This window comes from Puntigrus tetrazona, chromosome 7 (genome assembly GCF_018831695.1).
Source record: "Puntigrus tetrazona isolate hp1 chromosome 7, ASM1883169v1, whole genome shotgun sequence".
Lineage (NCBI taxonomy): Eukaryota > Metazoa > Chordata > Actinopteri > Cypriniformes > Cyprinidae > Puntigrus > Puntigrus tetrazona.
The window spans coordinates 25233786-25358751 of record NC_056705.1 but is presented as its reverse complement, the minus strand read 5'-3'; the positions used below and the strand labels follow the sequence as shown (position 1 = coordinate 25358751).

The 124966-nt window shown below is 38.6% G+C and overlaps 8 protein-coding genes across 13 annotated transcripts; 3 read left to right on the top strand and 5 right to left on the bottom strand.

Annotated features, from left to right (window-relative positions):
* Positions 1-20026: 20026 nt before the first annotated feature.
* si:dkey-56m19.5 (proteoglycan 4) lies at positions 20027-24787 on the bottom strand. 2 transcript variants are annotated; one of them, XM_043243565.1, is made up of 3 exons: positions 24598-24787; positions 21958-22452; positions 20027-21900 (listed from the first exon to the last, which is right to left on the bottom strand). In XM_043243565.1, the coding sequence occupies exons 2-3, from the start codon at positions 22444-22446 to the stop codon at positions 20716-20718; spliced, it is 1674 nt and encodes a 557-aa protein (XP_043099500.1). In that variant the 5' UTR covers positions 22447-22452; positions 24598-24787; the 3' UTR covers positions 20027-20715. The 2 variants fall into 2 exon arrangements, with proteins under 2 accessions (XP_043099500.1, XP_043099499.1); XM_043243564.1 differs by having other exon boundaries at positions 20027-22452; positions 24598-24786.
* A 4284-nt stretch (positions 24788-29071) lies between these two features.
* dync1li2 (dynein, cytoplasmic 1, light intermediate chain 2) lies at positions 29072-44599 on the top strand. 2 transcript variants are annotated; one of them, XM_043243566.1, is made up of 13 exons: positions 29072-29264; positions 29896-29969; positions 30351-30467; positions 30765-30995; positions 35351-35517; positions 37092-37185; positions 37733-37868; positions 37997-38108; positions 38224-38283; positions 38897-38938; positions 39132-39249; positions 40109-40243; positions 41307-44599. In XM_043243566.1, the coding sequence occupies exons 1-13, from the start codon at positions 29170-29172 to the stop codon at positions 41414-41416; spliced, it is 1491 nt and encodes a 496-aa protein (XP_043099501.1). In that variant the 5' UTR covers positions 29072-29169; the 3' UTR covers positions 41417-44599. The 2 variants fall into 2 exon arrangements, with proteins under 2 accessions (XP_043099501.1, XP_043099502.1); XM_043243567.1 differs by having other exon boundaries at positions 29073-29264; positions 41312-44599.
* Positions 44600-45260: 661 nt separating this feature from the next.
* Positions 45261-60140, top strand: cmtm4 (CKLF-like MARVEL transmembrane domain containing 4). The gene is made up of 4 exons (XM_043244794.1): positions 45261-45973; positions 50915-51091; positions 57202-57300; positions 58979-60140. Exons 1-4 carry the CDS (start codon positions 45788-45790, stop codon positions 59141-59143), a joined length of 627 nt encoding a protein of 208 aa, XP_043100729.1. The 5' UTR covers positions 45261-45787; the 3' UTR covers positions 59144-60140.
* Positions 60141-61462: 1322 nt separating this feature from the next.
* Positions 61463-64693, bottom strand: cmtm3 (CKLF-like MARVEL transmembrane domain containing 3). Its single transcript, XM_043244795.1, has 5 exons — positions 64258-64693; positions 63601-63756; positions 63393-63488; positions 63162-63276; positions 61463-62450 (listed from the first exon to the last, which is right to left on the bottom strand). Exons 1-5 carry the CDS (start codon positions 64372-64374, stop codon positions 62422-62424), a joined length of 513 nt encoding a protein of 170 aa, XP_043100730.1. The 5' UTR covers positions 64375-64693; the 3' UTR covers positions 61463-62421.
* Positions 64694-65066: 373 nt separating this feature from the next.
* LOC122348919 (chemokine-like factor) lies at positions 65067-66378 on the bottom strand. The gene is made up of 4 exons (XM_043244804.1): positions 66106-66378; positions 65824-65979; positions 65600-65695; positions 65067-65438 (listed from the first exon to the last, which is right to left on the bottom strand). Exons 1-4 carry the CDS (start codon positions 66163-66165, stop codon positions 65325-65327), a joined length of 426 nt encoding a protein of 141 aa, XP_043100739.1. The 5' UTR covers positions 66166-66378; the 3' UTR covers positions 65067-65324.
* A 755-nt stretch (positions 66379-67133) lies between these two features.
* Positions 67134-70143, top strand: tk2 (thymidine kinase 2). The gene is made up of 10 exons (XM_043244803.1): positions 67134-67390; positions 67661-67698; positions 67836-67910; positions 67987-68040; positions 68155-68244; positions 68384-68457; positions 68711-68799; positions 68915-68994; positions 69352-69432; positions 69529-70143. Exons 1-10 carry the CDS (start codon positions 67240-67242, stop codon positions 69610-69612), a joined length of 816 nt encoding a protein of 271 aa, XP_043100738.1. The 5' UTR covers positions 67134-67239; the 3' UTR covers positions 69613-70143.
* Positions 70138-74826, bottom strand: si:ch211-189a15.5. Of its 2 annotated transcripts, none has more exons than XM_043244802.1 (2): positions 74532-74826; positions 70138-72295 (listed from the first exon to the last, which is right to left on the bottom strand). In XM_043244802.1, exons 1-2 carry the CDS (start codon positions 74577-74579, stop codon positions 71042-71044), a joined length of 1302 nt encoding a protein of 433 aa, XP_043100737.1. In that variant the 5' UTR covers positions 74580-74826; the 3' UTR covers positions 70138-71041. The 2 variants fall into 2 exon arrangements, with proteins under 2 accessions (XP_043100737.1, XP_043100736.1); XM_043244801.1 differs by having other exon boundaries at positions 74005-74820.
* Positions 74827-76084: 1258 nt separating this feature from the next.
* bean1 (brain expressed, associated with NEDD4, 1) lies at positions 76085-118463 on the bottom strand. 3 transcript variants are annotated; one of them, XM_043245572.1, is made up of 6 exons: positions 118023-118463; positions 117378-117494; positions 116322-116450; positions 92927-93127; positions 91611-91752; positions 76085-79665 (listed from the first exon to the last, which is right to left on the bottom strand). In XM_043245572.1, the coding sequence occupies exons 1-6, from the start codon at positions 118048-118050 to the stop codon at positions 79296-79298; spliced, it is 987 nt and encodes a 328-aa protein (XP_043101507.1). In that variant the 5' UTR covers positions 118051-118463; the 3' UTR covers positions 76085-79295. The 3 variants fall into 3 exon arrangements, with proteins under 3 accessions (XP_043101507.1, XP_043101508.1, XP_043101509.1); XM_043245573.1 differs by having other exon boundaries at positions 117378-117452; positions 118023-118461; XM_043245574.1 differs by lacking the exons at positions 116322-116450; positions 117378-117494; positions 118023-118463 and adding an exon at positions 93400-93828.
* Positions 118464-124966: the final 6503 nt, after the last annotated feature.

Genomic DNA, 124966 nt, shown 5'->3' with positions numbered 1-124966 from the left:
AAAGCAGACGGCTCTCTGTGGTTTGAAGAGAATGGCTAGGTTTTCCTCATAGGGAGTCTAGACAGAGGAAGGACCAAATCAGTGGCACGTAAAGCTATATTTTTACTCATTCCCAAGCCTCCAAGAATCTAAAACTTCCCGAATGACCTACTTTACCCATGGACAAACGTTTAGGAAAAGTTCAGAAGACTCCGGTCAGTGTGTTGTGATAAATCCAGTGGAGGGCACCCTTCTCCTTCTGCTGGAGCACACGCTTTTCCTCACTGTAGAATAATTCATAACTGGAGGCTGTCCTTATATTGATCTGTCAAGCAGGACAGCGTTAATAAGAAACCAGGCCATGTTGTTCAGTTACTACTTCATTGTTTTCACAGAAGCAGAAAATGTTCAAACATTCTCCTCCTCATGACTAATATGTATATAGACGACTGCGTTACGAAACTTTCCCTGTGACCCCTGCATGAGGAGGGCTGCCTATCTGGGCCGTGTTTATGAAGGATTGCTGGGCTCAGCCTGCAGCTTTTCAAACCGAATGGAAATTCCCCCCAAGGTGATTTACTCATTCTGGCCTGAGAGTGACTTTGAAAGCTTGACTAAGAATTATGACTTATACAACTAGCGTATTCCTTGTTTGGAAATACTGCATATCTGTTTAATATCCATGCCTTCAGCTTATGACACGGCATTGAGTGTTCTATCTGACATTTTTGTCAAAATAGAGTTTTATATATATATAATATCTTCATTGCGTTATGCAATGCTTCTTTTAATAAGCTGTGTACATTTTTGGCCTTATTTTTTTTTTTTTTAGAAAACGAATCTTATAGAAATCTTCACTAATCTATGGAATGCAAAAACTTTGAAGCTCAATATCTCAAAACAGCTCAGAATGCAGATAGAAACTTATAATTCTTATAAGGCGACGATCTGTTCATTTCATGACCATGGTTTTCATTTGGGGTCACTATTCATTAAAATTTTTTTTTTTTTTTTTAGGTTTTAGAACTTTTGTAATCCCATTTTAGATTAGATGTCTTTACATTTCGAACATTTCTAAATATAAATTAGGACGTAATTGCATTGTATCAAATAATTAATTTAAATGTGAATAAATAGTACTTCTAAACAATTATTAATTATTCCATTTGTGAAATTTTAGCTCTGTATACTGGGCAGACACTTATTTTCACACACTGGTAACCTTATATATCATCCTTTTGAAACTAAATTCCCGCTGAAGATTTTTCCTGATGTCTTCAATGCGGAAAGGAGAAGGTCTGGAGTTCAGCATGTCATGCAGCTGCATAAACAAGGCCGGAGAACCATGTGGAGCGAACCAAACGTGGTTTCAATTAGATGAATGCATTATTTTTGCAATAGATAGTTAACTAATGTTTTTACTTCACTGTTTATATTACTTCATAGGCTGCCAATCACATTCGATGAACTTTTTATTTTGAATTCTAATGTTAACGGACACACTATAATAAATGACGGCGGCATCGCTGTGCACCATTCATCTGTAACGATTACACGGTTGACATGATGTTCTTTCGGAAATCTGCAGTAAAGCACTTTAAGCCTTCACATGAAGCTGTATCGAACCTGGATATCCATGTCCAGAATCCATTGCCTTTGGCAGAACTGCTGAACAGGGCAGCTCTTCTTCATTAATATGGATGACCGAGGCCAGAAGCATCCAGAGGCGACACACAGTCTCTCATAAACACGCCTGCTCGAGAGATAAAGAGACAGTGATGGAGCAATACTATCACCACATTCATTCACATACATACTGCATTCTTTCTCTGTCTGCCATGTGAGCGGGAAAGTCCGGTACTTGCACAAATACAGAAATATAAAGATGGCGATACGAGAACAAATTGAACGATAATTAATTTACTGCTCGTACATGAATCTCAGAATCTTAGACTGAGAATTTATGCTGATTGTGTCGATGCATGTTTTTCATACACAAGTATTTGTACTATTAAAACATTTAGCTATTTGTACTAATAGCATTTTGTAATTGTATTTATTGATTTATTTATTGAATGTCTTCGTAAACCAAGGCTGCAGTAATACTGAACGATTGGTTAGTTGCTTGTTACTCTAACCGACCATCATATGGTTTTACTATTACTACTATTTTTAATCTATTTTGGGGTTGTTGTTTTTTTGCCATTCCAAATTTAATGTAATTTGAAGATTTTTGTGCTGTTTTTTTTTGTCTATACTGTTTTTATTAATTTAAAATGTAATTTAAATGTATTTTTATTACAATTATTGTTTATTTTATTTATTTATTTATTTTAAATAAAAGTTTATTAGCAAATTATTTTATTTTATTACAATTAAAGTGAAATATGTTGGATGTATATTTGCAGTATACACGGTTATCCAATTAAAGTATTAATGTGGCATTTAACCATTCTGATACTTCTTTTCTATTTTTCAGTGTGCAGGAACACAATCTTACAGAGCAAGGACAAAGACACGTGCACAATGCTGTATGTGCCAATAACCTCCATACATGTATTCAGTAACCTGAATGGTCAACCAAAAACTCATGCATAAACTCATGTATACACATACACTGTGTCTTGGTTCCATGCACCATTATCAGGATGTGAACGAATGCCGTTGGGTGGTGCATTATCTGCACACACAGGAGGAGACAGTGAACAATAGATGAGCTGGCCATGTTTGTGTGGACAGTCATGTACTGTGAAAATCAATGGGCCAATCTTGTGCACTGACAAAGCACAAGTGCTTCTTCTCTATCCGTTTTCTCTGCACTAATTTTCCCATGCTGTTCAGTAAGCGCTCAAAATAAATCGACACGTCCGTCCATATGCTGCACCTATGTTTATATAAATCAGAACTATGTATATAAACACCGACAACGGGCAAAACAAGGAAGAAAGGTGGGGGAAAGGGGCTGGGGAGGTTGCTGAAATCTGCTGATTATTATTTTGGATATTTGCTTGGCCGTATGCCAGCGCTGCGCTATGTCTCTCCATCTCTCCTGGGGTCTGGTGGAGCTGGGATGAATTAATACGCCACAGTCTGAGCAAATCATTCCCCAGAACACGCTGAGGCTCTAAAAACATGCCACGGTACTATAAAGCGGCAATAGTCCGATGGTAAATTCATGACATTTTTACATATTCCATCTTTCTGAATGATTACGGTACTCTAAAACCACTGAATTTAAGCAATGCATCAAGGCTTGATGTCAAGACAAATCAAAGCATGGTGATATCACCATGCGTTTTTGCGCTCTAAGAGCTTTATGGCAGAATGAGAGTCTTTGAAGAGTCAATTAGCATTCTGTACGGTCACTAAGTCAGTGTGCAGACTGGATTTTAAAGAACATGTGCGGTAGGAAGCATGAAGCAGCCTATAGTGTCCTAACAGTCGCTTTCAGAGCACACTGGCAATTAATCAGACTGCTAAAAGGGCCGTATTTAAGGACAGAGTGAGGCTCCACAGTGCCTGTGATGAGGTCTTCGGGCTCACCCGTGACAGACAGGCTAGTTTATGGTGTGTTTATGTAACACAGCTGCAGTTACAGACACCCAGGCCCCCTTTCTCAGCCCTTCACTTAGGGTCAGAGGTCGGGAGGCCCCATTTAGATCAATTCCTAGACTCAGACCGGACCAGAGGATCACGGTAAGCGCTGGTTTGTTCAGCAGTCCTCAGTACTGGTATGCAGAGAGATACAACAGCTGTGCTGTTATTAGAAGACCAATATCTAGTAATGACACGTGCTGTTGGTTTGCCGCTGGAGGATTTATTAAGCTCGTCTACACAATGGGACAGAATTAGCGCTATCATGCACAGACTGTCCTTGAAATTAGAGACTATAGAAATCTGAGATGTTTTCTTAATCCACTGATTAGGACTTTTAGTTGGACAGATGATCGTCCTGAGCGTCCTTTACAGTAACTCTTATCTTATCTTATATCATTTTAAATTTACATTTCTTATTTTAAATGATATTCAGAGTATTTTTTTTATTTGGCATAAATTATGCCTGACTAAGATTTAAAATTTTTTTATAATGTCTCTCGCTCACCTATTGGATAAAAATATACAGTAAAAAACTGTAATATTGTGAAACGTAGTTTTTTATTATTAAACATATTTAAAAATGTAATTTATTCCCGTGTTACTCCAGGCCTCAGTGTCACATGATTCTCCAGAAATTATTCTAATATGCTCATAAGAAATATTTAATATTATTATTATAAGTAAAAAAAAAGCTTCATAAAAAAACTAAACTTTTGAATATGTTTTTGTTGCACAGTTGTATTCTATACATGTTGTCTCTACAGGGATTTGATCATACATCATTAGGGTTGTGTATACAGTGAAGTGACCGTACAGAAATTTAATTTGCAATCCTATAACCCAGTCTTCCTCTTTATGACTCTCTCACATCCTGATTAATAAATGTGCGTGCTCTCCTATACGCTCCGTCTCTCTCTCTATTATATATATATATATATAAGGAGCCTCTCCTCAGCCAGTTCCTTGTCTGGCCCCAGGTGCTTCCTCTTATCTCCCCCTCGGTGGGACTCTGCTCTTGTGTGTCTTGTTATTCTATTCACACAAACACACATTCATAAGCACCATTTCACACTGAGACCAAACATGTATCACACCCATAACTGTCCATGCTGTGTTCATTTTATCTGCGTGTTTCTGTAAACAATGGTTCATGAGAAGCCATACTGTAATCCCTCCAAAGCAAACTCTAGCTAGACTACGACCGGTTTTCAGAGAGTGGAAAAATTCTCTGAATCATGAAGACCCTCGTTCCTCAGAGATGTTAACTGTCTAGCGATATTTATCTTTCTAGTTAGCTTTGAAAGTGGAATACTGGCTATTTCTATTAATTGCACAATGAGAATTATGAATAAACATTTGTACGACTTTTTCTAACATGCAGACAATTATTTACATAAAAAAAAATGTCGCTGTCTAATCTCATTGTCTTGTATTTGGATTGTATTTGCGTTTTTTTGCAGTTTACAGCGAGCAGTAATATAAACACAAAGAGAATACATGCCCTTCAAAACACTGTAGTAAGATAAAAAAAAAAAAATTCTCTTTAAAATGCTACTTAAAAGCTTAGTTTGCCTAACGGACCTAGACATTGTTTTTTTAAGTTAGGTCTGCACATTTAATCGATTTTCTAATCGCAGTTACAATTACAGATGCTACAGTTATGCAATCGTTCAAAATGGCATTTAATCAATGTTGTTCTGTTGTCTTTCTTTCTACAGGTTATCTTAAAGGTTTTTCCATTGTTTCAGTGTAACATTATAATACCTTTCATAATACCATTTTGCTTATATTTTTATAGCAGTAAATCTCAAGCCATATGCCAGTAAATATGCTAATAGATCCGAACTATACTTATGTACGAAAAAATCTATTTTAAATATATTAATTATTTCAGTGTCACATGATCTTTCAGAAACCCTAATATGCTGATTTGGTGCTTTAATAACATTTAATATTACTATCAACGTTGAAATTAATTTTACTGCTTTTGTACCACATTTTTTTTGACACTTTTGTTTTCTATAATTTATAGAAAGTAAAGCATTTATTTTTGGTAATGATTTAAAAGTTTATACTGTGATTTAGCTTGACACCTGCTTTCTGAATGAAATGATGAATTTCTTACTGCTCCTGAACTTTTGAACGGTACCGTACGCATTTAAAAAATATGCGGTACTTTCGAGCATGTGCGTCATTTATACACGCAAAACATCCAGACATGCTCAGCATGCCAGTTTTATCACTGTCACCCCTTTTTTTGCATTCCTTTCCTCTACCATTACTGCTATCTCTTTAAAGTGAAAGGCACGCACGCACACACCTGTGCTTAGTCACACACGTCCTGTTACTCAAACATGCTGTTTGAACTAATCATTCGTAATTCACGTGCCGATAGTGAAGCTGTCTTTACTTCATCTCTGAGGCTGAGAGCAGTGTGGAGTGTGGGAGAGTGTGTGTGTGTGTGTGTGTGTGTGTGTGTGTAGAGAGAGAGAGAGAAGCACAAACCCAGTGACCCATACTGCAGGACGCACCTCCCCACTGGGTGGAAACTTTCTGGAGGCCATGCTGGGAAAACAAGAGCCAGAGATGGAAAAGACTTAAAGAGAGGAGAGCTGGCCTTTTGATATTACAAATTGACATACTTTGCCTCATTCTCTTCCCTTCAATAGTGGGGCCTCTTATCTTTACTTCAATAGTCTACGGCCTGGGTCATTGTCAACTGCCTCACCAAAAATCTCACCAATCCCAGCTATGCATGGAATTCCTTTAATAACCGACAGAACATTGTTGAGGAAACATGGAGTTTAACAACGACATCCTCTCTCTCTGAAACTGTCATCATTTCTATTGATAAGTAGTTCGGCCCTTATTTTTTTTGAGAAATCAAACCAGCGGTGGCTAAATACAGGCATCACACAAAGTAGAAAATCCTGTGCTGAGTCTGTAGCAAATGGAAAGTGGCATCTTCACCCCCATAGACTGAATAAGCTTGTGCTCTTCCTGCATTCATGCCATTCTTTCTGCTGATTATGTTGCCATGGCTGATTTCCCTTTATTAGTTTTTCTGTTACTTCAAGGAAGGACATCATCATACCTAGATCCATATCTAGCACGGGAGAGGCATGTATCTGTCAAAATGTGTTTGGGGCTTTCCTGGTCGAAACTCACGTAAGAGAGCCTGCTATTGTGTTTTGTCTGCTACACGGTTATTAATGTGTCTTAATTGCTTTTAGCGTGTGGCTGCTGGGGTGTTCTGGCTAGTTGCTAAATGGTTGCCCACTGGCAAGCTTTTATGATTTTTTTTATGACGCATCTGATGGTCCCTATTTTTTTCATTTAACCTAAAAGGCTCCAGATTGCAACAAATTGGCAGGGTTTCTCAGAAATCCAAAACCACTACAACAAACTGTACATATTTAACAAAACAAATGAGCAAATGAAGAGAAAGCAGTTTTTGTAGTTGTGTTTACTCACAAGAACCTTATCAGAGAGTGTGACATTTTGGATATAGTTCTTTTAAATAAGTCAGTCAGAAAGATTTATGAAGTTTACTAGAAGGCCGTTAGACACCTGGTAGGCTATTGAAAAAGATGCAACTAAATGCAACAATAAATAAAATGGCTTTTCACCCAAGATAATCGGGACAGAAGTGGTAAAAAATGCACAAAATAGGTGGATTAAAAGACCAGGTGCAAAATATGAATGTGTTTATCTCGTATATGCTCGTAATACGATCAAACAAAATATCCAGGTGCACGCAGAGGCAGAGTTCATAGGTGTTAAGTTCACGCCTAACTCTATCACTGAACCGTCAATCGTTCTTTGGGTTATACCGTGGTGTGTATTTTAGATCTGCAGTGGTTGTGCGACAGCCTGTAATTAAAGACACATATTTACAACTAGGTTTTGCTGTAATATACGGTTTTCTTAAAACATGTCAGTTGTCAGCTCTCTGTGTGAATTTTAGAAAGCACTAACTACTGATAATTATAGGCTGAAATGAACCTGCTGTGAACAGTAAGGAGCGCTTGACAGACTGGTTTCCGTAAGATCTGCAGTCACTGGAAGCACATCAGCATTTATGCAACATGAAAAAGATTAACCCAAGCTGCTGTGTGCACATGTGTGTGTGTGTGTAGATTTGTCTGGATGTCTGGCTGTGCTGCTTTGCATGTGTCAGCAAGCTTGTATACACTCTGCCGGCATAACGCTACAGAGACCCACAATGCAGCAGTCAGCAAGTGAAGAGAGGGGGAGGGATAAGAGAGGGGGTGGGGAAGAGACAGGTCAGAACCTTGATTTTTTTTGTTAAGAGGGTGTAGAGATCTTTGTGTAGTGAATTTCCACGGCCACGGGAGGGCGCCACTTCAGATGCGCCACACAGGTTTGAAAAGCAACACACAGCCGTGAGCTAATCTAAACGTCCTGAGCATATCAAACAGCTACTGTCTTATTGCTTAATGAATAATGTGTACTGTGGTCACGTGGTCTACCACAATGCACGTTGGTGCTATTATGCGCAATGATTAATTGCATTCAGTTAAAACCTGTAGCAAATTAGTGAATCGGGTAGCAAGTTACGGTGGCGAATAATCCATGCAATTTAGATTTTTTTTTTTTTTTTTATGATTGACAAAGCCTAGTCTAAAATGATTAAGGCATCTGGAAGTTCGAAATGTGTATTGAAGGGGTTCTGTTTACATTTTATATCTTTGTGTGTGTGTGTGTGTGCTTAAATGTCATTTTAAGATTTGAGTCCCCTTTAAAAACTTGCTGGTTGAGAACCCGTATAAGCCTTGCAGTAAGAGAGGTCTTTGTATTTAACTGAATGCGTAAATTTATGAATAAATGTGCTTTTGTCTCATGGGCCAGGGTGGGAAAATGTTTAACTTCCCCACCATGCATTCTTTGGTCAATTTGGTAAATAAAACCAAGTTTCTTTACAAGTAAATCTATGATGCGTGGGACTCATTGAGATTTCGCCTTGTGTTCAAACCGCAGTTGATTATATCATTCAACTAGTTTAGGTATAATTGTGCTGCAGACGAATAGTTCTGCAGACAAAGTGAAGGCTTTAGCTTTGATGCAGTTTTTAAACCGTGTTTTAAACGCTTTTCTTGCGGCGCAGTCATCTCCGGGTTTGATCGCTTTGATGGCCAGAACAAACTGTAATGCATGCGCTCTATTATGTGCTTTTCTCGCTGCCAGAAGAACGCTCTAGAACACTCACAGGAAGAGGTCAGTCTGCAGTCAGCTTTGTAATTCTAGACTATAGGGTGGATAAAACAACAGCTTTTTTATTGTTTGTTATTGAGGAGATGTTATTGTTGATGTTATCGCTCACCTGCCTTTTTGAGAAATCTCATATTATGCGGTTCATCTGTACACCGTTGATCCCACTGAAGGAAATGGTGTTGAACGGAGTAACGCTATGAGCTGGAGATGACCTGCTTTCACTGACAGCTTTTGGTTTTAAAAAGGAGTTCTGAAATTGGGTAGAGGGCTGTTATCAGACGAGACGTCGACTTCCTTCCCCACCAGGCAGATAGAGAGACGGACAGAAAAGGACCTCTGTTTCACCCTGCTACATCAGTGCTGTGCTTGGCATGCTGCAGGGTCACAAAACGGGGATCAGACAGTGTTATGCAAGTGTTTGGGTGGCTGGATATTACTGTGTGTGCGCGCATGCAGAAATGTCTGTGTGTCTTGAAGGCAGAAGCACTCTCTCGGTGCGTGGTCGGTCTGTCCTTGTTAGTGTTTGCGTGAGCGACAGCCAAAACACTCTGCACCAAAATGTCCGTCGTCATCAGCATATAGCCTCTTTTTTTAAATGGTTGCAGACCACGGCAAATCCAGAAACTAAATCCAGACTGTCCCAATTTTTACCATCTCTCTTTTACTTCCCAGCATAAATAATAGATTTTTTTAATTTAATTGGAACATGTTATTTAATACAAGTATCTTTACTGGCCTTTAGAAAGGCATTAAGGGGCCTTTGGCATAAATCGAAGGATGGTTTATAATGGCTTTGCGAGAGCTTAGATTTGAAAACATATGCTAATAATATTACTTTTTGTCCCTGGCAGCCTCGCAAGAAGACAAAGCAGGATTACACGTTTAGAGACCACGAAACTAAATTTTTCAGCTTCACATTTCATTACTTCCTTCTCTAGAAAAACTTGCTGGTCAGAAATATTTCCACCCTCCCTGAGGCTTGAGTTGTTTTCTTATTTCCAAGAACTGTCCCATATTGAATGACATGTCAAATCTCACCAAGACTTTTGCATTTATGTTAATGCATTTGGCAGACGCCTTTTGTCCCTTCCTTCTTACAGTGCTAATTTATGTATAAATCTCCACATTGCCATAGTAAATCACACTGTATATGCGCTGTGTATGCATTGGGGAGTCTGTGTTATATTACACTGGGAAGTTAGTTGCATCCTTTCATTTCCTTTTTTTGCTTTTGTTTCCCAATTTTCTTTGTTAAACCACTCTTAGTCTAGATGTGTTTTTCTATCTCTGGGAAGTTTCTTTCTCTTTTTCTTGTGCTTGCAGATGTGGTGTATCATGTTTACATACTTCCTTTATTCCTGTGTTTGTCTAATTACAGAACTGCTGAAAAGCGCTACCAGAAGTGGTGCATGAGGATGTGCATGTGATGACACACTTTAGTCTAACAGCTTTATTGATAGTACTTATGAACTAATGGCAGGAACTGAGTTGCATCGTAATGTGTATTTTATCACTGTGTATATAAGGAGTTGGTTATTCACGTACAATACAGTTTTAAATGTCCCAACAGGACCTGGCCCCTATCTCCACCCCACACGTATGTACGTACCCATGGCAATGACGGTCGCCGAAACAAGTGGAGAAGCCAACATGAAGAAATTGTGAAACGAAGCACAATTAATGTTACTCACCTCTCAAGAAGAAACGCATCCTCAACGTCGGATTTGAGCCCTTCCCGATATTTACGCAGGTACTACCTTTTCTGATCAGACCCTTTTTTTAACGTTTTGTTTCCTTTTTATCTGCTTTATTAGTCATGATTTTGCCTTTGTAAAGTGGCCATTTCTGCTGTCTCAGACCACGACATTATCCTGTAAGGGCCACCCTAAATTCTCTAAAAAGGGAGGGGTGAGCTGGGAACGAGCCATTGGCTGCAGTTCACAATCTCAACTGATATATACCGCTAAAATTTGCACCTTTATCATGGCCAATCAATTGCAGGAAGCCCCACCTTGAACGAAACGGACAATGCATCACCGCATATGCCATTAGAAGTTCCTCTTGCTGTAGAAACAAGCGTGCGCTTATAGAACTGCACACGTGCACTGGCTGATCTCACCTGAGAAATAAACGGTTTATAAGGCTATTTGAAGAATTTGATGTTTTCCAATAAAAAGAGATAAGAGCTGCACTTGGATGCCTGACAGGCATTTCCAAGATGGCCACCGAGTGACATGATCTGTCATAAAGAGACTTGTTAATATCCATCTTGTGCACTCAAATTGAGCGCTCTTCTCTATCAATGCAAGATATGCCACCTTAACGCTGACTGGCTATAAGTGCGTTGCGCTGTGGTCGAAAAAGCTTTTTCAAACGCAATGACTTTCACCATTGGCTGGATTCGGCCAATTGTCATTGACTTACCTTTAAAAGAAAACTTTAGAAATTAAACCTTGTTTCTGTTTTAAGTAAACTAAAACATGCTGTATAAATCGATATTCTCTGTGAGAGCAGAGCCTAGAGCTTGTGGTTAGTGGTGTTCAGTCCGGAGTTTAAACCTCTGTTTAATGATATAAGTGGATATCACCCGTGAGCTCTCCTGCGACACGTTTCGGCACAGCCCAGGGGAAGGATTTTACTTTATTGCTGTTTTAGGAAACGGGGGCATCCCAGGGCTTGAAATTAGCAGAGTAGGAGGGGGTAGGGACGCTTGGTGTAACTTTAAAGGTGCCATTGTCTGGTGAAGTCCAGTCAGGGAGTTATGGAATGGCCCAGCTCGGCGATCTCACATCGCATAATCTTATTAACTGCTTATCTCCTGAACTACAATCTATTTTCTTTACCACGCTATTCAGCGCCAATCCCACCGTGCGGCCAAATTCACTGGTTAAGCTTAGGGTCAGGTGTGAGGTATATTTAGGGGTCATAGCGTAAGAAATGAACAATGCGATTGACACAACCAATGAAATCTTCAGAATCATCTGTGGGGCGGAGTTTGAGCTGAAGTTAACTGGGAGAAAAAAATCACACACCTGTGTCATGTGACTCAAAAAAGCCACATCCTATTATGGAGCTCCCATCCCCATTTGGAGATCTCCAGGCTGCAGTTAATTTTTTCTCAAATTTTCAGCAAATTTACATTTCTGTGAGCACTGTTTCTTTAAGAGGGTCAAAATGACCCACAGCAGCTGAGGAGGAGTTGACGGGAGGCTCGGACTGCTGGGTTCCAGCGGTTCTGATGGTAACTTCACAAACACATCCTACTCATCGGTTATGGTATCAGGCCAGACCAAAGATTACAAACATCCAGCAGCAAACCGCACACATCATCCCCACTTCCTCTAGTTTCTCCTCTCTGTTTAATGGTGTGGTGATAACGATATTAACTGAATGCTTAGATGTGTCACATTTGCAGTTGCACTTTAAGTGGTGCGCTCAAGATGTCTCGATGTACTCTTTTTGTTCTCTCATTAGTTCTGCAGCTTTTTTGTGACGCCCCTGCAGGACTGAGTTTGCAGAAGTCTTGACGTGGTTTTTCCTGGTTCCTGGTTCGGGTCTATCCTGCGCTTGCTCTTTGCACCTTGGGTCACTGCTGTGAGCACATATGGCTGGGCGGTAGCAGAGGAGGTGATAAGTGTGTGAGCTTCAGAAAGGAGGAGGGAGTGACAGAGAGAAAGGATTTAATGAGGCCCAACCACCAGACTGATAATCAGTGATCTCCCTCATAGTGGGCCTTTTTGTTTGAAGCTGCACCACAGGATCTCCCTCCCTAATGTGCCACTTGCCTTCCTCTTCATTTATTCTCTGCTCTCTCTTGCTCTCTATCCCCCGTTTCTTCCCTAAACCTCTCCTTCCTCAATGACACTTTCTTTTCCTCTCTTTCAGGCTCAGTTGAAATTATGAGACATACTTTGACATACTCCAAAAATACATACACTGCCGTCCAAATGTTCAACAGAAATAAATACAGAGAGAATGCATTCAATGGAAAAATATGATGGTAAAGATAAATAATGTTACACAGCTTTTTATTCATAAAATGAATAAAAATGAAAAAAAAAAACCATTTGTTTCTTTAAGCAGCAACTGTTATCATGGACAATAAGAAGACATTTTTCTTGAGCACCAAATCAGCATATTGGAATGATTTCTGAAGGATCATGTGGCAGTGAAGACTGGAGTAATGATGCTGAAACAGAAAATTTTGTAAATATATTAAAACATAAAACAGTTACTTTAAGTAGTGATTGCATATCACAATACGACAAAAATGTTGCTGACCTAACAAGAGTAATGTATTTTTATATTTATTTTTTCTATTTATGTATAAATATACACATTCACACTGTATGAAAAAAATATTAATGATGTTATAAAGGCATCATGTTTTAAAAAATAGCTTCCATGTAGTCATTTGCATTTATTTATATATTGTTTATATATTCAGGGTTTTTTTTTTTCCTTTCATGCAGACCTCCTACTACCAGTTTAAAAACCTCTTTGTCTTATATGGCACTTTTGAAACTTACTAGTGAGCTGGTTTATTTTAGCATCAACAAACTTATCTTGCCCAGCACAATCTAAAAGAGGCAAGAGGACAAAGAGACAGAGTAGCACGCAAGACTTCAGTTAGCCTGTGCTTCCTGGAAAAACAAGGCCCTGTTTTTTCTCTTGAGACACATTTGCAAGTGTCTGTTTATGTGGACCGTCACTGCAAAGAGTGCTGTGAGTCTGAAGGACTGTAATCATCTATTGGACTGCAGCTAAGATAACCAAAGATCGTTACAACTCATTTTGAGTGTTGTGAATGTAAATGTAAGAGTAATATACTGTGTGTTTGCCTGTGTGTGAATACTAACCCTGTAGTAATGGATTGTCACTCTCATTTAAAGCTGATGATGCTACAAAAAGACTCTCTTTGAGGGGGAACTCGCTTTAAGACCTTCAGATACAGCTTTGTATGGATGGAAAAAAACATAGCACATAATGCTGCAGTATCATGTTCACAGATAGTTGTTGTGTGCAGTTTATTGAGACACAAATATACATAAGTGCCAATAAACAGTACTGCTTCAGTACTATCTGTATGTGTGTGTGTGTGTGTAAATAGATAGATAGAAATAATTTAATAATATAATTATAATTTGTAATTTAATTACATTGCAGTGATTCATGGGCTTGTACTGTAGATCTTTCTCTCATTAAACCCATTAAGGATGACAAACACTTGCAGCATTGTTGTTTTAAGAATACTTTATTTCTGTACAATATGTACACAGGATGTAATATAATTGTGTAAATATCTAATCATAAAATGCATTCTTAAAGTAAAATCAGACAAGTTGACAATTCTTTCCCTTTTACAGTCTCTGACAAAATAGTTGAATTGCTGGAGCACAGGGTTTGCAGCGCTGTTTAAGGTTTCTGTTTTACTCAGACTGTGTTTTATATATATATATATATATGGTAAAACCGATAGTGTTGTTGAACTGTAACATCCCAGCTTTATCAGTGTCGGTTTGTGTCTGCGTGTGACTGTTAGCATATTAGCTCAGAACAGCTTGTTTTAAAGGCCTTTCTCTTCCCCGCAGGCCTTGTGCTCACACACAAACTCTGTATACGCTGTACCTGCATCAGTGGCCTTCAGCATGTGTGTCCTGTTAAAGGCTGTGACAGACTATAACAAGGCGCCTCTAACAACCAAAAAGCCCTGCAGAACGACAACACAGACACACACACACACACACACAATGCATATACAAACAGACATGAACTCTTATCTACACCAACACACCCTGACACATATTACACTCACACACACACACACTGCTGTTATTTTGCCCCGTCTCCCTCAACTCCCCTCCTCTCTCTTCCTTCTGTCCCCGCTAACGGTCATCTAATTGATAAATAATTCAGTGCGACAGATTCTCTGGCAGCCCTGTCTTAAGCAAGCAAAGCCTCTGATTTAGCAGTGTCACCCACATGCTCACAAAAACCAAGGTCATCTTTTAGAGATTAAAAGCGCTGCTGGACAGAATCATGCTGCTGTTCTTTGCTTTCTCATGGCTTAACTAAAACTGCTAGTGCTTCGTGTTCGGAAAATGAGAACTAGCAAGATTTCACACATATAACGTGAAGAATAACAATTGTGTTTCCCCATTTACTTTTATTGTATGGGCAAAAACATTCATCAAAATATCACCCCGAAGAAAAAGAAGTGTCAAACATGCATTAATGAGCTAATAATGTGTTTTCATTTTTGGGTGAACTATTCCTTTAAAATTGAGATAATCACTGTCCCATATGGCAATATAATATGTGATTTTCACATATGTACAATTTCTGAGTAGATGAAGATATAAGTTTAAAATAAGCAAAAATCAAAAATACGTGCATTTAAATTTATGTAGGTTATATAAACATGTATTGACAGGTTTCAGGATGGGTACACTGTATGTACATGATATACTGTTTATGCTATGCCCAAAATTGCATTAAACCTACATAAACATATATATTTGTATGTCTATACATTTGTCATTATATGGATTTTCAAGTTGGTGCTGTTATCATGGTGAAAGCGAATCTCTAGTAATGAAAATATAGTTTCAAATGTAAATGTTGACTGTACAGTGTTTGTGCTTTTACTCAGGAATGACTGAAAGCATGCCAAACTATATTATTAAGCTGGTTTACGAGGCACCAGCAGCTTTTGTGGCAGCACAAGAACGATAAAATATACAGATATTGCAAAAGTTGTGCACCATTCTATCTGTTGGGTTGTATCAATGGAGAATGACCAAAACTGACTTTTCTGAAATGATACGCAAATCTAATCTTTCCAGGAGGACGTAAAGGCAGCCAAAACCGGTGTCACCACAAAAGATTGTCTTGTGCTTAATTGAATTTGTGTGGACACATGATAATCTGTTCATTGACAGCTCAGTTTATTAGCTCTGAATAATGAGCATGTGAACGTGGTTGTTTTGTTATACTTTTAGAAGAAGTACTCCTGATGAATGAGCATCGCTACTTCCCTCTGATTACATAATGGTCGTAATGTAGGTTTCGAATACACTGTAACCAGCACAACGTTTTCTACATGGAAGGGCAGGAATGTGAGTTTTCAATGACTTTCTGTTTTTACCCTGCACACACTGCTGTTTTACTCAAGGTGACTGAGCCCAGTACAGTTTAAATATTTAATCTTAAACACACACACACACACAAACATACCCAGTGCCGCTGCTCACCAGGCTAAGCGAATGAGCATTGTGAATCATCTAAACATGTCAAAGCGCTGATTTTACCTATGACTTTACTAAATGTAATCTAGAATCTTTTAATTGAAGCATAAGGCAATACTGCTGTGCCGCAGTAAAAAGGAAAAATCCTTTTCTGAAGATAGAGATTATCCTAAACCAACCTGAGAATAACTTTAACAGATAATATTTTGGCTCTTATATCAGATGATCAGGACCAGCAGCGATGCAATTTTCACAAATGGGTCTAGTCGTCTTGTTTACGATTCAAGTTTGATTCATTCAGACAGTTCGCTCACTTTGAATCACTTGCAGCGGTTTCTCACACAGCAATGGGATACTTTGTAACACACAAAAAAAAAACTAAATGGTGTATATTTACCTACAGTCCACTGTGGGAAACAAAACTTGCAAATCATTTGTCGGCGTTAAAGCTGCTCTCGTGTGCAGTTTGTGAAACACTCTCTATTACGGTGAAATCAATTTAAATGTCCATTAACTACAAAGCCCTGAACATGAAATGTGAAAGAAAATTGGATATTGTGGCCACAAGTTAGTTGATATTTATTAAAGGGTTCTCAGAAGTCATCATATTTAGGTAAACTAGTGGTGAATGCAAATTACAACTTTTTTTTTACAATTTGGCTTCCTGTTCCCCAGTGAACACTTCTGGATCGAGTAAACATCTGTATGCATATCTCCACCTAAAGTTTGCCATTTAACCTTACAGCAACTGCCTACTATCTATAATGCCTACAAAGAGGAGTTTAACATCAAACACAATCATTTTGAATCGCTGTGCTGTTCGGGAGAAAACGAGCTCTGCTTAGCACGCGGCTTCTGGTTCCTCTTCCTCTGTTTAATGGTCTAGAATGATTAAGTGTCAGGGTATAAAATTCTCTCTCTCCTAATGGCTGAGGGGAGAAGGAAGAAAGGAAGGGGGTTGGGCGGCACCACAAAGACACATCTTCCCCCATAGAGACTCCATGCTGGGGCTGTCACCAGCTCACGCACACCCAGAACCCCCACTCGTGCACTGTCTTTGCCTTTCCTCACCTCTCCAACGTGCGTTTGCCTGGGTCTGTTACAAAAGTGTGCTGCAGAGCTTGAATAGACTGCAGGCCAGGCTGAGGAACAGTGCAATCTATATGCACGGGGGAGGGACAGAGAGAGCAATAGAGGGGAAAGGGTAAGGAGGCAGACCCGGCCCTCTCGGTGGCCATTAAGCTAACCCGTGGATCAATACTGGTTGTAAGTATGACTGAGCTCAGGCTGAAAGCCTTCTGCACACCAGCATATAATGACAGCCTTACAGAGCAGCTGCACAGATGGGCAGAGCATTGCCAGGCCATGAATCACAAAGGGAGAGAGAGAATAAGAGAGGAGCAGAAAAAACAATGGGAATCCCCCTTGGAGTTTTTCAGTTTTTTTTTTTTGTTTTTTTTTACATTTTAACACTCGCCTTTCAAGGATTGAAATCGGTAGTAGAAAGAAGTCAGTTCACTTGGGTGAGACAATCATTTTCTTCAGCGTGTACTGATGCAAAAGTGGCGCGACCTGGACCGCAGTCAACCGTTGACTTTCTGTAAGGATCAACAGGCCTTTTTGTGGTCATGTGATATGGATTTAATAAAAAAAACACACTTATTTTTTTTTTGTGAACTTCAGGATGCTGAGTTTTTTCTATCTATTTTTCCCCCTTCCTTTCACAATTTATCACAGTTCTGATAATCTTTATTGGCACTTCCACTAAAATAATATTGCAAAAACGAAACAATTCGGAGACATAAAGTAAATAAAAAAATATGTTATAATATGCTAATATGTTACTCTTCTGCCTAATAAAAATCAGATCAGAATATCACAGAAGGATATTTTTGTCGCCAGTGTAGTGTTGCACACATAGTAAAATGCTAAAATTCTCACTTTGTCTGTTTTCCGTGATAGTTAAACGATTGGAGTAAATGATTGGAGAAAAGCTTTGTCACCAGAGCGGAGTCTGTCATTTTCAGATTGTGAAATGTTCATTAAAAATTACAATATCAAAAAAATCCCCAAAACAAGTGTATATATATATATATATATATATGTGGCAGATTTGATCTATCTTCTTTTTAGGAAGGCAATTTTATATTAAAAGCTGTGAAAGTGAATGATCAAATGTTCTCATGTGTAGAAAGAGACAGGAAAGCACACTGAATTTTGTGCCAAGGAACCAGTATAGAACACATAGTGCTGGTGTATCCAGGCACTGCAGCTGCGGCTGCACAAATATGCACTGTGTAGAGCCTTTAAATCAAGATGCAAGCAGGGCCTCTCATCTGTTGTGCATGAAAGCTAAGAAAAAGAGAGAAAGAATATGGGAGGAAGGGAGCAAGAGAGAGAGAGAGAGAGAGAGCATGAGAAAGAGAGAGAGAAAGCTGAAGGAAGGAAGGAACCTTGCTCCCCAAGCACAGTAAGATGGGATGAGGAAACTGGATACCTTGTACAGAAAATTCCTCACACTGGACCTCTCCCCTTAAATCTGCAAACCAGAGATTTCCTCTTGATGACAAACTGTAAGAGGACTATAGACCATATAGTGCAAAATATCAAGATCATTCACTGAAAAAAAAAGGAATTAATTTGTTAAAATGTCAGTGTTGAGTGTGCAAAATTCTTTAAAAAAAACTTAATAAAATAAATTTGTCCCACAAGATAACAAAAGTCAAACAGTTTTGGAACAACAAGAGGGTGAGTGAATTATGAAAGGATTTTTATTTTTGGGGCACTACCCCTTTAAATGTCTAACGCCGCTCTATAATTAGGTTAAGTAGTATTTTTCAGAAAGTGGTACAAAATACATTCTGTTCATTCTGATTACACAAAGAGAACAAGTTTAACAGTGACTCTGAAAAACACTGAAGCCAGTGAGTTCATTCACCCACCATCCCACCCCGCCCCCTCAGCTTTAGAGAACATTCCTTTCATAAATCTGTATGCCTGTGTTTTTTTTTTTTTTTTTTTTTTTTTTTTAAAAACAGAGAGAATTTGTGCTTGGTATGTGGAGGAGCTCATTATGGTGCCTGTGGAGGGCATTTGGGAACCTTCGGATATTTCCAGCATCATCTCTCGCAAAGCCTTTCTCATGCTAACCTCTGTTCTCCTCTCATGCTAACACACACACACACACAGTGGTACAAACGTACCCTGTAATCAGTTCTGTGCATTCACACTTAAGTGAGACACTCTCCCTTTTCTTTAGAGAGTAGGTGAGAGTAGCACATTTCCAGTACTTGTTTTTTGTGAGTTTATTAAACTCTGGTTCTAATGTGTTTTCCTTTCTATGTAGGAGGTTATGTACATGAATGCGTATGCGTAAAACTGTCTGAAGGCATTATGTGTTTTTTTTGTCATGGCCGCTCTCTCCCTGTCTCAGAGCTCCTCCTTTCAAGCCAGAGACGTTCTCCAGTCCTGTTCTTCCTCTGCAGTCTGCTGCATTGTACGGCATCACCCACTTGTTATCCTGAAACCTCTTTCCCCCCTGTGAAGAAAAATCCTTTCCTCTGTTCTACCACGACCTGATAGGAGTTAAGCATTCGAACAGACATTTGTATTCATGGCCATGTTCCATGTTAGTCAAAACAACACGTGTCTGATGCCCAGCCCACAGTACAAATTTACAAAGTCAATGACTCTTGGGACACCGTTGGAATGGTGACCTGCCAGTCAGATCTCTACTGCTGCACAAAATGGCTGAAAACCGGCCTTGAACGTAACTGTTGCAGCTGTCTACAGTATGCTACTCCTGTAGTAATTAACACTGCACGTGCTGAGCACATGCTTTTGGAACAAAACGGGTCTGCTCTACGCAGGAGATTGCAACATGCTTTTATTTGAAATGCTCTTTCAGTATTACTCATTTAAGTGAATAAAAAGCACAACATCACAAAAATGCAAAAAAGAAAGAAACATTTTTAAGGTATAACAGAGTGTTTTATTTTCTAAGCCAAGCCATTAAGTTAAAATGAACATTCCCCACTGATTCTCCCAACATGAAAAGTTCAAAATGCTTCATCCTCAAATCTCCGTATTACATGGTGACAGAAATGTGGTCTAAATTAGATTATATACTATTAAATGCTAATCCAATAAACCATTTCAGTATGGATCAGTCTCGCACACAAAAGATCATTCTGTTCATTCAATTCATCTTTTACCATTGTTAATGTCCAGCGTTTCTGTTCTGCCATCATAATAATTAAAAATTCTGCTCATGTCTAATCATCATTTCTCTGGCTTACATATTCAACCAGGCCTGTAAGCTCACTCTCTGCAATGACAGCAGGACATCGACCACAAAGACTTCAAAGACCTTCCACTCTCTTTCTCTCCAGCTCCCTCATTCTTTCCCTCCCCTTTCCTTTTAGGCTTTTACCCTCACTGTTTCATTCTTTGTTTCTCACACTCCTAGCTCTTGGGTGGTTGTATTTCTTTTTGGTTAACCAGAAATTCCTTTGCCTGAGAGAACACAACAGACATTTTTCACATTTATTTTCAGAGAGCCTGTGTTGCCAGACGATTGTTTCATTTGTTTGTTTGCATCAGTATGGGATTCACATTTAAGGTTTGTTTCTCAGATGAAGTCGACAGCTCAGCCGACTCACTGTGGCACTTCTACCATGTCACCAATCGGAGCTGGAGCCTGAAAGTCAGCAGCCAAACTCAAGTCCTTTTTCAGTTCACAGTCACTTAGCTCTTGAGGGGGTTCTTTGTCCTTCACACCATTTACACATGCTTCAACCGGGGACTCAAGGACATCCGCAGGGGCTACGTCTGGTGCCCGCTCATGGCATTCTCCATTTACCTCAGGGGGAGCCGACACAGATTTCTCTGCTGAGCCAGCACTCTCGCAGTCTCCGTTATTCAGCTTCAGATCTGTGACAGCCGAGGCAGGTTCTTCGAGGCAGAGCTCATTGGATGAGGTTGATTCTAAGATGACGATTGAGGGAATGGACTCCTCTGCACTCTTCTGTTCTGCCACAGGTTCGGGTTGTGTTGGCTCTGGGGATGGCTCAGGATTTGCTTGTGTTTGTGTAACCTCGGGGGGTGCAGCAGTTTCAGATTCAGGCTCTGTGGCTGGTGTGTGTTCCTCTGGGGAAGGCACAGCCACTTCGACCTCTTCTGCACTCAATGCTTCGGAAACAGGTTCAGGCACTGGGGCAGACACTGCGACTGGCTCTGGAGCCGCTGCCTCAGTAACAGTCTCTGATTCTGGCGTGACAGCGATGGTTTCTGTAATTTCAGTGGACACCAGACAGGTATTTGCAGCTTCCTCAACCACTTTTTCTACCACCTCCTCTGTGACAGGTTTCACTGGTGAGGCTTCAAGTTTTGGCGACGATACAGGTTCTTCTAGCACAGGTGCAGGTTCCTCGAGTGCAGGTTCCTCTGGGGCAGTTGCATGCTCCTCAGGTACAGCTGCTGGTTTCTCAGATAGTGTTACAGGTTCCTCTGTTACTGGTGTCTCTGGTGCAGCAGCTGGTTCTTCTGTTGCATCCATAGGTTTCTCTGTCACTGGTGCCTCTGGTGCAGATTCTAGTTCCTGAGGTGTAGCTTCAGGTTCCTCTGCAGCTGGTGTAGCTTCAGGTTCCTTTGTTTCTGGTTCCTTGAATGTAGCTTCAGGTTCCTTTGTCACTGGTTCTTCGGGTGTAGTTTCAGGTTCCTTTATCACTGGTACATCAGGTGTAGCTTCAGGTTCCTTTATCACTGGTTCCTCGACTGTAGCTTCAGGTTCTTTTGTTACAGGTTCCTTGGTTGCAGCTGAAGGGTCCTTTGCTGCTGATACTTCTGGTGCATTGGCAGCTTCCTTGGTTGCAGCTGAAGGGTCCTTTGCTGCTGGTACTTCTGGTGCATCGGCAGCTTCCTTTGGTGAAGATACCTCTGGTGCCGCTGTTTGTGTTTCTACTGCAGCTGCTGGTGCTTCTGCTGCTGGTGCCTCTACTTCTGTTGGCTCTGATGCAGATGCTGGTACCTCTGCTGCTTGTGACTCTGGTACAGCTGCTGGTTTCTCTGGAGCACTTTCTGGTTCCTTAGATGCAGCGGTAGATGCCTCTGTTGTAGCCACTGGTATTTCTGGAGCAGCATCATCCTTCTTCACCTCTGCTTGCGTTGCTGAAGGGGAGCTGGGCTTCTCGGTTGATGCTTCAGACTCCACAACTTTTGCTGCTGCACTTACTTCAGCAGCCTCCTGCGGTGCAGCCTCCGACTCTGTCACAGGGGTCTCTGCCTTTTTCTCAGCTGGTTCAACTGCTGCCACAGCACTCTCCTCTTTCTTCTCTTTAGGGTCACTGACATCGTATCCCTTCTTCCGTTTGCTTAGCTTGCCTCCCATGATGTTCTGTGGAAACAGAAGAACATCTTATGTAAGCTACAAACATTACTGAATTTCAATATATATATATATGCATTTTATCAGATGCTTTTATATAAAGCAATATCCATTCTATATCTTCATTATACATGTTTATCAGTTCATAAATTCCCTTGGAATCAAATCATGATTTTGCCAATTGCTAGTGGCATACTCTACTGTTAGAGCTACAGGATTGTGCAAAAAGTTAGTCTGGAAAACAACCAATATTCTTAGCACCTCATTATGGATATGAAATTGTAAAATGTAAAACTGCTTGCATAGCCCACCCTGTTTGTCCATTTAAAGGTCATCCACTCAATCATCTAAATCCAGTGCAATTTCTGCCAAGGACTTTGAATGCAGTCCAACTTTGTTATGGAGGAGGACATGGCTTAAGGACAAATGGTGACTGGATGGGAATGTCACTTAGTTTTTGTAAACTTGTAAAAATATTATTCAAGGTCCCAGTCTTACAGTGTGAATGCAGCAGGCACTGGTTGTAAATAATGTTTTTTTTGAAGTGAGACAGCGCTTTTAACTTCTAAATCCTTAGAATTCTAGACAAAACCTATTCAGCAGGCCTAGTCATGTATTGTATCATGTCTGCATTGTTTTTATGTATACAGTTTCACTAAAATAAATAAAAATGTACTATAAAAGTCATTCACTTCTCTTAGAATTTTTTCATGGCTGGATCTGGTTGGTAAAGCAGATTGGTTTGGGGATGTGTAAAGATAATTTTTAGAGGAAACACTGATTAGATAACACAAACTGATCACGATTGGTCACATCTGTCAGTGCTAATGATGCTACTTAAATCTTAATTATCTTTTTTTTTTAATTCCAATGAAAGGTTTTCTTAAACATTTTTCCTTTTACCAAAAACAAATGGCAAGGAACCTAATTTGTAAATTGGAATCGGAACTGGTTTCAATTATAAATGGAATTATGGATGTATGAGGAAGATTAAATGTTTTTTTTTGCCATTGATGTGACACCATTTGCAACTTCCAAGGACCTGCAGTTATTGCAGCTCAATTGGATAATATAATTTAAGCTGCAGCATGGTGGGGTTACAATAGGAGCTGTCCATAGTGCTGCACTGGGGCAAACAAAGACCGGATACGCAGTCATGCCCCAGTCCAACCTGCAGATGAGTCCAACTGCTGAGACGCGCTGCCTATGTCAGCGCTCACTAAAGACAGTTTTTATTACAGCCTCTCACAGCGATCTGTGCCAGTACACTTCACAGCCTCCATTATTCTTGCAAGTAAAACATGCTCAATGATGGTCTGAAAGTTATGTCCTTGAAGACCGGTGAAATACCCAGGGCAAGTATGGCAAACCGAGTAGCCTATCCCATGTCTGGCTGCAGGTTGAAATATATAAGATGCACAACGAAAAATGTTTGGAATGTGGTGTAAATATTTTATAAAAATGTGAATTTTAATACATTTAAGTATTTCCACTTTGCAGGCGCACACAATTCATTTTAAAAGACACACACCCACACCCCAACAGCACCACCCAAGCTCCCCCACCCCTTTCCTCATATCGACCAGCTCCTCCTTACGTTTTAGTAAGAATTTTTATAAGCGCAAATCAATGCTTCCTGTTTCCTTAAAACAATACGTTCAACAGAAAAGCGCCAGTAAAGGGAAATCAAAATGTTTCAATCTTTAACTGAGCAAGAGCTACCTGTAACCCACTGCTTCATTATGATATATATATATATATATATATATATATATATATATATAGAAACAAAAGCTTTAACATATGACTATAGTTTTTACTTTTACTCATATTTTAACCTACACGTATTTTAGGACAAAAGTCACACCTTGCCATATTAATACTAAGCTTAGAAAGATTATAAATGTGACAATTTAAAAGTGTCATTCAAACATTTTTAGGAAATCAACATCGTTTCACGTTCGGTTGTGGAGCAGCAGAGATAAGAAACGCTTTCGCCGTACCTTTTTTTAGTTTTTATGAGTGACATATGAAAATAGCGAGAACAAAGAAGGGCTCGCGCTGCCTGCGCTCAACTATATCGCCAGCCCCGAAAAAAAACGCTTCGAGTGATTTTTACCCGTTATTTAGAGTCGCTACTAACATTTTACTGACCTGCTTCTCTGCTTCTGTGAAAATCCGCGCGTTGAACGTACTTTCCTTTCTCCTGTAGTAGTGAATGTGGCTCAGTTCGAGACGGTCCTTCTCTCTCCCTGAGGTCCAATCTGCGACTGGGCGTTTTTTCTCTTTTCACCCCTCCTGTTAAACCCACGGTTTGTGAGACATCTGTCGTTATCACAGCCTCTCCTGCCCACTGCCCACGATCCATATACCCTCCCTCTCCTCCTCCCTTCCCTTCCCCCTCACGTTGGGTGCATATTTTACTAGATTAGATGGGCTTTATAATGGGTTTTGGGAATAATGCCCCCTTTTCTTTCACTTTCTGAAGTGATCTCTATAGCAACCGTATTCCTTTGACTTGAAGTTGGTGGATTTGCCTTTTTTTTCCACCTGCTTGATTGGTTCAAGCATGGATTTTTCTTTATATGTGTGTGTGTGTGTGTGTGTGTGCAAGGACAGGGGTTACAGCAATTCTCCACCCCCATGGCTGAAGGAGAGGGGAACGAAGTGAATCGTAAGCAGGGCCTTCGAATTCAGTCTCGCGGTATTGGTTTTACGGTGTAAAGTGCACCGATTCAGTCTCAAGCAGATATTTTTGTTGCAGGACGAACAGCTAAATGTAACCACAGCTGAAACACAAAGCGAAAGATATTTCATTCATCCGTTCTTATCTCCTCAACGCTGAATGACTCGGATTCCTTGCGCGTCTGCAAACCACCTGAATAATGTTTCTGAATCATATATGTGCCGCAGGTCAAGAAAGATGCAAGAGAGTCATGAGGTCATCCCTAATATTACGTTCCACTTAAAGTGGTCTGACACATGGCACCCTTGTGTAATCTGGCTACTTGGTGTTAACAGTACAAGCAGAGGTGTGAGGAGATCTTACTAGGCCCGTTTGGTGAGCTCTAGAAATGTGTTAAATACAGTTCAAAGCATGCAACATTAACTCTTCTTTTTCGCCTTTCACAACAGGCTCTAATATAATAACTGCTTATTTGATGCGCCCTCAAGCCGCTGAATACGGTACGTCTTTACGAAGACAGGTATGCACTATTTACACGTTGGGTTACTTCTGGCCTACTGTTTAATCAGATGCAGAAATCTGAATATTTTAAATGGCTAAATACGGTTGTAATAGGCATTCATATTTTTTTTTAATATTGATGTGCAAAGAGCAATCAAGCACATTAGACATCGTCGTTATGCAAGGAGGAAAAAAAAGAACATTGGATATGCTGTTGCCCATAAAAATTAACAATAAAGGATGGTCTCATAAAAAAATCACCCTGGGGCAAAGCAGACCAGCTGTGTGGGTAATTATAAGTCGATCCTTACGTAGACAAGCCAATTACATATATATTTTCTTTTTTTTTTTCTTTTTTTCATCACAGGCTCATGATTAAATCACACAGAGGGAAGGAATGAACCAGCGCGGCCTTTCATCACTGCTAGACACAAGGAATGTGATGAAACACGGCCGTGAGAAACTACTTTCCTCTCTGTAGTTCTGCATGTTTTACAGGACAGTTTGCATTTTTCGTTGTACCTAAATGCCAAGATTTTAAGAAAATCAAACATCCTAAAACATCCTGCTTTCGGATGCTTGAACCACGAGAGCTCGTGGTCTCGTGTGAAAAAGGTTTTGTTTCTTGACCGTTTTAACGATGTCTAAAAATTGCGTGCGATGTTTAGTTTTCGGTTGCACAGCTGGCATGTTGGTCATTTGTTAAAATGCCCAGCTATTCTGGGCAGAGAGTTCAAGGTTACACAGTTCCCAGACTCTCTGTGTGCGCTGAAAGGTTTATGGTCTGTGAGCTTTACGCCTCAGAGAAAGTTTGGCAAGCACATCATATGTGTTTAATCATACGTCTCATGTCAATAAAACAAGGAAAACGTTTGCTGAGGATGCAGCTTTTTTTTTTGAGGGGAGGAAAGAAGACAGCAGCCTCTAGTGTCTGAAGAGTGATGGTGCAACGGCTCTTTGCTTTTTAGACAGAGCCTGTGAACAATAAGAACATTGATGAGAAACAGGATGACAGGAATGACTTTAATGAATATTTGATGAATATTAAATGAAGAATATTAATCCCGTTGATCTGAGTTAAAGTAAGTTTAACTGCAGTGATAAGAGGAACTAAATTCAGCCTATTACATTTATAGGAATGTTTCAATAAAGACTTAAAATTGTAGCATTACATCACTTTCTCTCCAGTAGTGAATGGGTGCCGTCAGAATGAGAGACAGGACTTCATTCCATCCGTTACTTTCTCATCTGCTCATTCTGACGGCGCCACTCGCTCCGTTGACGAGCAAGTGATATCACGCTAAACTTCTCCCAATCTTTTCTAATGCAGAAACAAACTCATCAACATCTTGGATGTCTTGAGGGTGAAAGTTCATCAGATATTACTTTTAAGCGAACTGTTCCTTTAACTAAACTAAAAGTAAAGTCAAATACAAGGAATGCGGTGTTAAATCAGTCCTTACTTTAAATACATACAATCAGAGCAATAAACAAAAAAAAAAAAACATTTTAAAGTGAACGTGAAGATAAAGGCACGCGGGAATTAATTAACCTTTCACGTATAACAATTGAGGACAGCTCTTTTGCACTTCTCGTGTCAGTAAAAGAACATGCTTTTAGACAGCAGGGTGTTCGTGGGGAAAGAATAAAAGGAAGAAGGTCACGTTACGGGCCTCTATAGATGAGTCAGGGTTTTGGCATGTTAATTCTCTCTGGAGACCCTCAGTCTTGGCCCTCCACTCCTGCCAGTAAAGCACGGTTTGAGTTTGCCCGGCCATATGGAGCAGCCTGAGGGAATAGCCTCTAGATATAATTGTGGCAGTGCCTCAGCTGTCATCCTTTCATTTGAAGAGGTGCACCTCAGTCTCCTTCATTATCTCAGCACCTATAAGCACACACCCATTCGCTGACGTTCTTATTTATTGTTCTTTTAGTCTATTCTTTATTCTTCTTTACCTACTTTATTTTAGTTTGCCAGTTTTTTCCCTTGATTTATATTTTATATGTAATATTTATATAACCGGTCTGTTTTAATCAGGTCTCGACATCAAGGTTGAATCATTTCTTTAATGGTGTTTTGATCACTTTTTATATATGTTCATATACATAGACTTTAGAAGGACAAATATGGTAGAAACTCTCTTTTACAAGAATATGATGACCCAAAATATGTAACAACTGGCTTATTACTTTTACTAATGCAATGGACATTTTCAAGTGTTTTAGATATCAAAGTTATTTTACAAAAATGACTCGTTGCTGGACTGATTCTTCTACCAGCAGATGTCGTCGTTGCACTTTCCGGTAAACTTTCCTTTTTCCTCAATAGCAAATTTAACCTGGATTAACCGATTTAACTAATACAATACCGTTTTCGTTCTCCGTTATGTTTTATTGATTAAAAAATAAATATATTTACCTATTTTTTCATGACTTGTTTGGAATTACAATATAGTATACACAGATTTACAGCCTGAAAATGCATTTAATTTAAAAGAAAGAAAGAAATTAGGACATTAAAACTCGGTTTCACAGACAGAATTAGCATGTAGTTCATTTAGGACATTTAAAAGTAATTTTTATAAACATGCCTTCTTACTTGTGTGACAAAAACAAAAGCACTGATCGATTAGCGCAAGTTTCTTTCAGTTGAAACAGCTCAGATTTTGTACATTTTAGTCTTGGACTAAGTTTAAAACTAGTCTGCAAAAATCGGGGTTATGAGTAAAAATGTACAGATTAAAATAATATTTTTTATTTTTATTTTTTCCGTTGCTAAAAATGTTTTTAAATGGTTATTTATCGAGTGTATAAATACTCATATGCTTTCCCCATTCTTGCCCAGACGGGCAAAAAAAGTACTGGAAGACAAGACATGAGAATAACTATTCCATGATAATTTTGCAGACAGACCTTCCATGCCCGGTTCACCTGAAGCTGGGCGCCGCGGATCAGTTCCTTCCCCCTGCAGTCAGACTTTGACCAGAGCCGAGCAACCAACACAGCTGACCTCAGATCAGCGCTCCGGTCACATGCGCTGACATCAGCGCGCGGCAAAGTCTGAAATGACATCATTCAAGCCAACGCGGATAGTGGTGCCTTTTCAAATGCCTGATCAAAATGACATACAGCTGGGCAAAAACTATCACACGATATCGCGTCTCCTGCGCGGCATTTCAGACAAACGCAATAACACATATCAGTCTCCGCCCTTTCGCGGGTTTTTGTTAAGTTGTCCCTCTGCGCGATAATTTAATACACCTCACTACGATGAAGGCGTAGTTCATGAATATTAATTTTGTCACGGCGTCTCCGCTTTGAAACTGTTATTGTACATCCTGTCATGCGCCTAATTAATATTCATGAGCCAACCTACGCGCCCGCTTCTCGCGTCCGTGTTAACGGAGAGAACCACGCAGTGCGTGTTTAATATTCATAAGAGAGATCTTCGCCGTAGTAGGATATGTAATTCGCCGAGCGTCTCGTGTGAGGTCCTCAGGCAGTCAGTGTGCGCCTCCCTTTGTGCCTCTCCACTCAAGATGGCTCCCGTTTTAGAGAAGAAGCTACTGGGCGCAGCCGGGACAGGCGACACTATGGAAAACAGCAACGAGGATGATGAAGGACAAAACCTCTGGTACGCCCGCACCGCCCGAGTGTCCAAGAGTGCAGCGGCCTTTGCGGGGAGTCTGTTTTTTTGACTGTTGATGTGCTGCTTTGTCACCAGCCGGGTGCTGCCCAATTCAGACGCCGGTCCCGGATGAGCCCAAAACACTTCACGTAAACTTATAGCAAAGTCTGAGTCAGACTAGTTTAGACCTTTACAACGGGTGAAATAGTAATGACAGTCTTCGGAGGCGTTAGGATGCAGATTGTCTCGATGCATATGCTCGTGTCATGCTAAACTGGGGTGGCTAGCATTTGTTGAAACCCAACGGCTTGCGTTGTGTTTAAGTTGTTCGTGCAGAAGGTTTGCTAAGTTATTTTTTCTAGGTAGGTGTTTTCTTTTAATTTATGGTCCGTGTCAGGACACGGACTTCCGTTGTCTTCTTGTGATGGGAGCTAACGGTTGACTGACACCAGTCACTAGTGAAGGGTTCCTTGTAGTAACGGACTTTTCCGGATGTTTTGGTAACACCGTAGTGCATAGTTACAGTCGTCTGCCGTCACAACTAACCATCAAACTACTAACTACCGTGTTAAACTCTTGTCTGTTCCTGTTATTGGAAGTCAATAGATCGGTGCTCATTTCTCGTTTTGTCCTTCAGGTCTTCAATCCTCAGCGAAGTTTCCACACGCTCCAGCTCTAAATTGCCTTCAGGGAAAAATATACTGCTTTTTGGTACGTGTCTTTTTGGCTTAATTTGATTTTTAATCCAAATGCATGGCCTGTTGTTGGTTTTGCTTACAAATGTTAATGCACATCGCGAATTCAAGTGAAACAACCTTAGGTCAAACCAGATAAACGGTTTATAAAGGTGAAACCGAAGGTTAGTTAACACACAGTGATCATTCTGTTGTTTATTCACCTTCATGTTTTTCTAAACGTGTATGAGTTTCTTTCTTCTGCCATATAGAGAGATCACAGAATTAGAATTGTTGGTTAAATCATCCTTTTAACTTTGTCCCAGTTATAAACTAAAACAAATTTCTTGTCCAAGTGCTCTAATTACCTTCCGTGTCATGTTCATTAAAACTGATTTGATCTGTGCTGGTGTTTTAGGGGAGGATGGTTCGGGAAAGACAACACTCGTGTCAAAACTTCAAGGAGCCGAGCACAATAAGAAAGGTAGAGGGCTGGAGTACTTGTACCTGAATGTCCAGGATGAAGACAGAGACGGTAAGTGCTTTAATACTGGGTGAAAGTAGGTGATGATAAAAAGAAAATATTTAGTAAATTAGGTCTATCAAGATCAAGAGGAAAACTGTGATTTTAACAATTTCATGTATTCACACAGAATAGGAAATATATTCCTAAAATGCTTTGTAAAAAAAAAAAAAAAAAAAACGTCTATGAAAAATAATAATTTTAAATGTGTGTATATATATACATATTAGTATAGTATATTCTCTTTTGGTGTGTGGCAAATGCAGTTTATTCAGGGTTTTTATTTGTACACATGTACAAATTTTCCAGATTTGACTCGCTGCAGTGTGTGGATCCTGGACGGAGACCTGTACCACAAAGGCTTGCTGAAGTTTGCGGTGACTGCCGAGTCGCTGAAGGACAGTGTCGCGGTGTTTGTAGTGGACATGTCACGGCCTTGGACCATCATGGAGTCGTTGCAGAAGTGGACGAGCGTGCTGCGTGAACATGTGGACAAATTAAAGATCGCACCTGAGGAAATGAAAGAGATGGAGCAGAGCAGTAAGTGCTGTTTTCTATTTTTACTGCTAGGATGTAACAGAACCAACATCTTGGTGTCAGATTGTGAAGGACAGCATGTACACAAAACGTCTACCTCCAGCTGTCTTACCGCTAGACATCTTACTTCACTCGGTTCAACTAGAGAATTCTTTTTGTGCGGTACCATATCAGTACATCAGGCGAGTGTTAATGCGCCTTAATGTCTTTTGTTGTTGTTGGTTTTCTGACACGCTTGTAGTGAGGGTTGTTCCCTCTTTGGTGGGTTTTGATCATATGTAAATGTTAAGAACAGTGACTCTGCTACATTTACATATTGACTTCAGGAGAAGAAGAGTAGAGTTACAGATTGTGATGCAGCATTAAATGCACAAATGATCAGGGTTTTTTTATATAATTAAAGAATGCTACTGTTTCACTGTCTAAACATTTAAGGCAAGTTTATTTGCCATTGTGAATTTTTCATAAGTGGATACTAGTTTGAAAGCCATGTGAATCTAGGGATACTTATGCTTTTATTAAACTGGTTTTATTTAGTTATTGAGTCCATGAGGCCTAATCCACTGTTATTATGAGAGTAAGTAGGACCAGCTGCACCGGAGGATGGTTTATTGACCGTCTGGATGTGAAGCACTCTTTGTGCGTTGCATTTGCATAATGCATGTTTTTAGACTCTTGCTGCTAGAACTGAAGTGATCACAACTGCTGCTTCACTAACGTTAGTTACAATGTTTTCAAAAGCCCTTCTTCTGATGTTTGATAATACAGGTTTAGTTTTTGAAGCTTTTCGAAATGGTGTCCACCAAATCCGCATTTGTTTGATCAAAAAATACAGTGCAAATGTAATATTATTGTAATATAAAGTAGTTAGTTTAATTCTATTTAAATTTATTTAAAAATGTACTCTTAAGGTGGCAGAGCTTAAGAAACATATCTTGAATGATAATATTTTTGTGTAAACTGTGGTACTTTATTTTTTTTTTCATGATTCTTTGAAAAACAAAAAGTCAACAGTAATTGAAATAAGTCAAACTTCTGAACAGTGGTGTTCGGTTGAAGTTAATATTTCGACAGAACCTATTTTTAAAACTCGCTCAATTATTAAAAAAGGACAATTTGTTAAACAGTTTTTGAGGACATCTTTACTATGTGAAGACAAAGCTGCTCCGGTAGTGTTTAAGGAATCTGAATGTTTGTGTAGGGTGACATGAGAGGCAGAGTGCTCAAACATGAAGCGAGAGGCTATTAGTGAGGATGACTGTGTCTGCGTGTGCCCTATAAACAGGGCTGTGAGAGCAGAATGGGGAAGTGGCTTGGCGATGGTATTGTTTTTTAGCTTGTGCATGAAATATTGAGACCAGCGCTTTTGCAGCACATCTGAACGGTTACCTGAATCTCTAGCTCTACATCTTACAGTGCGACCGTCTTCTATTCATTTTTTTTCATTTGCAATATAAAAAAATATATAATTTCATGTAAATAAATGACCATTTAAAATAATACATAACAGAAAAGTTCGTATTGTAGGAAAATTTCACACTATTACTGGTTTCCCTGTACAAATAAATGCATTTTTGCCCACTTTATAAAGTGCCAAATGTTGGATGAGTATCCAGACACACTAAACCTCAAGCCGCCCATAGCTTTGTAAAAAACCATCCCGCCCAGAAAAAGAGCTGTTGCTTTCTTAAGCGCAGCTGAGACCAACATAGGAAGCAGAAGCAGCCGGCCTCCTTTACAGCACATCTGTGGGATGGACAGTCCAGCCTCTCTTACAAGATGTTGCATCATGGTCTGCTCGGTTAGACCTTCCTGACGTTTGGCTCTAAACATGTCATGAGCACAACACCGGAGCATAACTCAAACCACTTTGCTGAAACATAACATCTCACAGCTCTTAGTCAGCTAACACATTAACTGAATGTTTATTTTAAGTGTAGAGATGATGACTGTATGCTCATTGGTATTGGTATTTGCCGTTTTGTTTTTCGGCATCATGATTTTTAGATGCACACTGGATGTGTGTGTGTTCTGTTGATTTTCTCCACCCTTGTTTGTGGAAGCTGGTCGACAATAGAAAGTGATTTTGTAAACTTTTTTTTTTTTTTTTTTTTTTTGATTAAGGTTATTACAGTAGGCCATATTGATAAAGAAAGTCGATGTCTATAGATTAATATCTATACTACTGCTTTAACCCTCTTGTGAAAACAGGCTGATCAAGTTGTTTAAAAAAATGTTCACTATGTTTTTCAGGCCGAGTTTGTTGAGAACAGCGGAGATAACATGAAGCAGTAGAATCAAGGGTATTATTCAAAAATATGAAGCCTGCCATGTGATATGAGCTCTTGCCTATTGGCTGTTATCATTTAAGAGGAAGCACTAGATGGTAGACATCAATTTGCCTTCTGGGAAAAAAAAAATAATTTCCTAATGCACTCTTTGTCAAAAAGCATTTGTAACAGTTGTTTGTTGGAAATGTAGCAGATTATCTAGATCTCTGGCTCTTGTGGAAACATGTATGCACTTCACATCACAGGGTGTGGGTAATTAAGTGTGATATAACCAGTTAAAAGAGGGATTCATGAGTAACTACTTTATTTCTGGTTATGCACTACTATTCAAGTTTTGCTTTGGAATTTTTAATTTTTTTATGTCTTTTTATAAAAAGTATTTTTCGCTCATTATGACCGCATTTATTTGATATTTGAAATGCAGTAAACAAGTTCATAAGTTCATAAGTTTAACGTACACTTGCGGAGTATTAATTTCTTAAAAAAAAAACAAAACCCCCACTTTAATATAGTTGTGGAGTTCTGTCCCAGCAGCACTGGACTTGTTGTTCTTTTAACAGCACATCGAAGGAAGTTGTGCAGCTTGCCTTGGTTTCTGGGTCATCTGGAGCTGCATTCTTAAGGTTCCTGAGGACGTTCCTCCCCCTTTCCCTCCCTCAGCACCTCCTGAATATACCACCGATTAAAGACCATTCCAGCCACCCACATCACCATCATGCCAACTCCATTCTCCTGTGCGTTAGCCTGGCAGCGCGTAACATTGTTTTTGTTTGTGTTCTGTATCAGTGTGTGAGGATGAGGACTTGTGCAGGGACCAGACAGGCTCTTAAGAATGTGCTGTCAGCTCTGTTCACATCCTGAGCTGCTCTTCCACAGGCCTCGGCTGCTCAGATACGTCCAGAACAGGCCATGATTTCAGGAGCTTTAAGTTACACAACAGATAATAAACTGCTGGGTTAAAACCATGCTACAAATTCTTTCTATGACAAAGATTTATTTATTATTATTATTTCAATGAGAATCTTTTTTTATCACCAACATTCTGTTTTGTACAAAACTTTCTTTTATGTAATCTGGCATGTCTTAATGCTGTGGATGATCTTATTTTTGTATGGGTTTTTGTTGGTTAAGGCTGTTTATGACTTGGTGATAGATAATGAAAGTTCTGTCATTAATTGCTCGGCATGTTGTTCTAAACCCGTAAGACTTTCCTTCATCTTCACACACACATTAAGATATTTTTGATGCATCCAGGAGCTCTCTGGCCCTCCATAGACAGCTCTGGAATTGACAAGACCAAGGTTCAGAAACGTATTACGATACCATTTTTTCATGTTTGCGATTAATTGCTAATGCTTTTATGGCGGTATGTGATATTATCACGATATTGAAATTTTGTATATAATACAGTATAACAAGTTTAAATATGACTTTTAAATATAATAAAACAATGCAGTTAAATGTATAAAGTACATTATTTTTGCACAGGTTGATGTCCAATAGGTATCACTTTACAGTAAGGTATCATTACTAACACATTACCATTAGCAATCTGAATGGATATTTAAATGAGAAAGTAGCGCGTTTGGACTGTTCAGCACACTCTTTATCGTTCATTTAGCTTGTTTACATCAGAGTGTGCACGTGTCTTCGGTGCAGCCTGCAGCGGTGTTGTGCATTTAACCAGTTAACAGGAATAGTGTTCTTAAAATACATTCAAACTTCTGAATAATTTAATGAATCATTATTTTTGGTACTTTAAAGTGCCCATGATAACAATACTGTGCACATACATTATTGTGATATAGCATTACCGAGTACCCGGCACATGTCTAATTAAGTAGATACTTGGATCAACTGGATCCTGAATGGTGCTAAGGAGACAATGAATTGTCAAAATAACTTTTTTTTTTCTTCTTTTTTTTTTTTTTTTTTTTTTTTTTTGCAATGTAATGGTCTGATGCTTCTGGTACTTTCGTCAACTGTATGATGTAGCAGCAGACACTGTTTACTGTAAATATGGTAAGTTACCGAAAGTTTGACCCTGTTTGTGTCTGTTCTTTTCAGTGGTTAAGGCCTTTCAGGAGTACGTAGAACCAGAGGAATCCACACCAGCCTCCCCCCAGAGACGAGCTCCAGCAGCCGGGGGAGAAGATGAAAGTGTGCTGCTGCCCCTCGGAGACAACGTCCTCACACACAACCTGGGCATCCCAGTGCTCATAGTTTGCACAAAGGTAACTGAAAGTTATAAAATAACTTGACCTGTCAAGCCTGTCAAGTCCTGTGTGTCATATTACCTTAATAAGAGTTCGTGCAGCATAGTACGTATTCCATTACAATCACATTTATTAAAGTTTGGGATCACAAAACATAATGGCAAAACTGAAATTTTAGCAACTGTTACTGGTGACGCACGATTGTTAAAAAAATATTCTGATTTGTTTCTAACAATTTTACGGCGCAATATTTTAGAGGAAGCCTTGATTCTTTGATTCATCGTACTTTGATAAATATCGTTTAAAGCATTTGTTTGAAATTAATTTATAACATTGCCCATTTTAATGGTTAACTTTGCTTAATAAAATGTTTGTCCTAACCTAGAAAAATCGTACTGACCTTAAACCTTTAAATGATGGTTTATGTCCTTTGTTCAAATAGAATTTGTGACATTCGAGGGGAGATTTCGAGTTGTTGTTTTGTGTTCAAGGATTGGGTGTGTTGTTTATGATGAGTGTCTTTAGCTGGATGAAAAGCTCTCTTTATGGAGTCTCAGTAGCCCGCAGGTCCAGAGCTGGAGACGCACCATGCCCCCCTCACATGCTCTTTTGGATCAGAACGCGCTCAATGATCTCTTCTATTGTCAGCCTCAATCCAGCCCTGGGTGCATGAAAGACAACCTGTTTTTTAAATGAGGTAGTTTAGGTCTGAAAGTAAAATGTTCAATCTTTGTTCTGTTTAATGTCAGGAGGCGAAGTGATCAACAGCCTCACCCTGGGATAGAGGAGAATAGAGCCTTATTGAATTTCAGAAAGCAGTTCCGATTTCCAGTTTACTTGAAAGCACAAAATTCACTCTTATCAATATGCATTAGTAGTATCGTTACTGCTCTGCTAACAGCAGCAAACCCCGAAATCCTTTTAAAGGTATAATTCACATAAATGTCAATTGTCATTATTTATATACCCTCATGCTCATCCAAACGTGTATGACTTTTTTACTCAAATAACACTGTGCCTCATTGACTTCTTTTTATAGTCAAGAATAAAAACAAAAAACTAAGACATTTTTCAATCTTCAAGATACCAATTAGGTTTAGTTTACTCCATTACATTGCCATTGCTTTATCACATTTGTTTTAAGTGTTAAATACAGGATGTTTTTAGTCTGTCCTGTGGTTCAGTACAAGGTCAGCGGTATCGGTGACACACAGAGATGAGTTAGCATTTGCAGTGGCCAAGACTGATCTGTCCAAGATATTTTTGTCATGGCAGCCTCCTGGATTTTTAAGAGGCCTAGTTGGCACGTCCTCTTCCTGCCAAAATGATTATGGCTGGCAATCGGCCATAGCCTGAGTCATTCACACACACACACACGGCTGCCGCATCAGTCTTGTTACTCACGTGTGTTCTCGCCTGTGACTTTTAGGATGGTGTTTGTCGTTTAAAAGCAGGAGATCAATGATGTTAAATGTATGGTTCTCTCAAAAATAGTAGTTTTGTCATATACTCACTGATGCGTTGTTTAATACTAATATATAAGGTCAAGTATGCTGCACCTAAGACTGATTGTGTTCATCTCTGTGTTTTAGTGTGATGCTGTCAGTGTACTGGAGAAGGAGCACGACTACAAGGAGGAGCATTTTGACTTCATTCAGTCACACATCCGGCGGTTCTGTCTACAGTGTATCCTATTCACTCACTCTCAGCATTTGTGCTCTTGTAATATTTAGTATTTTCTTAAATGTGTTTTCCAGAAACTCAGCACAATATTTCAGGTATTTTGGGATTGGGTATTTATTGGTCATGGCTGTGTATTTCAGTAAGTGATATAAGTCAATATACCAACCTATTTGAATGACCAAATCCTGCTATTTACATTTAAAATGTTCTGGTAACCGCTATATTAATGTGGGGAAAATAAAAGGTCACATGATGAATTAATTGTAAGTAGCCTGTCCATAAAACAAAGCCAGTAATTGTGAATAAATGGTGCACTGGGACATGCAAAGACAAAACAGTATTATGGCAAAAAAAATGCTGCAAAAAACATTAACCCAGAAACAGGAAATGTAACACGACACCCTAATACACGTGACTTGCATCAAAAATTAGAACAAGCCAAATTATTTACGTAGTACAGCAGTTCATTGTTTTTATTTGCATAAAACAAAATTCATTACAGTAAAATTACATGTTTTACAGTATACACATCCTTAATCAAATCTCACAGATGGAGCTGGTTTGATTTACACTTCAGTCAAAGAGGAGAAGAACCTGGACCTTCTTTACAAATACATGGTGCACAAAATATATGACTTCCAGTTTACTACACCTGCCTTAGTAGTGGAGAAGGATGCTGTGTTCATGTGAGCTCTCCAAAATCCCCTAAACTGTTGCATTTCTTATCCTTTTATGTGAGAATGTCCATGTCTAATTCAGCTTGATGTTAGTCTGCCAAACTGGTTTCTTCTAAAACACTTTTATCCCTGCTTAGTCCATCTGGATGGGACAATGACAAGAAAATTGCCATCTTGCATGAAAACTTCACAACGGTTCGACCTGAAGATCCCTTTGAGGACTTTATAACAAAACCTCCTATACGAAAGGTGAGAAAAAAACCTAGGAATTACATTTTTAGCTTAATCCACTTGTATGTATGTATGTATGTATGTATGTATATACATAAAAATGTATTTCTTTGGCCCTTTTGTGTTTCCAAAGTTGGTGCATGACAAGGAAATCAGTGCAGAGGATGAGCAGGTCTTCCTCATGAAGCAGCAGGTATGTTTGGTTTGCAAGAAAACAGATTTAAGCTCCGGTTTCTTCATTCAGATCTGAGGTCTCTGACATCGAAGTGCATCCCTCACGAAGCTCTCCTGATGTTCCTTGTTAGTTTGATTAGATACAGGAAACACCCTTTAGACCCAGGATCGATATGCAATACAACGGTTTACATACATAATATTTGGCCGTTTTAAAATAATAATAATTTCTTTTTAATGATCATAGCAAGCCAGCTTCTTTAATGCTAGCACATTCTCACGATGTTTTGTCATGTCCTGAATGGTTCCATGTGGTTTAATCAATTGTGAATACTGTTTATGAAAATGGCCTTAACACAATATTAGGCTCTATGTACAGCGTCACCTGATATTTTGTCTTTTTTGAAATGAAAAGATTACTGTGTTGTGACACTGCAAACAAACAAGGTGTTGTCTTTCGGCTAGAGCAAAAAATAATAATAATAAAAACAGCAATAGAAAGTTTTGACGCTTTTTTAAAAAAAATATTAACAGATGACCTGCCCCAAACTTTAAAAATAGTAGTGTACAAATGAAATGCCTTTTGTTATGACCATTTTACACGGCTCTCTTTTCTTGTCACTTTATTACAGTCACTGTTAGCCAAGCAGCCGGCCACTCCAACAAGAGGAACAGTAAGTGTGACTTCAGACACCACACACACCTCTCTCACAGTTTAAAGTGTGATACTATTACATTGCTTTGAGGATTCTGTGACTCAACTCAAACACTCACTCATGTAGGTTTTTAATTAGTGATTTCATACAGTAGAAAATATGTTTAGTTTATTTTTTCCTAACACAGTTTTTTTTGTGTGTGTGTGCATAGGAGTCTCCTGCTCGGACTGCATCTGGTTCACCTCGACCGACAGGCCGGACTGGGCCCACCAATGTGGCGAGTGTCTCACCCATGACCGCGGTGAAGAAACCAGACCCCAACATGAAAGGTAAGATATCTTACAAGATTACACGCACCACTTGATGCTGAACTTAAATGAAGCTTTCTCATCTCATGGCTCGCTATTTATCAGACTGGCACAAATAGCACATGATCGTGCAGTCAAGGGAAAACCGTGTTTCTGTGAAAGCCTTAACATGAGCACTTTGTTGACTCTGTTTCTCTCCGTGTTGTTTTATTATTTTTTTTCACACTCATTCTATTTTGCTGGTTCATCCCCCTGCCTTTCCCTCATGGCCTAACCTCTTTAAAACACTGCCCTCATGAGGAGAACGAAGGAATAATTCCCTAAACGCTATATTCCCGTGCATTCCAGTTGGTGTGAAAATGAAATTTTCCGATCATTAAGATCAGCTGTTCAGCGCGTTTCAAACCAGCAGGAATATATTTAATTAAGTGAACTTTAATTGAATTCTTAAAACTTCCCACCCTATAGGGTACCAGGCGTCACGTTTCACATTTGTGATCCTGGACCACCAAAGCACAAGTCACATGTAGCACGGGTATATGTATAACGTTAGCCAACAATAACATTGTATGGTTCAAAATGATACATTTTTCTTTTATGCCAAAAATTCTTAGGATATAGTAAAGATCATGTTACATGAAGATATTTTGTACGTTTCCTACTGTAAATGTATCAGAGCTTAATTTTTGATTAGTTGTATGCTTTGCCAAGAACTTTATTTGAACTACTTTTAAGCCGATAGCCATACTAAGCCCTTTTAATATTATAATGGGGTATCTGCACGTGTGTTTGCTTCTGAACACCACGCAGGGTAAATGAATATCAGTTGGGTATCCCCATTGTCACCTGAGGTCATTATTTTTGATTTGTGTGTTTATAGGAGCAGCGGCAAATGAGGGAGTGCTGGCCAACTTCTTTAACAGTCTGCTGAGTAAAAAGACCGGTGTGCCGGGCAGTCCTGGGACACCAGGGGCGGCAGCAGGGACGGGTGTACAAGGTTCTGCCAAGAAAACAGGTAAATTCTTCCTTTTCCAGCCTGAACCCTAGGAACAGGTGAATCTCAAAAAAATTGCCATGTATGTATGGCTCGTATTTCACCTCAAAATCATAAGGAAGTTTTTTTGCATAATGCAAGACCTAATTTACTATAAGGTTGTATAGCAGCGCATATGATTATTTTATTTGATGTTTTTAGCAATTAGAAGTAGCAGATGTTTTCTTAATTGGCCTCAGTTTCTTATAGCATGTCAGATTTGGATAAAATTTGGTGTGCTCTTAAGACGCTCTTGAAAAAATTGACAAAAAACATTTTTTTTTTTTATCATTTTGGAGAGATTAATTGGCCTATGCCTCTTCAATATGCAATGTCTTAATTTCAAAACCAGGCACACATGGACAACAGGACATTCTGAGGATCGTTTCCTTCTGTGATGTTTGGTTGAATTACAACCTGTGCAATCATTCATGAGATTCACCTGAACACCTTTTTATCCCAATGTCTTTTGTTCCTTCTGGACAATGCTGTTTTTTGGAGTTTTGCCTTTACAGCCAGAGAGAGTATCCAGAAGGCATGGGCTAAAAAGCCTGTGTGAATGACGCCACCATGGATGGTGATATCTCATACTCACCTAGAATGATGTCAAGTTCATGCCAATTACACTTTTTTTTCTTTTTCTTTTTTTTTTATCTTGCTTGTGTGTGTATATATATATATATATATATATATATATATATATATATATATATATATATATATATATATATATATATATATATATATATATATATATATATATATATAACAAATTTCTATGTTCATTACCTGCTGTTATGGCCCCATTGTGTTCGGATAAAGAACCGCATGTGCAGGGTTTTTTTTTTTTTTTCTTTCCTTCTCATTAAGTTTGCATTTGTGTAGCCGCACAGCATGCTGCTTTTGAATGCATACCAGCATGCAGCACTCATCCACATCTACCGAGCTGGTTCCCACATAAGCATAACCAACCTGCGTTACTTTCATATACAACACAGAAACTACAGGAGATTACTCTGTTTTCTTTCTATTCTTTTTTTCCAAGGGCAGAAGCCGGGTTTGACTGACGTCCAGGCAGAACTGGACCGAATGACTCGTAAACCCGACTCAACGGTAACGGCCAACAACACCCCTGCGACGGAGAACGAGGCATAAGAGCACCTACAGCATTGTCCACTCGGGAAATCAACATGTAATGACATAAAGGAGAAAAAAAAAAAAAAAGCTATTCATGACCAAAATTCCCCCACCTTGTGCGTCAATCAGCAAACAGACCCCAGTTTACCGAAAGTGTTGGGATTCTGTCAGATGTTGTGGGGGTAAAGAAGGTAGATATTTGAAAAGATGCAACTGCTTTTTGTTGTTTTCATTTCCAGACCCCTTTCTATGTATGTTTGTTTATTTGTGGTGATTATTTTTGGTGTGGCATAGTGCAGGTCAGGTAATGGGTGCTCTGTCCTTAAGGAGGCAGTCAAACCTATGAAGCGCGGGGCCTTGCTTAGCTTGGGGATCCTTAACCGGCACCCATTCCCCTCCTCCTGACAAGGGCAGAAACGCACTGCTGCGCCCAACCAGCAGTCGCTTCAGTGTTGCAATCAGCTACAACTACTGCTAAAAGCCTAAATATATTCATCGAAAACAAGAAGTACTTGCGAAAAGTATATAACGTGTACAAACGGTTAGATTTATGCTGATGTATTTATAAAAAAGAAAGCAAATCGAGCTTTTATTTTCTCTCTGTGTTTTATCAGTGAGACGTTAAGCTTCACTTAACACGGTTAACATCACTGATGTCATGACACTAATGACAAATACCCATTGGCCTTCAGCATACAACAATGGCAGATGCTGCCACACAGCCTCTTTGAATTATGTAAATACGCGCTAAATATTTGCTATACGAGCTTTGATTTGATTTTGTATAAAATGGAATTATTTTAACAATTTATGAAGAACTATTTGAGATGAAAGCATTGGGTATCGGGCTGAGCTTTTTCTTTCGGCTATGGTTGCTTTTGGAGGAGAGGGGCAGGGCAGCATCTTTCCTAGTATAACTCCCAAGTGCCTGTGTCATAGTGGAGGTGCTTGTCTCCAAAAGAGGAATTGCACTGTAGCATCAACAGTCAAATTGATTTGTTTTTGTTTTTTGGTCCAGCTTCATGTAACTTATTTTCGTTTTGTTTTATTTTGGAAATGCATGTCTGTGGTCATTTACTTTTTTTTTTTTTTGTTGCTGCAATTACACATTTTGCTTACTTCAGTGGCCTAGATCTTTTTTGCTGCCATCGGGAGCTTGCCTTTCTTTTTGCGAATGTCAGCATCCACATAAAGCGCGTTTAGCGTCTCGTCCCACCTCCCCGTTGGAAATCGCGGCTTAAACCACTAGCGCCGTTTTCATGGGGCTGTAAGTCGTTTTGTTAGTGCTTACAGATGAGATCTCCGATTTTTTTTTTTTTGTTACCTGAAGCCTGTAAAGCGATTCACGTAAAACATTCCCGGTTTCTGTAGTTGACCCTGTAGGCGACGCTTGTTTGTTTCGCGTGCCCTGCCTCAGTGCCCACTGGACGTGACGACTCTGCCTTCGGTGTAGCGTTCACTGTTGTCACTCCACATGCTCTGTCTCTTCACTCAGGGTAGTTCTGAGTCCATACAACAGCCTTGTTTGTCTTCATAGTAAATTTCTCAACATTTTCTTCTACTACTGATACTGTATCGTACTCCTGTTTCAAGCTAATTGTTTGTTTGTTTTGCTGAAATTGAAACTAGGTTGGTTTAGTTCGACAAATGATCCACAGACGTGATGTAATGTTTTTTTTTTTTTTCTAAGGTTTCTAACCTTAGTGTTGTAGCGGAGAAACTGTAAATGGAGCAGCTAAAGTGGCTTTTAAATGATCGTTGCATTTTCAGAAGAAAAAGGAAAACGCAGAGAATTGGAATCTGGAACCAAAGATGTAGAATCCACATGTTATGTCTGCGTCGAGTAGCTGCCCTAAATTCCTCCCAGGTGGCCGCTGTTGGCTGAGCCTGGAGAAGCCATCAATCCAAAATGGATCCTCTGCTTATACTGTGGTGGTCTGTAATCGTGTTCGACGTCCAATTTTCTTTTATTTTTCCACTAGAGTTTAAAGTCTCTGTCCTTTTTTTTTTTTTTTTAAGCTCTTCAAGGGAATAGACCACGAGACGTGTAGAGTTTACTGTTGTTTTGCGTGAACTTGCGTTAGAAATATGAAAAGATCGATCTCATACCAAACTAGAGGTAAGGAACTCGAATGAAATTGACATTAACGCTGCGTAACACTGCTTAACAGTTTCCATTTACGATGGGCAGGGCTAAAGCATTCGCTGATTTTCAAGCACAACATTAAGTCTGCACTATATACCTCTCGTTTTAGTGGTTAAGGTTTTTCATCTATTCAGAATGTGTGAGAACTTATTGGAGACGCCGCTGATGAAGCCTCTGATCACATGCTATAACATTCGACATGCTTTCAGAACTGCTCATATAACCTTAAATGCACTTAAGAAATCATCGCATCCTCCGCATTCGCTGTGTGACTGAAATCTCACCGTTTAAATATCACTGACACATTCCTGTGGACGTAACTCATTTCCCCCTTTCATACGGAGTTTAACATTATTTCATGGCATTGTAGCTTTTACAGGAAGTGAAGAACTGTTAATTCATTTTAGTTAAACTGAACACATTGTTAGCTATTTAAACATTGTTTTCCTCCCCACACACACACACACACACACACACACACACAGTTACTGATTTTGATAGTAGCTTGGTTGAAAGTGTTAACAACTTAATGGACTAAGAAATTTAAAACTAACAAGCTGCTCCTGAGATGCCTGAAGTACTTGAAAAGCTTCTTAACTCAGACCCCATCTGTTTTCCCAAAGGAGATACACAACGGATAAAAGGTCTAAGGATGTCCACCAAAAGAAACAAGATAACTTGGCTTCATTGGTTTCCCCCGGTTGGGGATGATTGCAATTATATAACGAACAGCACATTTTATATCTATTTCATTTAGACTAAAATGAAAGTTGACCGCTTTGTTCTGTATAATCCTTCTAATATGCACTTATACCTGTAAGAAAGAAAATGTTGAGAAAATGCTCTGGCTTCCAAAATTTCTACACAGGAATTGAAAGACCTTTCTATTCACACAAAGGACTGTGTTTGTGTGCTATAGCCTACCTTAAAGTGAGTCTGATTGTATGGCTTTAACTTGATGCAGTATGTGGCCATGTGAAAACTTGCTTTTAATGCAAACAAAGATAAGGAAACGTCTTTTTTCAGTCCTGGCTTAAATAAAATACAAATCTAGACTACGACTATCTTGTGATTTATTTTATTTTAATTGATTTGGGGTTTTTATCTACAAGATGCACCGCTTTACTTCAGACCTACTAATAATTTACTGTTCATCTTTTGAAGCATGGTGTAACAGTTTTCAGATAATTGCATGAGAACCAAACAAGTTGGAGGCAGTGCTGGTCTCCCATCTCTAGCTAATATTTTAAAACATTAAATTATCCAAATGAAGTTGTTAGTGTGTGTATATTAGTATTTTATTCATACCTATTAGTGTATGCAGTGTGCATACTATTATGAGAAGCAATAAAAAAAATACAGCATAGAGTATTTAGTGTTAAATCTGTCTACAAGTGGTTTATTTGTATAAAGCTGATATAAACAGGGCAAAAGTGCCAATATAGAGGTGCGCTACAGCTTGGAAGTTGTGGCAAGCTGTTTTAACATTTATTAATTTAATTAGTTTTTGTTACAAGTGTTTCACTTGTAATCTTATAACGACGTTTTTATTATTTTAGCAACGATTATATAACACAAATACTAGTAACGTTTGAATGCTTACTAGCGATAACTTATACATATGCAAACAAGCCTTCTTACATTATTCGATGTCAAAACGTTTTAAACCGATGTTGGTTTGAAGCGATAAATGATAAAACCGCTTGCCATAGCGACACATTAAACTGCACTGTCGTTTCGCTGTTGATGAATGCTATATTGTGATCTTCACCTGCGTAAGGAAGACGACCCAAAACCTGACGGTTAGAAGTATGACGGCTTTGTGCTTTTGCTTCTCTAAAAACAGTCGTCAAGACTTCACATAAAAGCGTCTATCCTCGCAGGAATGTAGTTTGGAGGGCGGAGACTCGCAGCAACATTACATTCTGCATCCAGTAACTGTGAAATATGGACACTGCCGTGAGAAGAGCCGCGATCGTTCGAGGTCGTTCAGCACCGTCCCAGACCGGATCCGAGCGCAGCGCGACGGCAGGACTCGGGCTGGAGCTGGCGGAGAGGTGGATGTAGTGCTCGGGCGCGGGATCTGTAGCTCGTGCGCACCGCTGGAGTTCACCGCGAGCGTTCTTTTGTTGAGACCTTGTTTTCCGCCTGGCTGTTTTCAGAGGACCGGGGGACCGCTGTTCGTTTTAAGCCCCGAACCAGCTCTTGTATCTGGGCGGGACGCGGAGATAAGAGAGTTCAGCATGAGGAATAACGAGGAGACTGAGGGCTTTGATGGCGAGGCCTCCAACACCTCGATGATTTCAGGAGCCAACAGCCCGTATCAGCCGACCACCGAGCCCGTGCACTCCAGAAACGTGTTCAGGGCCATCAGGTGTGACCTGGACTATATCAAGTCGCATTTCGGTATTTTAAAAGTTATCGAAGTGGTAAGTTAAAATAGCCACAGCGTTTCTCCATTCCATGATAAACAAGTGTTACTGCCAATACATTTAGCGTCAGTAAGGTGACATCCTGTGAACAAGATGTTTTCATCATCAACAGTGTCTTTCTTTCTTTCTTTTTCTTTCTTTCAGATCATATGTGAGAAAGACGCTTAATGTCCCATTATTATATTGTGAGCAGGACAGCAGTCCTGTCAACTTTTAAGTTTGATCTTTCGTTCTTTCTTTCAGATAGATGATGTTGGTGTGACACTCGTCCACTTTTTATAGTGTAAAGCAAGACAAATTACCCATTTTTTAAATGAAAAGTCAGGATATTCAAGGCAACACGGATGTCTCCATCGTCCAAAACGGTGGCCTCAAAAAAAAAAAAAGCCTTTTCCACACGTAGATAACAGATCTGTTCCACGTATTTCAGTCAGATATTCACTCCTGATTACATTCTTCTCTTATTGGATTAGCGCGAGGAGAGCAGATTTCCTCTTTTTTGGGTTTTTAAATGAAAATATTTCCTGTTGGATACACGCCGACAGGCGTCAAAATCTCTGGAATGCGTCCGTGATGGAGGGGGACGTTGCCTGGAGTCTGAATGAATTAATGTTCGGGTTGCACTTTAGGTCTGCTTGATTGGCAAAACACCCAAAAAGCTATAGAGTCACCGTGGTCAAACTAACTAAGCTTTTTTTTTTCTTCCTCTTTTGCCTGTGAACCTCTGCCAGATGTTGAAAAAGGAGTTGAAGCTTAAGGAGAGAGAGAGAGAGAAAAAAAATATGATGGCTCTCTGTTGTTTCTGCTGCCTCAGCAAAAGCAAAGCATCTCAGACCGGGCCCTCGTGGTGATGCACGGTTAAGAAACTGCGTGCACAGGGGGAAAACGGAGTGGGGCTAAGGAAGTCATTAGGTGAAACAAGGGCTTGTGTACGCTTCCAAAGCAAATAACCTGTGTGCCAAGTACAGAAGATAGCTTGCCTGCTTAAAGATTGCTTAATGGATCAGGTTTTTCAGCTTTTATGTGCGTCTCGGGGCAAATGATCCTCCAGCCGCAATTTAATTGGATTCATTAAGTGATAACGCTTGAGAGCACTCACAATAGCCGAGGACATACGGAGTACATGCAACACTTTTATCTTCATGAACGCGATGCGTGGCTTTCTATCTGTGCTGTTTTGTGTGGATCCAGAAGCATCATTTGCTTGTGGAGTCAAATTACAGGCAGGCACGAGTAATAAAGCTCCGTTCGTTGCTGACCAGAAACCTTAATATCTGTTTTGGCTCTTATGCGACAGACTACAGCTCATCAAACATCTGTACTCGACACGGAAGTCAAATTTAGTTTGTTTAATCAAGTTTAAACCTATGGGCTGTTACTTTCCTCGGGTAGATAATACGGTTTGGGGCATTCTGTTTTGCAATAATGAGCAAGTTAGTTAAAGGGGATGCGTCAAAATAAAATGCTGAACTAAAAATAAAACAGGATATGATTCAGAAAGTTCCCACATAGCTTTTAAATTGCAGCATTCCAGTGATATTCCTTGGGGTTTTTCGAGCTGTAAAGTCTCAGACTCGCTTGAATATGTGATCAATCATTCCTCAGAAAGGAGATTTAATATATTACCCGTAAGAGAAAGGCTGTGTTCAGCTCTGCTAGTTAGACTTCAGTTGGTTTTGTCACATTATCGTGTTTTTGTGGGGGACTCCTTTGGGTCCCGCGCACTGGATATGTCCTCATTCTGTCCCGCTAACAATCTGAGTGCTATTTAGATTGTTTGGAATGTTTTTTGGGGGGAAAAAAAGAGCAAATTGATCTGTAGCACAGGACTTTTCACATGGCTGCATGTTTCCTGCTGTTGACTTGCCAAGGATATTCAGCCACGGCTGTTTCTCCATGTCCTGGCCAATGATTTACCTAAGGCCCCCGTGGGATAAGGAGGAGTCTTTTTGACTGTTTAATCTTCGCAAGTTTTTTTTTTTTTTTTTTTTTTTCATCTGCAGATGTGGCCTTCTTGGCTAATATTAATGGATCACCCCATTCCGTTCACAGATGAAACAAATACAGTCAGTGGATTTTGTATACAGATATAATCTGTTGGGAGCGCTTATATAATTCTTATCTTAGAGGGAGTTTCTTAGGGTTTACATAAACATGTCAGCTAAACAAGTCTTGACAGAACAGATTGTACAAGGTAAATATCTAAAAAAAAGAATAATAATAATAATAACAACGATGAATAAAATAGAGACGGTCCAAATCCTTTTGTTTTTATATGGCTTCCTTTTTTAAAACCAGTTCGACCAGGAAGGACCCTGTCAATTACCTGAAGGGCACAACTATCGACCGTTATACTGTCTGTGCAGGTTCTGAGAATGAAGATGAAGCCACCAGATCCAGATGATTCCACCTCGTGTCATTCGGATTCAGTTTTGTTCATTTCAGATGTTTTGGCGCGGTCCAAGGCAGTGAAGCAGCATCATAAAAATGTCATTTCGCCTTAAAGGATAGTTTTTCAAGGTGTGTTTTGATAAGGTCTGTTAAATATAAAGAAAGAGCTCTCTCTGTAATGTAGAGAGTTTATGGACTTAGCAGATTTTTTTTTTTGCCTCTCCACTCCCTCTCACGAAACTTATGTAATCTGGAGAGCTCGCTTGTCTGCAAACATCTCCAAGGTTAAGGAATAGTGTTTAAAATTTTGTGCAAGGAGCAATTCCCTTCAGGCGAGGAAAAGACTTTTGGGTGGGAGCTGGAAGGCTCGTTTCCGTTTAAGGAGGAGCTCTTGGAACACAATGCAAGCTGTCAGGCCGAGCCTCCCACCATTAATTTTCTGGGCACAACAGATGGCGTGTGTACGTACTGGGGATTTGACTCCATGTGGCCTTCGCTACGAGGAGCTTGCTGATTGCCTAATGTAGGATGCTCGGCAAAACGAGGGTGGGGAGTGACATATAACCATTACTTTAAGTCTTGGGCTTGGTCTGTATGCCTGACACCTGCTGCCTTGTGGGACGTGGGCCATGCTGCGTTTGTCAAGAGCAATGACCTCATCTCCAAATACACATCTTTAGTCTGTCTTTTTAATGGCTCGTGACGGCCAACTGAAGTGATGCTGGCTCTGCTGGTACTATGACAGGAACGTCTTGATGTGGGCAGTCATTATCTTTGGTCCACACTTCCTTAATGGCTTTCAGTGCAAATAAGCCGGATGAGATAGAGAAAAGGCAGCACGTGAGGTCGGACTTCATTGGAAAAATTAAACAATGTCGCAGCTAATAACACGTATTGCCAAATTCAAATTTAACAAATAGTTCGCTTGGTCATTTCGGTTGAATTTCTGACTGTTGCTTGTGATGGTATGAAGATGATCAGATTACGATGTACAAAGCCCCCCTTGTTGATGTCTTGATACTGAACTTTTCATGCAAAGCAGACAACATTAAATCTCAAGGTGGGGTTTGGTTTGCTGTTAAAAGGACAGTTCACCCAAAAATGTTACTTCTGTCATAATTCCCTCACCTTCATGCCACTCCAGATTGTATTTTTGCGTTTACCGGTTGAGATTGTGACAAGAAGTAACTAAACGCGTTTTCTTTGTCTATAAGAGGATACTGTACAAACATGATGGGCCTGCTGTGTATGTAGATAATTATAGCTCATTCTAAGTTAATAAAAACACATCAGTTTATGCTGTAAGGTCTTTGAACGCCTCTGAAAACGTAGTTACATATATTGCATTTCTGTTCATAGATCCTGCTAAATATTACACGCTGCGCCTTTAAGTATTTTTATATGTGATTGCTACCATTTAAAATCTTTAATGAATCCGTTCGGGTTTCATACAGTAAATGCAGTCATGCTGGCTGATGTTCAATCCGCATTTGAAATGCACAGCGTGTGCTTTGGAAAAAGAATAGAGATTTAGTTGGGTCCTATTTTCTTTATTGTCAGATAAGTTGACCGTGAGGCCCTGAAGAGTCAATATTTTAGCCCACAGATTCCCTCAGTCCTTTACTGTCCATGCTTTGGTCACATAATGCATAAACTGTTGGATAGCAAACCGAACCATCGAGTTCATACAAGTGTGTACTTCTCAAAAGGTGTGCTGGAACTTTATTTCGAGCATCATCTTTTAACCCTATCGGACAAACTGTCACGGTCCGGCGGATGGTTTTGCTTTTATTTTCAGCATCAGGAAAGCATCTGTATTTGTCGGTGTTTTTTTTTCTCTGTCATTTCCATTAGCAAGCCCACATCAAGTCCTTGATTCATCACAGAAGTCATTCATTTCGCAGGGAGGTTTTCACATTGTGCTTCCATCCCTAGATGTGTGCAACGTTTTATTTAGTGTCTGCCGTGTGACAGCATCCGGTCCGGGCCAGCTGGAAATGCTAGGCCCCTGTGTAGATGTTGGAATGTTTTGTGGCAGAGGTTCTGTCTCCCCTGTTGGAGCGGGCCAACCTGTAATCTGTCTGAGGTTTTGTGCTAGAGAGTCAAGGCTGCATAACACCTAAATAGCACTTTAACCTCAGAATTCTTCCCATGCTGTGGTCTGCTGACGAATGCGGCAGGAAAACATCGGTGAACCCTCTGCGACTTCGGTAGGGTTCAACGTTACTCCGCAAGGCCCGTGTTATGACCATGTGGAAAACGCATTACAAAGTAAACCCTGAATGTAGATGAGTCATTTATACCTTGAAACAGCTTTTCGAGAAATACTTTCTTGTGGTATTTCACTCTACACAAAGGACTGCATTGTGCCACGTTGTTTTCTTAAATCAGACGCCGTGATTTGCACTGAGATAAATTTGATTTGTTGCACCGTTTAAGTCGACGTCAGACGTTACTTCAATTTTCAGGCCGATAAAATAGTTTACTGCAGGGACTAATGCTTCTTGTTTTGTTGTAAATGGTTCGCTTTTCTCTTTTCTGTTGCAGGTCCTGGCTCTCATCTCTTTCATCTTCATTGAGACCATAATGATGTGCTCGCCCTGTGCCGGCGTCTACCTCTTTGAGTTTGTCAGCTGCAGTGCCTTCGTCGTCACAGGCGTCTTGCTCCTCATCTTCAGCCTGAACCTGCACACCAAAGTGCCCCATATCAACTGGAGTCTAATAGTATGTAGTTTTTATAAAGATCCACACAGCCTTCACAACGTTATAGACTTTTAAATCAATATTTCTCTCTCACCCCAACCCCAATTTATTCACCCTGGTTTAATTCCATACTTGTACATTAATAATTTAAAGTGCCAATTTAATAGTTTTCTGTCAGTTTGTGATGTGCATTTATCTGAGCATCGAGAGGAAGCGCTTGCCTTGAAGATATTTTTGCAGCGTATTTTTCCTTCAATCCATTTTTAATGGCGTTATATTTTAAGAGGCACTTGTGATGGATAACCGAGGCGGAAGTTATTTGTGACGATCGGCTGTTTACACAAATGGAAGACGTTTTTTGTTGTCGAGACACGCCAGTGACTCTCGCTTTTTAGAAAGCAAGCCTCTCCCTCGCGTCCAATGCTGCCGAGGAGGAGGCCGCGCACACGGGTTCATGTTGCTCAGAATGGAGCTTGTGTGCTCACAGCTCTCATTAAACCCGCTTCTATCAAACATGAATGGCTGCTCTTGGGAGATGAATTTACTGATTCACTGAAAGATTAATAAGGCATGGTTCCCTTTGTCTCCCTGCCTATACACACACACTCGCACACAAAGCTCAGCATAATTGGACCTCGGTGCTGTGGATCCATTACAGAGCTTATGATGGAAAAGGCTGTAGAGTTTTATTTCCAGAGCTGTGCACGAACCAAGAAAAGTAACGGCAAGTTATATCCAACCAGCTCTTGCCTTGCGTTATGTTATACTGAAGGATATGTGCTTAACCTCACACGCACAACAAGGAAGTGCCTCTGCCGTTATAAGTTCAAATTTCAGTGCTTTACGACACCTAAATATACATAGTGAAAATTGGATCCTGTTTTACAAACTGGTGTGAAAAAAGTAATATATTTCTGCACTTAACCTCAGTGTATCAAGAAAGCAAAGCATTTAGGACAAGACATTTACTCTTAAGTGTTTTTTTTTGTTTTGGATTTTTGCCACGTTTACAGAAGTGCTTTTTAAAAAAAAAAACTTCTCCAGTTACTTCCTAATCTAGTTATCCACTAACCTGCCATTAAATATTACGGAAATTGTTTCTTCCTCCTTTGCAAGTCACTTTGGATAATTTAATTTATTAATGATACCATTTTTTTTTCAGTGGAGAAATGACAGGAAATAGTGGGGGGGAATGAAATAAGATCAGGAAACGATGAGAGCAGAATTTAAACTTAATACCTCACATGAGCATCAAAGCTCAACTTGCTAGATCACAGAAACCACATTTTGGCTGATGGGAGAGATGTTAAACAGGGTTTTAGTTGCGTGTGAGTGTACATGCTTTTGTGTATTTTGAATACTGACGAGTTGGGGTTTTCTTGGTATTGCTATGGCTCATTGGAAGATCTTTAGGATCATTTCAGCTGTGGTGGGGCTGAGGTTTTGGACTGAGCATCATCTCCTGCCAGTCGGACCCCATGGGCCCAGGCCTCTCATTTGTTCTGGAATGGATGCACTGGGACGGGGATTTGTTCGGCAACAGCTTGGCTCTCCTCTCCTCTTTCGTATTTGTATCTCCAGCTTGCGTAACTTCACCACTGCTGTGCTTCAGGAACTTTCGCATAACACGGTGCTAAAAGTTAACTGTATTTTTTGGTCCTGTAATTGTGGCCTGTGTCTCAGAAGAGGGTTTTTTTTTTCATTTTAAGATAAAATCGTCCCAAACCCAGCAGCAATTAAACTTTTTTTTTTTTCTATAAAGAGCACAAATGTGGATGGTAGGATTTTAAAATCAGATGTTTGTGTTAAATCTGTACGTATCTTCTAATGCTGAATGGAGATTGGACGTATAAGCAAAAAACTAGCTGGTGGTTTCTTGTGGCTGTTGGTTCTTGTGGTGGACGGTTCGTCTATTGCGCAACACCCGGGCTATTCCCTTGATTGCTTTGATGGTGTGCTTCGGTGCCAGGCTCAAAGGGGGCTGGCTTAGTGACTGACATTATTGAAAGTGATAGGTCAGTAGAATGGGTGCATTCAGCTCGCGGTGGTACGCTGGCACCATTGTACCCATTAACAAACCATCTCCAACCACACACACATACATGTGCAGAAAGGCATGGCCAGTGTTCATTGAGCTCAACCAAAAATAGACAGGGCATTTTAATAGAATATGAGGAGAGATTTGATAATGATTGCTTTAATGGAATGGCTACTCCGAGACTTTGCAGTGAACCTATGATTACGGGCCATTACTGAACACCAGCAAGAGGACGATTGCGATAGGGGCAAAGATGCATTAAAGATGGGTAATTTGGAAATCTGACTTATAGTTCAATAATAATAATTTAGTCTGTAAATGTACCGTCATTTTTGTGTCATTTTGTCATATTATCAGAGCGATTTTCTTATCTAAAACCACCATTTATAGCCTAGTGATGGGTCTGTTGGAGGATGAAGGTTAAGTGTCTGATGCTGTCTGGATATTTTACCCAACAAATCTGGAATTAAAGTAGTTTTAGTTTTTTCTCTCTCTTTTTTTTTTTTTACGTTTCCAAGATCTATGGGCCTCCTGTTGCCTAAAGCCTTGTGTAACTTAGTATTCATGCACCAATGAGAACATTTGGCACAGACTGTATACTGTTCAGACTCCACTTCACTCATGCATGAATTGTGTTTCTTGTGCATAAAGTTTTTTTTTTTTTGAAGTGCTCTATCCCTTATTAACTCATCATAATGCGTATAGATGTTTTTATACACATACAAAAACTGTTCTCAACACCTATAATGACATTTCTTGTGATTATAAATGTTGAAAACAGTTGTTTTGTGGAAACCTTGATTCATTTTCTTTCGGGATTGTAGCATTTATTTGACATCCTTTTGTATCATTGTAAATATCTATTATTATACATGACCATGGACCACAAAACCGTAAGTCCTAAGTAGCATAGGTATATTTGTATACATTGATAAAAATATGAGTCAGAATTATCCATTTTTATTTTATGGCAAAAGTCATTAGAATATTAAGTAAATATTATTTCCACTGAGATATTTTGTACATGTCCTGTCATAAATATATAAAAGCTTAATTTTTGATTAGTAATATGCATTGCTAATAATTTAGATTTTGATTGGGAGGGGCGGTTTATGTTGTTGTTGTTGTTGTTTTTTTGCACTCTTACAGATTTTCGAATAATTGTATCTTGGCCAAATATTGTCCCTGTCTTAACAAACCAATGGAAAACATATTTATTCAGATGATGTATAACTGTCACTTAAAAAAAAGATTGACTACTATGACGTTTTGTGGTCCAGGGTTACATATTAAACTGCTAAACAATTGAATTCATCCTTGCTTACAACGTTCCAGCAATATTATAAAACAGGTCCATTTCAAGTACAGAGATCTTCGGTCCTTTGTTAAAAACGCGGAGGACCGCAGTGGCTGTTAAATACATCAGAGATCTGAACCCGGTCTGAACACTACATTTCCCAGTCTTAGGCCCCTCCAGAGATCAGTTTGCTTTTTCTACATGCAGCCTGCCAACACACACACACACACACACACAACATACAGAGACAGAGACACGCACTACTGACAGTACATCCTCAGAGAACTCATGACTTCTTTTGTTTGTGTTCAGTTTCATATTAGGTTACCTGCATTAAATGCTTAATCACTATGTAAACACCCATCAAGCTGGTCATGCATATTTCTAACTAAATAATTCTGAGGACTTGGTACTTTTGTTCCACCTCGGGCATATGCTTTGTGTTCTTACGCTTAGAATATTTTAAACATGTCAGCAGTTTTTAGCATTAAGCGTGTTTCGGTTTGGTTTGGCTTGCATTTGATCCATCTGTTGAAGTATGTGTGAAGGCAAAGGCTGGTTTGGCGTGTGTTTGAACGATTGAGACCGTATCCTGGTTTGGGCATAGATAGTGTATTGCTTGTGAGATGGGCATGGGTTCGCTTGAGTGAGTGTGGAAGAGAGAGAGTATCATGTGAGAGAGTGTATGCAGTCACTCCCATCATGCATTTTGTCACACGGGTGGCCATGCCTAAGTCACGCTGGAGTGCTTATTGGCTGCACACAGACGAACCACCCGGCTTTATCCCTTCTCTCCTCTCAGAGGAGGTATTTATGCAGGTTTTAGGATAAAGTGAGAGAAAAGGAGACTTTAATGTTCCGTGGTGTAAGGAATAATGGATGTTATCTTATTATTTTAAAAAATAATCTGTAATATATGTTTATTTGTGTGTGTGAGCGCATGTTTATGAGACCATAAATTTGTATAATGGTTACGTGGTTATGACGAGAATGTGATTTATGAGGACACTTTTGGTATCCCCCGTAGTTCAAGAGTTTTTTTGAAAATCTAAAATGTTTATGTGAGTGGTAGGTTTAGGTGTAGTCTGATAAAAAATAAAAAAAAGCTAAACAAAAATAAAATAATAAAAAAATCAACAATGTGTGTGTAAGCTTTTTCAAAAACTTTCTTGACGCATCTTAAAAGGTAACTCAACCCCAAAATTAAAAGTTGTGTCTTTAGTTGGTTTGAGTCTTGGCACTGCCTGGGATTGTTGATGGGGGAGTGTAACTGTCGATATAACATTGTTTATGTTATGTATAGAAGTTATTTACTTTTTTCCAAGACCATTTTTGTTGTATTAATTATTTGTGACCAGCACTCTCTTTCACCCCCAGTGCCACGACTGAGGTGAGACCCTTGAGCAAAAAATGGCTACCCGTTGCGTAGCGTGTGTGTGTGTGTGTGTGTGTGTGTGTGTGTGTTCTCTACTCACTGCTGTGTGTGTGTACTCGAATGGGTGAAATACAAAGCACAGGTTTTGAGCACGGGACCCTCCTTTTAATTTTTTAAACCAAATATTTAATTTTCCAAGTCTTAACAGTTTCAAAAGTCTTTGACGCTGGCCCTGTGTCAGCGGGACGTCTTCAGTCGTTGAACTGTGATTCGATGACTTCCTCATGCGGCAGATTCATGTCACTGGCCTCAAGTGTCGCACTGCATGTACAGCCGAGAACCGAGGGGAGCAGACAGTCTGAGTTGACTTGGACACATCAAAGCCAGTGCTCCTCTCTGCGTCGGCCTGTAATGTGAAATTCGAGGTGCCAGCCAGTGAGGTAGTGCTTTGAAGGGCTTGTTACATTTGACCCCCCATAGAGTCATGGCTTAGACAAAACCCACGTCCTTTTAAGTCTCTGAGCGCTCAGGAGGAGTGAACAGAGGAGGATTTGGCCTCATTTCAGAAAACTCCAACCGGTGCTTCTCATCCTCATTCGCTCCTGAGAGCTTGGACTCTGATTTGTTACAGTGTTAAAACCGTAAACTGTGATGTTATCCTATTATCCTATTACGTTATCGTATTACTAGAGGGAAAACTGTGACAGTAGTACTAAAATAAAATAGAAAAGAGACTCACATAATCTCTGCCAATGCCCCTTCGTCACTTCAGAACTCTTACTTGACTGTAACCGAATGACTTTATGGGTCAAATACAAGGTGTCTGTGCAGTCTAGCTTAATTTTTTAATCATGGACACATTACACTGACCAAAAATAAAGCATTAGATATTGTTAGAAAGATATTGTTTTCGTATTGTTTCAGTTTTCTATTTAAAAGCATCATGTGTTTTATTCAGTAGTTATCAACAGTGCTAGTAAGAAATGTTTTTGCATCATATCAAAATCTTTTCTGAAGGATTTGATGAATGTTGCCCAGCAGTCAATGTAACGTCAAGTTGACTTTGGACAGACATTGCATTTTTGGGTGAAAATAAAAAAGTATATGAGGCCTATTTTTAAGTTACACAGCTAAATACAAAAAATAGCAACATCAGCTGACGTCCGTATTAGACATCAAACTAACATGCATGTAAGACATTGAACTGACGTTAAATTTTGATCGTCATTTAAGGTTAACTTGATGTGTACATGTGTCTTTTAATACGACTTCCCTCATGTAAATGTTATTTAATGAGCCCACTTCATAAATCATTCTAGTATGCTAATTTGGCGATCAAAACGAATCAATCTTAAAAAGAGTTATGCATCTTAATAACAGTTCTTTCAGTATACTTCAGCCCCTCTCTTTCTGTCTTGCAGGATCTGATCAACACTGCCACCAGCACCTTGTTCTTCTTTCTGGCTTCGGTGGTTTTGGCAGCTCTCAACCATCAGACTGGAGCAGAGATCGCAGCCGTGGTATATCTATCCCCTTTCTCAACTGTTTTATTTCCTAAATTCTGTCGTTTGAAGTGGGCCCCAACCTGCCGGAGCTCTGCTGCCCTCGCGTGGCTGAAATAGAGCCGTTCCAGTCAGTCGCCGTCAACCTAAACGTTTGACGTGTTTTTATTTAGTTCTTTGATTTTTAATACTGAAAATCTCACTGCTTCCTCTTTCTCCATCCCCCTTCTCTTTTTTGTTTCTTCTTGTGTTTCTATTCCAAAATTCACAATGTAATTGTGTTTCAGCCTGTTTCGTTATGTTTTTGGCTATCAGTAAGACACATTCAGATCTGTTTTGGTCTTAAATTATTGAAAGCATTTTTATATTCATGAGATTAAGAAATGTCAGGTTTTAAGTCATAGTTACATTTATTGTTAGTTTTTTTTTTCGTTTGTTTACTTTGAGACCAGAAAGAGGTTTTCATTAGTACCTACATGATTTTCTCCCAAAATCAGCACAGGAAATGCCAAAAAAGTCCTTTGACTCCATCTGGGGTTGCTCATTACGGTGTGCTATAACCGAAGCCACTATAAACATCTCATATGCACATACCTTTCTAGTTAGTTTGTCTGTTTTGGTTGAGGCTGCTGACCTCTTGTGACTGTGAAGAGGTTTGTTGTACATGGCAGAGTGAAGGAAAGTAATTCCCGGTATTGATACAGGATCAGGTTCTCTTACGGGGTTCCCGAGAATTATGATTTTAGACACTTCAAGAATGACCTGAGATCAGCAAAATATCCACCAACACCTTGGAAGTCAAAGGCTGGGGATTTGGGCTAAGAGTTTTATGATACAGATGTTCTCAGCAGGAAACCACTTTAACACCCGGGGAATTTTCTGAACCACAGGGCACTGCAAAATTCCTCCAGCCCTCACAGCCTGCCAGAGACGTGGAGCGTTGCTGTTATCAGCCTCAAATGGCAATTTACTGTAAAACATATCTATGTCATTTAGACATCAGGTTATTTAATGTTGTATGTTTACCCAAAAATGAAAATTGGCTGAAAAATTGCTCACCCTAAGGTCATCCACGATAGAAACTTGCTCATCACTTGCTCGTCAGTGGTTCCTCTGTAGATGGGAGTCCAAACAGCTGATAAAAACATCACAATAATACACAAGTGTCTCCAGGCTATCAGCTAATATCTAATATAAGAACAAATCAATCAATCATTAAGGCTTTTTAACTCTTAATTGTAGCTTCTGGCAAAAGTGCCTGTCCATTATCCATAATAATGCTTCTTCAAATGAAAAAGTCCATCCCCTGTTGCCCTCTCACATTAAAATCCACTGCCATATTGGTTTAGAACTGTTTTAGCACATAAATAGTGCTCTATCTTTAGCCAAAAGCAACATGTTAAAGTTGGTGGACTGGAGTTTACTTGTGGATTATTGTGATGTGATTTTAATCAGCTCTTTAGACTCTCATTCTGACGGCACCCATTCACTTCAGACCATCTGTTTGTGAACAAGCGATGTAAAATTTCTCCAAATCTGTTCAGATGAAGAAAGAAACTCTAGGGTGACCCGAAGGTGCGTAAATTTGAAGCAAATGTACATTTTTAACATTTAAACCTTCATAGTTTAATGAAAAAAAAAATCCCTTTCAGTTTTCTTGAGTATAAATAGTTGTTTTGTGTGTGTTTACTTCCAGATTTTCGGGTTCATGGTGATGGGTGTGTACGGTCTGAACACATTTTTGGCAGTGAGGAGATGGCGTCTCGGGGACTCGCGAGATGGACCCCTGCAGACCAGCGAGTACATCCGTGCCCGAACAGCCTCCCGGGGAGAGGTGGAGTCACGGCCTGAGCTGCAGTAGACCAATGAACACCTGAGACGAGCAAAGCCCCTCCCATCCTCGTGACGGGAGCCCGAAGAGCCGCAGTCGGGATGAGAATACGACTGCGTGAGCGCTCTTAAATGGATCAAACCTCTGGCGTCTTCATCGGCCTCGGGCCAACTTTTCTGACTGTATATTTCTGTTAATTAAGGGCTTTACCTTGTAACTATATGGATAATTATTGACCGAAACACTCTCCACTGTGCTCCTAAACTCCCAGCGAGGAACGATTTTAATACGCCTGCAATAAAACGGACAAAGCCCGTCGGTCGCCGTTTAAACCCCCCCTTAGCTCCGCATTCTTATGAAGGATCAATAATAACTGTCCAGAATGGAATAATGGAAATGAACGGTCGCTGACTAGACCGATGGAAGCGTAACGGGAAATTGTAAGAGTAATAAGCAAAAAAATTTTCTGCCATTGTGTTCCTGTATCAAACACATCTAGTAAACCGCCATTGCATCGGGCTGTTTTTCTTTAGAGGTGGAGCGACCCGTATTTATTTTAATGTTAATTATTTTTTGTAATACCGCAGCTTCGGTAGCTAGATTGTATCAAGTGTAGTATTTCACCTCGTTAATGTGACCCTGCATTGCAACAGACGGTAACAGCTTTCAGATCGTGTGCGTGGCTGAAGGGAGGTGCGAGTTTATCAAACCGCTCTGAGGCTAGTCTTTAGATACGAACTTTTAGCTACTAAATCGTGTGCGCATAGTCTGTTTTTGTCGTTTGTAATATTTTCTCTACTCCACTGTGTACTCCAACCCTGTTCAGTTATCTGTATATGTTGATCCAAGGCAAGGGTAGAGGTTTTTTTTTTTAAGAAGGTGTATATATTACGTAACTGTGTGCGACATTTTACGTTTCTGAAAGTTTCCTATTTGTATGAATTGTGACACTAATGGACTGTATTTGAAGGAACAAGTGTACTTCAGTACATATGAATGAATTAGATAAACTGTGTATCTTTTTTGATGTGTGCCTTAATCGTAGAGGCTTTATTAGTCAAATCTCTTGGACACTAATGTTACGACAACATTAGCGGAGTAGGGGGTGAAATTTTAAAAAGCTTTCTGCACTCTGATGAACTGATCCGTGGTAAAAATCATCTGTTTTCTGAAGTGCTTTGTCGACCTTCTAATAGGTCTTTTAAAAAAAAAAAAAAAGTATCATCAGGGGGGAAAATTAAATATATCATATACCACAGATTTTAAGGCATAGTGCAATTGTACTTTTATTTTCACTAGAAAATGCTCATTTGTAATATTCATTTATATATATTCATACTTATGTCTTTATTTTAAGGTTCTTAAATGAAGTCACTTTTATGATTTGGAATAAGAGCGATGTTGAAATGAAGCCATTATGAGATGAGGACTCACCTTATAGACGTTGATCAACACTGTGTGGGCTTGAAAATGTTAAAAGACAATCACAAGAATGATTTGTGTCTTAATGAAGGACTGTAGTCGCTGATTATTTTTCCTTTTTTTTTTGAGAGCACTACTGTGTGCTCCTGCTTTAATGATGCTTTCACTGTGCTCCGACTCTTATCGGAAGATTTTAGCACCGAAATAATTCCTGATCTCGACCTTAAGGTTCAAACCGTGTTTTCAACTCACAAATCATTGAAGCATTTTAAAAGAAACTAAGTTGACATTTTGAGTCAAATTTCGATAACGATTGTACCGTTTCTTGCTGACATTTCCCGTATTCAAGAAAGCAATGTTTTATTCCACGTAACAGTGCTATAAATTTGTATTTTTGTATTTATAGAGTTGTGCGTAGACTTACAAAATGCTAATTGTTTAAGAATATTTGTGATGGCAATCTTTTCCTCAAATAAATGGATTTGGATGGACTTGATCAGTAACTGGGGTAAAGCCTTACTGTGGTACAGGAGACCGATTTCTCAATACGTTTTCATGCAGTGAACGTTGTGTCAAGCTGAAAGTTGGCGAGAATAACTGTGACGAGTTTTGAAACGTGACCTTTAAAGAAGTGTGAAGAAATGCCTCTCGGTGCTACAACACGCTGAGAAATACATATATACAGGTCTTTGTGTACGGTAAGCGGTTTATTTTAGCTAAATTTAAATGAACAAATTGAATTGACTAACTTTAAATGTTTTTAAGTTGTAGCTAAAATAAACTTGATTGCAAACACCTAGGCCTACTTTTGAAAAATTTCGATTAATACTGCACCGCATATCACTAAAAACTCACATCTTCCACCTAACGTTCCAAATTACTGGCACATTTCTTCCTTTATATGCTAAAAATAAACAATAACAAAACTGGGCCGACATATTTAATTGATATGGCAATTTGACATGTTTGCAAAGAGTCTTTAAAGTACACAACCAATCTTCCCAGAAACACCAGAAGGTGGTTTACACTTGGTTACATGCAGCATGCCTGAGAATACTATAGTAAACCAGGAGAAGCCCACGTTTATAATACAGGGTCAATAGCAGAGAGAATAGCACATCTCTAGGTGAGCAAGACAAAACACATCCTGCCTTTTTTTTTGCAGTACTTTGGCAAGACATTGGTTTCACTTCAACATTAAAAGACTAATGTGTAGACCTGTGGAAGTAAGACGGGTGACTGTGGCCAGCCGATCACCTACTAATTTCATATAAGATGTAAACTTATTTTGTTGCTACAAGACATTAAAACATATTATTGTTCCCAATGCAGGGCTTCACCACAAGTCATGCATCTTTTTTTTTTTTTTTTTTTTTTTTTGAAGACAATTTAAGAGAACATAACTTTCGAGAAAATATTCTCTCAGAATAGTTCTAATTAGTAAACATACACACACGGATCCCAAATATAAGAAAGACTCGTACATACTGTAAAATCTGAAAGTGACCACACACACACACACACACACACACACAATCGTACTATAAGTACACCTAAGCTGTAAGAGGCAGTACATAAACGTCATAAATGATACAATACTGCCCTTTCTTCTAAAAACATTCATCTAGCTTGACTGATGTGAAGCTGTGTCACTGGAATAATTCACAGCTTTGGGAAAAATCGATTTAGATTGCAGGGACGCATGTATATACAAAGATTACTGAATATCCTGCGATGTAACATTTGAAATAAACTGCTTACTGTAATTCTACTCACAAAAAAGATACGCTAAATTTGAACGCACGATATAAGGTTACACCGAAGGCAGTTTTGGTTATCAGGCACTGTAGTGGTCACACACCAGGTCTTTGGATACGATCACAGCTTTAATCGGAGTCGGAGTCTGAGTCATTATCTGCGAGGAAGAAGAATGTCATTTTAGAAGAAAGACACTTGGAATAACGACAGGAAAGAAAAAAAAAGAGATGGGGAATTCCCAGTGAAAATAATCTGCCATGTAGGTTTAATGCACGTGACTCCACATGACAGTAGTTAAAACTGTTTGCTTATATAGATCCCGCCTGATCACTCACAGCAACTAGAATAAAAGCTATTTACGGTATGAAAGCACACTTCCTGAGAAACCTATGTTACCTTTTACTTCCTGTATCGAGTCTTATTAATAGTCTTGCTGCTTTAGTTTGATGTGGAAACTTTATGCATGTATACAGCAGAGAAAAAAAAATACTTTCACATCTCAGTATTACTATTCAGAGCTTTGGAACTGTAAAATGTTACCATTTAAAAAAAATAAATAAATAAATAAATAAATAAATATATATATATATATATATATATATATATATATATATATATATATATATATTCTAATATATATGATTTGAACCTGAAAAAGCTTTTAGTTTTATTATCAGTGTTGACAAACAGATGTGACACTTACTATATTTGTTCTTTGATGAATAAGTAAAAATGAATTAGAAATATATATAGATTTTTTTGTACAAATATTTACAGTCATGTCTCATTCACTGTCAGTTGAATTCAATCAATGCTGAATAAAAGTATTAATTATTATTTTAAATAAATAAGAACCCATTATTGATACCTTGTGTGTTTGGTGGTCCTTCACTGGAATCGCCTCCCTTGAGGAAGTTGGCCAGTTCATTAAAGATGAAGTAAAAGTCCAGGGCGAAGAATATAGTGGTAATGAAGCCAAAGACCTGAAAGAGAAAGAAAACCAGAGACACGTGAAACCAGTGCAAACATCAAACAAGTCACGTTCTGTATAACTATAAGTCCTAAATAAACAGAGCAGTCACAACTGATGTGGGCCTACCCCAGCAGCCTTTGAGGCTCCATCCACATACTTTGACACAGACATTATGGAGATGATGAAAAAGATGATGGAAGCGCTGACACAGCGCAGGAAGTCCTTGACGGATCAACAGGAAAGGTGATTTGGGAAAAGACAGAACTAGCATCACGGACAAATGTCATTATCTGATATTTACTGATACTGTCATTTTGTAGGTCAGAAAACTTACCACGAGGGGCCAGTGAAAGCCCTTAAATCTCTCGTTGAACTTTGTCGAATAAGCAAAAAGCAAGAAGACGGCAGCCAAGAACTCGATTAAGGGAGCTGTGACGAAGGCAGCTGCTGTTGAAGCGGCGAAGCAGACAAAACTGATGAACGACATCACCTGAGGGGATAGGACACATATATATTGAATTACTGTTCTTTATTATTTTTCTACATTCTATTTACATTTTATGACAACTTTTAAGTTTGACGGTTTCACTCTGTGTGTGTGTGTGTGTGTGTGTGTGTGTGTGTGTGTGTGTGTGTGTGTGTGTGTGTAAGAAAAAATAGGAGGCATAAGAAAGTCACTACTAGCCTCTCTAAAAACTCCCCCTTCAGATGATGGAGTTTGACCTATATAGCTGCAAAAAAACAGCTCATTTAACCGCGTATTTAACAAAGAAACTCAAACTTTTCAGGACAAAAAATGCCATATAAAAAACAGTTCGATAAAAAGGACACTAAAATCAGAAGGATTTAACGCTGCACTTCTTGTAGCTGCATCGAAAAGCCACAAATAAATGATATAAAATAAGTCCCTTGCAGCAGTAACATAACATAACTGAAAACGATGACTTCAACACTTGGATGGATTGAACGCGGTAGAAGTCGAAAAGCATACCACTTCTCCGAGCAGCAGCAGTCCTTTTCGGGAGGTGATGAACTCTTTACTCGGGAGAAGAGAATGCAGCGCGGTGAGTCGTGATCGGTTATTCTCCGGAGCCTCGATGTCCCCCATGATCACGCCGATCAAACTCTTCCGTTCCCAGATAAACTTCACCGAGGAGATGCTCCTGCTCTGCGCCGTGAAACAGCTACTCTTTGCAAATCGGCATAACTTTCCACGGAGTGGAAACGGAAATAATGACAGTGCGGAAACGAGGCACACAAAGGAGCAACATCTGCATTCCCGAAATCTGGAGACCGTTAATAAGTGAACAGACAATGTGGGCGATGCGTCTCTCTCAGGACGGAGTGGAAGCTCTAGATATATCTGTGAAACAACTGAACATATCTCTCATCTGCACGAGTCGACAGATTTAGACGCCCTTTATCCTTCAAAACCACTGAATTAAGTTTTTTGTTAATTTGCAATTTCAAAATAAATAGTTTTAAGTATGGTGTATATATATATATATATATATATATATATATATATATATATATATATATATATATATATATATATATATATATATATATATATATATACATACTAACTACATACTTAAATATGTAAATATTTTAATATGTGTATATTTAAAATTAATTTTTACACACACACACACACACACACACACACACACACACACACACACACACACACATATATGTGTGTGTGTGTGTGTGTGTGTATATATTACATATTAAATTAATTACACACACACACAAACACACACTAATCAACAACATTTTCACTTTCAGACATTTTTTTTTTACATTTTTTATTTCATCTCTTTGCACACTTATTACACATATACAAATGAGTAACAGCCTATCTTGATTTCAGAAATCTGGAGAAATCTAACTCAACAGAGAATGTAGGTGATGCATCTCTCACAGGACAGACCGGCAACTCCTTTCATTAAAAATCAAATTGCATTTCTATAGCTATGTAAGTATTTTACAACTTTGTTTTGTTTATTTAAAAAATAAGTCAGTTTGCAAGAGAGCTGGTCCTGCAGAGCTTTAGGCTGTCCCCGTCTGTGCCTCTGCGGTGGTTCTCAGTTTGTTGAATGTGATTTTTTTGCAAAGGATATAGCCATCCAGGGACCACAGGGCGGCAACCACAAAGCCCACGATCTGTCAACCAGAAGACTCCATGGTGAAAAACATTGCGCAATGATGTTTGGCTCATTTACAATGAGTATTCACGAGGATGGGACAGGTTTGAAAGTACATGAGAGATTTAAGGCCTGCGTGGTGCTTAAAAAGAGAAAGAGAGAGGATGTACACATTCTCACCCCTCCGCTTAGCGTGGCTTTCACTGTGTATGTGGAAACTGCTACCAGGCTAAGAATGCACATCAGTGCAGCTGCAGAGAATGAGTTGAACACATCCTGTCAGAGCAAAAGGGCATTAACAACAGTTGCGTTTGCAAAGCTGCAGTTGCAGATACTGGTGGTGTTATACAGAGGTCTCTGGGCAAGAGTGCACTGACTCTAACACGTTAGGTGTATGCTCTTACGATAAGGGGCCAGAAGAAGAGAGTGAACATCTTGTTGAGTTTCAGTAGGTAGAGTAGAAATAAACCAAGTGTGAGGAAAAACTCCATGCATGTTACTGCAATGTAGGCCGGCCTGGATGCCACTGCATAACATACAAAAGCCGCAAAAACACACACCTGAAAGAATAATAAATATTTTAGTAAGATTGATAGATGTCATTAAACTGAAATTATTTTCTATTTAACACTTGCCCTTTTTAAACAGTGTATTCCAAATACTGTTACATTAATAATTAGTCTCACCATTTCTGATATTTTTAGTAGACCCCTTTTGGACTTTAGCAAAGCCAGATCAACTTCCATCGTAGCATTAATACGATTTTTGTATAAACTTAAAAAAACATGATGATTTGTGCCGATGAGTTGTTCTCATAACAGTTTGTGGAACTTGACACATTACTTCCTGAGAGAGTGTTGTTTTTTAGTCTCAGGAAATGACCACACTTCTTTTGACAGTTGAACTCAACACAGTTTTCAGCAGTGCAATCTGTTTACGGCAGCCTGTACATTCAGACATTGAGCTTTTTAACTCAAATTTAACTCAAATCTGAGGACAGTACTTATGCATTGCACTGATAATTTTGTAAAGTGACTGCATTTTTTTAAAGTTTAGAAACATTAAAATACTCTCTTCTGCACATGTATATTGCACATGGTCTATGAAGAGCATTTCCGGCTGATCATAGCCAATGAGATCCTATACTTCGTAAAACGTCATGTCAATCAAAATAAAAGTCATTGTGTTGTTTGCCTCTTTCGTTAATCACACCTTATTTTACAGACTTAAAATAATGTGTGATTAAGGTGATCGATCATGTCCCAGACAAACGATATTAAGCAGTTGCACTTCTTGGTTTTGGCGCCATTTCATTAATTTGGTCTTTTACATATTTTTCCCCCGAAGGTCTGAGGAAGCTGTTTCGACGAGAAACAAACAAACAAACAAACAAACAAACAAACAAACAAACAGGTTTCCTGAAAAAGTCAACTAGTATTGTCTGTGGATAGCTGTAGGAATGTGACCTTTTTTTTAGTTCAATATATTTACTTTAAAAAAACAAAATAATTTCCGCACAATATAATGGACCAGTCTATTAGCTGCTATATTTAACAGTATTTCCATACACATTTCAGATTATTATTATTATTATTAATAATAACAATAATAATAATAACAATAATAATGCAGGCTCGAAACAATAAGAACACGGTACATCTTACGAATATTTTCATGAGTAATTAAACATTGTGGCTTTTATTTTGACATGTTTTGGTCGGTCATTAGTGTAGCAGGTAACGCGTCATTTTTTGCGCATCATGAGTTCATCACGCATATATTTGTGTATGTAGCTACTAGACGTCGATGAAACACGCGAGATGGTTGTCAACTTCTTTAAAAAGTTTTGTCGTGTCGTCCTACCTCTGTATTCGCACAAATACTTGTCAACAAACGCACTTGTCCGACGAACGCCTTCACTTGGAAAGCGTTTAACCGGACTTTCGCGAAGCAGCACATCTGCGAATCACAGTAAGTCCCCCGCCAGCTTCCGTTCTACGCGATATAACGGCGACCGCAGCTCTCGTTCTCATTGTATTTTATTTTCAATACCTCTCGTTCCTGTCGTATTTTCTTTAACTTTTCCCTAACCGAGTTATATTATGCTCAACCGGCTTTACGTCAACATTAATGGCACGAGTTTAAGCTCGTTGTCTTTGGCGTCCCCGATTCTTTGACCATTGCCATAGAGATCCGCTGCCGACTTCGAGGAAGGTTTCATTATGTTGTCTTCTTCTCAAGGGAAACTGGTTAGAAACGGCGAGGAGAAGAAATCGGTGGTGAGTTACACAAGAACGCATGCATCTGGATGAATAGATCCTCTCGTCTGAAAGAGACGCTGCGGAGAAGAAAGCGAACATAACGTTGTTAAATACGCGTGGGGTTTGTTGTTTTGAAATTGTCATCCACTTTTCAGATCTGGATAGAGGGAAATATTGCTAGCGGAAAGACAACATGTCTGGAATACTTCAGCAAAACCAGTGACATCGAGGTAATGTGAATGTCATCTCGCAACACCTAAAATTGTAATACCTTATTATTTAATGCGTAACTGTTTTGTGCTGTAGGTGCTAACAGAGCCTGTGTCTAAATGGAGAAATGTACAAGGATGCAATCCGTTGGTAGGAATAAAGTAGCATATCATTTATGGATATAATGAGCTTTTTCCTTCTGATCGAACTTGCTGTAAATTGTACTTCATATTTTATTATTGTATAAATCTAATTGTGCCGCAGGGATTGATGTACCAGGACCCTTCCAGATGGGGACTCACTCTTCAGACGTATGTCCAGCTGACGATGCTGGATCGCCATGTCTCACCAATGGCACGTACAAGTCCTCTTTCACACCCCTAGAGTCACTTTTACATGTAATACAGTACAATACAGAAACAGCCTTTAGTGTGAACAAAGAATGCGGCGGACGCGACTGCAATAACCTGTTCTTTTCTTTCTGCCGCCACAGACAGCACCGATCAGAATGGTGGAAAGATCTCTTTACAGCGCAAAGTACATTTTTGTGGAAAATCTTTATAAAAGGTACATTTGCTAATGAGCTTTAAAAACGGGTAACACTTTATTTTGGTGTCCTTCGATGCACTTACTATAGCAGTGATAGTAAATTTCACGTGATTGAGTGCAACTAACCCTAAACCAAACCTTACAGGTTCAGTATTAGTATTAATTTATTACGCTACATCAAAGACGCCGTAAAATAAAGCGTATCAACAAAGTGTGCTGATCATTAAACGTGCACCAATTTTAAATGAGTATTGTTTTATTTGGTTGACAGTGGAAAGATGCCCGAGGTGGACTTCGCTGTTTTAAGTGAATGGTTTGAGTGGATCATAAAAAATATTGCCATTCCCGTGGACCTTATTGGTATGGCAAATCCTTCTATATTGTATTGCAACATTGCGTGTTGATTGTTTTATGCGATAAAGCAAAGAAATGCTGTTACCAACACATTATTCATGCTCTCTTTGGGTTAATACAGTTTACCTGCAGACCTCTCCGCAGACCTGTTACGAGAGACTAAAGCAGAGGTGCAGAGAGGAAGAGAAGGTTATTCCACTGGTGAGCGCATGCAAAAGTGAAGAAACGCAACACAAAATAAAGTCTGTAACCGTTGACGGTAATGGCGGAAGAGCAGATGGCAGACGTGTCTTAAGGCTAGTCCCAGATTAAAATGCACGTTTGGGCTGTCTCCGCTGAAAACATCTTGCTCCGACTAATCTTAAAATATGTTCTGCCTTAAGACACACATATGTAATGTTTTCTTCCGAGGCGTTTTTTAATAAAATGCTTAAATATCTTAATTTAACTAGGGTTTAGTCCCGTTTTAAGATAAGCTTTTTCACGTTATCCGAAGGCTACACGTTTTACTCGTACGTTTGGAAAGAGGTCACACTTCATCCGATGTTTACCCTTTAGGAATACCTAGAATCAATCCATAACCTCTATGAGGACTGGCTCATTCATCACAAGTCCTTTGAGGTTCCTGCTCCGGTTCTGGTGAGCTTTCTATGGCATCTCTCGAGAGCGACGTATTGCATAATCACCTGTTGGTGAGCACTGTGTCTTAATTTGTGCCTTCACTTTGGTGGGCAGGTAATCCCAGCAGATCATGATCTTAAGAAGATGCTGCATCATTATGAGGAGAACAGGGAGAAGATACTAACGGCACACTGCTGAGTAAATGATCAGAGACAACCGTGATCATATCAAGCCATAAATATATCAGCTCTCAAAAGACGGATGAAGCGAAGCTGGGTTTACAAACATTCCTCCTGCAGTTGATTTACAAAGTAGGATTTGTAAATGAGTTCAGATGATAGAAATTTTATTTAAATGCTAACTTATGATTACTATTTTGCATTTGCAGTCGTTGTCTCTTGTTAAGTATTAAAACACAGTGTTTTATTTTTAGTCTTATTTATGGGATCAATCCATATTATCTAAAACATTTTCATTTTTTTTAATGTCTAGATATTTTAAATTCAGAATGACAATTCGATTGTGCAAATATACTGTATGCGATTTAGTCTTGCATTTTACAGTGAAGACATCGTTCTAGGGTCTTAAAGATTCTGAGTTGTTCCTCCTCCCACTTGCACAGTGTCACTATCAAATACAGGCGCTGCGGGTCAGTTTATGTTACTGTGACCAATGTAATTTATACTGCATACGGCATCGTTTTAAATAAACTGAAAAACGATCTGAAAATAGTGATTTTTTTTTATTTTTTTATTACATTGTAATTTACAGCCACGTAATTCTATGATGTGTTGCACTGTAACCTCAGTAGTATGGCACGATCAGTACAAAAACTGTTTGCACCTTTATTATTTTAAATAACAGGTAGTATAATATAGATGCCCCAGGTGCCTCATTTATTAAATGTTGCGTATAAACCTACATTTGATATTAGATTATTACTACAATATGCATACGTGTGATTCACAGATATTAATGTGCACACCTCTCTATCTTCAATTTAGTCCAAATCCTTGATTGGCAAGTGTCATTAATTTTTTGATTTTCAAATACATGGATGAGTGTGCTGTAAGATATCACGTGTTCACACCTGCTTAGAACCTGGCGTGGCGCTAAGCACTTTTTAGACCTCAAAGGCCATTTCTATAAATCTTGGCGTTGGCGTAAATTTGAGCTCTAAGATCAAATATGCATACGCACGTTTTATAAATGAAGCCTCAGACACCATTTTGTAACACTTACATTACCCCATTAAGACATCCAGGCAGAACAAATGTTCCATTATGACAAGTAAGTGCACATTTATCCATCTCTACGTTGCATAAGGCACAGTAACTATAAAATCAAGCTCTAATGATCCTCTTGATCTAAGCAAATTTATTAAAATTATAGCAGCAAGAAACCTTCCTTCACTTCAAAAAGCTATGTTAGAAGTTCAAAAGAGAAAAGGGCACAAACATTCGTCCCGTCACCTTCATAAAGATACCAAAGCTAATCCGAAATCGGGGCTTCAAGAATCTCTCAATGAAAATGAGTAGCACAAAGACATTTTTGGTTAACCTGCACACTTGAGAACACTCTAAAATCTCTGCCATGGATAGAGAAGAAACTGGAATACTTTGTGATTCTATATCAGCACATATGTTCGGACTAGGTCATCTTCTGGTTGCTGAGGTGTGGGACTCTTGCGTCCGTTTAAGCCCTCGTTAGCAGTCTGACTGTGGTCAGTTGGTGGTCCTAACACTGGCGTACACGCACTCAGTGCACTGTGGATGTAGGTTGAATGAGGGGGCTCTCTAACGAGGTTGTCCTGTGCAAGAACACCATCAGACCCAGCACAGCTCCCACAACCTGTGATGTTGCAGACTGGCTCCCGGGATGGGCTGCACAGGATGGGCAGGCTCATGCCATCTGGGGATCTTGTGGGTGGAGCTGTGATGACGGCGCTGGGTCCACTGCATGGCTGGACCTGCGTGGTCTCCTCTATAGGGTACTTAAGAGGTTCATCTGAACTGAGTTCCTTCATGGGCATTTTCCCCATTTGCTCAGTGAGCTCAGCCAGACAGTCTTCTGTTGAGCCTTCACGGCTGCGTCCTTGCAGCAGCTTCCCAACTTGAAGAACCAATGGTTTGTCATCTGAGGGCTGGGCTTCTACAAGTGCATTTGCGATGTGTAGTTTTCTTTGGCCTGGCATGGTCTCAGTGTGTATGGCTATAGACTGGGGGCCACTCATGTCAGCACTGGCCTCGTGGAACAGGCCCGCATTGTGGCCCATGGATCCAGCCCACTCCTGGGCTTTGAGTGGCTGCATAGATCTTTGAGACTTTCGGAAAATGGGCTTTTGCCGGATGGCAAGGTCTGGGTAGTTTTCCCGCATCTCTAAAATAGACTTATCGTCAATTATAAGTGAGTTGGAAGGTCTTTCGACATCAGAGATAGAAGCATCTTGAGACTTGTCGACTTCATGATCATGAGGGTTATGACTTTTAAGTGACTCTTGTCGCTCCTCTTCCTCTGGGTTTACCAGAGAGCCACCTTCAATGTGCCCATCAACCTTAAAAACATCCTCGTTTTCATCACATATGTCATTGGTAGGTTCTGAAACTACTTTTCCACCATTGAAGGACAGAGGAGCAGCTCTCATTTGGATGATCTCCAAACATTCCACATGTGATCTCTGGTTCATGAGCTCCAGAAGATACTCGCACTCTAATCGGACAAGGAAAAGGTCAAATCCCATACTCTTGGCCTTGTCAGGATCAAAACTGTCTGACAGTCTATACTCAGTGTCTGTTTCCATGCAGTATCCAATAATTTGAAGAATACTTCTGGCAAAAGGCAATACTGGCTTGATGTAATAGACAAAGTGTCCTGTAAATGTCTGAAAGGCAAGGAGGAAAAACAGCCCAGATTAAATGCACGTCATATCATATTGTACAGTGTTTAAGAATGTTTCTCTTAGTTCTAAAATAATTGAGTATCGTGATGTGGTACTGTATAAGTGTGGTACTGTAAGAGTGTATAATCACTCAAAGAATCTTAGCAAAGTTATATATATTTATTTCATACTTCCTTTTGGTTTTGTGGGTAAAAGTGCTTGGTCTCTCAGACCTCAAACAGAACTTAGGAATTAAAGAAGTCAGCAAGAGCAGCCTAAAATGATCTTAGTTTGCCTTCAAGTCTGGATAAGATGTTTTCAGATGGCCTAGTTGATGTGAAATATTGTCTAAACAATTCATCATTACTCAAAAAGCCTTCTAAAGCCAGAGAACAGGGGCCTGTACAATGAAGCCAGATAGACAGGTAAGTTCCAGTTTAGCATGCACCAATCCTTGGTTTTAGGTACCATGAAAGTGGCTTGGAAGTGTTCATTACTATAGTAACTTACACACAGCTAACCTGCTCCGGGTCAGGATGTTTTGTAAATTAGAGATCTTAAACTAAAATTGGACCAATCAGATGTGAGCAAAGTGTCAAATGTCTGACGACAAAAAAGTCACTCCCCAAGTTTCTCTTCATCCAAATTAAAGGTCACCAGCACTAAAATAATTGTCTGGTTTTAATAATAAATATTTAAGAGTTATTTTATATGATTTATATAATATTATGAGCTGTATTATTCATCCATTACACACAAGCAATTTTAGTTTGACAGTTATTAAAAATAATACATTTTAAATAAATGTTGAAATATATAGATAGTATGTAATATAAATAAGCTGTATAATTACTAGATAATACTTGAAATATAACTATGTGACCTTTCATGTTTGAGTCTCTATCGCTGTATTATTTCCAACTATATAAACTAACTTAAATTGCACTTGTGACTGCACTGATAAAGCAAGATACAAGTACTAAACAAGTACTTTTTTTCATTGTAATTGCATTTATGTTCATCATATCTCTTAACCTTAACCACAAAACTCTGGACTGAAGGTTCATAATCGGCATCATGGCCGACATGACCAAGAAAGCCAGATCTGAGGGGTTTGGTTTGGTTTTATCAACTCGAAACTAATTCTGCTACTCAGAATTTGTTCAGCTATCATTACGGTACAGGCCTCTGATCGGCCTGAAGAAGCTAGGAGACCAGCGAAAACGGACTGGTTCACATGGTTTTTAGTATAATCAGCTCATGAAAAAAGTCATTATGTACTTAATACTTCAGTATTGAAAGTCATTTTGTGTTTATCAAAAAGCGCTTTTGTGCCTCTCAGACCTCAAATGAGAATTAAAGCCAAAGCTTATAATAATCAATAATTCTAAACTAGTTTGCTGGTTTCTGCGGCCTTCCAGTGGCAGACCATCTCAAAATGAAAAGTTCCCTGAACCCTTTCAAAACCATAAAACAAACCAGTCTTGACCCGGGGCCTGCTCCGTTAAACAAGTCCACTAAATAAACCAGACTTACTCTGATTTCAAATGACAGCAAGCCAGACCAACTGAAGCAAACCTGCCTTATTTAGCAAACTATGAACCAGGCCCCAGGTTAGGAGAGCAGAAGAGAAAAGCAAACCACCATCATCATCATCATCATCAGCCGGCAGAGCAGAGAGGGCGGACCTACCAGCAGCGGCTCTTATTTACCTTTAAGGTTTTAATCTCTTTCTTCCACGGAAACAAAAAGAGGTTGACGCAGAACATCTCCAGCAGCTCGGCGGCTTTTTTAAAGTCTCGGACGCGTCTGTGGCAGTCTCTGTACCGCGCGCACTTGTAGAGAGTCTCATAGAAGTCCAGCGCGTCGAGTCTCTTCCGCGACTCTTCCTCCGACAGCAGCAGCAGCACGCGCCGGGCTTCATCCGTCACCTGCGTCCCCGAGCACACCGTCAGACTGCCTTCGCTGCTAACTTTGTCGTAGTACCGCAAATACTTCGCGAACACGTCCGTTCGCGAAACGGGCGTCTGATCCTCGACGCTGTTGGTCATGGCCGTGACAGAAAGTGATCAAGTTGATCAACTCGCGTACGAGGAAGCGAAAGTAGACAGTATGCAAATGAGGAGTGATGATGGCGATAAATGTGTAGGCATCGCGAGCGGCGCAAATACGGAAGAAGCTCAAATAGCCGTATTCGTACTTTAACAACCGGCCGGGATCACGTTAATAAAAGGCTTACATTTCCGTAAATGTCCATGACCAATAGGCGAAACGGTCCTGTAGGCATCGTAGCGACGTAATATCGACCTCGTAACCTTTCATCTCAGCCTCAAGACACAGCTGGAACATCTATATATTGTGCATTTATAAGTACACTTAATTATACCAGGGGTGTTTGTCCGTGATATTTCCGAGAAACGGTCGCTGGTATACCTACACGCCTCCATTGTTATTCTTCCTTCGAATGAAGGAAACGTTACTGACATCTACCGCCGAAAGCAAAGCGTGTCGACTCTCACGACGTGCCTGTGAAGGACTGTCCACAAGATGGCGATGCGATCACAAAAATGACGCTTATGCTCAAGATAAACATGTTTTGAATCATGTCAGAAAGGAAAATACCTCATCGATGAATCGAGCGCCCTCGGGGGATATCCAGCTTTTAAACTGTTTATTTGAAGTAGTTCTGTGTAAATACGTGGCTTGCGAAATGGTGGGTATTCGGTACAATGATATCAACGGCCAGTTTTATTTATTTGCTATTGATATCAGCTGGTATTTAAGAAAAAAGGTTACGATGAGCTAACTTTAGAGTTGCTGTCTCACGAGTTTAGACTGACGAGGAAAATACTGTTTACAAATTCTTCTAAACATTCTATGAGTTCTAGTCATCAAATAATACTAATACTAAGAAAAGTAAAATGTAAAAAAATAATAAAAAATGAAAAAAAAAAAAATAGCCTGTTAGAATGATCGCTAAATGATCACGTGACACTGAGTGGAGCAAAGACCGCTAAAAAAATCAAGCTGTGCCATCACATGAATAAATTACATTTAAATATATTAAATGTAAAACAGGTACTTTAGACTGTAATGGACGTAGGCTTAAAAAATTAATAAAAAATAAGCAGTACCAGGAACGTGTTTGAATGGTAGCGTAACATCAGAATATTCATTAATATTCATATTACAGATACATTTATGCGGCATGATCATAAAATGCGAAAAGCTGCTGGTTCTAGAGAATAACGGGAACGTCTTCAAATCAAAATGAGAGGAATCTATTCTAAGAATCTCAGTTAGAAATAGACGGTGAAACTCACAAGCGCCTCATTCGTGTCTGAACTTTATATTGTTTCGAATGGTCGGGCTTGTATTTCTGCACTGCAGTCAGTGTGATAGAGTTGTGTGTGTCGACAGCTCCGGATGAGACGAGCATTCCTCTGGTATAGTTTAATAGAAGTGGAGCTCTGGGATGAGAGGCTAATTAAGGGCAGAGCTGTGGCACAGGCCATCTGTTCAGGATGCTTTCTTTGAGCCCACCGTGCAAACAGGCAGGAGAGAGATGGATATCCGTATCAGCGCTAGCGAGAGCCTCGTAATGCATTATGAATGACAGGAGTCAATGAGTAAAATGGTTCAGGAAATATTCTGTCCATCTGGAAGCCTTTAGCGTACAGTCCGCATCTGTTACTAAACTGCTCGACGTTCGCAACAACGTTTTTTTTTTCCAAAACACATTATTTCAAAATTCTCCGAGGAAGGATTAAAAGATGGACATCTTGATCGATAGAAGTCTCGTGTTTTTTGTATTTTATTTTATTTATTCATAAGATACAGTGGTAAAGGAATAAAGACTCTAATACAAAACGTACATCAATATCTGCAGCTCTATGAAACAGCATCATCACTTTGGACAACCGACCACAACATAGTGACAGAGAAATAACACGTCTGGGATGTGTTCATTAGATGGAAGTCAACATTTACAGGGAGCTTCGATGGTAAGGTGCTATTCTGGTGTGAGAAACATGTCTGCGCGGTCTAATGGAAGTGCTGAAATAGTTTAGCACACAAATGTAAGCCGGTTTAAAGTGATTTCGACGAGCTTCAGCTCACTAGGTGCGGCCAACATACACTAAACCCTAAAACCGACGGAAAATAAATACCGTACGTGACCGATGGGAAGTAGATCTTCATTGAGAGTTTGGCAATATTCCTTTAAATCTGTATTGTGTGTGTGTTTATTTGATCTCTGTGCACACGGAGATGCTACAGCCTTGCTAACAATTGTGAATTAACGGAATAGTTCACAAAAAAGAACGCAAAATTGCTGAAAATATACTATAATATGGCTTTCGGTGAAAAAGTAGGAGTCTGCATCACAAACAGAAACAAACCGAAGCAGTTCTAAACAAACTTATGTCAGATTCTGATGTAAAAGAACATCCGAGATGGACTTTTTCAGTGTTGTTAATTATTTTAACCAGATGTGATAGTTTCAAGTTAAAGTACCTTAATGCAAAATGAGTTCCTTACAAACAAACAGCTTCCAAACAACTGCCAGGTTGATTATTTCTGGCTTATTGTGATGTTTTAATCAGCTGTTTCTGAATCTCCTTCTGACGGCACCCATTCGCTGGTTAGGAAGCAATGTAACGCTGTAATTTCTCCACATCTGTTTCAATGAGGAAACAAAATCCATCTACATCTTTAGATGGCGAAAGGGTACATTTTCAGCAAATTTCCATATTTTGGTCAACTATTCCCTTCGACTCAAGGGTTTACATACACAGTGTTATTACAGTGCGGTGGCAACAGCTAAACACACCTCTACTCATTACGTCATAGAACATCTGGATCATTTCGTCATCTAAGGTGTTGACCAATGCAGCTCATGCCTTTACAGAGCTATACGAGACAGGCTCGACATCCACAAAATTTCCTTGTAATGCTACTTCAGACGTGTCGTTATAGAAAAAGTAGCCTTTCTTCGTAGGCGGCGAGTATAAACTTTTCAACTAAACACCGATGGAAGTCAAAAGCACTATAATATGAGAGTCCAAAGTCGACATCCGTTCGAACTACAATAAATAAATAACAGAGGGTCATTTAATATTCATTTCTGCTTTGAGCTGCTTTTCACTACACAAGAAACGCATTCATGCATCAAATTCGATTTTTAAAATTCCTTACGGTCCCTTTTTTTTCTGCAAGTATTCACTTTCGTGCCGTAAGGGGAAAGTGGCGAGAACGGAGGTGAGGTGTCATGCAGTGTCGTTTCTGGGCAGCCTTTAAATATAGAAACAAATGTATGTATATACGCGTGTTTTGGAATGAGATTTCCTTCACTTTGTCGTTAATCTAACAGTCATGGTGATTAATAGGCACATTGTATATTAGAAACATGCATGTGGCGAAGCCATTGTGTTACGATGAATGAAGTGGGCAACGTTAGAACAAAAAAAACAGAAACGAATCTGATACGTGAATGTTTTGGAAGCACAGAATGTGTCCAGCAAGAATGTGTCTTATGTTTCGTTTCATAACGTTGATGCTACAGCGACTTTGCAATTGAGCTACTTAGTTAGCAGTCTCAGCTCGTATGTTCTAATGTACACAGCATCGATGCAGTTTTTGGAGAACAACTGTTTTACACCCTTTGGCGAAGTGTTTCCTAAAGCCCTTTCTAACTACAGTTTGTATCGTCTTATGCATTGATATCGCTTATCGCACATCTGCTGTTCACCTAATAAGATCTTCAGACGCGTTTGAGACTAGGAAAACAGCGGTCTCTGCAAACAGAAGGAAATATAAATAAATCACAGTGAAACTGATGTAAAACAGCGGTTCTCAACCTTTTTTGAACCCAAGACGATATTCGCAGGATGCTTAACTGATGGACCGGGCTCACATTGATTATTTGTGGATTATCGTGACGTTTTTATCAGCTGTCGACGGCACCCGTTCACTGCAGAGCAAGAGACGTCATGCTGAATTTCTCGAAATCTCTTTGGACGAAGAGCTCGTCTAGAGATGTTCTGAGCATATTTTAAGTTTTAAAACTGTTCTTTTAAGATTATGCTAATATAACTAAATAGAAATCATTTGAAGGCTTATCAGGAAGCTTGGTTTAGGCCCCCCAGTGGGCCCTTGGCCCCTCTGGTTGAGAACCACTGATGTAAAGGAGAAAAGAAATGAAACGATGGGTAAAAAATGTGGATTAAAAGCATATTGATTTTTGTGATGACATTCAGATTTCTATTAAAGATAACAATTTCTCATCTTTGCTAGTTTTTCTAGTTATTAAATTTACAAAATATCGTCTTAAAAAAAAAAACCTTTCCGTTTAGAAAAAGTAAATAGTAGTCAACATTTGAAGTGGATCAAAAACGTTGTCCTATTTAGGACAACCTTAATGAAAGGTTTTGATCCTCAAATGAAACCCAAACCAACCCAAAATTTGAAGAAAAAAAAACAACAGCAACAAAAAAAAAGAAAAAGTTGTAATAGACCTGTTGAAAAAACACAGTCAGTCATGCAGAAATACACATTTTCGTTCTAAAAAGAAAGACGGATATCTATTCCTATGTAAATATCTCTATTACGGCCTCAGGTTTATTAAGAGGCTCTCCGCTCTTCTCTGACCTCCAGAAGGGCACATTTCAGTAGTTGTTGAAAGCGCTGCTTGTGGTGTTGAAATCATCTATCAGTCTACCAGTAAAAGAGGACACACGTCGACATCTAATTACACCATAAGCAAAAGACAAAGTGAGGTGACGCACAAAAAAGTGGTCGATAGCCCTGTGCTCTCATGACGGCTCCCGCTGGGTCACAGGAAACAGGAGGTGCGGTGTCTGTGTCGGCCGAAGCGAGAGGTAACTGTGGTCTCCTGCAGGTGTCCGTTTCAGCTCTCGACTCCGGAGACCCCAGACGCACAATACAGTCCCTCTCGAAAGCTGGTTTGGTACAGTGACGTATGAGTGTGCGGGAGAGGCCTGGATTACAGGATCCTGTGGGAAACGCCGTCCTGAGGACTGCTGTCTGTTGATGTGTGTTTGAGCAGATCCAGGGGCATCAGAGGAAGGGGCTGGTTTTGTTCACTCACTACTGCCTCGTACGGCGGCGCCTCATCTAAAGGTAAGGCTGACAAAGAGATGGAGGCGATTGGCTGGTGCCTGAAGTCCTGCAGTCTGGTCGGGTAATGGGACGGGCCGCTTGCTGACACCCAAGAAGCACCGGCGAGCAGGTCCTCCATCTCCCGGCGATGGTGAGGGGCGGGATGCTCCCGGCACGGGTCTGTGAGGGAGTAGGGGGGCGGATCGTCCGTAGGAACATATATCTGCGTCCCTTGTCCCACGCACTCATCATAACTGAAAGAAAAGACCGCTTAGAAATGAATATATACACATCTGATTTTAAATAACATTTCAACAATATTATGTATTTATCAATATACTACACCACAGTCAATAACAATATTAATTAAAAGTCAATAATAACTATTTAGGGAAGCAAGTAGGACGTCCTGTACATGTGGTATGTTGTATTGTATCACCACTAGAGGGCAGAACATTTATTTATGCCAAGAATCACCTACACCTCCTCGCTAAACACCTATTTTCTGTATGGGAAAAGATACTGTTTGATATTATGAAGACAACATGGTGTGTCCAGAATTGAATAATTGACTTTTATATTTGAGACTTCATAAAAACTACACAAAAATGTTCTTGTAAATACTTTAACTTGCTGTCAGTATAGAACAACATATTTTGATAAATCCTGATTCATTATGATAGGTCAATTAATATTTCATCCTTTTCTTAACAATCAGCAGCTGCAAATTATTCACAAAAAACATTCAAGCAATGACATATGACACTAAAATGATAAAGATTAAATCCTATTTGTTGTGTATATATAGTATTTAATTTATTTTCTTTAGATTGGACCCCAGCCATATATATATATATATATATATATATATATATATATATATATATATATATATATATATATATATATATATATATATATATATAATACATTTAAGCCATTTTGCACTTCTGCAAATCTAAACTTCCAGTTCTCAAAAAGTATTAGCTTTCCAATAGTATTGCTTTTTTATGACTATATTATTAAGGTGATAATATTGTGTGTATGCTGTTATAACACCTGAATGCCAAACACTCAGTATTACTGACATTTGATTCTGTTTTTGTTCCTTCCCACCACACCAAATTGCCAATTTCAGGTTCTCTGTGCGATATCCTGCTGCACGGCAGACAAAGCTTCAGTGAAGCACATCAGATTTAAAGCCTGATGTGTCCATCCAAGAGAAAAGCAAACAAAAAGAGAGACAAAGGGAGTGAAATGGCCTACTTGTTTGTGTGAAGGTGAGTGTGTGTGTGTGTGTGTGTGTGTGAGAGGTGAGCTACATTAACCAGGTTCACGGGCGCTTCCAGTAAAGTGAAGCAGTCTTATGCCTGTGACCTCAGCGTGAGCAGAGCACAGAGTGTTAGAAAGAGTAAGAGCGAATAGCAGCAGGGTAATTGGATCTTGGTATGGTTAACCATATCAGACTGTCAGTGAGAGCGGAAACGGGATGCTAGAATTGGTTTAAGCTGCCACCCCAGGCTTACACATGAGAGATGAACAGAGAGAGAGAGCTTCGTGGTGGGCACAAAGATCTCTGTTATAGACACGACGTAAAAAAAGATGTGTGGATGGTTTACAAAAATGTATTTTTAAAGAAATCAATACTGTTAAAGGATGTATTAAATGGATAAAAGTACAGTAAATATAATTGTAATGATACAAAAGATTTTAGTTTGAAATAAATGTCATTTTGTGCTATTTTTAATAACATATGAGAATCCTTAGAATATGCTTCCGCAACAAAATTACTGCAACTATTCTCAAAACAGACAAGTGGAAATGTTTCTTGAGCAGCGAATCAATAAATCGAATTTAAAAAATGTTGGTTTCAGGTTTAAGTGAATAGGAATTATGCATATATTACTTGTAAATAGATACAATGAATTGATATATGAATTGTTTGTTGAATTAAGCTGCCATTTGTGGACGTGAATATTTTTGGATGCTTCTACCATCGTAATAAACTGATTTATCAGCGAAGGGTCTCTCGTGCACTGCCTCACCTCCTCCGTCAGGCTTCAGTGAGGTGATGAGGGCTAATTAACACACCACCTGCTCGACTGGAAGAGGTGATGATAACAGGGACTGAGGCCCATTAAAGGAGTGAGTAAACACCCCCCAAAAAAGTGGTTCAGATTAAATCAGTTTAGTTACATTCTCCTAAAGTTTCTGTTTCCCGTTTCTCTTCCCTTGTCATGATCGTACCACACGATGAACACGAAAAACGCCTCTTCGTGTGGACTCTGAATAACATCTGTGCTGCTTGAGGGTCAGTCTTTAGCTTTGCCTCTGAATCTCTAGTTGGCTGAGATTAGAGCAGCTGAAGTTATCAATCAAAAACAGATACACTGGTGTGTAAATGCCACACTTATTAGTAGTGCATAATGTCATAATGTCAAGGGTTAAAATTTATATGATGTATAAATATTATATTTTTAATATAATATTTATACATATTATATTAAATATTATTAGAACCCCCAACAGATGTGAAAATATTAACCCCTTTTGCCTACAAAATGTTCATATTTTTCATGAAACATGAAAGTGACTCATTTTTTCCACTTTGAACTTTAATATTTCCTCATCTATCTGCAGTATGAGCAGTTTTGAGATACTGAGCTTCAAAGTTTTTCCATTCCATGGACTTGCATAGATAAAACCCCAAAATGTACACAGCTTACAAAAGAAGCATCACATAAAGTAAATAAGAAAATGTGAATAAGTCTAATTTTGACTAAAAAGTCATAACTTTATAATTCGAGCAGCACATCTCTCTGGCACAGTGTTAATATATTTCCTGAGAACCTCTACAGTAATGGTATACCATGCCTTGTGCAACTCAAGCCAGAAACTCTTAGTGCTTTATGTGGAAGCCCATTTCTGTCAAACAAGGAAAAAATAATGCTTCATATTTATGACTTTTTCCAATTGTGGTGAAAATGTTTGCACTTTAGTATTTAAAAAACAACAACATTTATTTGTGAGTGCAAGAAAAGGTGCACATTAACTGAACATACCAATCGAGATATCAGCACAGGTGGAGACCAGCGCAAACGGGACCCCACGCCTGGAACATTTCACACCGCCACCATAAGCAGGTCAAGCAGTATTGACAGCTTGGCTGAATGCTCATAACCCCACAATGCCCTGGCACACGTCCCTGAGAATACTGCACTCAGATGTACTGCGGCGTCACTACGTCTTAAGAATTACACACTTCGGCAGTCTTTGCTTCTAAACTTGGCAATGATTGCCAATGACTACATCCTTTGGACTGTATACAAATGCATTATGCAGTGTTTTCATTAGGGTTGTGCTTTATATTGTGTTACATTATGAGATTGGCTTTGCGTATGCCTGTGAATCAAACAGATACCCCCCATGCAGTTCACTTCAGCCCATGTACTAAGATAAACAAAACCACATTGTAATTTGTAATTCACTAAACTGTCATGGCAGACACCCAAATCCACTATCATTTTATAAATAATACTGTTTTTGTGTCATGGACTGCACAGAGAGTTTTTTGGTAAGATTTACTTTGAATGTGGACTTCAAAGAAAACTTGCTTTGGTGTTTTCAGAAATTCTATCAATTCTATCTAATTCTATCATTAATCTGTTATTTATTCCAGAATAAACAGTTTTGGCTGAGGGCAAAATTTTTCATGATATATTTTGTATAACTTCAATGCTGTATGTGAGAGCACTGCCTTTGTACTTTTGACTGAATTGCCTAGCAAATTTAATGATGGCTGTTGTTGTTTTTTCTTAAATATTATTAACCAATAAATACTATTTATATAAATAATAGTAGAATTTTTTTTAGTAAATTGGTTGTTTAGTGTGTGTGTTATTTATTAACTTTCAAATGTTTGTCACATAGCTCAAATTGTGCTTTTTAATAAGTGAAATCTAGTATTTATTACAAAATGTAAAACGAAACATTTTAGTTTTACTTTGTTTTTGTCTTTACACTCCTTCTTTTTTGAATTAAATCACAGCACAGTAAAACTATACTGTAAAAAAATTACCATGATTTTAACGGAAGAAATAACTGTAAAATGCTACAGTAAAAATCTGTTAAATGGTTAATGGCAAATTCCTGTAAAATGTACCGGTGAAAACGTAAACTGAAGTTCCCAGAATTCCCTGCTTTGCATTTCAAATTTTGTTTGAATTTGATGGGTTTTTACAATCACTATGTTTCCACTTTGTCTAATCAGTTATGTTTATTAGGGTTGTATTTTGCATCTAATGTTGTTGAATGTTTTTAGAACATGTTTGTGTGAATGACCATATATGTCCATACATTTAAAAGCTCTTTGTGATGGGCTTTCGATAGGTTGGTATATCAACATTATAGCAGTTATCGAAATTATAGTATTCACTGTAAATTTTACAGATTTAGTTTTTACAGAGTACATACCACAAGGAAGAAAACTCCATCTTAAAATTGTGATGTAACAAAGGTAGCTTAATTTGACTGATGTGCAGCTGTTTTTGATTGGATGGAAAAAGTCGATTGTAAAAAAAAATAAAATAATGCAGGGTTTAAGTGAAAAGTCCAGCAGACATCATCAGAGAGAAATTTCACATAAACATATGCATAGGTAAACTGTTCACAATAAGATCATTTAAAAAACAAACTGAAAAACTTCGACAGGTCTTGCTGGATTAGGTCTAAGACTTTGATTTATAGACTGGGTTCAGGATTCAACTTAATTTTCCATGTAGACCTCTACTCCTACAGCCTGATACAGTTGTGTTCATTTAAAGGTTCACAACACCTGCTGTGTCACCTGTAATCAATATGAATAAGACGTCCGTTGTTACCCTGGTTACCCTCAGCGGTGTGTTTCCCTGCTCTTCATACATAAATAATGACTCCGATCGAGAGTCCTCCATGTGCGAGTGTGCGCGCGAGGTGCTATCGAGATAAAAGCACATTCAAAATGTCGACGCAGGCCCTGCGATGAATCACCGGAAAAAGGTATGAAAGCTAATTTGGTCTTTTCTGGATGATAAGAGGGTATAGCACGGAGATCTGTTAGGACTTTCTATATCCCTCCGTGTGAGTGTTACATAAAGCTGTTCGCTCTCTTCCGAACAAGGTGAGAACTGTTTTGCACCATCCAGCTTTCTCCTCAGGGACCCCTCCACACACACTTACCGAGATGCCACCTCAACTGACAATAATTCATTAATCAGGCTATGCAAATGTCACAGCCTAGTCATCACTGTGACTCTCATCTTTCCATATCCATAAATAATAAACAGCCTGCATTTGCTTTAATGCCCCCCTTCCCGCAATTGTTGTTCCCGAGAACAAATATGAGCATCAGTTGTTTTTGCACCTTGGGCTAATGAAGAAAGTTCCCACTTCCCCAGAGAGAATGAAGAACAACACCTGCGGATGACAGCAATTCAGTCTCTGTCATTCCACACTCAATCTTTCAAATTAATTTGTACAATAAAATAGCTAACGTTTGAATGCAAAAATAATATTATGCATCAACAATAGTAAATGCAATAACAATTTAAATTAATAATATTTACTAATATAGTGAACCAGTAATCATTTTAATATGTTATTTTGTGCTCAATAATCGTCCATTATCGCTGGAATCAATTATTTTTGCGTTTATTTTCAAGTTATTTTTAAACATTTTCATTATTCTTTGATCAACTGAAACGTCAATGAACAATTACTTTTGACTGTCAATTTTGATCAATTTACTGCATCCTTACGCCATTTACATTTTTGTTATCTTACTGATAATAAACTTTTGAATAAAAAATTAATTAATAAAATAAGCAGCACTGTTTTTAACAACAAACATAATACATTTTATGTTTGAATGAAAGTTTCTTTAGCACCAAATTAGTCTTTTAGAATGTTTTCTGAAGAATCACATGACACTGCCATCATAGAAACATTTTAAAATATATTAAAATACAAAGTTATTTTAAATTGTAATAAGACTCCAAAATATCACAATTCTGCCGTATTAAATTAATTTGATCAAATAAATGCATGCTTGGCATGAGCGCCCCTTCTGTCTCCGAGCCAGCAGAGGGAGCCCTTACCTCTGGATGCTCTGTGATCACTCCCTCTGCTGCTACTTCCTGTTTGTAAGACTATAAATACTGAAGCAGGCCTTGATTGTTTATTTGTTTGTTCCTAGTTAGCCTAGCCTTGCGTTCCCCTTGTTATAGATTCTTTGGTTTTGACTCTGCCTGTCTTTGATACTCTGATTGTTTGCTGCCTGAGCCGACCTCTGCCTGTTTTTTGGATTCCGTTGTTGCCTTGCCTCTTATACTCCTGTTTGCTGTGTTTTGACGTCTGCCTGCTTTGACCATGCCTTCAGCCAATAAAAGCCTGCGAATGGATCCGCACGCCTCAGATCCCTCATTCGTTACACCTTCATCCTTAACATTATTTTTTTTAACTTGAAATATACATGAGTGAAGATTTCACCCCTCATGTAATCACACAATTAGTGTTTCAACCGCAGTAACTAAAACCCCTTGTAAACAAAATGCCCCGCAGCATTTCATTTATTTTCATTTAGGCAAGTATTCAGTGTCCACCTCATTATTTGCTAGAGAAAGTCAGGTGAAGAGCATTTTGCAAAATTAAAAATTATATAGGTTATATCAAGTAAATGTAACCTATAATAATTATATTTCAACAACAAATAAATATTGCATAGTTTAAAAGTTGATTTAAAAACAATTTTGATTATAATAGTAAAAATACATGGTAATTGAATTTAAGTTTGGGGTCTGTTGTTAATTGTAACCTAAAGTAAAATGCTCACTATAGTTTAGAAAAGAAGCTGAGGAAAGTTTTTTATCCCTGTGAAAATTTTATTCTAAATTAATATATTAAGAAAAGGTTATTTGTTCGGTAAACGATAACAAACCGTCCATCGCCAGACGGCCAATGAACCGTCCAATACTGAACTGCCATGTTAGTTTACCGTTACACCCCTACTATAAATATATATAGAGTATACACACACACACAAATACACTGCATGTGTGTGTTTCTGCGATCTGCCTAGCTTTTTCCCGCTCTGCGGAAGTGGCACTTCACGGGCTCCACAGGTGAGCAGCTCATATACATGCCCTGAGCGCAAGTTCCCAGGTGCCATCTGTGGCCATAGCAGCCCTGGCATGAGTCACATGCCACAGCCCCTCCCTGCCAGTCCCACAGAGACACAAGCACAGCCACACAAACACGCTGCCATTCTCTAGCAATGGGCTTGCACTTACACCCACTGCGCCAATGGCTCTTCATTCCAAAGTCCTGAAGACATCAAAGAACAGCATAGCGGTGGACTCCATGTTAGAGTCCACATATGTGCATGTAGAATAAACTGGCAGGCTCCCAAAGGTGGCATGTGGAAATGCCTAGGTAGCCCAATCCCTGCACAGCACAGTGATCCTATGCAAGCCCACACACAATTTGCTTCCTCTACGCACATATTTTTTGTAGCTACGTTACTTTAACTGTGAAGACAGAGAGCCCTGAGTTTGTAATACGGCGGCTGCAATGTGCCAGTGGTGATAAATGCACATTATGATGTGACTGGAGGCTCGTCTCCTCTGATCTGAAGAGTGATTCCGCTCCCGCTCATTTCTGGCACAGATGAATGAAGGCCAGAAGAGAGGCAGGCAGTGATGGAGAGCTCCGTTCAGCTTCAGTGCCTTAGCAGCTGTAACACCTCCTCCTCTCGAAACACTCCAAATTCACAGATACCATACTAAATGCTATAGAACACTGGAATCCAGGTCTCACTGTAAAAGATGCCACCTCTGTAAGATACCAAATCATTTAAGCAAATAATTATCAGACGAGCAAGACCAAAAATCAGCACGGCTGTAATTTAGCCACAAGCAATCGCATCGGCGCTGATGTGTTAAAAATTATATAACAGTTCGATACGCCATTTCTCAAGAATAAGACTTTGTTGTTTAGTTGAAGACAAACAAAGATTTTCAGAAAAATAATCAATTTCTGTGAATCCATATAATGCAAGTGAATGGACCCTCAAAGTTGAAGCTTAAAAAAAACTTTTTTTTTTTTACAGTTTCCAACATTAAAAGAATAGTTCACCCATTAATTTAAATTATGGCATATTTCACGCCATATACCTATACGCCTTCGGGGGGTTATCACGTCACATAACTGACTTCTGTTTTTTTCCCACATGAGAGCCGATTTCCGGTACGATGGATGACGTAAGTTGCCGGATATTGGCACGGAGTACAGTATAATGTGAAAATTTTAAATATTTTTGTTACAAAAACCCATCCATCTGCTTCAGGTGTTTAGGTTAGTTTCACGAGGGATATATCCAATTTACGGAGCTTCAAAATAAAGGCTGTTATCCACCAGCATTACCAAGCTTAAAAGAGCCAGGATAAATTTTTTTAAAAACTCCAACTGTGTTAGCCTGAAAGAAGAAACACCTATGTCTTCGGGGTGAGTAGATTATGCTGGATTATATAATTAAAACTATCCTTTTAATTACATTTAACGCAGGGGCAGAACTAGGTTTGGCTACAAAAGTAACCTGTGGTCAGATGAGATGTTGTCAGGCTATATTTTGGCAGTAAAAATCATTTTCCTTTCCTGTCAGCCATAATACTATGCCTGTAGCATGCTCTTTAATTGCACATGCAAATGCTGCTGTACACTCTATATTATATTAAAACTCTGTACCTTATTAAAACAGATTAAACTACAAGTATGCAATGTCATAGTTTTGTCGTCACTCATGTCACAAAGCTACACTGTTGCGCTATAAAAGTTTATTTAAAAAAATCTAACGTTAAGTGGGATTAATTACAATTAATTACTAAAAAGTGCCATTTTTTTATGGATTAACAGAATTAGTAAAAATACTAATATTTCAAACCACTGTTCAGAAGCACAGTTTAACAAAATATTTGCGCTGAGCTTCAGATCCATCTGATACATCTGGGATGGGCACTACACAGCAACACACAGCTGTGTACCTGAATGAAGTATTGTTGTTGAAAGGCTGATTCAATGACTCATTCATTAAGGGTCACTTTTTCAATCACGGATGAATCAGTGTTGTTAAACAAATTGATTGAATGAATGATTTATTTACTCACTCATAAAAGATGACACTTTTTCCTGAATAAATCAGCATTGATTAACTAATCAGTTGAACGATTGATTTAATGACTCGCTCAACAAATTGGCTGAATGAATGATTTAATGGCTTTACCATCTGAGAGCTAGTAAAAAATCCCCAACACTAACACATAAACTGACAGTGCATCTGGAATGTACAAACACAGACAAACAAACTATACTCTTGAAACTCTGCGTGGCCAATCAGATTGGAGGACTGGAACCCTAACACCCTAATAATGTTCCATGAACATTGTTTCACTGCATAAAGCCTTTTCAATGCAGAGCAAAATATGTTCAAGAGTGTGTAGTGGTAATCTTCCATCATCTTACTACATCCACTCACAAAGGTGTGCGGGTATGGACTGCTGGTCTCTAATTAAATTGAGTATCTGGACTGAGGGTCGGATATCTCTCCCAAACAGAATTACACACTATTCAGTAATTCTTAATAGGCCTCCAGGCCAGCACTAATATGCTATATCAGTCGTAATTTGCTTTTTAATAGGAGGAGGCTCCGCTCTTTCAGGTAGCTCTTGCTCCCGGGGAGAGGTAATTTCACCCTGTTCAAAAGCCCCTTCACAGAGCTTCACCAGAGGGCTCTGCCAGCCTAATGGAACTGTCATAGAGATGTAAATAACATTGGCACTCTGTGAAACAAGCCATGAAGGGCAGGCAAGTTGAGCACAAGCATGACCCTAACTAAACCTTTCCTCTCTGATATGTAACACACACACACACGCACACAGACAGACAGCCACATGCTTAACAATTTAGATATTTGTTATATAACCGAGGAAGCAGTTCAGTATTGAGAAAGTGCTAAATAACTTAACTAGACAGAAGCACTTTGAAAGCAGATTAACTGACTCAACAGTCAGGTCAATCAGAAGCGATTGTTCTGCATGAAGTCACAAGTCAACCTTGACTTTGTTCGAGTCAACATCTTTGACCGTGGCACGCAACAGTTTTCCTTTAGAGCAGGGACACATTTAAAATATATGACCAGGCAGAGTTTTAAATTTAAAGGGGGATAAGAGGGCAAGATGGGTGGGTTGTAGCACATCTAGAATATTAACAAGCTCATGATTATATCTCAATATAATTTTCCAAGACTGTTCAGTCATGTAAACTAATATTCATAAGCTTAGCCTTCACTTTGTTACCATTTACAAATAATTGTTCCATATATGCTTGATTTGCATGTCCTTGTAGATATCCCCCACTGTCAAAGTATGAGTAACAACAGATCACCTTTACTGTATCACGCAAAATATTTCAACTCAAACTTGATTTTGATAAATACCGGTAGTTAAAATAATGGGCTAATATGGTCTGTAGCTCATATCTGAAAATTACAGTATAAAACTAAAATGACTTTAAATCCAGTCTCCTTACATTTTACTAAGCAATCATTCTTTTCACTTACTTATTGAACTTTCAGCTAAATTATTTGAACTTACAGCTAAAGATAGATATATAGAAAATATTTGATTTTCTAATGAATTGAAATCAATGACCTCATAAGGAGTATTTGAGTTCTAATATCATTTCTAATATCATTGAGCTCAATATCACTTTTTAAAGACATTTTTATCTCTCCTTCGGAAGCTAAACATTCCAAATCACTATGACCTCATAATAGAATGTTCCTAATATAGTCATAATAACTTTAGATTATACGCTATTATGAAGTCATAAAAAAAACAGTATATAAAGCCTATCCCAAAGGAGGTTATAACAGTTTTGGAGTTTGCTTAAAATAAAATAATACAATTTATAGATCCCAAATGGATAGATTGTAGATATTTGATACATAGTATAGTTATAATGACTCCGAGATGAACAGTTATCCCTGAGGTCATAGTCATTTTGAAATGTATCGCCCCAGCTAATGATTTGGTATTGATTTCGTAATGCATTACAAGGTTATGAAGTTCTTTAGTTTGCGCAATCAAATTGCTTTTGCCGTGCTCTTATAAGTATGACTAAAACAGCAATGGCCATTTGAGCTGATTTCAAAATTTTAGGATCTGGTTTTGACATCCACGCTAAAATCAGAGTGTTGGAATGAGATCTTTTAAACAACACACCTTTCTCGCTTTGAGACATCCCCCTGTGACGGGCTCCCCTACCCGAGGAGTATTTTATGGGTCGCTGTGTGAAGGCAGGCAGGCTAAATGGCAAGGAACGGAACTGACAGATTCTTTGAAGATGCCAATTAGACAAGCTGCCATTTAGATCAAACACACCAAGCCTTTTTCAGTGCAAAGGCATGGCATTTATCAGCAATCCCTGCTTGTTAGGAGAACTGAAAAGTTGAAGGTGTCCAACCCTACTAACAGGATGAGGAAGGACTGTGAAAAGTAAAACCTTCTGAACATAGAAAGAAGAATAGAAAAGAGAACTGAGAAGAGTGAATACACCTGGTCCATCTGGTTCCTTGCTAATGCTTTTGACCAATTTATTTGTCTTATTCCCAATTTTTCACGCATTACAAAAAACTCTGGTTTTAGCTTACAAATGTACGTAAAGTTTGTGTTAACACAGAGCAATTCAGCTTTTTCCAGACACCAGAACTAATCTAACTGGAAAAGCTTTCATTATTTTCAAACAGACACTTCAAGAATGAATGTCTGAATCTGATAAGATGGGTGCAAGTTACTCTTCAAGTCAGGCTGAGAGAGAAAAGAGTGAAATATAGTTAAAATATGGCAAATTATTCTGGACTATTTCTATCTTAAGCATCTCTAGCTGGCTTTTAACATGGTTATCAGCTCATGCTACTCTGAGGCCTTTAAAGACTGGGACGACGGAATGGAATTCTTTAACTTCATTAAAGAGAAGTGTGGCTTCTCTGTCACAGCCGATAAAATGATCTCATTACCGATTACGCATGCACATGTTCCCTCCTCTACCCTCCCCTGTACATACAAAATATATCCACACAGACTCGATCCAGAGGTAAAAAGTGACTCACTGAGGTGGGGAGTCTGGGTACATGACGTTGACTTGAGACAGCGTCTCCACATATGAGTCGAAGTCAAATGCAGGAGGAAAGTCCTCAACACAAGTGGACCTCAGCTCTCCAATGGAGCCACCATATGAGAGGCCATCTGGAGCTGCAGAAACAACAGCAACAAAACAGGATCATTTCTGTTTCTCGTGTTTTAAAAATGTTATTGAGAGTGGCATTTTTATAATTGTATTTTGCATATTACTTTATTTATACCCCCCCAAAAAAAATCTGAAAATGAATGGTACGTTAAAAAAATATATATATATATTCTTTGATTGTTTATTTATGCCTGCCACACTCTAAGATAGAAAACCTAAGATATTTTGGTACATCCAATGCTTGACATGTGAGAACAAAGGATGTTTGACACATTCGATCTTCCTTATACCATACTTAATGAATGTGCGCTGATCATTAATAAAATCTGCTTGGCATATAAAATAATGATGTCTCTTTAGAAGGTTTAACCCACTATGGATTTCCTTTACAACCTCTTTATGAACTTTCTTAACCTTCAACGTTCTGGTTGACTATCAATGGATGGGTAGGAATCTCAAGAGATTTAAAATAGAAATATCTGTCATTTGTGTTTCAAATATGAACTTTGGAATTATGAATGGTGTGAGCTATTACTGTAAAGCATTGCATTTATAATGGCAATAAAAAGTTTATTTTTTATATTTCATTAATGCACAATACATGTAAACGCATGAAGGACCATAGCAACATATGCATGTGCCTCATAATCTGTAAAGATCAGATTGAAATGATTAGGGATAAAAATAAAGAGGTAAAACGGTGTTTTCACAGTACAATGAACACAATCTAAAAGGAAAAATTTATTTTTCATGATATGACCTCATTAAAAATGTAGAAATGTCAGTGCATGAGCCAAAAAAAGAAAATCAAACTAAGTGACATTTAAAGAAAGATGGAACAAACTAAACAAAAAGCTTGAAAACGACAAAACGGTTAAACACAACCATGGTTCATGATCAAATAAACCAGTGGTTACTCTGCTAGGACATAAAAAGTTTAAACTAAACCTAAATCTTCATAATTTTGCAGTTTATGTGGAGAGAGAAATATGTTGATCATATCACTAACTACTGAAGAAGGCTAACTGATAGAAGTACAGTAGTAGTGCTATGGTAGAACTGGTCTGAGCATTCAACAAATCAACTTGTCATGAATGTCATTATGCCAAACAGAAGCTACAAACAAAACCATCATGTGTTTTTGATATGTTGTGGAGCCTATTAAGTTAGAGCACTGACCGTAGCTGGCACGCAGGTGGGGGTTGCGCAGGCGGCTATCTTTGCGCAGGCTGCCCACAATGATGGTGACGCAGGAGAGGAAGAGCACCAGGCCGATGACGATGCCAGCCACCACCAGAGGGGACACCAGCAGGCTGGCTTCATTACCCCCTTCCTGGCAGTCTGGGTACTCATGAGCATGACTGCTCTGGTTCGAGCTCACTGTACAGGGAGACGGTAGATGTGCGTAAGGTCCACAGAATGATGAGGATAGGAAGATGGAAAGAAAAGAAGGGAAAAAAAAGACAAAGACAAGACGGATGGTCAGTTTTTGAAGCACTTTCAATAATTTACAGCAGCAGGTGTTGCATAATACACAAAAGAGACATTTTCTTCTTTCCCACACAGATAGAAAGATCATACCGGTGTGGGATTATGTCAGTTAATATATAATAGCCCTGCTCTGAGACATACACTCACACTCGCAAACCCACCTCTCTGAGGACCGCAGATCAGGAACGCTCCCCAGACTTTCATCCCTCAGTGGATTAGATTCTCAAGTCTGCGGTGTTTAAATTTTAATCCTGACCCGTTTGAATTTTTAAATATGCGGGGTGGAAGACTTTCGTGTCAGCTCGCGAGAAGCCCAACTCCAGCCATTAGCTCCTCTCTGACTTCTTTCACCCTTTCCATTAGGACCAGAGAGAAGCCAAAATAGGCCAGACACACTCTCACACATACACACACAGGCTACAGAGATACAGACAGATTCAATAAAGCCTATTGGGAAAGATGATAATATTAACACTCTGTGGGCTTGATGCCTCCAGTCCTTCCTGGAGATAAACAAGACAGAAATCAAATCAGTGTATCTGTGGGGCCAGCACAATGCTTCAATTGTATCCATATTTATTCTAAGGACAAAGGAAACATCAGGAAGTGTTTAATGCCATCTGAAAATTTCTTAAACTTCATAAGCTGCAGATGGAGTATAACAACAATAATAATGATAAAGTAATACAATTTTTATTTTAAATAAAAGTGTATGGTAATCACTGGCTGTTTAAAATATCCCCCCCAAAAATCCAACAAAAACCATACCACTCAACTATGTTTTATTATAAGTGTGTCATTCACATGCCTGTCAATGTATGCAATTTGTGTATCGTCACACCACAGGCTGTTCAAAATACCTGACAGATTCAACACAAAAAGATTACCAGGCAATCACAAGACCTTCTCGACTTCAACAGTTTAGCATTTTTACCATCACACGTGCTTTCTCACACAAAGCGGGTAAACCAGAGCAATAGAGAAAGTCACTAAAAGTGTGCTGCCACTTGACAGTTGGCTTTTTTTGAACGTCAGACAGAACTGAAAGCAATTATGAACATTAACTGATTTGAACTGGTTTGTTTTCAAGATAATGTGCAATAATGTAAGTTTAAAATATAAGTACAAAACACTGACATTTTTTTTATAAATATTGCACTCAGAGAAAATCAGCTGTGCTGTGAAGTACATATTTGGCAAATAAAAAAAGGTGCGAAATGTTGGTCGGTTATTACATTTTGAAGGTGGAATACAGCAATACACTGTTGTTAAAATACCTAAATGTTCCTGTGACTCTAGAAATATGCCGTGAGAAACCTGTTTGTGTAACCTTTCAATTAATTAAGCAAAGGAATATAGAAATTAAGTAGCGCTGTCAGTTAAGATTATATAAATTAAAATATATTTTCAGCAAAGTTGTCAAAATATAAATGTATGTTAATGTTAATTTATAACGTTACAATATATATATATATATATATATATATATATATATATATATATATATATATATTATATATATAATATAAATTCTAAATGCTACTTTGAACAGCACGTTCATTAAAAGATTGCAGCTTTTCACAAGAACATTTCAACACTTTGCACAGTTTTCAACACTGACAGTAAACAACAAACAAATAGTTGTTGCATCAAAAAAGCATATTAGAATGATTTCTGAAGAACACATATTTCACAATATTGCTGTTTTTAATCTTTAATCAAATAAATGCATCCTTTGCAAGCATAAAAAAATATCTTACAAAAATTTTAAAAAGGTTTATCAACCCCACCAACTTTTGAATTGTAAAATACATGTACTACAGATTTAAACTTAACCCAGAAAAGTAAGTAGTGAATAAAAGTGAAGCATTTGCTCAACTATTCATTCAACTCATTCATTCATCTGCATTTAGATCTGATTTATTGTGTGCTAATACATGGGTCGTAAGTGCCGGGGTTGGCAGTGAGGTCTCTAAAGACCGCATGGTTGCATCTCCAGGACTACAGCAGCATGGCAACCTCCAGGCATCCAGATGGAGTATGCTAACATGTCTGCTGTGCCCTCTCCCTCGAAATGTGTGACATTATGAACCGAATGCAACTGAGATTGCATTTGGGACATCAGTTCACTCCCGTTAAACTGAATTCAGCATAAGTGTGTGGCTTATGTAAGTTGTAATGTCCTTCTACTGTCCTTCCCTCTAGCTCTTGCATCCTTGTCCTGTCTAAGAAAAAAAAAAAAAAACACATGGCTTTATGCTGAAGGTTGCAGCAGACCAACATACAACTCTATTGCATAATCACAACAACTTATGCTTTTCCTGCCCTTCTTCGGTCTCTCCTTCTCACGCACACACACAACAACACTCACACTTTCACCATTATTCTTCTCTCCTTTCTCTTGTCATGCTTCCCACTGGGAACAATCCAATTCTGTGCCACAGATTTCTATAACTGCAGCCCACATTTTGTGTTCAACATTAGGCACTTTCTCACACTCCCATTTTCAGTTCTACACTGACAAAATACTACTCTATTTTGTGCTGTACACTCATCAGCACTATAGTAAAGGGACAGATTCTCACTGTTAACTAATTGCTAATTAGCATGCCTATAACACAACGTCTGTTTATTAGCGCTTATAAAGGAAATATTCTGAATAATCATATTCTACATCCCTAATCCTACCCAATAGCTAAACTTAACAACTACCTTACTAACTATTTAAGTAATAAATTAGGAGTTTGAGGCAAAAGTCATAGCAGTGGTTAGTTAACAGCAAAAATGAAGCCTTGAAATAAAGTATGAGCATATATTCTCTGAATACAAGTCCTAAAAGCCTCAATTGCTGATAACAGTTAACGGTAGCCATTGACTTCCACAATGTTTTTGCAAAAGTCTTTCTGCGAAAGTTAAGGACTACAGTCAACCGTCTGGTCAACAGCTTTGTTAAAATATATTTTCTTTTGCACTAAATCAGAAGAAAGACACCCTCACAGAATTGGAACAACATGAGGTTAAGTAAAAGATGACGGAATTTCCATTTTTGGGTGAACTCTACAAATAAAATACATAACTTTCGAAATTTAAGTCTACCGAAACTAAGTTGAAAAAGGCTTGTTCTAAAAATCTATTATTCTGATATCAGAAACGCATCTTATACATCCCAGTGCCAAAGCTTCTTCGTACATGGCCTACATAAATAAAAACTGAAAGCCCAGACTAGCTATAAACTGTTAAAATAATCCAGGATTATACCTGAATCTTCACTGTAAAAAACAAAAGGCTCTTCGAGCATGCGAGGCAGCAATATGCTCATTGCTGAAACTGTACTTGGACCTCCTGTTACTCGGCACCACTCGGCTCACGTGGGCAGTGTGAATAACCTGTTCATATGGACACAGAAATAAATACACACTGCTTATGTGCAGCTTTGCAGTGTAGAGTGAAAAATGTTAAGGGGTCAAAGAGCGGGTGGAAAATGTTTATATAAAACAGCCTATTACTATTTATTCACTATACTGTACTCACAATACAGCAAGCCTTCAGTACTTGGTTACACACGGTACAAATATTAACAAAAATGTATCTTATTTTTTTACCAAAGCTGTAGAATATGAGAAAACGTTTTCCATCTGCCATCATTCCACCATTTTTTTGTTATTTAGACATATATCTCCTCATGTTGATGGCAAGCGATCATATTTCAGATCATCAGACAACATTTCAACACCTTAGCACCTCTCTGTCTGAATCAGGTATATCGTCTAGAATATTTTCTCTAGTTGGCATTACAGTCTTAGGCTCATCTGTGAGCTTCAGAGACCAAAGATAGCAGGAACAGAATAACGCAGAGATGGTGATCTGTTCGCAGAAGAATGTCTGTGATATGACTGTATTTATGTAACATTATGGTCCTTTCAAAAGTCTTGCATCAGAACACAAACCCTGCTTTGGGCATCAGATTGAGAAGCACTGCAGACAGCATCATGTCAGGGTAAAATGAGGTTGCTAAGAAGCAAGAGTAAAATATACACACTTAAAAATGTATATGAGATTTGAAATAAGTTCTGGCTGATTACTGAAGCCTCAAAACCTTGCTCTTGATGAATTTATATTAGTTCAGGAATTTCTCAGATTCCTCTCAGTGTGATTACTGTACACATAAATAAACAGCACTTGCAGCAGCATTTACAGAAACACAAGCATTTCATTTAGATCTCTCAGCAACAAAGATGAAAAGTGTGTGAAGAGAAGGTCACTCCTACCCACACATCCAGCAGCACACAAACACACAGAGAAGCTTCTAGGGAGCTGATTCTAATAAACACAAGTCCTGATTTGTTTCACTGAATATTACATGACTTCCAAGAAGAGCGCAAATGGTTCTGAATCAAATGTGATTAATCTAAATTTGACTTTCTGATGATTCTCTAATGATTCTCACAACCACAGCTAAGGCAAGGCAAGGCAAGGCAAGTTTATTTATATAGCACATTTCATACACAATGGTAATTCAAAGTGCTTTACAAAAGAGGAAATAATTAAATAAATAAAATAATTACAAGATTTAAATAACAATAAAAGAAATTAAAATAAAATAAAAACACTGATTTAAGATAAATTGAATTTAAAGCAAAAAGAGATTAAAACAGTTTAAATAAAAGAAGCAAAGTAGCACAGTTTGGACGCAGCACAGTGCTCATTCTGTAAATGCACAACTATACAGATGAGTTTTGAGTCTGGATTTAAAAGTGACTAATGTTTCAGCACATCTGATCTCTTCAGGAAGCTGGTTCCAGATGCGAGCAGCATAATAACTAAAAGCAGATTCTCCTTGTTTGGTGTGAACCTTTGGTATTTCTAACTGACTTGATCCTAGTGATCTGAGTGGTCTGTTAGGTGTATAAATAGTGATCATATCTGCAATGTATTTAGGTCCTAGTCCATTGAGTGATTTATAAACGAGTAAAAGTGCTTTAAAATCAATTCTAAATGTCACTGGAAGCCAGTGTAAGGACCTGAGGACTGGTGTGATGTGCTCTGATTTTCTGGTTCGAGTCAGGATCCTGGCAGCAGCGTTCTGGATGAGCTGCAGCTGTCTGATGGTCTTTTGGGAATGCCAGTGAGGAGACCATTACAATAGTCCACCCTGCTGGTGATGAAGGCATGGACTAGTTTCTCCAGGTCTTGCCTGGGCACAAAGCATCTGATTCTTGCAATATTTTTTAGGTGATAGTACGCTGATTTAGTCACTGCTTTGACATGACAGCTGAAACTAAGGTCGGTCTCTAGAATCACACCAAGATTCTTGACTTGCCTTTTGGTTATTTGACCCCTTGAGTCAAGATATGCATTCACCTTGTGAACTTCATCTTTATTTCCAAATGCAATGACCTCAGTTTTCTCCTTGTTTAACTGAAGAAAATTTTGGCACATCCAACTGTTGATTTCATCAATGCATTGGCAGAGTGAGTCAATGGGGCTGTAGTCATTTGGTGATAAGGCTAGGTAAATCTCTGCGTGTCGTCAGCATAGCTGTGATAGGCAATTTGATTCTTTCTCATTATTTGACTTAGTGGGAGCATATACAGGCTAAACAAGAGCGGCGCAAGAATTGAGCCTTGTGGGACTCCGCATGTCATGGACGTCCACTTAGACTTATGCTCTCCTATACTCACATAATAACCCCTCCCCTCTAAATATGACCTGAACCAGTTTAGAGCCATTACAGAAAGCCCGACCCAGTTTTCCAGTCTGTCTACAAGAATGTTATGATCGACAGTGTCAAACGCAGCACTAAGATCTAGTAGTACCAGCACTGATATTTTACCAGAATCAGAGTTTAGGCGAATATCATTTATTATCTTAACTAACGCTGTCTCTGTGCTGTGGTGCGGTCTGAAACCAGATTGAAAATTATCCAGATAACCATTTGAGTTCAAGTAGCTGTTCAGCTGATTCAGAACTACCTTTTCAATGATCTTGCCTATGACCGGAAGATTTGATATCGGTCTATAGTTACTCAATATACTGTTATCAAGATTTCTCTTTTTCAGGAGGGCTTAACAACCGCAGTTTTCAGGGCGTTTGGAAAAGTCCCAGAAAGAAGTGATGTGTTCACCACTTCTAAGATGTCAGCTTTTAAACAGTCAAACACGCTTTTAAGAAAGGATGTGGGAAGTGTGTCAAGACAGCAGGTTGAGGATTTTAGGTGCTGTACTACTTCCTCCAAAGTTTTGCTATCAATTGCGTCAAAAACACACATAGTGACTCCTTTTTGAGATTTTGGTTGAATCTGACATATCTCTACATCATCTGATGTTTTAATTGCCTTTCTGATATTTTCGATCTTCTCAGAAAAGAATGAGGCAAACTCATTGCATTTGCTGTCAGAAAGCATTTCACTGGGAATCTGACTTGGGGGGTTTGTCAGTCTCTCAACCGTAGCAAAAAGAGTGCGGGTGTTGTTCAGGTTACTATTTATAAGGTTTGAGAAAAACTTCTGTCTTGCTGTGGCTAATTCCACATTAAAAGCATGCAGGCTGTCTTTATAGATGCTATAGTGGATTTCAAGTTTTGTCTTCCGCCACGTCCGCTCAGCCTTTCTGCATTGCCTTTTTATGATCTGCACTGCTGTTAATTTTCTCCAACATGACTTTTGTCTGCCAGTCTTCTTACTGACTTTCACAGGTGCAATGTCATCCATGACATTCTTAACTTTTGAGTCAAAGGACTCAAAGCTAAATATTAGAATATAAAAAATATAGCACATACACTCTGTATCAGTCTGAGTCTGATCAAGCTTTTATCCATTGAAACGTAAGCATAAACAATGCTTTAGAATTATGGAAAAAGAAAATGATAAAAATACAAGATTCTGCTGACACTGATCATGAACCTATGAATCTATGGACTTTGTTTTCATTGCTCATGTGGCGTGTGTGACCTTTATTCTCTCGTTAATTGTATCATTATGTACAGGTGTGAGGTGTTCATCATCATCCTCATTAGTTACTCTTTAAAATTTGTATTCTGTTTAGTGCTTGTTGTCCGGTCTCATCTATACTTCGACAATGTTAACTTTGTCTATACTATGTCGATGTGTTAGAATGTGTTGACTACCCTCCTTGTTGGAAACTCTCTGTACAGATTGTTAAAGACTGTTAATTGTAATTCTTCATCTTGGTGCTTTCTTCCTGCACCACACCATGACAAAAGACCGAACCAATACGAAAAGTAAAATGGTGTGTTTATTTTTGTTTTTTTCGATCCAGGCCCTTTCCTCTCTCCTTCGTCTCTGCTGGTACTGTCCCGCCTAGAAGAGGCTCCCGATACTCCATTGCCTGCTCCTCGAAAGCAGCCTCCAGTACCCGCTCCTTGAGAGTACCCTCCAGTGCCTGATCCTTGAAAGCGCCCTTTAGAGTTAAGCCCAGAGGAGACTCACTAATGCCCGCCATCCCAGCTCCACCACAGACTTCCAGCTCTCCGTCTCTGCATCTGTCGCCACATCTGCCCCGAATTGGCTCTCCGGATCCTCTATGTCATCTTGGCTCATTGGCTCTCCGTCTCTGCATTGGGCTCCTCCTCCACCTGCTCCGTTGCCATCAGTCGGCTCCTTGGTCACCATTCAACCACCATTGCTCCTCCCTCTGACGTTTCCACCATGGGCAGCCATCATGGCTGTTGCCTGGGTCCCACCTGGCTCCTCCTCCTGATCTAAACACCTCCTGTTTCCTCCCTTCTTCAAAACCTCCCTGGCTTCTACTGTTTCCTCCCTGGCCCCTTCCTCTATCACCACCCTGGACTCTTTATGTCATCCTCCTCCCGGTCAGCCGGCCACCACCTGAACCTCCTCCTACCTGTTTGTATTCTGTTTCTGCCAACTCCTTTGCCATCCCTCTGTCCCCTTTCTTATACAGTGCAAGGTCACACCTTCCAGGAGGGTGAAATGTCATAACTATGGATTTTTGTTTGTTTTATCCCTTATGTCCCATGTGTGATCTAGTCTCTCTACTATCACAACCTGATTTCTTTCTTTAAATTCTACTTGTTTCATAACGTAAATAACAGCTTATACCTTTCAAAATGTTATTATACTTATTATACTATTAATGCAAATATTCTGTAATCTATTACGTACATATCTGATTAATGCATTGCGTTATTGCTTAGTTATACCGGGATTACACTTGGAGGAAGAATACCTGTATGGCTCACTACATGACATGGTTGAGTGCAAAACCAAGTATAGAAGACACTGCAGTCGTGAATATGTAATGCTACTGATTTGGAGCAAAACACGGACGGGATGTAAACACAGCAGGAAAATCTGTCAGGATGCCTTGGTCATAACATCTGTAAATATCATTGTGATGATTTGACCTTCTAAGAGTATATGTATCTGTCATAATACGACTTGCTATGTCGCTAGTCTCTGCAATGATGTGAGGTGACAGGGATTTTAGAAACTAAAAATATCACAGAGACAGAAAAATAGGAAGGTAGAAAGCTCTATATCCTAACTTTCTATCCATCAAATAATCCCAATAAACGATAGAGTTTTCCAATGTATTACTATATTATGTAGTACAAATGTGACACTGAGGACTGCTGCTGAAAATTCAGCTATAAAATCACAGGAATAAATTACATTTTGAAATATAGCTGCAAGCAGCAATCATAACCTGAAGCCAATTAAGATGATTTTAGTGAAAAATCAAAACAATCACTAATAGTATGATTTAATGGCTTATCACAGTAGTTTATGGTGCAGTAGTTGGTGCTGTTACCAAATTGATGTGGCGTGGTCAAGTGGTGGTGACAATGGCACATTGTGTTAAAAAATGCATTTCTTTTTACCTTATTTCGATTTACATTATTAATTTTTCCAAACTCCTCCTTTGCATGACGCTGATCTGTGGTGACAGGTCAAGTGGGTGGGCAATATGCTAAAGTTTCTTGTTGATGTCAACATGAAATACTTTGGAACTCATTTTAAAAATGACTTGTTTCAACTCTTTTTTTGAGAGACAATATTTTTTAGGCGTGGCGCTTTCATTCACTTAGAGCTGTTATACACTGAATGAAAGGATCTTTTTGACGATCTGAATCAAATTTGGAGAAAATCAGACAAAAGCTAAAAAATTGGGATTAGTTTCATCACTTCGGGAAACCCCTTTCTGCAACAAATGGAATCCCATAACACAAAGGCAACACAAATACAAGCCTCCAGATTAAAGCTGAACTGGTGAATTTAACATCAACTCGATGCGAGAGTTAATTCAGTTATTGATCGTTGTTCAGGTTGCTGTAAACTTGTACAAATGTGTGAGTGTGTCTTCATTTGTTAGATTATATGTCTTATATTTACCTAACAAAGCCTTATTTCTATTGAAAAGAGAAGTATCTTGTCTTATGTGCTTACTGCAGATCTTGTGGCTAGTGTGTTCACTATATTTTGGATTTTAATACCCAATGCAGTGTTGATGTTATACGGCTCGTTCAGTGAATCGCTGACCGACACCGTGAAACAGTGATTCTGTTCAAATTCTCTAGAAAATCTTAAATTATTCATTTTGAGCTTATTTGCTACATGGTGTACAGTTAGGTTTAGGGGTAGGTTCAGGGTTAGTACCTAGTTACTACAACAAGCACGTGATATGTATTTGGGGAGTATGAGGAAAAGGGCTGTAAAATAAAGTGCTACCCAATCCAGAGGCAGCTAACACCTGTGAAATGCCATGTACATGTGGACAAGTACCTCATAAGTACACTTGTGAATGTGCTTCACACCTACAAGACAAACCTGCCTCATGCAAGCTTCTTCTGAGCCTCATGAGAAATGCCATCTGTCAGAGTCGTTAAAAGTTGACATAACTTTTTCCTCATATCCACTTCTGAGTCCTGGGAGATCCAGCTGGGAAGGACGTGACAGACAGTGCAAGCCTTGGCACATCCTTCAATCTCTCCAGTTGACCCAGATAACACAGACCATGATCTCCACTGATTCAAAACGATAAAGTAATGTGGAAAAAAAAAAACTGTATTAGATAATTATAGCTCACTTCTGCATCCTGCTAGCTTGGGTAGTAATACTGTTTATTAATGTCACATTTACTGTAACATTTAGTGGAAATGCAGTATAGAATTAGTTTATAGCTTTTAGGAAAAGAAATGGCAAGAGAGGAGTTCAAAACATCCCACTTCTGCGCAGCAGGCAAAGGCCTGATGAGATAAGACACAGAAAAGAACCCTTAGTGACAAGGTCACAGGATGGACAGATGTGTTGTCAAGAGCACACAATCCATTCTCATAAAGCTGGAGAGGACTGCTCCAATGAACAGCTATTGATCCAGGCTTTTGGCGTTTTGTTTCCTTTTAAATCAAGAGGACTTTCATGCTTTGAAGCCTCAGTGCTTTCTTCTTTTCAGCAACCTATTTAAAATGAGACAAGCACTTGCATTCAAATAATCAAAGATTAAAATAATAAAGATAATTTGCTCTAACTGTGGGGTATTACTGCTGTAATTAATGTATGGAATGATAATAAGCATGGTGTTTAAAGAGTGCACTGAAATAAGCAACAGAGAAATCAAATCAAACAGTAATAAAAAACTAATACAATTGCAAAAATGCACCCAATTATGTCATAATGAAATAATGAGGCTAAAATTAGAAACAGATTAATGAAACGGATGAGTCTCTAGTGTATACTAATGTTCTCTATATATCTGAATAAATCTCACTAACATCGTTGTATTATTTTCCCTCATAAGGAGCGTAACCTCTAACCCCCCTTTAGATCCCGCCTTTGGGACGTCTGCAGAAGCAGCAGTGCTGAACTGTCACTCTGCTTAACTCAGGACGTCACAGTGTTGATTTAGCAGCGGCAGTGCAGCTTCCGAATATTGAGCAAACGTCAGCTCTGATCCAAGATCAGCACTGTGGAAAGCATTAAGCAGTCATGTCAAATGAGCCACTGAGCGAAGGGAAGCAAGGAAAGCCACCAACACAAAACCTCCCGTTCCCTCATGCCAAGGGCAAGTCCAGGCATAGCAGAGACTTGAGAAGTAAAGAACAGCTCACCGCAAAATGAAGATTTGCTCATTATTTGTTCCTATTTTCATCCTATTGTCTGATGAATCAGAATTGTGTTGTCATTAAAAGAAAACACCACTGTTTTTCCATATTTCAGCATGTTCTCAGATGAGTTGATACATGTCTCAGTGCGTGCACTTAATTGCTCAAGCGCACTGCGCCACTATGTCAGCGTTTAGCTTATACCAAGCAGCCATGAATTTAGAAGCCACCAAACACTTCCATGTTTTCCCTATTTAAAGACGGTCGCATGAGTAGTTACACGAGTAAGTATGGTGACACAAAATAAAACGTGGTGATTTTCTAAGTGGATAAAAAATAATAACTATAACGTAATGCGGAAGTAATATCATCACTCCTGAAAACTGACCTTAGCAGTATTGACGGTAGGGAGAAGGGGAGTTTTCAGGAGGAGTCTTTAAATGGGGAAAACATGCAAGTGTTTGGTAGCTTCTGAATCTGTATGGTATGTAAGGAATGAATGGTTAAGCTAAACTAACATAGTGGCACCAGACAGGACAGATATGTATTAGCTCATCTTAGTTGAGGGAAGAACAAAGTGAAAAAAGGAAAAATGGTGGTGTTTTCCTTTTAACAAGAAAAGGAATAACTTCTCTTGGTGTTCTCAAATGCTATTTTCCTTCAAACTGGCACCATACGCTTAGATAAGACACGTAAACCAGTGGGATTTGGAATTAATGGCAAACCTGCTGCCTAGAGTGATTTGCGAGATGCAGTTGAGAGAAAAATGCTCCCTTCTTAAAGTGATCATGATGTACAGTATAAGACTTGTAATACAGTGCTGGGTCATATGCACAATGCAAACAATTATTTTAATGCTGTTTACCTATTTTATCTTAAAAAGTAATTCTGTCAACACTGTCTGATCCTCATGTAAAGATTTTGCTGGCCCTATAATGAAAATGTAATGCTCTTCTTCTTTTTTTAAAAAGATTTAAAGCGACATGAAAGTAAGTAAATGATTAAGGAATATTCATTTTATCTATTTAAGCTTGACTGACATGATGTGGACGTGTTTGGAAACAAATCTGCATAAAAATTCTTCCAAAATGTTCTTGCGTAAAAATAACGGCATACAGGTTGGGAACAACACAAGGGTCAGAACATTTTGGCTGAATTATACCTGAATTATCAAGGAAACGACTGCAGGTTACCACTTTTTCTAGGGTAGATAAACATTATATTAATATTTAATAAATCATAATAATTGCAGAAAAATGTGATTCATTAATTCACATTTTTTAATCGACTGACAGCACAAATAACAACCTATTATAGCTATCAGTGTTCACACTTGTATGAATCATATCATTTACAAACTTGCATTGATAATATTTGAACATCCCAACAAGTGTATTATTTATACAACACCTAGCAAAATCTAAAATAACCAGCATAAAAATTTCGCAATCTTTGATCCATGTTCACAACGCTGCTATATTTCCTCTAAACTGTGTGCACACCCACACACCGGTTTGGATGAGCTGTTCTAGCACAGCTGGCGTAATGCATTCATAATATTTCCCCTGCAGGCCTTTAATGTGAGTGTGTGTGTGTGTATGTGCGCGGCTAAGCAGAAGAGTCAGCGGTGATCCTGCGGGCCTGTAACGGATGCTGGCTGTTTGCTCTGTGACGGATGGGGGATAATGGATCTGATTGTGGCAATGATGTTTGCTCCCGTCCGCAGCCTGTGCTGAAGGCAGTCCCTGGGAACACCGTGTCACTGTCGGGCCCTGTTTGATGAGGTTTGTTACCGGGCAGTCTGTCTGTCAGCATGCTGGGCTCAGTCTAACCACCCCAAATCAACCAAACAGAACTGTGGGCTTCATCAGCTCAAGGTCAATCTGTACCTAGTGCCAACTGGACAACAGCTGTTGACGGGAAAGCAAGAAACTATACAGCGGAGGATAAGCGAATAATGCAGTACCGCAAAATATGAATCACGCTGACACGATGCATGAACACAGTGGAATAAAAAATAAATGGGTTATAGCTGCAATATTTGTGTCGAACTGTTCACGTCTCTAGGAGTTCTGGTCCTAAATCTGTCAAACTTTAAAAGCAGATTTCAGGAAATGAAGTAAAACCGTAACAATAGGTCTTTTTACACTGCACTGTGAGACTCCGCTAACTTTGGGTTATTGTTGTTCTAAACCCTGATTTTAACCCCGGGCAAGCCAAGTACATTTCACACGCTTTTGCAGTTTCAAACTCGTACAATGCGGTTTTAAAATTCATGGCCTTAGACAACCATTCATGTAGCTCATAAGTTGTGGAAACGCAGCGCGGCGTATAACCAGTTTTAGCATTTGAGGGGGAAAATGTGAAACGGTGACAGAAAGTGACTGCAGAAGAGACTGTTTTATTCTTACCTTCACACTCCAAAAAGAGCTTTTGGAAAATAATACAGTTGACAATATATAATACAGAGATGTGCAGTGATAAAGCCTTTATGTAAGCAAATCGAGTGCTGTGTTCATCTTATCGATGACACAGAGAGCGCAAATATGCATAATAAGGATAAATGTGAAATAAAACAACCCAGGATTTCTGTTAACAGGGATGCATAATGACCCGGGGCTAATGATTTTAAATAATGAGTTCGAAATGTTGTAAAATGAAAAAAAATTAAAAAATGTTTTTAAAAAAATTATACCAAATAATATTCTCAAACAACAGGTTGAACAATAAACATAAGAACAGTCTATATATATATATATATATATATATATATATATATATATATATATATAGATAGATAGATAGATAGATAGATAGATAGATAGATAGTAATAGATAAAATGTAACACATATATAATACATTTTAAAATAATATGTTTTGATTAGCCTTCAGGTTTTAAATTTTAGGTTGTATTTTTATGAAAAAAATACTGTAAATATAAGTATCCCACTTCACTAGCAGCAAAGGGTTTTTTTTTTCAATACAGTATGAACTCAAATCAATTATATCCCTTCTCTGTGTTGCATCACGTACCTATTCCGACAGTCATTCCATCCATCCTCATGTTTAATATATAATATATTATCAATTATATAAACAAAATCAAGCCAAGCAATTCCTCCATCCTATTAAAGCATCGCTTTTGGTTTGCCTATCTAGTCCAAAGGGGGAGAGAGCGTGCAACATGCCACAGTGAGTTTTTCTAAAGGAGATTCAAAGCCATTAATTTCTCGTATAATGGAAGAGAAAGAGACTGCTGTACAGTGCACAGTGGAGCCTGTAGTGAATTGGATGTGGGTCAGAGAAATTCAGAATATCTAGGTCATACCGAATCGTACAGAGGCTTAAGCCTTCTCTCATTCTGGCTCACCTATTAATAAAGCCCATAGGGGAGACGCAGATTACAATTCTGCCTGTGACGCTCCATATTCACAAATCACAATCTCATTATTTAGCCAGACAACAAAGCTCAACTGTGCAGTGAGGAGGTAAATTATAGGGAATAGCTATTATATACTGTCTGCTCCCCAAGTTTTTTTTTTCCATCTGATGCTGATGAGAGCTGAAATAAACATATGTATGCAGATCTGCTCTGGAGCTTAAAGGGATAGTTCACCCAAAAACTAATACGTCAACATTTATTTACCCTCAAGACATTCAAAACATGTATGTCTTTCTTTCTTTTGCATGAACACAAAAGAAGATATTTAAAAGAATTCCACTGCAAGACCAAAAAAAAACAACAAACGTAAATTTGTGTGAAAAAATGTGTGAAAGATTTGTGTATTTTTGCCCGCCAAAACACTAGAGCCACCACACGGTAAATTTTATCCGTTGCTGTAAAATGTACATAACAAATTTTTAATAAAACATTTCAGTCTCCCAGCCATTGATTTTTACTAAAACTGTATAATTTATCCTGTTGTTAAAAATTGTTTAGATAAAACCAGATCAAAAAACAGGGCATTTAACACTGTTCATTGCTAGGCAACACCCAATGAACCAATGGTTATCAGTTTAATAAATAAAGACAAAGTTAGTAAATTAAGGCATTTTAAAACATTAAAAAAGCCTTGAACATAAAACAACAGGACAAAAATAGTTGATGACTATGCATAATCATTTTATGACTCTAGGCACTTTTTTGTGAAGACGATGGCATAATACAGTCAAATAATATCTTCTTTAGCCATTTAAAAACAACTGTAATGTGTGTGGGTAAAATGTACTCTGCTGGCGACCCGCGGCAGTTCTAGTGTTATTTTGCATCTTGTTCGGTTATCTTGACATCTGTTTCACAAGAGATTTTCAACAGAAAGAAGAAAAAAAAAACATAATAATAATCAAATAAGAAAACTGCCAGCCAATCCCAAACTCCCTTTCTGTGACAAAACTAGTGATTGGGGGAAAAGCTGTAGATTTTTACAACTGTTACTACTATGAGCTCCCTTGGTCAACAGGGAACTCTGAAAAGCAGGACAGAATGAGGCTATGATATATCCTCTGGAGACATTTTAAATGTAGGTAATATGAAGGGTGTGATAATAAAAACGTAACCATGTCCTACCATAAACAGTGTCCCAAATTGATTGGCTTTGAAGCTAAAATTGAACTTTTTTACATTCATTTTTGTTGAGATATTTGTTGATATTCTTAAAATATGCTTATATAAATAAGCTAATATGTATAAAACCTTTTTTTTTATATAAAATGCCTGTGAACTGTTCATTATATGATATGCTATGATATGTATCATTTCACCCCTAATATATAGATGGATGGATAGATTAGATAGATAGATAGATAGATAGATAGATAGATAGATAGATAGATAGATAGATAGATAGATAGATAGATAGATAGAAATTAATAATTTGATAAATGAAAAACTTATTATCCTATCCAAACTTATTATACTTTATCTAATATATATTGCTGTAGTTTACTCCAGCTATTGCACTGCAGTATGAATATAATTTAGTGTTTTTTGCATAGCCAGTGTATATGAGGCAAAGACAGCTGCCTCAGTCTGCTACGCTGTCAAGGGAGCTGTCAGACGGATTTGGTAAATAGAGAAAGAGTACAGCAAGTCATTGTCAAAATCTTCCCGCTCCACTATCTAATCCAAGAACACTTTAAGTAAAAGTGCAACTATCTACTTTCATGTTTACTGCTATTGAACCTTATAATGAATCTATGAGATGTTTGTAAAACCCCAACCTTTCAAAATATCAGAAGACCTGAAGAACAGTACTGCACTACACCGTAGGGTGCCTATAGTTTTTGCTATGTTTACAATAGCATCCTTCTTTGCTGCATGCAACATGCAATATATTTACAATGTATGTGGTACATAAATGTTCTGCATGTATGCCCTGGTGTAAAATACCAATGCACAATTTCATGCCCTTAATAAAAATACCCTTCAATTGCACCTTTAGTTTACTAGAGTTATATACGTATGTATAAGTATATTTAAGTGAAAATATTGTACCTGTATATCTACACTCTACTACACCCAGTCGTCCATTTAAGGACCGATATTGCTCAAAGATCATACAATTCTAATCAACAGTGAGATTAAAACAATTTTGCTCTATCATATGCCTTGCAAAATTAGCACTCCAAATATTGTTTCATTATAATATTTTAATTCAGTTTCAAGTGATATGTCAGTAAATACATTAATTTAGATAGAATAGATTTGAACTATAATCAGCATTAAAATATATATGCATTTTGTATTTTAAATATATTACTTTTTACTAGGCTGAAAAATGTGGCTGAATGTCAAACTAAATGGCAAAATGTCTATTTACTTCTCAAGTATAAGAATCAATTATTTATTTTTTTAATTATTTATTTATTCTCAAGAATAAAATATTTACAAAAATATATTTTACAAAAAAAAATCTTTTTTTTATGTAATATTACATCAGGTATAGAAAATGTTGCATGGCTATTCTTCTGCCTTTATGAGATCCAAACGGCACTTTAAATTCCCTGGATTCTCATCTCTAAAACAGTTTCCTGTCATGGAAGGGCAACCATTTAAAGACACCATTGCCATTTCATTTAACCCAGATTAAAGGGCACAGTGGCGATAAACCTGGGTGCTTTGGATACCACATATCCCAAGCAAGTTAAGCTAAGGGGGGATTAACAGTGGAGATCTGTATTATCTAGACCTCGATGGTTTTAGTGGGTCAGGGGATGCAATAGCAGGACCCATTTTCCAGGATTTGGCAGCTCTGATCCCACTTTGAGCCCATGGGATGAGGCACTGGCCCTGTGGCTTAATCTAGTTTAAGTGGCACCCATGAACCACGTCTGCATGTCTCACTCAATCAACAACTAGCTCCCTTTTCAAACCTGAATAGAGATCACCTAAAAAAACACAGACAAAGATTCTCACTTTAGGATTATAATACGGACTGCCAGGCACAGATGGAAAGCGCTGCAGGCTGGATTCATTGTGCTGCTGTTGAGTAATGCTGGATGCTGGAACTGCAGCTGTTGCTGAGATGCTACTCAAAGAGCACAACTAAAAATGGGGCATTTTGTTTTATTTTTGAGCCTGTTTCTATGGTCTGGTAAACTAAATCTATGTGACAATCTTTGTTTAAATGTTTAAAGATACATGAACAATTATAAAAAGTATATATTAGCACAGTATATTTATGGCCACCAGTATCAGACAATATTAGTAGATTTTAACACCATCTATGTCAGTATAGAATCCAATTTTGAAGGCTGTATAATATTATGGCTTTTTTTTCCTTCAAATATTTCTATGGAGAGTGCGACATGTAGGACTAAAAAATTATTATGGTATCAAAATAAGAATTAAGCATCTTAATTTAGCAAATCTTGGCCACTAGGTACTAATTAATTGTCTTCATGTTTTTGAGTGGCCATGATTTGCTAAACAAACTCTTAATTCATGGCCTAAATCAAAGGAATTCATTAATTCATGTCCAAAATAAGTATATTTTTGTCTTTATGTCTTGTACGGGACTTCTTTTCTATCGTATCTAATAATGTTTAATGCTTAACTCCACTTTAATCTGGAGTTACATTATTATTGGTTGAACATTATTATTGGTTAAAATTTCTCATACTGGTGCATTTGCAAACTTGGTGCAGATCTATGCCAACTTTGTGAACTGCTTTTAAAATAAAAAGTGATTTAGTCCCGAAGCAATAGAAGGATATTTCAGTAATAATAATCTGAAGATCCAACAGCGATGGTAAAAAAGCCATAAACATTACCATCATGCTAACTCCCACTTATTTCCCCTCTCTCTCGTATAAAGCTCATATGCATATAGATTCAGGGCTCTTGCAAGGTTGCTTCTTTCCAAGAGCGAAATTGTTAGTCATGCCCGCATAAGGATGCAATCTTGCATCAATTTTTCCAAATTCATGCAGAAAATGGCTCGATTTTGCCTGATGGCTGGAGCTGGAGGATATGGCTTGATAAAATTGATGTGCACTAAAATATGAGCAGACCGCTTGAGTATTTAGAACAGTGCCAGGCTCATTTTCCATGCCAAGTGCTATTTGTCTAATGTTTCAGATTTTGTAGGAATAACAGTCGCCGCAGAGAAAAGATAATATTTCACGCAGAGCAAGATTATGTTTTTAACAGGTACAGAATTCATAGAAAATATAAAGTTAAATGCACCTAAACATTACAAGTGAGTTAACTTTGCGCATTAATATCAGTAGAGGGGAGAGCTGTGATGGACTAATGATTAATGTGGACCACTGACATTGACAGCTGTACAAAAGCAAGGATGTATGTCAGCGTGGGTACTCTTCCTCGGGGAGGGCTGTAATAAAGCTCATTCTGATAACCCAAAACTCTGAGCCGCCCGTTGCTCATCTAATTGGAAGCATTTATGAGAGCAGCAGCAGGAGAGGCCTTCTCTCTCGCTCTGGAATTAAAATGCTAATGCACTCGAAACAAACAAAACAAAGCCTTTCTACATCTGGGATTTGCACGAACTTGAAAGTAGCCGTGAAAGTCAATACCAGAGGACAGCAAGTTTAAAGAAGGAGCATTTAGCCACCATACGATATATGACAGGAAGAGAAGCAACCATGTGTGAATCTAGGGACTGATGCAACAACAAAGGCAACACTTTCTACCACTTTGAATCTTGCTTTCTCCTTGTCTTCTCTGGTGCTTCTTTTAGCCTCCCTCTGGGACGACTGTAGGAGGGCGAGTGTTTATGAGTGGGCTGTAGTAGCAACAATGGTGGATGTTGTCTGTGCCAATGATGCAGGGAGAGGTATGATGGGTGTGCTTTTCCACACGCACAGCAGGGGCATCCCCAGTGGGCTAGAGCCAGCGTCACCAACCTGACTGCAACACAAAGACCTAACCAGCTGAGACAGTGCCTGATGGAAGGTCACGTCAGGAAGAGAGGAAATGGCAGCGCAGCAGGCAAGCTGCTGATCAATACTAACACTTTAATTGCTCAAAGTAATATGAAAAATCAGCCAGGTAATACACAGTATACATAGTGTTTAGAAAATATGGGCAAACAATCACTTAACAAGAGAACAGGCGAAATAAAATACTTTTTACAAACCTATACAGTACGATTTTCTTAACACCAAATAAGCATATTAGAATGACCTGTGATGAAAATATATTAAAATAGAAAACAGTTATTTAAAATTAATTGTAATTATATTTTACAATATTACTGTTTTACTTTGTCCTTGATTGAATAAACTAAATCTTGGTGAGCATACCAACAGCAAACTTTTAAACATGTAGGTGAATGAGAATTGAGTTCAGGAATACACTCCACATGAGGTCTGTTCTTCATACATATATCTTCTGTTTGACGAAGAAGAACTGGAATATAATGCACAGGTTGCATGGGATACTTTTATGATCTTTTATAGTGCTTCTTTGTCCTTTGGTCCATGACAGCCAAAATGATGTAGCCTTTTATCAGTATTTATTTCTTGTTATTTTTTTCTGCTGTGTGGGCTGGGAGCCAAGGGAAAAGCTGGCTGCAGGGACCACAGGGCTACCGTGACATTTAAAGTGTTGGATAGATGAGCAATGTATCGTGTATCAGAGTGAATTGAGGGGAGTGACTAGAAAGCACTCCTTTATGTGAGTGCATTTTTAAAGACAGAGTCCTGCTACCTGCAGGCTTTTGGCATTGTACATCACACTTTAATATCTGGGGAATGCTACAGGACACATACATTTAGTAGATTTCGATATTTTAAGCGATCTAACTGTAAGGTACAACAAACGACTACCTCATGTAAGTTCACTCTGAAAGAGTCTGACAGTATGATGAAAAATATCCCTGTTAATGAATTCACGTAGTTCAATGAATGCACGCATTCATACACTGCAACAAATATAGCTTGTATTTTGATATAATCCTATCCACTGCAGTACATGGTTTGCCATAGAGCGTCATTACCTACTTATTTCAGTGCTTATTTCCAAACAAACACAACGGAAGAACAAACAAGATGCAACGATTTCCAAAGAAAGACAATTTTCAAAGAGTGCATTAGTGCCTGCCCACATTTTCCACAGGGACAACCAGCCAAGAGAAGAATCCCATTACAATTTCTTATATTTGAAGCAAAAAAACATTTGAAGATTCAACAAAATTACAAAGGTATAAGACTGTCCAAAACAATGTGAATAAATGAAAGGGTTACTCTACCCCTCATTTACCCCCATGTTGTACCGAACCCGTAAAAGCTATGACTGCCTTCGGAAAACAGTTTAAGATATTTTGGATGAAAACCGAAAGGCTTGTGACATATTGGCTGCCAAAAAATTTGAACTGTCAAAGTCCAGATAAGTATAAAAGGCATCGTCAGAATATACCATCCGACATCACTGGTAACCGTAACGTTATGAAGCTACGAGAATACTTTCTGTACAGAAAGAATACAAAAATAAAAAATGTATTCAACGATTTGTTACCGTAACATCACTGTAGAGCCATTTTGAAGATCATCTACTGGACGCAAATAGCTCTTCTGTGTCAGCACCAGAGGAATTATATGCTGTTTGTACAAATTAAAATGTAAATATCCATATAAGATGTATCCTTCCGTCAATGCTGACATGGAAGAGCATACGCTGTGTGCGTTCAGATGTTCTTTAAAACCATGCTACGGTGAAGTTATGGTGCTGAATTAGTGGTTGACTAAAGACGTTATTTATGTTTGTAACGACAATGACCATTTTTTTTTTCTTTTGGGGTGAATTAACTCTTTAAAACAATGCAAAAATACGAACTATTCATTTAAAGTTGTTGATTATATCTATAGAAACAGCATCATTTTGTAGCCATCACTCTCTGAGTTATGTTTCCATCCAAAGTTTCAAATTAAACTTGTGTGGAAAACTGGAATATCGCATAAAACTTATGAGAATAAAGCATAAACCAACCAACGAGTCTAAGAGAACAAAAACGTCACTTCCTAGGTAAACTGCGGCACTAAATATCAATCATAATGCATAATTATCTTCATATATGATATAAGCAAATTAGCCTACGTAACTAGCTGACGAAACAAAATAAATGCTTTCAATGCTTTTGAAGGCAGATAAGACAGTTATTATACAGAAATACTTAGTCGACAGACTTTGCACATCCATTTCAGAATGGGCAAAACAATAGTCGTTGCTGTACGAACGAGAGCGTTCAAGTTCATAGCACCCATCTCATAGCACAATGTCACATGGCTTTTTCGATGCGCATGCAATTTATTCATTGTTTTCAATTTAATTCATTTTTAGAATTAATGAGCATCTTGGCTTTTTCATGCCATTATATTTAAAAACGTACATAAAAACAGGTGGATTGAAAAGAAGATACTGGTGATATTTTCTGTACAGCATGTAGTTTTTTCACAACTAATAGATTTTATACATGATTGCTTAAAAATAGGCAAAATACATGATCGAATGTACAGTAGGTTTGCCTTTATAGGTTTATTCAAGGTTGTTTATTTCTGTGAGGTTAAACAAAATGTTCTTTTGCTACTTGTTGAAAGCCTTGTGACATCATAAGTTTAAGTGGATACAATTTCCTCTGTCTGTAAACAATTTAGCCAAAGGTCAGTCCGAATTAGCAATGCCCTAAATGCGCTATGGCTGAGGGGGCTGCCCGTCTTACAAAGGTGTTTAAAAGAGGATGGTGTCCTCTTGGCGAACAAGATTATATGTCAGTGAAAGAAGAGTATCACAATCACAAGCATTGCCTTAGGTTTCACGGTACTGGTCTTGTATAATAATTACAGCAATAACAAAAGATGAGATTCTGATTAAAAATTTGCAAGTAACTGCACTCCCCTGGGCACGTATTAACATTCAGAAACCATCTTGCTCATATCGAACAGACTAGCAAAACAATTTTTTATTGGATTTGTTTGCACAGAGTAGGGTAGAGAACTATCCCTGATGGCTTATAACCTGCTTTTATGTAATTCAGCATGATATAAGCCTCAGTCTCAGTCAGATATAAGTATTAAAACATTTAAATTCTCATTCTTAGATGACATTTCAGACATCTAGTTTACATGCCTCATAGTTTGTTGTGCTGTAACTCTGGGCTCATTTAGGCTGCCAGGCAAAGTGAGGAGAAAAAGGGCTCCCTTTAAAACAACACTGCTTAATCAACTCGGTGTCAAGATAGCCCAGTTGAATCACAACTTGGAGCCTCGTTGCCATGGTTTCTGTCTCGACCCCCAACTAGCTGCCTACAGTTTGGTTTGTTTGTTTATTCCTCAGGATAAAAACTGGTATCAACATTACGAGTGTGTGAAACCTCTGTTCTATAAATCTGCGTAAAATTGCGATCTGTAACTCCATGATGTGCTCGCAACAATGAGCAATGGATGAGATACAAAACGTGGACCGGGAGAGACATTAAACATCTCCACTCTCTGAAAACATTGTGCATTTACAGAATAGTGAATACCTCACTTTTTGCTTACCTGAACAAATCAGTTTCATCAACATGTACTCCCTGCCACAGTCTTTCCTATAGTAACATCTTAAACGATCCACCAAGCAGGTTCCAATTCTGACCTTCTCCTTTTTGCAAAGAAGGATGATGTTCTCATCTGTAGGAATGAGAGAGAGAGAGAGAGATCAAATTAGAGAAAGAGTGAGTAAGAAAGTGAGCGTGGGCCCCCAGATGACCCCAGTGACCACCCACCTTATTTCAATCACATGACCACAGATTCCTCATATTATTTACGACAAGTTCATTGTTCCAAGCCAAACCATATCGAGTCATTTTTTCCTCTTTTATCCAGAACGGTAACACAAGTTAACCAGTCTCAAAATCATATTTACTCTGAGATCATTTTCATACCAAAGTTTCCGAGTTGGGCAGCCATAAACTTTAAAAATGGGGGACAACAATTGCTATTCTTTGTTTTTTCCACTACAACTACAAAACTTTGTCTTGTCGCTAAAGTAGTGTATTTATAATCAATCTATATATGAACAATTATTTAAAGCAAACTGTATTATTTAAAAACAAGTATATCGAAGTCCAGTTCGATCATGAGAAAACTGAATTGAATGGAAAAGAGTTTAAACTGCTGTAAAGGGTTATCTAACAAGTGCAAAGAACAGCACTGTTATCATCTATAACTTGATACTTCAAAATCAATACTCTGGGTTATTTGTTGCATGTAATGTAGCATAACTTTCGAGGGCTCATCAGCAAGGTTTATTAACTGCCGGTTTATTAACTTTTTCAATTCAACCATATTAAATACTTTTCGAAAACAACACTTCTGTAACATGAAAATGGAACTAAAGCTTTAAACGCGCTATTGTTTTATTGTTCTGGCTAATTCTAACATTTACTAGCATTTTCATGAACACAACATGAGGGTTGATACAGAACAGCAGCTGATAATGTGAAGGCACACATAAAGCGCTTCGACCCCCAGATAACCTGAAGAAACTTTCTACATAATCATTCACAAGTGTGTTTGAGGAAACATGCACACAACACTCAAACAAAAAGTACTCACATGTTTTGGAGTAATTCTTGCCAGTCTTGATGATATCTGAAGTACTGAAAACAAGATGACAGTGCAGGAGGAGAGCTAGAAATAAGAAAAAGGGACAGAGAGAGCAACAGGGGAAAACTGTTTCATGTCATTATTATAAGGTACAGTTTTATTTTAATTCTACATAGCTGCTTGCAGGGTTGATGCTGACTGTTACATCTCATTGGATCTTGCTACCTCAGGTGTGTGTGGAGCTGCGATCACTATACAGCAACAAGCTACAATACAGCAAGATTACTAGATAATAAAACAAAACGAGTGCTACACAGCGACCTTTATGTTCCAACTACATTAAGTTACGACAATTCACATATTTATTTGTTTGTTTTATATGTTACATTATCTATTAAAACCAGTCCGTGCGTATTATGGTGGGGAAAAACGAAGATGACTAAAAGCGCTCATTTGTTAGCCACCATTAAAATACTTTGAGTTGGGAATTCTAGTCAGTTTGATTCAGTGTTTTAATATAAGTGTCCCTACATTCATAAAGGTTACCCGGTGAAAGAGTTTAGTGTCTATTTCACTCGTCTGAGTAAAACGAGAACATTGTGTGTGGAGACGATATGACTTTAAGGTAAGGAACAGGTGAAGTAACCTACTTACCCGCTCGCAGAGAAGAAAATAGCCCCATGCAACTTGAACGTCAGTGTTTCTCGGATTGCTCTAAAAAGCCCATATGGACTCAGAGCCGCAGATGAATGTTACCCCGCCAACCTCCTCAGACATGTTCAACCACAATCCTGCAAAATCAGCTCCTCGGCATGCCTAAACGCGAGAGCGCGGTCGTGTTGTCTACACACGCATGTGCCACCGATCACAGACCGGGCTACATCAAACCATCTGACGGAGCTGCGCAAACGCCGCTTCACTCCGAATCCAAAGCGATTTCTTACTCGATCACGGCGCTTTCATTACCGTGACCGTCAAAACAAAATCACAGTAAACAACTGATGCATCTGTATCCTCGCCACCTCATGGCGGAGTCTCCCGGCACTTCACAAGGCTTTCTGAATAAAGAAATGAGGGCAGGTGATGCTGTGCCATTATACAGAGAGAGAGAGAGAGAGAGAGAGAGAGAGAGAGAGAACACCGCACTCACGACAGACGAATAGTAGCCTGCTGGGTGAGTTAATGCTATATTTCAGCATAAATAGAAATAAAACATAGTTAATGCTTTGTATAGTAATACACATGGAGCGGCTGCCATCAGCCTAAGGACAATCAAGATCACTGCATCTCTCAAAACCTCTCTGTAAAATGTCTTTCTGAATTGCAACAGAACATTAAACAGCATCCTTTTTTTATTTTGTTCAAGTGCATCGTTGGAAAGTATAAAATGTGAAAACACATGCAGTGCCTCAACATTAGCCTACATTTACTCATCCCACCAAGTCACATGCAAAATATGCTGGGAATTAGAAATCCCCTGCTCCAATGGCAAAACAATTTCATCAGCACAGAGGCCTGCATGACATCTGTTCCCTCGTTTTGATTAAATCACGGCCACAATTAAAATAAGTTAACATGAATTAATAAGTTGCAGAAACAAATTTTATTTTTTTTTGCTCATGCAGGACTCAATACGACTTGTGAATAAACACTGTTCAAGACTTGAGCTGCTTATTTCAGTTACATCGTTTAAAAAAGCACAAACGACAGAAATATATATATTTTTTACACTAATGCCATTAAGTAAAAAGCTATAAATAATTACATATCACATCTGAAAAATCAGTTGTAGATTAACCAAATGCTTCTTGTCTTCAAGAAACAAGACTGTATGAATAGCAATGGGTGTCAGATACTGAATGATCATGGCTGAATGTGGTATTCGCTGACGGATGTAGAGAGATAAACAATAAACAGAACAATGTGTTTACGAGCGTGCCATGTGTATTGACATTTAAACATTTCTCGGGATTTTAACACCCCAAGGAAAGAGAAAATAAAACAACATACTGGGGTCTGATACAACAGTGGCTGTATAGCTGTCAGTGTAACTTTACTGTGGCTTACGTGCAACTCAGGAAAGCCCCTTCGCTTTACTTGTCTTTTTGCAGCTGTTAAATCTCAGAGGAGGTATAGTACAGCGGGTCAGCATTTTCTAAGTGCAAGTGTGAATCACTTTCTCGCACTAGTACAAGATCACACCTTTGGGATTTGAGAATGCAACAGCTCAGCAGATATAAATGGGAACAGAATGTGCATAAGCCATTAGATGAATTGCCATTGCTTGTTTCAAATCTCAACAGCCCCGCGCTCTTGGCATGAGCCGCGCTGCACCGTACATCACTCGCTTTGCATAATTTACTGAAAAGACATCTCTTATTATTATCATACTTTAAATTTATAAGCATTTTATAGATTTCTGTATTACTGTGTGTGTGTGTGTGTGTCCACAGTGCAAAAAATAATAGTAATTATAAATCATGTTTTCATAGTTATCATGTTACCAATTGTGATTTTGAGAGTGGCTACTTTATTTTCCAGGGCTGGCTGTTGACCCACAGAAAAAATCTACTTTAAGAGTGAGAATGGTTCCCAATTTAGTTGGTATACGTACTTGTATTCAAATATTTCTTACATAATGAATACATAATGAATCACTAGTGCATCTAGAAACTCAGAAGACTCAGGAGAAGATTGCTTTCTGAGTAATCCTTTAAAGCTCATTACATTACAGTACAGCATTCGTCAGAAACTCCAAGATCTTACAAAGGGCGATGTAATATGTTAAATTAGCAAAAACACACACCGACTGATGCAACAGAAAACATGTCTGTCAATGCAGTGTTATTGAGGGAAACCTGTTTTTTAATAGTGAATATGTTCCAGATTCTGACCCTCTAACACAAGCACTCTCTATACTGTTTCTGTTCTATCAGTCTTCTTTTTATTTATTAAAAAACTACAACTACAACAAAATTAACCTTTAACAGTAGAAATGTCTATTTTGTCTTTTAATTTATTATAAAATAAATAAATGAATAATAATAATAATAATAATAACCTGCTGCATGTACTGCATTAGACTATCTGGGACTTGTCACAGTTCTTACATATTATTGCTCTTCTGAGAAGAAGTATTCCACATTTTTTGCCTTATGTGCTCATTTACATTTTGTTTTTGCTTTCTTTTTCCGCTTTTTTTGGTTGCTGAGGGTTGTATAATGCATGAAGTATGACTCAATTTGCTACAAAGGGCTTGGAGAAGGTTATGAGATCTCAGTGACTAACTTAAAAAAAAAAAGAAAAGCTCTTTATCAATCTTTCCTTTAGCATCCATGGAACCTTTCCACTGCTCGAAAGGTTCTTTATAATTATTCGAGAACCAGTCACAAGTGTATATTTCTGCTTCAAATTCCCAGTATCGCCGTTGCCGTGACTAAAAGACCAAAGATTGTGATCCACATGTACACAAGAAACAGACCGACACACATGCAGGTGTCCCCGGGTGTGTTTGTGTGAAAAGAGTGTGAGTGTGTAACATGTACACTACATGACATAAGCCAAGGAAGACATCTGATTGAACTCTCTGTGAGGGCATTAGAGTGGAAGGTACATCGTGGCTTGCTGAGAGAGGGAGAGGGAGGGAATGTGACAGGGACAAGTGTTTCTGAATGAGGTTATATAACATTCTTCTGCTGGAATCTTTAGTGGAGCCAATCTACATTTTTCATCATTGTAAGAAGAGGTATGCTCATTAAAAAATACACTTTGAGTGAAAGTGTGTGTGAGAGAGAAGATGTATGGCAAAGGGGTTTGCTGACCGTTCAAATCCTTACTTTTCCTTCTAACTTCAATGCTCCCTAAGGCAATAAATAGAATCCATTTCTATTCTGAAGTCATCTATCTGCGTGTATGAAATGGAGGAGACAGGGAACAGACAGGCTTAAAGATTGTACTGATCTCAGATGAATCGGAGTGGACTCTAAATGAGAGAGTGTACCTCTATGTTGTTAGCGCTTATCAAATGTAGTATACTTCTTTGTTTTGCTGTTTGAAAGAAGTCTGGTTAACACTTTCTATGAAGCCTGTATTTATAATACATTATAAGGGTATTCTTTAGGCATTATAATGAATGCATAATGCATTATAAAAGTATAATGGTGTTATAACATCTCATTAATAAAACAATTATAATACATTATAATATTTGTGATTACAACTTTTAAAAGTATGATATTTGTAATAAACATTATATTAAATTTACTTCATTTATAATGGACTATATTATATTTTGACGTTGTCTTTACTGTCACGCTTCATCAATCTGCTGCATTTAGATACAAATTTAATAAAATGTAATTCTTTAAAATAAAATAAATCAATGAAACAAAACATTTTACTCACCTAAAACTTTTTAACAATCATGAATATGCACTTAGCATAAAACTGTAGCATACATTTTTTTTTAAATATATTTTCAAATTTCTGTTTCCCTGAAATCTAGACCTAAGGGTGCAGATCACAAATCTTCACCAAACAAACAAACAAACAAAAAAAAATATAGAAATGTAAAAAGAGCGCTGTTAGTCTTTGGTATTTTTGATTTATTCTTTTTTTTTTTTTTTTGCGTTCAGACTGTTCACATCAAAAGCTTCATTGGCCCTGCACAGTAGTTGCGCTGTCCTCTTGTGTTCACATTGTCAAATTACAATTGATGTGAAAGCTTTATTTCTCATTATGAATACTCTTTTTCTTAAATAATAAAGCGATCAGTGTATATGTATATTGACTTCGTATATTTGAACATCTCTTTATTTTGCCTTCTTTATTTTCTATGAACCTGCTAAAAAAGGAATGGGGATTTACAGTCCTACCATGAATGTTTTTTCCTGGTGCAATCAAAACAAACTTATTTAACATAGTCTTTATGGGGTATTATGAATGTTGAGGAAAATAATGAATTTAATCCATTTTGGAATAAGGCTGTAAATCCTAAAAAGTGAAGCACTGGGAATACTTTCTGGATGCATTGTAGACAGACAGAAAGCTAGCAGACAGACAGAATGACAGACAGAATGACAGACAGACAGCAGACAACTAGAATAACACAAAAGAATTATAAGTAATTTCTCTAACATAGTTTAACAAAGAGATGAAAACTGTATGGTGGACAAAAAGAAGCATTCAAGAGCAGCACCGTTTGTCTCGAAGGACAATGCCAAGACAGCGTGATTTCTGTTGTTCTTTAACATTTTCCTGCTCTCCTAAGTTTTCTTTCTTTATCCCTCCAAGACGAGAAAACAGGGAAATTCTTTCAATCTGTTCCTTCACTTAAAAGATATGTGAACGGGAAGTGCGTTTCCTTGTGCTCACACAGACAGGAAGTTGACATTTCAGTGACGGAGCTGCTCAAGTTAAACGAGACAGGAGAAGAGTGCTTGGCGTGTAATTCCCTTCAGGAAAGGGAGAAGGTGGCTTCCCCATATTGTGCCCAAAGTTAATGAGGGAAACGGTAGAGTTTGTGCACAGAGGTAAATATTTAAGGTATAAAAAACAGTTTACAAACCTCTTCTAATAAATTCATTTTTTTGAGGTAGGCAAGCTAATGAATGAATGAATGAATGAATGAATTAATTAATTAATTAATTAATTTGTAGTTTACTTTTTATTCAACAAAGACACATTTGAAAGCCAAAATGACAGAAAAGAAAGACATTTACCTACATCACATGTAACCCACATAAGTATTCACCACCTTTGCTGAATACTTTGTTGAAGCACCTTTGGCATCAATTACAGCCTCAAATCTTTTTGTGTATGATGTGACAAGCTTTGCGTCATCATTTGGCAATTATCTGACATTCTTCTCCTCGCCTCTTCACCTCTCAAGCTCTGTCAGGTAGAATGGGGGCAGACGCACATTTTCACCTTTCTCCAGAAATATTTGATTGGGTTCAAGCCCATACTCTGGCCGGGCCACTCAAGGATATTCACAGAGTTGTCTATAAGCCACTCTTAATGTGTGCTTATAGTCACTGTCCTGATGGAAGGTGAAACATCTTGTTCCTTTTATAAATTTGCAAAGATTTCAAACAAAATTATTTCACATTGTCTTTATGGGGTATTATTTGTAGAATTTTCAAGAAAATAATTAATTTAATTCATTTTGGAATAAGGCTGTAAAACATAAAATGTGGAAAAAAGTGAAGCACTGTGAATACTTTCTGGATGCACTGTAGACAGACAGACAGCAGACAGATAGACAGACAGCAGACAGACAGCAAACAACAGACAGGCAGACAAACAGACTGACAGAAAGACAGCAGACAGACATACTGACAAACAGCAAACAGCAGACAGACAGACAGCAAACAACAGACAGACAACAGACAGACAGCAAACAACAGACGGCAGACAACAGACAGACTGACAGACAGCAAACAGCAGACAGACAGCAGACAGATAGACAGACAGACAGCAAACAGCAGACAGACAATAGACAGACAGCAGACAAACAGACTGACAGACAGACAGCAGACAGACATACTGACAGACAGCAAACAGCAGACAGACAACAGACAGACAGCAAACAACAGACAGACAACAGACAGACTGACAGACAGCAAACAGCAGACAGACGGCAGACAGACAGACTGACAGACAGACAGCAGACAGACATACTGACAGACAGCAAACAGCAGACAGACAGACAGCAAACAACAGACAGACAACAGACAGACAGCAAACAGCAGACAGACAGCAGACAGACTGACAGAAAGCAGACAACAGACAGCAGACAAACAGACTGACAGACAGACAGCAGACAGACATACTGACAAACAGCAAACAACAAACAGCAGACAGACAACAGACAGACAGCAAACAACAGACAGACAACAGACAGACTGACAGACAGCAAACAGCAGACAGACGGCAGAACAACAGACTGACAGACAGCAGACAGACAGACTGACAGACAGCAAACAGCAGACAGACTGACAGACAGACAGACAGCAAACAACAGACAGACAATAGACAGACTGACAGACAGCAAACAGCAGACAGACAGACAAACAGACAGCAGACAGACAGACAGACAGACAGACAGACAGACAGACAACAGACAGCAGATGAACAGACAACAGACTGACAGACAACAGACAGCAAACAGACAGCCCGCAGACAGAAAACGACAGACAACAGACAGACAAACAGACATAGATAGATAGATAGATAGATAGATCTATCACAGGAATAAATTACAACATTTTAAATATATAAAAATTGTATTTATTCATTATTATTATTTTATGAAACAAATAAGTCAAACTTGAAGAACATAAAATACTTTTTACCAAAGAAGAACTATTGAACAATAGTGCAACTAGAAATACTGAAGATAGTAATAGGTTATAATACTGGGTTATACGTAACAGCATTGGGTATACAAGGAAATGCTGATGATAAATCACTGTGTGATTCATTTAGATGAATATGAATTTGATGATTTTTCCTCTATTACATTGCATTATCTCTGTGTTCATTGTAAGAAAGCCATTAGTTTGTATATACTATCAATGGTCGAGTCTACAGCCTCA

What these genes read in the sequence shown, in the direction of transcription:
- si:dkey-56m19.5 (XM_043243564.1), bottom strand. Translation starts at nt 22,446, where the DNA reads ATGGGAGGCAAGCTAAGCAAACGGAAGAAGGGATACGATGTCAGTGAC.
- dync1li2 (XM_043243566.1), top strand. Translation starts at nt 29,170, where the DNA reads ATGGCTCCCGTTTTAGAGAAGAAGCTACTGGGCGCAGCCGGGACAGGC. An exon ending in GAAAGAGATGGAGCAGAGCA is followed by an intron (nt 30,996 to 35,350) that starts GTAAGTGCTGTT and finishes TGTTCTTTTCAG; the next exon opens with TGGTTAAGGCCTTTCAGGAG. An exon ending in CCACTCCAACAAGAGGAACA is followed by an intron (nt 38,939 to 39,131) that starts GTAAGTGTGACT and finishes GTGTGTGCATAG; the next exon opens with GAGTCTCCTGCTCGGACTGC.
- cmtm4 (XM_043244794.1), top strand. Translation starts at nt 45,788, where the DNA reads ATGAGGAATAACGAGGAGACTGAGGGCTTTGATGGCGAGGCCTCCAAC. An exon ending in TTTTAAAAGTTATCGAAGTG is followed by an intron (nt 45,974 to 50,914) that starts GTAAGTTAAAAT and finishes TTTCTGTTGCAG; the next exon opens with GTCCTGGCTCTCATCTCTTT. An exon ending in GAGCAGAGATCGCAGCCGTG is followed by an intron (nt 57,301 to 58,978) that starts GTATATCTATCC and finishes GTTTACTTCCAG; the next exon opens with ATTTTCGGGTTCATGGTGAT.
- cmtm3 (XM_043244795.1), bottom strand. Translation starts at nt 64,374, where the DNA reads ATGGGGGACATCGAGGCTCCGGAGAATAACCGATCACGACTCACCGCG. An exon ending in GCTTTCACTGGCCCCTCGTG is followed by an intron (nt 63,489 to 63,600) that starts GTAAGTTTTCTG and finishes TGATCCGTCAAG; the next exon opens with GACTTCCTGCGCTGTGTCAG. An exon ending in GAGCCTCAAAGGCTGCTGGG is followed by an intron (nt 63,277 to 63,392) that starts GTAGGCCCACAT and finishes TTTCTCTTTCAG; the next exon opens with GTCTTTGGCTTCATTACCAC.
- LOC122348919 (XM_043244804.1), bottom strand. Translation starts at nt 66,165, where the DNA reads ATGGAAGTTGATCTGGCTTTGCTAAAGTCCAAAAGGGGTCTACTAAAA. An exon ending in TCTTCTTCTGGCCCCTTATC is followed by an intron (nt 65,696 to 65,823) that starts GTAAGAGCATAC and finishes TTGCTCTGACAG; the next exon opens with GATGTGTTCAACTCATTCTC. An exon ending in AAGCCACGCTAAGCGGAGGG is followed by an intron (nt 65,439 to 65,599) that starts GTGAGAATGTGT and finishes TCTGGTTGACAG; the next exon opens with ATCGTGGGCTTTGTGGTTGC.
- tk2 (XM_043244803.1), top strand. Translation starts at nt 67,240, where the DNA reads ATGGTTGTCAACTTCTTTAAAAAGTTTTGTCGTGTCGTCCTACCTCTG. An exon ending in ATCGCCATGTCTCACCAATG is followed by an intron (nt 68,245 to 68,383) that starts GCACGTACAAGT and finishes CTGCCGCCACAG; the next exon opens with ACAGCACCGATCAGAATGGT. An exon ending in AAGAGAAGGTTATTCCACTG is followed by an intron (nt 68,995 to 69,351) that starts GTGAGCGCATGC and finishes TTTACCCTTTAG; the next exon opens with GAATACCTAGAATCAATCCA.
- si:ch211-189a15.5 (XM_043244801.1), bottom strand. Translation starts at nt 74,343, where the DNA reads ATGACCAACAGCGTCGAGGATCAGACGCCCGTTTCGCGAACGGACGTG. An exon ending in AAGAGATTAAAACCTTAAAG is followed by an intron (nt 72,296 to 74,004) that starts GTAAATAAGAGC and finishes CTTGCCTTTCAG; the next exon opens with ACATTTACAGGACACTTTGT.
- bean1 (XM_043245572.1), bottom strand. Translation starts at nt 118,050, where the DNA reads ATGGGGCTATTTTCTTCTCTGCGAGCGG. An exon ending in ATTTTCTTCTCTGCGAGCGG is followed by an intron (nt 117,495 to 118,022) that starts GTAAGTAGGTTA and finishes GACATGAAACAG; the next exon opens with TTTTCCCCTGTTGCTCTCTC. An exon ending in CCACCTGCGTGCCAGCTACG is followed by an intron (nt 91,753 to 92,926) that starts GTCAGTGCTCTA and finishes TTGTTTCTGCAG; the next exon opens with CTCCAGATGGCCTCTCATAT.